The sequence below is a fragment of the Halichoerus grypus genome, chromosome 6, assembly GCF_964656455.1.
Source record: "Halichoerus grypus chromosome 6, mHalGry1.hap1.1, whole genome shotgun sequence".
Taxonomy (NCBI): Eukaryota; Metazoa; Chordata; class Mammalia; order Carnivora; family Phocidae; genus Halichoerus; species Halichoerus grypus.
The window spans coordinates 54,291,730-54,406,809 of record NC_135717.1 but is presented as its reverse complement, the minus strand read 5'-3'; the positions used below and the strand labels follow the sequence as shown (position 1 = coordinate 54,406,809).

Below are 115,080 nucleotides of genomic sequence, written 5' to 3'. Positions count from 1 at the left end.
GGCTGCCAGTCTATTTGGAATGGGGATGTGGGGAGGTGGGAAGCCCTCTGTTTTGACTTTGATTTTATAGTGTATTGGAAAGACAGATACAAGAAATGGAATTTTTAAGGAGTGTATGTGTATGTGTGGGAGGCTTCTAGAAATCATGGGCCTTGGCACGCCTCCTCTTGAGTAAAAGATCCCTGCAATGGTTAAAAGCGCTTCCTAACCTGTAGAGGTGTAAAATCGCCTGGCCTGTGTTCCAAAATGAAGACTCAAGGATTTGGAGACTGTGGCCGCATTCAGAGACCAGCACGGGGCCGAGGCGCGGGGCAGGCTCGGGTGGCAGGGCTCGGCCCCAGCGCCCGCCCCACCGGCTCGCGACCACCCCGCCCCGCCCCTCGCCCTCCCCTCCCCTCCGCTCCCCTCCCCTCCACTCCCCTCCCCTCCGCTCCCCTCCCCTGCACGGCCCCTCCCCCCAGCCCCCAGGCGCCGCGAGGCGCGCCCACCCCTCCCCGCCCCCGCCCCAGCCGCGGTGGGCGGGCCCAGGCCGGGCGGGGCTGGCGGGCGCTGCGCCCGCGCTCCTGGCTCGGAGGAGACGGCGGGCGGCGCTAGGGGGAGCTGCTCGCGCCACCGCCGCGCTGGTCCCCCACGCCCGCGGCCCCGAGCGCCGCCTCCCCAGCCCGCGCCGCCGCGATGGCGGAGGACAGCGAGTCCGCGGCCAGCCAGCAGAGCCTGGAGCTGGACGACCAGGACACGTGCGGGATAGACGGGGACAATGAGGAGGAGACGGAGCACGCCAAAGGGTAGGCGCGCGGGCGGCACGGGGCGCGGGGACAGCGCGCGGCGCGGGTTGCGCTCGGACGCCGGGGCCGGGGTCGCGGGCGGGGCCGGGGCCGCTCTGAGGGGGCGGGCGGCCGCCAGACCTGCTGAGGTCCGGCTCCCGCGCGGCGCGGCGGAGGCGAGGCCCCTGGTGGGCGGGGAGGCGCGGGGCCCCGGTGCGGGGACCGGCGACGCCGCTGTCACCTGCCGCGCGACCGGCCGGCCCCTGCTCGTCCCCGCCTCCGTCTGCGCCCGGCCCCGGCCCGCGGGTGCGACGCGCCGTCCTGGCCCGCGTGCGACTCGGCGGGACCGAGGGGAGGCGCGGCCCCCGTCCCTTTGTGGCGGCCCCGTTTGTGGGAAGTCGTCCTCCTCGGCTCCTTGTCATCCTCTCCTTAAGTCCTTCCAGACTCTCCCACCCCTCCCCCAGCCGCCACCGCCTCCAGAAAAAAAAAAAGAGGAGCTGATGGGGGGAGTGGTTTTAGATTTGCGCGGGGTCGTTTGCGCGCGGGTGGCGGGGAACTGCGGAAAGTTGTGCTTGCCGGCCGCGGCCCCCGGCCAGCCCCGCGCGGAGCGGGGCTGGGGGCGCCGGGGGTCCCGGACCCCGCCGCTCCCGGCGACGCGCGGATTTGCTACTGCCCCGCGTGCCTGCAGAGCTCTCTAAAGCAGGACCGGTCCGCTGGTTTGGGCTCAGGCTTAGGAGATCTGAACAGATCTTGCTTGCAAAACGGGTGTTTGATCTCCAAAGCCAGATGCACCAAGCGTTTTAGCATCTGATCAGGTTTCTTCTTATTCCTTTTCACTGGCTCCCTTTTCTCCCCCGGAGACTTGATTTGCTCTCCCTTTGGAGAAAAGATTGCTTCCGGTTAAGGGTATTGAAGTTCTGTTTTTAGAGTCTGGGAGGGGGCCGGTCATTTTAAATAAGACTGGTGTCCTTAAAGGTGGTGTTTGCACTCCCCTTTTACCCCGTTGGATTCAAACTATTTCGCTGGTCCAGAGCACTTATTGCTGCCCCTTAGATGTGAGATTTTTGCAAACCATGGTGATTGATGAAGAAGTGGGTCAGCTTGAAAACATGATAGGGAGGCCTTCGTCACAGATGGCTTATTTATTCAGTTCATGGAGAGGATTCTTTAAATGATTGATGATTTACAGTGTAAAGCATTTGCATTCTATTTAACGTCTGCTTGAAGATTTGTTTAAGAAAGGAACTTTTACTGAGCTTTCATGTGTTATAAAATATTAAAAGAGATCAAGAAAAGGAAAAGCTGACTAAATGTTTCTTCCATTTGCAAGTTGCTTTTTATATTTTTGCAGTGAATAATACTTTGGTGGCAGCTGCAAGTACCGAATGTTACAATTCAAGTCTAGAATTTTTTTTTTTTTAAGAGGAAAGGAAATTCGACAGAAATCTGAGCCTGAGTTCTGTCTATGCAGGGATAGAAGTTTGCCCGTCATAGCCAGCTACATATAAATATGCTTTTGAGACAATCGCATTAGTGCTAGAATGGGCCCAGGTGAAATGTGATGGATTACCCAAATAACTTCCCAAATAACTGTCCATGATCTTTCTGGTGAGACCCTGGACTTCTGTCTTCTCCACTGTAATTTCTGTTTATTATTCATTCTTTTGAAGGCTTGGTTTGTACCTCCTTGCTTACACAGTCCAGAACATTCATGCTACAGAGAAGTACTCATTTGTGTTTGCACTGATCTGGGGCCTGGCCCAGGAAGCCTTGCCACACATAGGCTGCTTAAAGTTTCCACATCAGCACCCAGAGGCATCTCTGTGTCCTCTGCAGAGATTTTCAGTGTTAGACATCCACATATTGTATGTGAGCATGGTTACTCACCATTTAGAGATGCCCAGTGGACTGAAGTGTTTTAACCAAGAGCAGATAATATAACAACTTCTAGTGGGAATAGAGTGATAGGATGGATTTCTTTGTAGTCTGTTAGGAGGAGATCAGTAAAACTTCGAGTTGCTGCTTTTTTGGATTTGAATTTAGATGGCATGTGCCAAGTTTGTGGGTAATTGTGTTTTGTTTTGGCTTGTGTACTGATGATATGGCTCAGTAGAAACCTAGATTTTTTTTCTTGTGTGGCTCCGGTTTGTAGATGTTAAAATTTGAAAGACTCCTCTTTTCTATGCACGGCCTTTTCATTCTCTACTGGTTTAAATTAAGTGACGAATAAAGAGCCTTTGGAGGAGTGCGTAGGTAAACACTTTACCTTTTAATGATGAATTACTGCTTTGAGGCTGCTCGGTATGGATCAGTGCACAAAGCAGTAATTTACTAAATAGTACCCTTGTGGCCTGAAGGAATTAATTTACCCCCACAATTGAGTATGCAGATGACCCTTGAGCAACACTGGCTTGAACTGCATGGGTCTAATTATATGTGATTTTTTTTTTCCCATAAATAATGCAGCACAGTACTATAAATGTATTTTCCTTATGATTTTCTTAATATTTTCCTTTCTCTAGGTTACTTTATCCCAAGAATATGGTATATAATATGTATAACATACACAATATTTGTTAGTCAACTCTTTATGTTATTGGTAAGGCTTCTGGTCAACACTGTGCTATTAGTAGTTAAGCTTTGGGGAAATCACAAGTTATACAAAGATTTCTGACTCCATGGGCGGTCAGAGCCCCTAAAACCCACGCTGTTCAGGGGTTAACTGTCATGTATTTACCACTCATTTTAGACATACTAAGTTGCAACTAGAAACTCGGATAAAAGGAAGATACCAAATTAGATTATTTTGCCACCAAAATGTAAACATTATTGCGTAGTATGCTTTTCTTTCATTTTCATAGAATTTGCCTTATGGACTAATTGATTTTTGTGGATAATGCTTCAAGCCCATGAATGAAATATGTTTTACGCTCAGTGAAAAGACTAATAGACAATTACCTAGAAAGGTTGCTTAAACAACTCCCTTAAACACAGGATTTACAATTAAGGCAAGTAACTCGGTCCTTGTAAAGAGTTTGGAGGGAACTTGAAAACTTTCAAGCAAATTCAAAGTTTTAAGGTAATCACGTTTATACTATTACTTTCTTAGCAAGACTTTCTACGTAGATAAAAATGAACTTAAATCCAGCTTTCTGTGTGAATTATTAGAAATAGTCCAGATTGCTGAAGATTTCTGTTCTTTTGGGGGTGGCTCTGGTACTAAAGAGCTTACCTAGAGGGTGACATCCCCTGGAGTTTTCCCAGGTGGGTTCGAGGTTAGGTAAATACTCAAGGATCTTTAATACTTACCTCAGTTTGATGGTGGGTTTCTTTCTTCGAAATGGATTTGGGGAAACAACGAGGGTGGGGCAAATTGTTGAAGGATATGCTAAGCTGACCATCTTCTCATTCTAGCCTCCTTTTTATACATCTTTTCTCCATTTGTAAAATACATTGGGTAGTGGTAATTACCTCGTATTCGGCCTACCACCCACATGAAGCATACTTACTGTCCAGTGTTGGAAGCAGGGTCACACTTTCGGCCCCAAATAAAATTAGTGTTCAGGTTGGCACAAAACCAAATCTCTTTCCTGGCTTTACCAACACTGACTTTCAGAATGCAAAAAAAAAAAAAAGAAAGAAAAAAATTTCCTAGGCAGATTGTTGTTTTTCATCTCTTTCCTGCTAAGAGCTTTTTCCTCAGTATTCACTGTGGTGGAATATAGAAGGCAGCTACCAAGAATATTTACTTAGGGGGTAAAGTAAGCATATATGAATATGCTGTTGTTGGCAGATAAATGACCAAATTATTCCCTGGGGTAGATATGAAATAGTTTTAGTATTTGAGGGTTATTGTGAGACATTAAAAAAAATTTTTTTTTCTTAGAAAAATTAAAGATCTGGTATTTGGTAAGGATTAAAATTTTGGAATTCTTTTAACAAAGAACATAACCTCTCTTCTCCCACACCCAGTAAGGGGGGGTGGGGCGCGGATTGAAGTTACTCTCCGTATAGTGTCTTGTTCTTTCTGGCTTTATCTGTGTATTGTTGAGACCGGTTGTGGGAATTTTTCTGGAGGATCATTCAGAGCTGCCCTTTCTGAAATTTGATGTTATAAACTGTGTAAATCTAAATGGAAAGGTGTGTTAACAGCTTATGCCCAAGGAACTCCCTCAATTCAAGAAATACAGTTTGAAATCATCAAATGTCTGCTCAGACTTGCATCTGAAATGTGGTATCACCCTGGGGCCCCAAACAGACTTTTTCCAGAAACTTAGCTAAACTCTGGAAAATTTCTAGGTGTGGGACACACTCTTTGTTGTGTTGAAGTTGTTTATTAACACAAGTGTCCACAGTAAATATGTATGAGTTAAAGTCAGTTGCTCAGTTAACTCAGGGATTGGAACCAAATTCTGTACCGAGTAAGTTCAAGAAAATGGTTGGTCAATTGGTTTTTTTTGTTACTGTATTTGAAAATATGTTTCTGACTTTTACTTGTTTTAAGAGTAAAATATGCTTTATTAAAAATTCAAACAATAAAGTGTGTAAGGAGTGGAAGGTCCTGGTCCTGTTATTTGCTAGAGAAACCACTACTGACAGTTTAATCAACTAACATTTTAATATATATTAAAAAGTGCATATTTAATATTAATAAGATCAAACTTTACATGGACTTATTTGTTATCTTGTATTTTTCACTATTAGTGTTGTCTGCTAGAACCTTCTGCAGTGATGGAAATGTCCAATACAGAGGTCACTAGCTACATGAAAAGTGGTTAGTGTCACTAAGGAACTGAATCTTAAATCTTACTTCATTTTAATTAATTTAAATGTAACTAGCCCTTTCTGGGTAGTGTGTATCAGATTGGACAGCTCAGATCATATACTGCTTTTGACTTTTACAAGTTTTTGTGGTACTCAAAATACTTCTTTGTTCTTCTCTTGTCTTCGCAGAATATTTTTCATTTCTTCCCTCTTGCGGTTTAGAAGTTCTATACCCTATTTCTACCCTCTCCCTCCCCCCGCCTGGAATCATCTTTAAATTTTGAACAAGCATGTTTTTATCTGTACTTCTATCAATGTTAAAAATTAACCATTATTCAAAATATTCTACCATTGAACAAAACAAAACATGTAGGATATTTTAACTTCTCCTTCCTTTACGTGTCCTGGGTTTTGTTGGAATAGTCTGGAATTTTAATTCCATGTGGCTTCTTTTATTTTTGCCCTTGTATCCCATTAAAACTTTCTTCTTAACTATTACATTATATTCACAGCCATATTGTCAAAACCTTCTTAGACTCCCCTATTTTTGTTGCTTATCACTATTCCTTGTAAACCATACCTTCTTTTTTGAGTACTTTCTTGCTTAAATTTTTTTTTTTTAAGATTTTATTTATTTATTTGACAGAGAGAAACACAGGGAGAAAGGGAACACAAGCAGGGGGAGTGGGAGAGGGAGAAGCAGGCTTCCTGCCAAGCAGGGAGCCCAATGCGGGGCTCGATCCCAGGACCCTGGGATCATGACCTGAGCCGAAGGCAGACGCTTAACGACTGAGCCACCCAGGCGCCCCTTGCTTAATTTTTTTTTTTATTAGCATATACAGGTGATCTGTTTTCTGAATTCTTGTATGTCTGAAGATGCCTTTCTTTTGTCCTCATGCATAAACCATAGTCTGGGCATGCGGGTAATTCTGTAATCATCATTTTTCTCCAAACTCCGCAAACGATTTATTATCATCTAGCATTTAGTGGCACAGATGCTCTGCCAATCTGCTTCTCTTTGTTATATAGGAAACCTCACTCACTCTTTTTCTGTGTTTTGACTTGTTTTTAGTCTAGAAGTTTCTAGGATTTTCTCCCTGTCTTTCTATAACCCGAGGGCTTCTGCATCCTTTTACGTTCTACAATCGCACTTTTCTTTACTGTCTAACCAGAGTGGCTCAAGCTGAGACAGAGGGATGGAGATTTTTTCGGGACTGAGGCTTTCACGGTCCCCCCGCTGCCCGTGTTCCCTCCAGCTTTCCCATGACTAGCTCCGAATGCTTTCAACTCCTTTACCCTTTCTCCTCAGACCTTTGACACCGAGTCGGTTAGTTGTCTGTCATCCCCTGCGCCCCGAGAGTCACTAATGTCAGGCTCCTGTGCACACCACCGACGGAGGGTTTTGTGGATGATGAGGGGAGAGGCTTGATTATTGCAGCTTCCAGCGCAACGTCAGACATTGCTGCCCACCGAAGGGATTTAGTTCGTGTCCGTGCCACTCCAGAGGCCACGGCTTCCCGCATGTTCTTGGGAGTCCACTCTCCCTCCCAGGGTGTTCTCCGAATCTTCCCACCCCTGCCCCTCCTCCAAATTCAAGGTTGGGCCCAAGTGTCCGTTTTTTCATGAAGACTTCCGCCCAAGGTGATCACCCCTGTGAAAGGCCCTATAGCCCTGGCCACCACAGGGGGCGCTGTGGTCCTGTTCAGGGACGGAGGTAGTAGACAAGACCGGCACCTCAAAACATGTCAGCAGGACACCAACGGGTGTCCCCCGTCTGCTTGCAGGCTCTGACCTTTGCCATGTCTGGTGCATGGAACATGGTAGTGGCTTAACAAAGATTTGTTGAATGGATTCCAGTGGCTCTGAATCTCCACTGACAAATTAATTTCTGATTTAGAAAGCTTTCCCCTATGTGCATGAGGAATATGTGAAGGATTTTTTTTTCCTAATTCTAATTGAAAGGACTTGGGCTTAGATTCGCACTTGGTTTCTATGCTGTCTAGACCCCAACGTGGTAAAATAATGGCTAATTTTCTGAACTTCTGGTAGGCTCTTCCTACTTCGTGTATACATTTTTCCTCTTGAACCTTTGCAGCCACAGATGAGGAGACGCGGGCTTTTCCAAGTTTAAAGAACCTGTTCAGGCCACATCTCAGATTCACACTTAGGTCCTGGGCCTCCTGCCACCTGACTGTAAACTCTCACCCCCCGCACTAAACTGCATGAACCGTAAATCAATAAAGAGTAATTTGATAGTGTTTCAAGCTCCTTGCCCTTTAATGGCCGACTTGAGCACCTCTAGCATCAGAGTTCACCAGTGTAATGAGTACAGGAAATGTCAATGGATTTGAAAATAAATGAATACATTTCCTTGTTTAAAAAAATACTGCAACTTGATTAGAGAGAGCGCTCTTGAATTTCTCTTCGTTTCTGTTCAAGGACTAATTTTAATGATAGCATTGGTATTTTGCAGTGAGATCTTTTTTCTTCCATGCCTGTTTCATAGCAGTCTCGTCTCTGTTCTAGACCAAGTTCTGGAGCGGCCCCACTGTGGCCTCCTTCCCCTGGTGCCGTCCGCCTCCCAGCACTGCCTTCGGTCAAGTCTCCACAGCAACTTTCCTATAGGAAGCAAAACGGGCTCGGGAATTGGGTGTTGAGCATTTCGGGAGGATAGCACTGCGGGAGGAGTCCACGTGAGCCCACTGGTTCCCCAGCTCCACCGCCCGACCTGTTTGGCCCTTGAGTGGGTCGTGCTTTTGTGGGTGTTTTGAGTTCCCGTAACTCGCTCCCCAAGCCGCAGGAGAAAATCCAGGGCACAGATCAGCCGGTGGGGGTCCCAGGTGGAGTTGGGATTTGAACTTCACAGTTTCTCTTTTGTTAGCGCATTGCGTTTCTGTTACTGGCTTCAGAACACACACACGCACGCACGGGAAATATGGGCTCCTTTATTCCCATGGCTGAGTTCATTCAGTGTTCAAGTTCATGTAGTACGTTCCCAAGAAAGATGGTGATTCACTTAATATAATTTTCCATAGTCTCTTCATTTGTTTGTTGTTTTTGGGGGGGGGGGCTGTGGGGGATGGAGGGATACTTGTTCTTTACTATCCTCTGGGTGTTTATTAACATTTTATAGAAACTGAAGAAGGAACCAATGAAAGCAGAGTTCTTTTTTGTTTTTCCAAATGAGGTTTTTTAAAAAAAAATTCTTTTTTGCAAAAGCACATCATTTTTAATGTAGGATGTCAGAATGTAGCAACAAGCAATGCCTTGGTGTATTCATATATACATTTTCATATATATATGTATTTCATATATATAATTCATATGTACATGTGCACATGTTCCTATGCATATATATTTACAAAAATGCAAATATACTCTTCCCATTATCCTTGAAATTCCTGTCATTTGATGTGCCGTGAACATCCTGGCTCTCTCCGAGTCCATCCTACGGCTCTGTGGAGCCTCATCATCTATCTACTCAGTCTGCTGTTGGGCTCTTGTGCCGAGGCTGCAGGTGGCCCCTTCTTCCAAAGCAGTGCCTCTTTTCCTGCCACCTGGGGTGTTTCCATCCCCTCCCGATGGCCGGGGTGTGCACGTGGTATAAAGTTGCCTTGGGCCAGCTAAACCCAGCAGACATCCTGGGGATGGCAGCGAACAAAGTAGAGGGAGCCTTCTTCTAGAACTTACCTATGGGGCAAGCTGAGATTCATGAGAGCGAAGGGAGCTCTTGTGTCGGATGCTCTGTTATTTGGGACGTTACCCCCCCCCCACAGCCCAACCTGTATGCTAACTAATATATCATCTGTATATTAGCTTTGGCTTTGTATCCACCTTAGTTTTTTAGATTAAGAAATATTTTGAATAGGGGCGCCTGGGTGGCTCAGTCAGTTGAGCGTCTGCCTTTGGCTCAGGTCATGATCCCAGGGTCCTGGGATCAAGCCCCGCATCGGGGCTGCAGAAGCCTGCTTCTCCCTCTCTCATTCCCCCCTGCTTGTGTTCCTTCTCTCGCTGTGTCTCTCTCTGTCAAAAGATAAATAAAATCTTAAAAAAATAAATAAATATTTTGAATAGGTAGAATGAGCATATGGTTACAAAATTCACAAGGCGCCAAGGGGTATCCAGTGAGAAGTGACTCTTACTCTCCCAGCACGGAGTATCCCTCTTCAGGAGGAGCCGCTGTTGCCGGGTCATGACCCGTCCTTCCCGTGGTGAAGGACATGGTGTGCGTGCATGTGCGTGCATGTGCGTGCACGCTTGTGTGTCCTTGTGCTGGTACTGAAATCAGTATGTATATCAGACCACATAGACCAACCTCATTTTTTTTTAAAGATTTTATTTATTGGAGAGAGAGAGAGAGAGTGAAAGAGCATGAGAGGCCGGCAGAGGGAGAAGCAGGCTCCCCACTGAGCAGGGAGCCCGATGCGGGGCTCGATCCCAGGACCCTGGGATCATGACCTGAGCCGAAGGCAGACGCTTAACGACTGAGCCACCCAGGTGCCCCAGACCAACCTCATTTTTTAAAAGACTGTGCGTTATGTCATTGACTGGGTGTACCATTATTTCTTTCACTTGTCCCCTGTGAATAGATCCTGAGGTGGTGTCCTGTCTTTTGTGCTAGTAAACAGTGCTGAAATTAGTATCCTTGTATGTATATCACTTCTCCAAAATATTCCTTAACAAATATTTTAGAATCTTTTTCTGCTTAAGTTTCAGGGAGGCCGTGCGGTGTATTGAAATTAGTATTAAACCAGGGATCGAGAAACTTCTGTCACTAACCCTCAGTTTAATTTCTCTGAGCTCTGGGGTGTCTCTGTGCTTTTTAAAAAATTTCCTTATTTCTTTCCTCTACCATCCCAAAGTGGACTGTGTTTAGCTGCCTTCTGGGCTGGGGAGGTCCTATCCTTCTGTGTTTGAGAACTTCCAAGTTCACTTTTGGGATTCCAGGTGATGACTGATAACCTGTGACTGATAACCTCGTCACTCCTCCTATAATGACGTCGTTCCCCCCACACCATACAGATGTTGCCCCTCACTTCTTCATGGGATTTTTCTCAGGGGGGAAAAGCATACTGTTTTGCCACAGTCTGTAACCACAAGGATTTCCTGTACGTATGGAATGTTCCTGTAATGAGAGAGTTGAGGGGCACCTGGGTGGCTCAGCCGTTAAGCGTCTGCCTTCGGCTCAGGTCATGATCTCAGGGTCCTGGGATCGAGCCCCGCATCGGGCTCCCTGCTTGGTGGGAAGCCTGCTTCTCCCTCTCCCACTCCCCCTGCTTGTGTTCCCTCTCTCGCTGTGTCTCTCTCTGTCAAATAAATAAATAAAATCTTTAAAAAAAAAAAAAAGAGAGAGTTGAGTCGGTCCGTGATCAGCATTGGGATATAGAAAAGAGGAAGTAGAAAATGAAACTTTGATACATAAGGGCATTTAGAAATAGGAATATCATTTGAAAAGCATGTCGATGCTTTGCGGACACATTAATATTAAATATAATAATGCTAATCCATTATTGAAATGAATCTCAGCCAGGGAAATTATTTATTTTTGACTTGTTAACTATTTGCCTCTGAAAGGTCAGAAATGAGAAAAATCGTGTAAGTAGGAGCAAGTGTATATCAGTTCTGTCAGAAAAACATCATGGGCATGGGTGAGAGAAGACTATAGGAAATACATGATTTTTCACTAATTTGGACTATCTTGAAAGGTATACTCTGCCAGCTCCCTTAAGCCTTTAAAAAATGTTTTTCCCACTTGTTGTGTTCATCATTTCATCCTTAGGAACAGTTTTGCCTAAGAGGCAAAGAAGTAAGCCTCTAAGAAGTTTGTTTGTTGTATAGCTGAACAATTTGCACTTAGTCTTTTAATTATATATAATGAACTTAAAAATGCATTAAAATTTTCATTTACATTTTAAATATTTTCTTCTGATCTTGGACTATCTGCCAAGACAAGTCTTAACTTCACAAACTAATTCACACTAGGCTAGTTTCTAGCCAATGCATATTGATAAAATTTTATTATAATTAACATTAACTCTTATCAGAATTGGATTTAATGGGAAGTAGGCCACCAAAATTGTTTGATAATACTGAAGTGATTGTGGAGAGAGAAGACTAAAGAGGTAGGACACATTTTCCCACATTGACTTTACAGTAAGAGTTGAAACAACTGAAAACTTACAAGCAACCAAGTATCTAAAAAAGGGGGATTGGTTAGCAAACTGTTGATCAGAAGCTAGCAGAGGGAGTCATCCAGGTTCTTCTGCTCAGCTAGGTCTGGGCTGAATCTAGGGCTTGCGGAAGCCACGGCCCAGAGCTAGTCACCCTCTGCTTCTGACACCTGTGTAAATATTGAAATTGTTGGCTGGTCCCACCGTGACCTCTACCCAACATCATGGTCTTAGTCACTGTAGCCACCAGCCTCCTTGGCTGCCCTTTATAATGATCTCTGACCTTCACTGGCCATAAACTTGGGGGCATCTTTGAGCTGCGAGCCTTTCACAGGCTTGTGCATGACTTAACTGCTTTGGTCAGAGATCATGTGGCTTTGGAGAACCCCGACCTAGATTTCCTGCGTCAGCCCCACGAGGAGAGGAATGTGCTGGGGAAGGGATGAAGCCACCGAACCGATGAGGTGGCAGAAATCTTACTTTAGGTCAGGCCATCACAAAGCCAGATGGTGACACCTGGGAAGGGTGGCTTCCTGCTCTGGACTGTGGGTTCCACCTGGGGAGAAAAAGGGTGAAGAAGTCGTTACTGGAATTGCACTGATGAGCCGCTGGCAACAGGCTGCCTCGCGAACCTGAACTGTAGGTCAAGTCCATTATTGAACTGGGTGGCCGCGTGATGAGCTTACGAGCGATGGGTGCCCGGATCCAGCACGAGGAGAGTGTGCGGCCCACGCCCCCGGAGCACTTGCCTCTGCCGCGGCCGACTTCCCGCAGCTGCCTGTCCGCAGGGCACTGTGAAGCACCTTTGCGTCACCTTTACTGTTGTTCATAAACTGTATTAAAACCTGGGCACAGAGTTTGTCCCTCGTAGTGCCTTCCCGTCTCGTAAAGGGATGTGGCGTCCCAGCCGTAACACACGCAGCGCTAAACATCTGTTATGACTCAGATAGGCTGCTAAAAAGTGTCCAAGGATCACGACTGGGCAGTTGACCAGAGAAGAGCTGAATGTTGCCAGCGTCTGTCTCAAAAGACGCCCAGCCCGTGGCGAGGCGCAGACGAGAGGCAGGCTGGTGCAGCAGCTGCTCGCGCTCTGGAGCCAGTCCGGCCGCGCTCGGCTCCTGGCTCGGCCACTCCTTGCCCCGCGACTCTCGGCAAGGGACGGAACCGCTCTGTATTTCCGTTTCCTCGTCCCTAAAACGACAAGAACCGTCACGATAGCACGGGCATTACCAGCTGTGACCGCGTACAAGGCTGACGTGTGTGAGGGGCTTAGCGCAGCACCTGGCGGGGTCAGGCCGCGACGGTGGCTCCTGCCAGATTGTTCTCCGTGTGAGGGTTCCTTTGCCTCGCATTCTTCTGATGTCATCAGACTTACAGATGTTGGACAAACCAGTCGACAAAGGGTAGACTCTGAGGTGGTTTTCTTTTCATATCCCTTCCTGCCGGTGAGGCGGCGCATCTTGCTTGTCACGACTCTTCTGGCTGTTAGAGATTCCGCTTCAGGCCGCGCTCATTCGCAGCCCGTTCTTCTGTCAGCCTTTTGTCTTTTTCCCATTGATTTTTTTTATTGATTTCACATTCACCCAGCAAATATTTATTGAGGACCTTTGGTATGGCAGACACTGTTTGAAATGCTAAGAATACAGAGGAAAATGCTGTTGCGTGGACCTGAGGCCCTGGCTAGAGGAAGAGGAATAAATATATAACTTAGCTACCAGTGGGTTATGAGAAAAGGTGACGCAGGGCAGTCGCATTCAGAGCTGACGTGGGTTGAGTGATTTCTGTGTGCTAGCCGTGCCCCAGGTTCTTACATGTAGTCACTGGCTTTGTCCTCGCAGTTTTTCTAATAGTGTCTGTTGGAAACTCTATCCTTTTACAGCTGTGGACGCTGACGCACAGACAGGTGAAGGTAATACATTCCAGGTCACACAGCTAGGAAGTAGTGGAGCCAGAATTCAGAACCAGACCCTGGGGCGCCTGGGTGGCTCAGTTGGTTAAGCGACTGCCTTTGGCTCAGATCATGATCCTGGAGTCCCGGGATCGAGTCCCACATCGCGCTCCCTGCTCGGCAGGGAGTCTGCTTCTCCCTCTGACCCTCCTCCCTCTCATGCTCTCTGTCTCTCATTCTCTCTCTCTCAAATAAATAAATAAAAATCTTAAAAAAAAAAAAACAAAAAACAGACCCTGGCTAATGCCTGAAATTCCTGGCCAGGATGGTAGGTTATCTCTCTATCCTGTGCTGGAGATACAATGTAAAGGGGGAAAGAGCTTTTTGTGTATTCTGGCTATTAATAGTATTTTATCAGGTGTTTTATGAATATCTTGCCTCAGTCTGTAGCTTAAAATTTTTATAATCAGTTTGCCACAAAATATTTAACTTTGATGTAGTCAGGTTATTGCCTTTTATTTGTGGTTTGTGCTTTTGAGATCACCCCTATTTATTCCTTTCTTTTTTTTAAATTGAAGAATAGTTCACATACAACATAATGATTCAGTATTTAATATATATTACAAAATGGTCACTGCGGGACGCCTAAGTGACTCAGTCGGCTAAGCGTCTGCCTTCAGCTCAGGTCCTAATCCCGGGATCCTGGGATCGAGTCCCGCATCGGGCTCCTTGCTCAGGAGGGTGCCTGCTTCTCCCTCTGCCTGCCATTCCCCCTGCTTGTGCTCATGCTCTCTTGCTTGCTCTCTCTCTCACAAATAAATAAATAAAATCTTTTATTTTTTTATTTTTTTATTTTTTAAAGATTTTTATTTATTTGTCGAGAGAGAGAGCACAAGCAGGGGGAGCAGCAGAGGGAGAGGGAGAAGCAGGCTCCCCACTGAGCAAGGAGCCCGATGTGGGACTCGATCCCAGGACCCTGGGATCATGATCTGAGCTGAAGGCAGACGCTTAATGACTGAGCCACCCTGGCGTCCCAATAAATAAAATCTTTTAAAAACAACAACAACCACAAAAACCCAAAATGGTCACTGCGATAAATCTAGTTACCATCTATCACCGTACAAAATTGTTATGATGTAATTGACTATGTTCCCTGTGCTAGACATTATATCCCCGTGCCTTATTTATAACTGGAAGATTGTCCATCCCCCCCCACCCACCCACCTCCTCTCTGGTAACCATTAGTTTATTCTCTGTATCTATAAGTCTGTTTCAGTTTTGTTTTGTTTGTTTTGTTTTTTATGTTCCACATATAAAGCTTACAGTATTTGTCTTTCTCTGATTAATTTCACTTAACATATACCCTCCAGGTCTATCCAGGTTGTCACAAATGGCAAGATTTCATTCTTTTTTTGGCTGAGTAATATTCCATTGAGAAAGCTTAAGATACCTAGGAATAAATTTAACCAAGAAGGTGAAAGATCTATACTCTGAAAACTGTAAGACATTAATGAAAAAGGTGGAAGAGGACACAAATAAATAAAAAGGTATACCACGCTCGTGGATTGGAAGACTTAATATTGTTAAAATGTCCATACTGCCCAAAGCAATCTACAGATTCAATGCAATCCCTATCAAAATACCAATGGCATTTTTACCCTCCAGGGGCATTTTTCACAGAACTAGAACAAATAATCCTAAAATTTGTATGGACCACAAAAGACCCCAGATATTCAAAGCAATCTTGAGCAAAAACAAAGCTGGAAGTTTCACACCCCTGGAAGAATGGGTATTCTGCTGTTTTTGGATGGAATGTTCCATATATATCCATTAAGTCCATCTGGTCTAACGTGTGGTTTAAGACCACTGTCCTTATTAGTTTTCTGTCTGGATGATCTAAGTGGAATGTTAAAGTTCCCTACTATTATTGTATTACTGGCAGTTTCTCCCTTTGTGTCTGTTAATACTTCCTTTGTGTATTTAGGTGCTCCAGTATTGGGTGCATAGGTATTTACAAGTGTTATATCTTTTTGTTGGATTGATCCTTTGATCATTATGTAATGCCCTTCTTTGTCTCGTGTTACAGACTTTGATTTAAAGTATATTTTGTCTGATATCAGTGTTGCTAGCCCAGCTTTATTTTCATTTCTGTTTGCATGGACTATCTTTTCCCATCCCTTCACTTTCAGTCTGTGTGTGCCTTTAGGTCTGAAGTGAGTCGCTCATAGGCAGCATACAGATGGGTCTATTTTTTATCCATTCAGTCACCCTGTGTCTTTTTTCCTGGAGCATTTAGTCCATTTATATCTTAAGTAATTATCAATAGGTATGAATTTATTGCTGTTTTGTTTACTGTTTTTTTGTTGTTTTTGTAGTTCTTGTTTGTTTCTTCTCTTGCTCTCTTCTTTGTGATTTTTCTTTAGTGTTGTGGTTGGATTCCTTTCTCTTTATTTTTTGCACTTTTATTAGATAGGTTTTTGGTTTGTGGTTACTGTGAGGTTCATATATAACAACCTATGTACATAGCAGTCTATCTTAAGTTGGCGTTTAAGTTTAGATGCATTCTACCTTTTAACTCCCACGCCACCCACATTTTATGTTTTTGATGTCATATTTTGCATCTTTTAATTTTGTGAATTCCTTAACTAATCATTGTAGATATACTTAATTTTACTGCTTTTGTCTTTTAATCTTCAGACTAGCTTTGTAAGTGATTGATCCACTACCTTTGGGGTTCTATATACCACTATATGCATGTCTTTACTATGAGATTTTTTTTTTTTCATATATTTTTCTATTTCTAGTTTTGGCTTTTTCTTTTTTACTTTAAGAAGTCCCTTTAATATTTCTTATAAAGCTGTTTAGTGGTGATGAACTCCTTTAGCTTTTCCTTCTCTGGGAAACCCTTTATCTTCCCTTTAATTCTGAATGATGATCTTGCTGGGTAGAGTATTCTTGGTTGTAAATTTTTTCCTTTCAGCCCTTTGAATATATTGTGCCACTCCCTCTGACCTGCAAAGTTTATGTCAAAAAATCAGCTTATGGTCTTATGGGGGCTTCCTTCTATGTAACTGTTGACTTGCTCCTTCTGCTTTTAAGATTCTCTCTTTAATTTTTGACGTGTTAAATATAATGTGTCTTATTGTAGATCTCCTTGGGATTACCTTTTTTTGGAACTCTCTGTGCTTCCTGGACCTGGATGTCTGTTTCCGTTGCCAGGTTAGGGAAGTTTTCAGCTGTTACTTTTCAAATAAGTATCTTGCCCCTTTCCCTCTGCCTTCTTCTGGGACCTCTATAATGTGAACGTTAGTATGCCTGATGTTGTCCTAGAGGTCCCTTAAACTATCTTCCTTCTTTAAAATTCTTTTTTCTTTTTGCTGTTCAGTTTGGGTGTTTCCACTACCCTGTCTTCCAGTTCGGAGATCTGTTCTGCATCCTCTCATCTGCTGTTGATTCCCTCTAGTGTGTTTTTCTTTTCAGTTAACTGTATTCTTCAGCTCTGACTGTTGTTTTTTTATTTTGTTTTATAGCTCTTTGTTGAAGTTCTTACTGTGTTCACCCATTGTTTCTCAGGTTCATTGGGCATTGCCCCTGTGTTGTGGCTGGGCTTCCACTGGTGGGGGCTTGCTGCTGGGCAGGGCTGGCCCCCAGCCTGGTGGGCTGTGAGGCCCTGCCCCGACTGCTGTGGGTGTGCTACTGGGCAGGGTTATCAGCCTGTCTGCTGTGGGGTTCAAGGAGGAACAGGGTTGTGCAGGGCTCTTCGCAGAACATGCCTCCTGGCTTTAGCAGTCTAGAGGAACAATTCCAAAATGGTGCCCACTAGTGCCAGGATCAGCATGGCTGAATGAGACAGCAAAAGTGACTGACACCGGTGTCTCGGTCCTTGGGGAGAGGCCCAGCTGCCTCCTGCCTGTCTGAGAGGCACTCCAGATTAGTAAATGGGTCTCCTTTACCTATAATCTATGTACTTTTATATCTGGAGCTTTTGCACTCATTTCCTGATTCAGTGAGTCTGTGCACAAGCCCTTTAAGAGTGGGTTTTTCTTTCCCTACAGGTCTGTAGTTTTCCTGAAGGGACTCCCTATTGGTTTTCAAAGGATCTAAGTGTTGGCATGCCTGGTTTGGAGCTCAAATCTCTTGCTCCTTAGGGGAAATTTTCTTATAGCTAGGGCCCCTCCTGACTGGAACTCCATGGCTGGGGTGTGGTACGTTTTTTTTCCTCAGTGAGACCATATCTCTACCTCTTCTGTCCACTCTGGTGCCGTCCCTGTTGTGGTGCCTCTGTTCATCCAGTTTCTAGGTCCCTTTCTGTATATAGATGTAGATGTGTTGTGTCTATGGAAGGAAGTGAGCTCAGTATCTTTTTATGCCGCCATCTTGAAACCTCTTCCAGAGTCTTTGTTCTTGACCATTTTAGACATCGTAATTATTATAGACACTTTAGAAAAATGCATGAAAATATAACAAAGCTTATCTATAATCCCATCGTTTTCTATGCAGAAATAGTAAATCAAGGGGAAAAATTTATAAAACAATTAAAACATCAAACTATTAGTGGTTTTTGCAGGGAGGAACTAAATGATCTCTGGTGGAATCCTGTGAAATCTAAAATTGTTATTTTGGGGATTCACATACCCTAAATTGAATTCTTTTGATGTCACCCTTAATATTAATGTATTAGTTATGATAGGCTAAACTGCTATATCAAGTAGACTCTAATGTGTAATTTGCTCAACGCAATGAAAATTTCCTTCATATGACACCTGTGGGAAGGCGTTCAGATGGGTGGCAAGAAGACTTCCTTCATTCTGTCAATCAGAGCCTAGCGTTCTCCCATCGTGTGGCTCTCCCATTCTCTGTTGTCTCATCCTACGCCTGCATCCCGTCAGCACATGGGAAGGAGTGGGGAGAACACCCAGGAGGGTCTCTGGGCCAGCAGGGAGTGGCAGACCTCACTCCTACTCCCATCCCACTGGCTAGAACTTAGTCACATGGCCATACCTGACGGTGATTGAGCTGGAAAACGTGGTCCAGTTGTGAGGCCAGAAAGAAAGGGAAGATGGATTTTGTAGTCAGCTAGCAATCTCTGCCCCACTTGTTTATCCTGGAGCATCTGCAGAATGTTTGCATGGCTGTATTCCTTTGTTCATTCCATTAAGTCCTGTCTATAGAATCCTTGAATATTTCTTTGAAGAGATTTGCCGGATATACATATTAAATATTTGCCATTTCCATGGCTGAGAAGTTTATTGGTTAACCTTTTAAGGATAAATGGGGTTTGAATATGCCAAAGATTCTCTGTAGGCACAGACAGACGTACCTGTCCTTCCTGGGGTAGGAAAACTGAGAGGCTTTCCGCTATGAATCTTTCATATGAATTCTTGGGGAAGTAGGAAGTGCAACTTCTGTTCTTAAAGAACCAAGAGATCTTTATAAAAGGGCTGTGTGATTTCCATGACTAAACTGTGGTTCAGGATTTAGTTTTGAGCCCCGAGAGTCTGACTCAGTTTTTCCTCATTGGATTTCCAAGAAGAGTCTTCATGAGCAGGGATTTTTCTTTATTATCCTGAGGGCCCAGCAGCATCTCTCCTACCCGGGAGGCCGTGACATCTCTGTGTGTCGCACACTCCTCCTGGTCTGCAGGAGGCCGGCTGTAGTTAGGCCGCCATCCCCAGCTCTTGGTCTGCAAAGGCCTTGACATCATCCTACCAGCTCCAGGGACAGGAGTTGCACCTGCCAGTGTTTTAACAGCTTGGTTGACCTACAGTTCACATACCCGACAATTCACCCATTTAAAGTGTACAATTCTATGGCATGTAGTATTTTCATGGAGTTGTACAAACATCCCCACAATCAATTTTAGGACATTTTCATCGCCCCAAAAAGAAACCCTGGGTCCCTTAGCTGTCACTCCCCAGTGCTCTTCATCCTCCCAGCGCCTAACAACCACTAGTCTATTTTCTGTCTCCATAGATTTGCCTGCTCTGGATATTTTGTGTAAATGGAATCCTGTAATATGTGGTCTTTAGTGATTGGGTTCTTTTATTTAGCCTGATGGTTTCAGGGTTCATCCATGTTGTAGTGTGGGTCAGGACTTCGTCTTTTGTTGCTGAGTCATATGCCGTGGTATGGATATAACACATCTTCTTTATTCGTGTATCCGTTGGTGGGCATTTGGGTGGCTTCTCTGCTTTTTGGCTATTATAAATGATGCCTCTAGGAACCTATGTGTGCAGGCTTCTGGGTGGATGTATGTGTTCACTTCTCTTGGGTATATAGCTCGGAGTGGAATTGCTGAGTGGCGTGGTAACTCTCCATGGTTAGCATTTTGAGGAGCTGCCCAACTGTTTTCCAAAGGACCTGCACCATTTTGCATTTCTGCCAGCAGTATACGAGGGGTCTGATTTTTCTACACGCTTGCCAACCCTTGTTATTACCTTTTGTGATTACGGTTATCCCTCCGAGTGTGAAGTGGTATGCCTGCCAATTCTCATTTCCAAATTGTACTCTGTTGGAGGCTTCTGGAAATGGAAACGTAGTTTGTCCTCACTCAGGGGTGGGGGATTTCTGCTTCTTTCCACTGTGGAAATACTATCAGATGTGTCTGGGAGTTTGGAGGAGGGGATGGTTAATTTAGTGCCCAGGAGAAAAAAGGGGGAAAAAACAAAAACAAAAAAAGCTTGAGCACTAGAGTTAACAAAAATGATTCCAGTTTCTCCATCATAACAAGATAAGATGGTATAATTTTAACAAGACAGTGTTGGGAGGTGGGGGAGTTGGGGTGTGTAATACCAGACCCCAAAATACAACTTAATGGAAAACTTCATTGTACAAATGTCCTAGAAGTTATAGAATCGGTGATGTAAACATATTTAAGGACATTTTGGTGATATAATCTTGTATTTTATTTATTTTTTTGTCTCTGTATCAACTCCAGTTTCCATGAATTTATCTTTTTTAGAAAAAAATTGATTGACAGACACAGGACCAAAATATCTGGATTCTTTGTTGGTCCTGATTCTTCATTTCTGTCCATTTGGGTAGGCATCCATGCCAGTCATAACTTCTCAGCTTGTATCCCTCTAGGTGAAAAAATCTTGGAAATTTGCAGATATTTTAAACTAGGTGTATTGGACGGAAGAGCTGTAAGGTCCTGGGCTCCCAGTGGTTTCTAGAAAAGCCATAACCAGCAGCAGTAAAAGAATTGAGGCAGGACGGGGGTAATTCCTTGGGTTATGAAGCCAAGGGCATGTCCTTGATGACTTTAGTTACCACCACTCCCCTCCCCCAACCCACCCCTGCGCCCAGCACACTATTGAGCACTTGGTAGATGCACAATAAAGACGTGATAATAGGCTGCCTGACAGTAGGTGATTGGAGTCATCTCAAGAGCCAGAATTATTCACTCGTTCATTCAACAAGTGTCTGTCATAAAAAATTTACTAGTGTCAGGCAATAAAGCATTACAGACCTTGGGGGTGCAAATGGGAATAGCTTTTGTCTGCCGCCACACAGTTCAGCAAGCTCACTATTTTACAGTGAGCTCCCAGCCATGGGAGCATTGAGGGAGGAAAGCCTGAAATACTCGGACTCCCAAATCAGAGAATTTACAAAACCATACTTATCCCCGGCATATTTCCAGCTCTGCTGTGTGGCTCTGATGTGTTTGTTTAAGCCCAGTTGCTAGTCAGATATTTATGGTTGTCTTTAGCCACCAGATGATTTTAAATGTAAACATCACAATAGTACAAATTTGATTCTACTCAAATTTGATGAAAATAAACCACTCATTTTGGGGTGGGAATGCATTACTGTTTTTAGACCACTAGGGTACCATTTGGCAGGGTCTTCATGTGTCTCCAAAAATGGTGCACTACTTTCTATTTTAGGGCCAGGAATAGGGAACTATGAATCTCTATCTCAAGCGCTGTTCTTCAGCAGTTTTTCTCACTATGGAAGACACCTTTCATATTTTGACTTTACAGAGGAGTGAATTATCCATTTTAAAATTGCAAAGTTTATGATTTTAGTACATACTAACCAACAGAAAGAGGAGTCCCTTTATGACCTTGCTGTTGGGTGAGAGGCTAATGCTTTGTATCAGTTAATAGACTTTAAGTGATCATGCGCTGAAAACAAACAAACAAATAGCCTCACAGTTCTGTTGTGTAATTCACCAAAGATCTGTCTCCCATGCACATTGTGTGCATGCAGGCAAGAGCCTCCACTCCTTAAAGGTACCTGGGGACCTAGCTAGGCAGGAGGCTCCATCCCCTCCTGATGGCCATCATCTTGACTCAGGGCTGCAGGGCTTGGCTGGAAGGAGAGGGCAGCAAAGAGGAAGGTATAATGGCTCTCCAGTTTCCACCTGGGAATGACACCTGTCACGTGTCCTGGTCTCCCACTGGCTAAGCAAACTGCCTGCCTGCGCCTCACTTCAAGGGGGCGGGGGATGTATATGCATCATACTTTCTAGCGCCCACAGGAGAGGAGATTCAGAAATATTGGTGAGCATGGATAATGTTTACCACACATCTGAGTAGGAAAAACCCAGCTCTCCCACTGTGTTTCTCCTTTGCCTTCATGCTACTGCCCCATCACAGCACTGGGACACTAGCTGGGTGCCCTACGCATTAACCCGGTTCCCATACTGTCTTCCTGGAGGTAGTCCCATGTGACTGCCTCCTCCCCCCCTGCCCAGATGCCAGTCCTGAGCGCACGTAATCACCCCTGCTTCTGACCGACTACCTATACATTGGGAGGTTACCATGACCACCTCCTTAGGTTCAATTAATTTGAATTCCCCAAACTCAGGAAAACAGGTGACTTGCTGTTTACCAGTTTATTATTTAAAAATGCGATAAAGGATACAGATGCACATTCAGATGGAAGAGATGCATAGAGCAAAGTATGTGGGAAGAGGCATGGAGCTCCCATGCCCCCCCTCTCCAGGTGCACCACCCTCCCAGCACCCCCACGTACTCATCAGCCTGGAAGCTCTCTGAATCCTAGACATTTGGGATTTTTATGAAGGCTTCATGAGTAGGCATGATCGATCATGATTGATCATTAACTGTGTTTCCAGCCCCTCTCCCCTCTCTCAAAAATGGGGGGTTGGGGCCAAAAATTCCAAACTTCTAATCATGGCTTGGTCTTCCTGATGATTAGAGACCGATATATATTTTTCTACTATTTCATACATTTTATAGAGAAATGAGAGACATTCTGTTCCTAAGGAGCTTACACTGTAGTGAGAAAAGTAGATAAGAACACCAAGTTAGAGTGTGCTGCATAGAACAATGCTCAGATGGCAGGGGAGTCTTTGAGTTAGGGGCACCTGATTCAGTTTGGGGGTGGGGGGAGCAAGAAGCTTTCTCAGAGGAGGTGATTCTTGGCCTGAATCTTGAGTGACGAGCAATTTGCTGGGCGGTGAAGGAGGGAAGGGTGTCCCGGCAAGGGAAACAACATGCTTAACTATATACTCATAACAGTACCTACTATTTACTGACTGGCTTTCTTTGTGTAAGCCACTAGGCTACACACTTACAGACCTTGTCTCATTTAATTTCCCACGGGTCTCCCATTTGTGTATTATCCATTACATTAGAAATATATGTCTCATAAAACAAGACTTTGCTTTGTTTGTTGTTATATCTTTACATTCCAGTAACTGTTACTCTGTAACAAACAGCAACCATTTTATTAGATCCTGTGGGTTAGGAATTTGGAAAGGGCCCAGTTGGAGGAGCTTCTCACTGGGGGTCTCTCGGGCGGTCACATTTCAGCTGGGACAGCTGTAAGCCGAAGGCTCCACTTGACTCCCCAGGTGGCTCACTCATGTGGCTGGCCGTTAGTGGGAGCTCAGCTTGCTTCTCCCTTGGGGTGCCTACCCATGGCCTCACCAGAAGGACAGGTCTCAACATTGTCCGATGGAGAGTTCCGCAAGAAGTGGGTGGGGGCTGCTTGCTTTTCTCACTAGACTTGGCAGTCACATATGGACACATTTGTTGTGAATGTTGGTTGTAATGAGTCACAAGACTATAAGGGCATACATCCAGGGGGAGGGAACTGTAACCAGGGCCCAGGGTGCAAGAGCACCTGGCTTCAGGGATCCCAAACAGCCCAGGGTCATCCGCTCATCACTGACAGAATCCAAAGGTAGAGAGATGAATGGTGGTGGAACAGGAAAGGAATTTACTTCCGTGAGGCCAACACTGGGAAGTCAGCGGACTAGTGTCTCAAAAAACTCTTACCGAAGTGCTGAAAATACTCAGGTTTATATAAGGAAAATGTGGACAAAGGTCAGTGGGTACAGGATGGGGGCTGTAAAGGTCAGGTCGATCCTTGCCTTGGACGTCTTGCTGGTGTCTAGGTGGTCCCTATTGCTTGAGGAGGTAGTTTTGGTTCCTGGCATGGGATGGTTTGCCTGGAGGGTCTTTTGCCTGAGTTAAGAGATAAGCTGGAAAGAACTTAATCAGTTAGAAAGTACAGACTGAGGTCAAAATGGAGGTAGTTGGAGCCCTCTTACAAATCCCTGCTGTCAAAACACCATTCCATTTCTATGCAAGGAGAAGGGACGGTGGCCATTTCTTCTGTAGCTACTTCCTGCTGACCAGGGATGATGGAGGGATTTGGGAATGGAAGACTTTGACAGGGTAGGAGAACTTCGTTTCTCTAGTCCCTCCTGAAATACACAGTAAAGGCATCTCCGAGCCTGTGCGAATTAGCACAGGCTCCCGTTTGACAAATACAAAAAGGCAAACAACAACCAAAAAGAACAAGAAATATAGCAGTGCTTAGCAGGGCATATTTCTATTTAGAAGGAATCGAATTTAGATCATGCTAAAAGGATCTAGAGCTAGAGCATTTATAGCAGTGATGTGTTTGTTTAAATCTTCCATGGCTTCAGCTACATTTTTTTGAGTAATTCGGAATATAGACACAACATTCTGTTTAACTGAGAGCATAGGTTCCTCTTTGGGCTGCAGTCAAAATATCTTCAAGGGCCATCCAGTGTTGAAGGACTACTTTTCAAATATATGTGGTTTTAAGGAGGGTGAGTGGGTGCCGGGTTTAATTAAAGACGGCCGCTGTGGGCTTAGCTAAAGCCTCTGCTTGTAATTCTACATCGATAGAGGCAGCTCCTGGAGCCTGCCTAAGATTCTCTCTCCCTCTCCCTCTGCTCCCCACCACTGACACAAGCTCTCTCTCTCTCTCTCTCAGACAAAACACATCTTACTTTCCCTGCATACAGAGTTGCTTTCCTTGTCATTTCTTAGAAACATCAATTACATTTATCAGAATTTTTACTTTTAGAAACCTTAGTCTCCATTGAAAACTATAAGTAGTAACCGCTTGTGAACTGTCGCTATCACACCATCTTTCATCTTTCTTAAAAATGTTGAGGATAGGGGCGCCTGGGTGGCTCAGTCGTTAAGCGTCTTTTCGGCTCAGGTCATGATCCCAGAGTCCTGGGATCGAGCCCCGCATCGAGCTCCCTGCTCGGTGGGAAGCCTGCTTCTCCCTCTCCCTTTGCCCCTGCTTGTGTTCCCTCTCTCACTGTGTCTCTCTCTGTCAAATAAATAAAATCTTTAAAAAAAAAATGTTGAGGATATGTTGAAAACTACCACAGTCTGTCTTCTGGCCAAAAACTATTTACATTCTCCCACGTGGAGAATACATTTACCCTCCCTAAGACTCTTCCCAAAATCATGTCGTGTTTTGGCTTAGTTATTAGGCTCAGGCTTGAAGTCTGGGATCTCATGTAAACTAAGTTTAGGTGTGACTGAGGGCTCTCGGGGTCAACTGAATGAATACCATGAACTGAGCAGGTACCTTGGCTGCTTCCCCCATACCCCTCATGGGATGGTGGGCAGGTGTAGGAGAGCCCCAAAGGGGGGAAGTAGAGCACAAACCACAGTCAGTGGTCTGTCGCAGTTCTGAAATCCAACCAGGAACGTGTTTCGAGCTCCTGGCTTTGCATTCAGTCCTTCTCCTTGGTAGCTGTCCTCTGCGGCTCTGGGCTCTGTCCCTGGGGCTCTTGGTTCTGGCCCTCCAGTCGTCCTTCCAAAAGAAAACTGACTTTGCACCTCAGTGAGTAACCTTCTTTGTCTGTTGCCTGCCTATAAAAGGCTGAGGGTCCAAAGGCCTCTGTTCACTTTGTTCTGCTCCCTTTCAAGCTGGTGTGATGCTCATAGAAATGTCATGGGCTTTCCTACGTGTCCATTTATAATCCACTCTGTTTGACAAAAGCTACCCTGAAATCTCTTCTGTCAAATAAACTTTTCCCTCTGTTGGGCTCCTGGTGAGAGTGTGGTGGGACAAAGATTCTTAGAAGCTCTGTTGTTTACAGAGGATAGATGAGGCCCATCCTTCAGAAACTTAGAAGGCCTTTTGTCTGTTTGGAATGGTCCAGAGGCACCACCTTAGATCTTCGCAACATCCTAACAAAGGGTCTTACTACTCCACCCTTGCTTTGACTTTCTGTTCTTAGGCCATTTCTTTTTTCTTTTTTCTTTTAAGATTTATTTTATTTACTATTTGAGAGAAAGAGAGAGAAGGGCGGCAGAGGGAGAGAGAGAGAATCTCAAGCAGACTCCCCCCTGAGCTAGGAGCCTGATGCAGGCTCGATCCCACGACCGTTGAGATCACAACCTGAGCCTGAGCTGAAGGTGCCCCTGAGGCCATTTCTCAATATGCAAACCCTTTGCCTTCTAGAGATGCTGGGATGAGAAACACTTATTTTTTTAACCTGCAAAATACTGGCTGAGTATATATATTCTCTAATTTCTACTCAGAAACTAACTAGCTGATTCTTGAGTTGATCTCTCTCTTGTCTCATTATAGACAGCGGGGCGAAGCAGCACCTTCAACCCTCTGCCCAGCGATCTTCTTAGTTGGAGCATCATCAGCTCATTAGGTACATTTTCTGGCTTCCACATCATCGCTGGCAACAGCTCTTTATAAACGTTCTTCCTCTAGTATGTAGCATGGGTCTCCCTTCCTCATTCAGGTTCCTAGTTGAAAATGAAGCACTCACTGAAATAATCGTTATGTGAAACATTGTGTCTATTTTTCTTGGAGCCCCCACCACCCCTACTGGCCTTTGCACCTGGCCTTGGAGCGGTGGCTTGTGTTTTAGGGTTTTATTAGAGTGGCCCTCCATTTTCAGGCACCCAATTTCTGATCCAGTTTTTACTGCTGTGTAACAGGTCATCACAGAGCTTGTGACCTAAAACAGTGGTCACTTTGTTAACGCTTGCAGATTCTGTGGGTAGGAAGTTGGAAAGGCAGGTACTCCCTTAGGGCCTCTTGTGCAGGTGCAGGCTCCACGGGGCTGGTCGTCCACCCGGGCTGCCTCCCACGGCCCTACCTGGTGCTGCTGTGGAGTTAGGTGCGCCGTCTGCTGGCCCGGAGGTCTCAGGGCACTCAGGCCTCGTCCGTGGCTCCTGGCTGCCCCCGGAATGAGCACCCTGAGGAAGCCACGTTGGAAACTGCATGGCCTTTTGTGTCCGAGCCTCCCGAATCACATGGGGTCACTTCTGCTGCACAAAGAGCAGGTGACAAGCCTGCCCAGATTCAAGCGGAGGGGAATAGACCTCACCTCTTGTTGAGAGAAGTATCAAAGAATTTTCAGGGGCGCCTGGGTGGCTCAGTCGTTAAGCGTCTGCCTTCAGCTCAGGTCATGATCCCAGGGTCCTGGGATGGAGCCCCGCATCAGGCTCCCTGCTCAGGGCGAGCCTGCTTCTCCCTCTGCCTGTAGTTCCCCTTGCTTGTGCTCTCTCTCTGTCAAATAAATAAATAAAATCTTTTAAAAAAGAGAGAATTTTCAGATGTGTTTTGATACTGCTTGCACCTGGAACGGTATCCGGCAGCAAGAGAACCTCACTGTGATTGCATCCAGTTAGTAGGCAGATCGGGCTCTCTTACAAAATTTGCTTATCAGTCTTTGAGTGCTACAGTGTGGCCCCAGTCATAACAGGTGATGTTACTTCTTGGATTTAGTAGTATTTTTGAAAAGTAGAGGCATGGGCACTTCACATGGTACACCTCTTATTCCAAGTGAATTAGAAAGCGAAATATTATTTTCCAAAAGTCACACAGTAGAGGAGAAACCTAGAAGGATGTTAATGTAGTTTTACAGTAGGGAAGGTCTTTCTAAGCAAGATTTAAAAGCCCAGAAGCCACCGGGAAAATTTCTTAGACTCCACCAAGATTTTAAATGTCTATATAGGAAAAGATACTGTAAAAAAATAAACCAGGTAAAGTATTTGCAATCTAAGTAATACACAACAGCCTAGGCAATGTACTACAGACATGGAGTAGTATGTCGTAGAGATGTTGCAAGATTGAATGAAATGAAAGTACCCAAAGTAAAAGTACTTAACAACTGGTAAGTTCCATCCATGCTTGTGTAAAGGCCACCGACAAATCAAATTTTTTTAAGAGATGGGTAACAGAAAAAGATATGAATGAGCAATTCATAGAAAAATATAAATGGTCAGTAAACATATGGAAAGATGTATAGCCTTGCTCCTGATTAAATAAAGAAAAATTAAATTTGATGGGGTGCCTGGGTGGCTCAGTCGTTAAGTGTCTGCCTTCGGCTCAGGTCATGGTCCCAGGGTCCTGGGATCGAGCCCCGCGTCGGGCTCCCTGCTCGGTGGGGAGTCTGCTTCTCCCTCTCCCACTCCCCCTGCTTGTGTTCCCTCTCTCACTGTGTCTCTCTCTGTCAAATAAATAAAATCTTTAAAAAAAAAAGAAAAATTAAATTTGCAATAAGACTTTTCTACCTATAAGTGTGTCAAAAATGAAGGGCGCCTGGATGGCTCAGTCGTTAAGCATCTGCCTTCGGCTCAGGTCATGATCCCAGGGTCCTGGGATCGAGCCCCGCATCGGGCTCCCTGCTCCGCAGGAAGCCTGCTTCTCCCTCTTCCACTCCCCCTGCTTGCGTTCCCTCTCTCGCTGTATCTCTCTCTGTCAAATAAATACAATCTTTAAAAAAAATAATAAAAAAATAAAAATTAAAAAAAAGACTGTCCAAGATGAAAAAGAATGTTAATATTTCAGTATTGGCAGAGAAGTTGGGAAATTGACATTCTCGACTTACTGTTCTTTGTTCCTTTATAGGAGAAGCATATTTTGCTTCTGGCTTCTTTCAGGATTTTCTTTTTAATCTTTGGTTTTCTGTAGTTTGAAAAGGATATGCCAATACCGAGGCGTAGTGTTTCTTGGGATGTATCCTGCTTGGTGTTCTCTGAGATTCCTGGATCTGTGGTTTGGTGCCTCACATTCATTGGGGGAAATTCTCGGTTGTGATCATTTCAAATATTTGTTAGGTTCCTCCTTTGCCTTCTGGTATTCCCATTACGCATGTGTTACACCTTTTGTGGGTGTCCCACGGCCTTTGGGTATCCTAATCTGTTTCATCAGTCATTGTTCTCTTAGCTTTTCACTTTCGGAGATTTCTTTTGTTGCTGTTGTATTTTTGTTTTTGTTTTTGAGAGAGTGTGTGCTTGCATACGAGAGTGGGGTTGGGGGCAGCCCAGCGCGGAGCTTGATCCCACAACTCTGAGATCATGACCTGAACCTGAAATCAAGAGACGGACGCTTAGCTGACTGAGCCACCCAGGAACCCCACTTTTGGACGTTTCTGTTAAGGTTTCTGTTGCAACATCTTCAAGCTCAGAGATTCTTTCCTCAGCTCTGTCCAGTCTACTAATAAGCCCATCAAAGGTACTCTTCATTTCTCTTACAGTGTCTTTTATTTCTATCATTTCTTTCTGGTTCTTTCTTAGGTTTTCTGTCTCTCTGTTAATGTTGTCTGTCCTTTCATGCTGTCTGCTTGGTTCCTTTGAGACCTTAGCATATTAATCATAGCTGTTTTGAATTCTTGGTCTGATAATTCCAGCATCCCTGCCCTGTCCGATTCCGGTGCTTGGTCTTTTTTCCAACTGTGTTTTTGGCCTCTCAGTACACCTTACAACTTTTTCTGGATAGCCAGACGTGAGGTACCAGGTAAGAGGGACTGCTATAGGCTGGCCTTCAGTAGCACGGTGGCAAGAGGTGAGGGCGTGGGGGTTCTGCCATCCTGCACTTGGGCCCCTCCCAGCCCTTGGTGAGCCTGTGCCTCTGGGCTCTGAACTTGCTCCTGTTTCCTCTGTTTTCTTTTCCCCCCTCATGTGGGACAGGATGCTACCGTGGGCTGGGTTTGGCTGTTTCCCCATGTCAGTTAGGCTCTGGTCGACGACTAATTTCTTCTGGGGGCAGGCCTTGTTGAGAACAGAGTGCTCTGGCTCATTTCAGAAGGGTCCCTCTTCCCCTCCCACTGCCGGAAGCATGGGGGGATTTTTGTCTGCTGTTTGTTCTGGGAACCTGACTGCTCCTGGAGGTAGAACTCACCAACGTGTGGGATTCCCCTCGGATTGGACCCCCCCTGGTCCACATATAGGCCCCAGCATTGGGCAGTCACGACTCTGGTTTTCTTACCTGAGCACCGCTGCCGTGGAGGTTTGCATTCCTGAGCCTTTTCTCCAGGAAGCCCTGTATTCACCTGTCTGGCCAGTCTTGGGGCCAGTCTTAGTTTGTCCTGGGTCCTTGCCTTTCCCATGAATCTGAGAGGAATTGTTGACCAGAATTGTTGACCAGAAACTGATTTACTGTTGGTGGAGTGGATATTGGTACAGTATTTAGTGCAGTAATCTTAATTATCTACTAAAAGTAAAAACGTTCGTGCCCTTTGATCTGGCATTTGCACCTTTGGACATACTGGCATGAATGCATAAAGATGTAAGCATTTTTTAAAAAAGATTTTATTTATTTGAGAGAGAGAGTATGAGCGGGGGGTGGGATGGGAGAGAAGCAGACTCCCCACTGAGCAGGGAGCTGGACGTGAGACTCGATCCCAGCACCCCAGGATCGTCACCTGAGCCGAAGGCAGATGCTTAACCTGAAGGCACCCAGGTGCCCCTGCAGCAGCATTTTTTAATATAGGGATGGTTAAATAGGATATATTTACACAATGGAATGCTCTCTAGCTGCTAAAAAGAAATGAGGTAGCTCACTATATCCTGACATGGGAAGAAGTCTAAGACACATTGTTAAGTAAGTGGAAGGAGAAAAAAAGCAAGTTGGCAAATGGTATGTTTAAGATACAGTTTTTGTTTAAAACTTACTCACAGTGAAAATGAAGGCGTGCTTAGAGAAGAAAGAGAATTTTGGAAGAATATGTACCAGAAAAACCACTGGTTGCCCCTGAGGGACAATGTTATGAGGCTGTTAATATATATATATGTTATGTATCAGTGACATTTGTGTCTTGTCTGATGCATACATATCTGATAACTAGGCAGAGAAAGTAGGTAGCAGCAGATACAGTTCATTGAGGGCAATAGAATGGAACTGATTGTTTCCATCACTTTTCCCTACATCCAGGCGGTAATGCAGTAACAGTCTCTGAATTTTAACTTCCCTTCTGGGAATACTGTGGTAGTGTAGACCCAAGTAACTGGAAATTGCAAATCTCCTGGCGTCTCTTTCGCTCTTTCAGGGGGTGACAGCCATAAGATGACAAGAGTTCCAGACAAATGTTTTACCAGTGAACATTTTTTTTCCACGTAGAATTTTTTATTGTTAATTCTTCTTGTTAAATGATTTACCAAGGAAAATTTCCCCTTCTGCAGAGAAGCGGTTTCTTTGGTTCTGTTGTGTTGAGATTTGTGGTTTGTTGTACCCAAGAGATGTTTATAATGGAATTTTTTACAACACGCATCTCTCCCTTAAAAGGCTGCCTAAAAAGTAGGTTAGCGGAGCCGTGGTTAAGGGTGAAAGCTACTTGACTTCCATTATAAAATATGGTTTCTAGCTCTAGTTTTCCTGCTCGAATGCTGTCTAAGCACCTGCAGTGTGACGTCGTGTAGACTAGTCAGTCTTCCGAGTTCCTTGTCCTATTAACTTCTCATCTCACTTTCATTTCCCGCTTTACATGCCATTTTGAGTTTCTGGATCTAATCTCATCATGTGCGTGTGGAGGGCGGGCTTCCCACGCGACACCAGCAGAATTCTCATTTAACTCCATTCTGCTACCGTCCTCCCGGAGGTAGCATCAGATTGCCCGGGGCAGGGGTTCGGTCCTACAGGACTGCTCCCCACCCCACGCTGCCCGCCACTTGAGACACCAGTCGCAAACCCAAGCTGTCCCCTGTACTACTGACCAGCCAGGTGTGTATCAGAGGTTCCCAAGACCCCTTGCTCAGATTCGATTGATTTGCTGGAACAGCTCACAGAAGTACTAGAAACATTTTCTTTACTAGATGACTGGTTTATCATAAAAGGATAGGACTGGGGAACGGCCAGGTGGAAGAGATGCCCAGGGCCAGGTGCTGGGAAAGGGCGTGGAGCATCCAAGCTCCACTCTCCCCGAATCTGTACAAGGAAAACTCTGTTTTTCGAGGGTTTTATAGAGGCTTCATTACATAGGCACGACTGATCAAATCACTGGCCATCCTGCTGCCCTCCCCTCCTCCCTGGAAGCTGGGGGCTGGGAATATAAGTTCCAGCCCTCTGGTCACAGGGTTGGCACTACTGGCAACCAACCCCCATCCTTAGGCACTTTCCAGAAGTCACCTCATTAACACAACAGACATTTTTAAGCTCTTGTCACTTAGGAAATATGTATGAGAGCTATATATTAGGTCGTCTGAATGATCACATCTATACGTTTCTTATAAATCACAGTATCAGGCATCCTAACCTAGTTCTTTTTTTTTTCTTCCTGGGTATAATTTGCGTTCTTCTCAATGATTAATTTTATATAATGATTTTTTTTGTTCTTGTTTTACCCTCTGTGAATTTCCTAACAGAAGTCCTGGAGGGGATTTGGGTGCCAAAAAGAAAAAGAAGAAACAGAAGAGAAAAAAGGAGAAACCGAACTCCGGAGGCACCAAGTCAGACTCGGCCTCTGATTCGCAGGAGATTAAAATCCAGCAGCCTTCCAAAGTGAGACCCCTGTTTTATTTTAGCCTCTGTGGTTCCTCCTGCATGTGGGAGCTGGACTGTAGGGCTCAGCGCCCCCGGGGGAGCAGAGGTGTACTTAGGGCTTTGCCGGGACCGTGTGCTGGAAGGCGCTCGTCCCTGGCGGGCATTTACAGCCTTCCTGACGCTGATGTTCGTACCTAAATAACCAAGAGGTACAGACCGCATTTTTGTGTGTATGTGGATACGACCTGCATTTTTCCTTTTTCTCAAAGAGCGCATTTGTATGTAGATTGTAGTGATAGAAGTCAGTCTCCGCGTGAGCTTGTTAGGTGTGTGTTGTTGTTGTTTTGAAGTTACGCTTAATATTTCATTACTTTTGGTTCAGAAGATATTCACATTTTAATTTTTCTGGGTATCTGTCTAATTACCTGAATAGCACCACATGATCTGGCAGCAGATTCCCACCGGAGCAGCCATGGGTAAGTCTTATGACTTTGAATCCGACCAGTTGGCTTCTCGGCCATTCTTACATCCCATTGCCGAGGGTGGGCCGTAGCTCCTGACGTTCCCGCCGGAGAAACAGCCCTCTGAGACCCAGCCAGCAGATGTGGTGGGCGGATGGCCGGCCGCGCGGGGTTCTGGTGGTGCTGATGGCAGCCCACCCCCCCCAGCCTTCCGGGGGGCCGACCCCGGTCACCCTGGCGGGGAACACAGGCCTTGTGTGCGGGCCACGGGGGACCACAGGGCCCTCTCCGCGCAGGAAACTCACAGGGCAAAGGGGGTGGCGTTAGAAGTATGACGAAGCCCGGATGATCCTGATGGTTGCAGCTCCACGTCAGTTGTCCCGGGGGTCGTGGTGTGGCCGAGGGGCTCGGTCCTGGCCCTGGCCACGGCCCACGAGCTGTGTGGGTGCCGCGCTCTGCGAGCCTCTTTGCTGTTAGATCCTGTCTGTTAAGTGGTCTTTATAGTCTAAAGCACTGTATATATGGCAAGTTTCGCGGGGTTGAAATTCTTTTTCTTGCACACAGTTGACACTGTATCGTGGGAAGTGGGTCTTGCAGGCAGATTTTGGTGGTGGTACTGTTTTACACGTAAGACCAGGGGTCACTGAGAGGATACTTACTTTGCCCAATTCTCCCTGACTGCCTAAGTGGGGTGAGAAGAAAATGGGATGTTCCCCCCTTGCTTTTCAGCTCGTCTCTCAGGTAATAAATACTCTATCCACTGTACCTACTTCCTGAGGTCACTCATATAAGGTACACCATCTACTCGCAAGACGTTTTTCCCATTTCTCAATGTCGCTTCATTGGATAAATGCGGTGCCACTTATATGCGGTTCTGACCCTCCGTATTGCTTCTACCATCACCATCAGCTTGTACCCCTCGCCGCACCCCCCAGTGACTTTGAGCCCTTCCCTTACTTCTGGTCACTTATGAGAAACTAGAGCTAGCCAAGGCAGGAGGAATGGCTAGCATGTACGTAGAGAAGTTGTTTTCTTTTTTAATTGAGAATAAATAAGAATTGTGTTAATGTGGGCCTTTGTCCATTGCATTTTTTTAAACTGGAGCTTCTTTCCCTTACACAAGATGCTAGCTCTAAATAACACTGTAAATTACAGTGGGTTGTGTGTAGAAAATATTATTTTCTGCCCTCAGGAACCAGAATAAGATGACATTTGTCTGGATTCTTTAGACTTCTTAGTGGTGGAGGACTTGGACATCTTTCCAAGATACTAAATTTAGAAAGTAAAGGGTAAAGTTACATACAGTTGGAGCTTAGTAGTCCACGGAGGAAAAGAGGTGCGCCTGACTTAGGGATATGGTAGTGGGAAGCTAACATGGGGTTGATCCGCGTTCTCACCTTCCCTAACACTAATTCATTTCTCCCCAGGCGGTGTTGCTGTGGAAAGTAAATGGATAGGTTTAAGAATGTATCATAGCTGAATTTTCCTTGCTGCTTTGTCACCATGGATTTGAAAATTGTGCTTGCTTTTCTCTACTTTAAGAAAGCACTTAAAATAGTGATCATTCAGATATAAATATTTCATGAATGGTCGTTTTATGTAAAGACTGCTAGTCAACCTGATGAGGCTAGTTAGGTAGGGTTGAAACCACTCTGAGGTCTGTCTTCACGGAGTTGGGATATCCTTGGCTCCTTTGGAACAAAGATGCTGATTCATGTTTGCTGCAAACTAGCTAGAGTTTGGTATATTTGTGATCAAGAATTTAACTCCAGAATTAGGAAAGAAAAATTCCCATGACAAATTCAGTGCAGGCTTTGTGGGTTCAAATTTGCCTTTTTAAGGATAAATGGGTACATGTTCAAGCATTATTAAGTTGAAATATGCTATGCTCCGATTTCTCTTTAAGTTGTAGGTCTTCTAGTAGATTGCCTTGTTTAGGGGTTCAAATGGATGTAAATTTCATTTTGCTGGAAATCAGTTACTCTATGTTGGAGGTTCAGAGCAAGAATCTTAAGCAAACACAGGGAGGCCTATATTAAATGAACTCTGTTTTGTAGTGTGTCACATGGGTAAAGCTTCCCAGGTTAAAGGATTGGCTTCAGACCACAGACGTTAGATTCAACGTTGACCAGAAGTCCAGAGCTACTATTAATAAACCAGCGAAGGTCGATAGTAGCTTTTCTTTGCGCCCCCGGTTTGTTGGCACACAGGAAAACCAAAGGGCTCCGAAATTCTTGTTCACCACTTCTGAACTACAGTGAAGAGCATTGTTTGTGTGGCATCAAAATTCTATTTTTTTTTTTTTTTTAAAGATTTTATTTATTTATTTGACAGAGAGAGACACAGCGAGAGAGGGAACACAAGCAGGGGGAGTGGGAGAGGGAGAAGCAGGCTTCCCGCGGAGCGGGGAGCCCGATGCGGGGCTCGATCCCAGGACGCTGGGATCATGACCTGAGCCGAAGGCAGACGCTTAACGACTGAGCCACCCAGGCGCCCCTGTGTGGCATCAAAATTCTAAAACTAATAATTCTGCGTACTGAAAAAAACTCCGTGATTTTCCTGTTCAGCCCTAAGTGGAAAATAGAGGCTCGCTTTCCATGTGGGATTACATTATCTGAGGGACTTTCCAAAAAAAGAGCTGGGGAATCTTCAGAGATAAGAGGATATTGGCTTCGAGGAAGGAACTTGAGATTGGAAAGGTATTGTCAATTTTCCAGACTGAGAATATGTTTTACTTAAAAAGGTTAGTTTCCAACACTTGGGTTGGGGAAAACAGGCTGTGGTTGCCAAAGATCTAAACTCACAGAAGAAACTGTTCTCATTGGAAGGTTTGTCTCTGGAGGAACATCAGAGCTGGGAGAGGGCAGGGTGTGGTCCTGGTGGAGGGCATTCTTAGAGATTCCCTTTCTTTTTTTTTTAAAGATTTTATTTATTTATTTGAGAGAGAGAATGAGATAGAGCATGAGACGGGGGAGGGTCAGAGGGAGAAGCAGACTCCCTGCTGAGCAGGGAGCCCGATGTGGGACTCGATCCCAGGACTCCAGGATCATGACCTGAGCCGAAGGCAGTCGCTTAACCAACTGAGCCACCCAGGCGCCCTAGAGATTCCCTTTCTTGATTAACTTCCTTCCCAGCTCAGCACTCAATTCTCTTTCCTTTTCCTTTTCTTTCCCTTTCCCCTTTCCTTTCCTGCCCTTCCTTCCTTCCTTCCTTCCTTCCTTCCTTCCTTCCTTCCTTCCTCTTTCTTCTTCTTTTTTCTTAATGGACTAAAATTTCCCTCATCTGCCCGGTTTCCATTCTAGCAGTTACTTCCTTTGGCCCCACATTGCTACTGCAGGGCATAAACCCCAGCAGTGAACCCGAGGGTATGCCTGACGGGCTGCCGCGTGCTGGTAACGCATTGGCGCGTGTCCCTCCTCTCTGCTGCTCTGCCCGGATGAGTGCGGGTGAGGACCCTCTGCAGATAGGGGGCACCCTGAAGCCAGGGGTGGTCGGCTTTACTTCAGATTTCCCAAAACTATCAAAGCCCCGTTAAAACTACCGAGCTATCGTTACCTTTAACATAATGTGTTTGCTTCTATTTTAATACCTTAGCATCCTTGAGCCCGATCCCTGACCAGGCTTAGAGGAAGCTGGTTGGTTTTTTGGTGTTGTAGGCTCCAAGGCAGATGGCACGTGTGTCTGCCCCAGGTTTGGGAGCGGTGGCCGCTGCCTCATTTTTGTGTGTGTGTGTCTTTGCTGTTCTAGAATCCCAGCATTCCAATGCAGAAGTTGCAGGATATCCAGAGAGCAATGGAGCTGTTGTCCGCGTGCCAGGGCCCCGCCAGGAGCATCGATGAGGCTGCCAAACACAGATACCAGTTTTGGGACACACAGCCGGTACCCAAATTAAGTAAGCTCTTCTGCCTTTCTTTCTACCCCCCCCCCACTCACAAAAACAGCTGGGTTAACAACAAACAAAAGAAACTTCCATAATTTCCATAATTTGTTTTTTTATCACAGATTAGCAGTGTACACAAAAGTCCTGTTTTTCTTCTTAAAATAGAAATATTGGGTAGTGACACTGGCTTTCAGTAGACACAATTTTAGAGTTTAATTCCTCTTCCTATAGAAAAAATCCAACTTCTCCCACTTGAAACCTTAGTGTATGAAAAACATATATAAAAGACAGAGTCTCAGGACCTTTTTTGGTCCTGAGCTCCATGGAATCGTTTTTCCTCTACATAAATTTTTAGCAGTCTCACATCTCACTTACTCCAGAAGACACAGGATATTTGCCCTACTAGATCTTCTTGAAATGGAAGGTTTTGTGCTGCTCAGCAGTAGGGTCCCTCACACTCACCGCCGGCGTGAGTTACTAGCAGCCGAGAACACCACGGCACAGTAAGGGGCTCGGGCCCCTCGGGCGCGCTCCGGGGGACACCTGGGGCGCATGGGCATCTCGGCAGCAGGCCTCTCCCCTCAGCGCTGGCCTGCTCCCTCACGTGCCACTCAGACTGTTCGCCTCATAAGTTTCCATAAACATCATTTAACTCTTCCCCTTTCCACAGTAGAAAAGGTGATGATATAAATGCACTAAAAATGGGGCGCCTGGGTGGCTCAGTCGTTAAGCGTCTGCCTTCGGCTCAGGTCATGATCCCAGCGTCCTGGGATCGAGTCCCACATCGGGCTCCCTGCTCAGCGGGAAGCCTGCTTCTCCCTCTCCCACTCCCCCTGCTTGTGTTCCTGCTCTCGCTGTCTCTCTCTCTCTGTCAAATAAATAAATAAAATCTTTAAAAAAAAAAAAAAATGCACTAAAAATGATTATGACTGCATTAAAAGCTAAGCCTGCTGCTTTCTCTTATCCTCCTATGCAAATAGATTATAATTACTTTCTCTGTTCTTCTTTCTTGATTGTTCGAGTTCCAGAATCTGTGTAAGATAAAGGATTGTCATCCAGATCTCTTTGTAGTCCAGTTATGTACAAATTATCCATTTTATCGCATAAAAATCTGGGAACAGTCCTTGTCTTTGCCCTCAAATAATGGTTTTCAACCTTTTTGAAGTTCCTGCTCCTCTCTCCGCCGTATCCACCCCACGTACCTGGAAAAAGCACGGGCTTGGGAGTGGGAAAGATCGAGGAAAGCGATTCTCCTCACTTGTTTTTTCCTTCAGGCTCTAGAAATACACGTGTTTGGTCGTGGAGGAAGACTCCCTAGAGTGAACTTAAAGGATTTTAAATGCCGTTGAATTGAGTGGCCATTAGAGAAAGGGATGTGGGTCTGTTGATCCAGATGTATTGGGTTTAGCTGAATGCTGCTTGGCAAGCTGTTGGTGGCTTTCAGGTCACAGCCCCGGGGTCAAGCAAGCCGCCTTGGACCACCACACATCTTTGGGAAGATAGCCGGGGTGCGCCACATTTCCCTGCTCAGCAGAGAGCCTGCTTCTCCCTTTCCCTCTGCCTGCCGCTCTGCCTACTTGTGCTATCTCTCTGTCAAATAAATTTTTTAAAAAATCTTTAAAAAAAAAAAGGTGATTAAAAAAAATAAATAAATAAAAATAAATAAATAAAAAGGTGAGGCCAAAACCTGTACCTGAGGGTCATTTATTCAGCAAATACCTGTTTTTTTTTTAATTCTGCTTCTGTTTATTTATTTATTTCTTCTTTGAGGTGTAACTGACATACAGCACTATATTAGTTTCAGGTGTCGAACATAACGATAGGATGTTTGTGTACCTTGTTAGATGACCCCCACGGTAGGTCTAGTTATCACTCCTCACCACACCGACTTACAGAATTTTTTTTTCTTTTTTTTTCTTAAAGATTTTATTTATTCATTATTCATTTGAGAGAGAGAGAGAGAGAGAGCGCGCGCACAAGTGGAGAGGAGAGGCAGAGGGAAAGGGAGAAGCAGACTCCCCACTGAGCAGGGAGCCCGATGCGGGACTCGATCCCAGGACCTGGAGATCATGACCTGAGCCGAAGGCAGACACTTAACCGACTGAGCCACCTAGGCGTCCCCAGAATTTTTTTCTTGTAATAAGGACTTTTAAGATCTGCTGTCTTAGCAACTTGCAAATACGCAATGCAGTATTATTAACTATAATCACCATGCGGTGTGTTATATCCCCAGAGCTTACTTGCTTTATAACTGGAAGTTTGTGCCTTTTGACCCCCTTCACCCATTTCACACTCCCACCCCTGCCAACCACCAGACTGTTCTCTGTGTCTAGGAATTCAGAATTTTTGTTTTTTTTAGATGCCACAAATAAGTGAAATCATACAGTATTTGTCTTTCTCTCTCTGACATGACTCACTTCACATAATGCCTTCAAGGTCACCAACGGCAAGATTTCATTCTTTTTTATGGCTGAGTAATAGATCAATGGTGAATGTGTATTGCTCAGTGCCAGGCGCTGGGGAACATGGCGGGGAAAAAGTGAAGGGAAAGTAGGGTACAAATGGTGGCCAGGTGGGGATGGAGGGAGGGCATCCTCCAGGTAGGAAACAGCTTTAGTCAGGGAAAGATGCTGTGGGAAAGTGATGTGTAAGCTTATGTCTGCAAACACGCAAGCAGCTCGCCTACGGAGAGCAGGGGAAGGGCTGTGAGAGCAGAGGGAAACCCCAGACGCGTGAGCTGGGGCCGGCCTGAGGGGGGTCAGTGTGGATGAAGCTGGAGAGAAAGGCCAGGTGGGCAGCCAGGTGGGCATCAGCCACACGCAGAGGACTGGGTTCTATCCCAGTCACACTGGGAAGCTGTGGAGAAGGAACTGGAAAAGGGCACCTTTGTGGAGATCACTGGAGACGTGGATGACTTCAGCTGCATTGTCAGCAGTCTGGAAATTACTTGTAGGTGTTGCTGGGAGGGGTCAGAGGTCACCATAGCCCTCCCCCCCCAGTCCAGGTTTTTGAAATGCAGAATAAGAAGAGACTTCCCCAGGCTGTCATCGGACCTAAGCTGTCCACTGTGGTGTAGTGCAGTGGATCTGTCAAGTAGGGGCTGAGGCTGAGAAGTCACTGTCATGTCCTAATACACACCTTGTCATTGCATGAGAAAGGATTGCTCCTTCTATTTAATTGGTGAGATAGCAGCTCTTCTCCGCCACCTAGCTACCTTGTCTCCCTCCAGAAGTAGCTGAAACGTAGCATATTTTCAAAGATGATATGAAACCCAAGTCCCCTAGAAATGATTTCGTTTTCTGTGACGGACCATTTTGGATCATCAGAATGCTTTGTCCTTGAATATTCTGTCTTTTTGTCTGTCTTTTTTCTCCTCTGCTCCTCCCCAGATGAAGTCATAACCTCTCACGGGGCCATTGAAGCGGATAAAGACAACGTGCGTCAGGAGCCCTATTCCCTGCCGCAGGGTTTTATGTGGGACACCCTGGACTTGGGTAACGCCGATGTGGTGAGTAACACTCTGGGGTTCAACACGTGCCTTCGCACACATTACTTCTGGGGGGCGGGGTTTGGAGCACCATAGACCAGACACTTGCTTGGTCTTGTAGCTCAAGGAGCTGTACACGCTGTTAAATGAGAATTATGTGGAAGATGAGGAAAGCGTGTTCCGTTTCGACTACTCGCCCGAATTCTTGCTGTGGTGAGTCTGGCCGGCTGCTGGGGGGTGCCCCGGGCGTGGGCAGTCGGGGCGGCATGCCTCGGTCTCCCTGGGTTCCTGGACACTAACCGCCGCCTGTTTTCCTTGCCTGCATCCGCTTCAGGGCGCTGCGTCCCCCGGGCTGGCTCCTTCAGTGGCACTGTGGGGTCCGAGTGTCTTCGAACAAAAAGCTAGTAGGGTTCATAAGTGCCATCCCAGCAAACATTCGGATTTATGACAGGTACCTATTACAGCTTGTCCATGCCGGCTTTGATGTGTTGTTTTTCCAAGAACTGCAGTTACAACGGGCTTTGAAAAATCACTGATGCAGATTGTTGATCTTAGGGGAGGTTGTGGGTGGGTGGGGGCGGGGGTTTGCAGGAAGGAACTCTACTTTCTGCTCGGTTTTGCTAAATCTAAAACTCTTAAAAATAAAGTTGATTCAGAAACACGGACCAGTGGAAAACTAAAGTTGATTTAATAAAAAAAAAATTGGACTGCAAACAGCAAAAAAAGGACAGCTCTCTCTCAATCTCGTCAGTGCACACACACAAATACGACGTATACATGTATATATGTATGTATCAGAATAAAAAAGCTATAAATGGTTTTTTCAGATTTATTTCTGGAGAAAAAAATTATCGTAAAAGATCTTGGAGAGATTTTTAAAAAATCTTTTTATCCGTAGGATAACTATGTTGCATTTTTGCTCTGGGTCTCTAGCCCAGAAAGTCAGAGATCTTGTGCAGAGTGGGACTGTGTACTTCCCAGTGTATTGGTTAGTTTCTTTGCTACTAAAAGGCATTTGATGTCAGGGAGTCTCTGTGCCACATGGGATGCCTGCATATGTAGAACCGGAGCGGGGAACAGGCTTTGCAGCTCTGGAAGGTTTACTGTAGCTCAGAAGAACACCAGCTCTCGTCTGGTCAAGGCACCTCTCAGGATCCTAGGAATTGCATTATACTCCAAAGCGACATCTTACCAGATTGTGCAGCTGGGTGACCCACTTATTGTCCTAATTGCGTACATGACAGAAAAAAACAGATGTAGAAACTTTGAGGCACATCTTACCCGTTTTTATTTCTTTTATTTTTTTTTAATGATTTTATCTATTTTATTTGAGAGAGAGAGACAGAGATATCGAGAGAGAGCATGAGTGGGGAGGAGAGGGAGAGGCAGACTCCCCACTGAGCAGGGAGCCCGATGCGGGACTCGATCCCAGGACCCTGGGATCATGACCTGAGCCGAAGGCAGAAGCTTAACCGACTGAGCCACCCAGGCTCCCCGTCTTACCCGTTTTCTAAAGTGAAAACTTACTTTAAAAAAAAAGTCTTAAATTTATTTAGGACAAGGGGGTTTGAGTCTCCATGGCCTAGAGTTATGATCATTTTAGCAGGGGATTTGGAGACCAGCATATCCATCTGAACTTGTGAAATGTCTAAATGATGGTCATTTGTTCTTAAATATTGTGTTGAAGGAGGGGGGGATCTTTCGGTTTCATATTCTTTGAAATGTCATGGGTGTTGTCTTTTTTTTTTTAATGTTTTCGTCTTACGTTCCCTCCGATTTTTGACCTCTTTCTCTTTCTTAGTGTGAAAAAGATGGTAGAAATCAACTTTCTTTGTGTTCATAAGAAATTGAGATCAAAACGGGTAGCTCCAGTGTTAATTCGAGAAATAACCAGAAGAGTGAACCTGGAAGGGATTTTTCAGGCCGTCTATACCGCTGGAGTGGTTCTTCCTAAGCCGGTAGCCACTTGCAGGTAACAACACCACACGCTCACCTCTTGCCCCCTTGCTCTGTTGCTACCAGTTATTCTCACGTGTAACTCAGGGATTTGGGTTTACCTGTTATTACATAGTTTGGTGGCAGAGGGGGGAGACCAGACCCAGGAACCACTGTGTCCAGTGTTCTTTCCAGTTTGCCATAGAACCACTTCGTGATTAAAAAAAAAGCCAGGGGGTGGGGGGACTCTGCTTTTTAACATTTACCTGCTAATGATGCTGGTTCTGTATTCCTGTGTCCTTTCCGTTGGAGAGACCAGCACTGCCTCTCCCTTGGGGAATTCGGGGCATTGTGATCTTGAAACATCCAGCCTGCTAGCATTTTCTTTCCTTCCAAACACTCAGGTTTATACCAGGCCCTGCCCTGGCTGTCAGGGAACTGTCCCAAATGCCTGATAAACACCAGCTGAGAAGCCCAAACAAACCTGTTTGCTGAGAGTAAGAAAAGGCTTAAGCTCTGTTTTTTATGACTTCATCTGTTCTTACCAAGCTTTCAAAGGTTAATCCAGGGCAGATTTGTGCCTGGACTAACCTGTTGTAAAGCCTCAGGGTTTATCTCTCTTGACTATTTTTGCCTCAAATAAGACGAAAACTTATGAAAGGTATGAAAGGTAAACTGCAAAACGACTCTTTCCGATTAAATTATTCATAAATAACCTGAACAAATAAGACTTCGCAGGTATGTTTTAATACAAATCATCCTAGTACCTAAACTGGAATCACTGAAGAAATTCAAGATAGTTTCTCAAAAAGTTGTTTTCTTTGGTGTGCATTATATAAAAGCGACAGCTACTAATTTAGGGGGGATGTGTTCATGTTTTTAAACTTTTTGGTTTGCTTCCTGTAGAATTAGCAGTGGTCATTAAATACTTGCAGACTGGGCATTTTTTAACTTTATTTACAATTTTGATTGCTCTTTACTGAAAGAGATGAAATGTCACAGACTACAAAGGAACATAAGGAAAGTAAGGATGTATTTTAGATGTAAAAACCAGCTGATAAAATAATTATGCAAGAAGAGGGCTAGCATCCAGCCCTGCACCGGGGGCATCACTAGTGTTCGTTAAATGCTTCTATAACTGGGACAAAGAGTAAAAAAACTGGTAGGGTTAGAAACCAATCAGGTTTTAAAACCTTTATTATATTCCAGATACTGGCATCGATCACTAAATCCCAGAAAACTGGTAGAAGTGAAATTTTCTCACTTGAGTAGAAATATGACTTTACAGAGAACAATGAAGCTCTACAGACTTCCGGATGTAAGTAAGAATGTTCTGCAGTTTTTCAAAGCTGTGACCTTAACTAAAGCTTTTAATGTAGAAAAGAGTTATTTGCAAGAGTCTTAAAAAACCAGCTCATGTGTTGGAGAATGTGAATATGTCGCTTTTTGGAACTCTGGGCTAGGAAAAATAGGGGAGCTCATTTGGAAACACCAGTTTTTTTTTGTTTTTTGTTTTTTAAGACTTTTAAGTCTTTAGTTTATGGTTGGATGGGATTGAACTCAAGATATGTAAGTTTTGAAATTTCGAGTATTTACCATTTGTTACATAAGAAGGAAGAAAACTTGGGGCTTCTGATGCTATTTTAACACAGAGGATCTAAGGAATAAGGCTTACAGTGAGAGACCAAGGAGAGGAAATAATGTTTCATTAAATTACCATCTTTTTAGGGTCGCCTGGGTGGCTCAGTTGGTTAAGCATCTGACTCTTGGTTTCAGCTCAGGTCGTGATCGCAGGGTTGTGGGATCAAGCCCTGCGTTGGGCTCTGTGCTCAGTGGGGAGTCTGCTTGAAAGATTCTTCCTAAGCCTCCCCACCCCCTCTCTTAAATAAATAAATAAATCTTAAAAATATATATATTTTTGAAAGATTTTTATTTATTTATTAGATTGAGAGAGAAAGCATGAGCAGAGGGGAGGGGCAGAGAGAGAGTGCAAAGCAGGCTCCCTGCTGAGCAGGGACCCCCCCCCCCGCCCCGCCCCTGACGCAGGGCTCCATCCCAGGACCCTGAGATCACGACCAGGGCCAAAGGCAGACACTTAACTGACTGAGCCACCCAGGTGCCCCCTCAAAAAAATATCTTTTTAAGCTAGTAAATTCCCAACATGACAAGTTGTCTCTTAATAGAGGAAAAGTTACATGTGCTTACCATTGTTGCCTTTATTTGAGGCTTGGATGGTGTGTTAGTTGTCTCTTGCTGTTGTGATAGATTCCCACAAATTTAGCAGTTTAAAACACACATTTGTTTTCTCCCAGGTTCTGTGGTTCAGGAATCAAAGCCCAGCTTGCCTGGGGCCTCTGCCCCAGGGTCTCTCATGAAGTTGCCATCAAGGTATCCACTGGGGCTGGGTCTCATCTGAACACTTGACTGGGGGTGGGTCCACCTCACATGGCTGTTAGCAGGCCTGAGTTTTTGCTGGCAGTTGGACCGAGAGTTTTAATTCCTTGCTGGCCATCAGCCTGAGGCCTCCCTCAGGTCTTCGCCAGGTGAGATTCCCCATAGGGTAGCAGCTGTGACAACATGGAGCTTGCTTCATCAAAGCCAGTGAGGGAGTGAGTCTACAGAGAGAGCCGGCTAGCAAGGTGGAAGTTAGAACCTTATGTCATCAGTGCTTGGAGGTGACATCCAGTCACCATCGCTGTGAATGTCACTGGTTAGAAGCAAGTCCCAGGTTCCACATTCAGGAGGAGCGCAAGGCTGTGAGCACCAGGAGGTGGCATCACCGGGGGCCATCTTAGAATCCGTCTGCCACAGATGGGATCTTTCGTTTGAAGTTTTGATTTCACCAGAGCTATTCTTTCTCTTGGGTTGTTAGAAAGTAGTTTCGTGACTATTTTAACTTGATTGAGGGATTCCCGTGGAATGTCACCATGTTCGTCTTGAACACGGGGAGGGCTTCACCTGCAGTGGCCTTTCTCGGTGCGGTGGACTCCACTACCTCCTTTCGTCTTTTGGCCAGTTGTGTGTTTACCAAGTACATGTGAGTAGCTACATCAACGGATGTATTTTTTTCCAGTGATAGACAGGAATCAACTGATTTCTGACCTTAGGCAGAATTTCATGAGGAGAAAAGTGGAGGCGAGGGAAACCAGATGTGGGAGAGATCAGGACCATCATTCTGGAGCTTTGTAACCTGGCAGAAGGATCGGAAGGCCTCGGCTTCCCTTCGGTCTTAACTGTTGTTGCAGACGGTGGGGCTCAGACTAATGAACCCACCTCCTCTGAGGCCAAGGAAGGAGGGGAAATGTGAACCAGAAGAGAAGAAAATAAACACCGCAGACAGCATGAGAGAGTAGGGTCCACAGGACCTGGGGAGGGGGCGCCAGCCCCTCATGCTGGAGTGGCAGAAGGGAAGGTAGGTGTGTGGAGATGTGTGCACGGAAGACGTTCAGAGAAGTCACACTAGCAACGTGACACTGAATACTGACTGGCCAGGGCTTTTTTGATGCTAGGGGCCAAGACCCAGAGTGACCCGAGAGGGACAGGCACGTAGAGGCACAGGACACGGCTACGGCGAAACACGCCCCCTGCAGGCCTGTCCGTTCTCAGCCGCCTCCTTGCGGTTGGAGACTTGGCCATCCAGGAGCGGAAATTTAAAAACTTCAGGCGTGCCCACTTTTTTCACTAGGGGCTAACGCTCTTCTGTGGTCTCCCCGAATTTCAGTTTCTTGAGCCTGAAGCCATCCAGCTTGTGTGTAAGGAAGGCGCCCACTTCCATGTAGGTTTCCTAAAATGGGATGAAGGAGGAGTTTTAGTACCTGTCATGGGTTTATTCAGGGTGATCAAACTTTGAGCTAAGAGTATTTTTGACTTTTGTCCCTCATCCTTTATGTTTTTACACAAAAATCGATCAACTCAGGTAACAGTGTTAACAAGTTGGTAATAAATCCCTGGTCCGGCACTGGGAGTTTTTTCCCCCCAATAAAGTGAAGTTTACAAAGTGCTCTCACATGTGTATATATATTCATGTTACTCTCATGACAACCTTTCAAAGCTGGTGTGGCCTGTCTGCATTTTTCAGATGAAGAGATCAGGGCTTACGCAGTTTGACACTTAGACACGGGCCTGTCACTAATAAGTGGGGGACTCGGGATGCACGCCCCGAACATCCACGTTCCGCCTGTTAGATCCCTTTGCTCCTGCCATCACCTCTCACACACCCCCAGGAGGCAGCGTGGCCCGGTCCCACCGGATGTTGCGCCACACGGTCACTAGAGCGGAGGTGAACGCAGGAAAGCATAATCGTCAGGGGCCGAATAGCGCTCGTTGGCGTGTTCCAGTCTGCCTCCCTGCTTTTAAGTCCTGGGGAAGGAGAGAATAATGAAGAGTAAAACAATGAGGAAAAAGAGAGGGTAGAAGAGATGAGAATACAGATATTAGAAAATCTGGAGGGCACCCACCGAGCCACCTGGGAGTGTACCGTTTGAGTTAGAAGCTGGACGGTTCAGGGGCGCCTGGCCGGCTCAGTCAGTAGAGTGTGCGACTCTTCATGCGACTCTTGATCTCAGGGTTGTGAGTTTGAGCCTCGTGGTGGGTGTAGAGATTACTTAAAAATAAAGTCTTAAAAAAAAAAAAAAAAGAAGCTGGACAACGTAGCATGTGCTAGACAATGGCCTGCCTGCATAGGGGCCCAGTCGTGTGATTTAAGAACATTTTTGTACCCTTAAGCGTAAAGAACTTTATTGCGTACAACTTTTGCTCTCTGGATCAGTCTCATCTTCTGATCCATCATTACTGTTTCTGCGTACCATGCCTGCTGTGGGCCTTGTTTGTGGACTTCTGAATATAAAGCGTTAACATTATTATGGCCAGCGTTGTGCTAGACACCGAACATCCATAGTCTCAACTATTATTCAGAACCGTCCTAGGAGGGCAGGGCATTCTCCCCGTTTTATGGAAGAGAGCAGTGAAATTGCTCTGCCCAGATCGTCATCTTCTTGTTAGGAGAGAACCACCCAGGGCCCACACCCCCAGCCTCTGCTCTCTGCAATGCTGAGGTCTCCCCAAGAGTCATGCCCTCCCCTACCTTGTAAACATTGGTTTGTTTTAGCTTGCTGTTGAGCATTTTCTTTTTCTTTTTTTTCTTTTGAAGATTTTATTAGAGAAAGAGAATGAACAGGGAGGGGAGGGCAGAGGCAGAGGGAGAAGCAGACTCCCCGCTGAGCAGAGAGCCCCACACGGGACTCGATCCCAGGACCTTGGAGATCATGACCTGAGCCGAAGGCAGATGCTTAACCGACTGAGCCACCCAGGCGCCCCACTTTTGAGCATTTTCAAACAAAGTTGGAATTTTTTTTTTTTTTTGGTCAGTGCTCTTAAAGGTGAAGGAATTTAAAGTTGGCAAAAAACTGGAGTCAGGTTCATCTCCTGGGGTCCTTCCACAGTGTTGCAGGAAGGACGTGCTTGTGAAGACGTGCAACATTTAGTTGCAGTAGATGCTTTTTTTTAATGATTAGTGTCCTGCGGCTGCTTTTTAAATCAAATCCCCATAATCATTGCTTACATCTCTACTCTGGAATCTTGGCTCTAAGACAGTTTATGCCACATAGTTTGACAGAGAACAAAACGGCTTCTGTTTTTTAATAGATCTCTGAGCCTTTTCCCCATATGCATTGATAAGCAGATTTTACACATATTTCAATGTACAGAGAGTCCCAACGAGTCACGTCTGCTAGTTGGACCCTGGGAAAGTGAGTCTGGCTGAGATAATAGAGTTTGCATATGAAATGTAAGGCTGTCTCAGTCACTGGAAATGTCTTTTTGTTTTTTTGGAATTCTCTGGAAGCCACCTTTCTTTTTTGGGTTATGCCAAAACTTACCATTTTTTAAATCTAGGCTTAACATTTCCCCACCTCTTTTGAAGACCGCAGCTGTAATTGGAGGGTGTATTTTATATTTTAAAATGTATTTTGTGCTTCTGTTAATTTTTTTTTTTTTTTTTGGAGAGTGTGAAACTTCATGATACTAGAAAGAAGCACGTTTAGGCCCTGAGACACACATTGTGAGTCAGCAAAAGTAAACATTCTCCTCCTGTTTTCTGGGATCTTGCATTTTTTTTTATAGCTGATACAGTCTGATGTTCTCTTTTAAAAAAAAAGCTTCTGTAAAAAAGCACTTCTAGGGCTTATAAATTGCCCAGTGTGTATACTTTCTGCCTGTTCACCCAAACGTACTGTTCCATGGAGTTTTCCGTCTCCCACTTCGACTACCCGTTATTCTGACTTTTGGAGACCTGACACAGCAGTTCTCAAAGTTGGTCCTGGGACCCCTGAGAAGTCCTGGAGTCAAGCCCGTTTCGGGGGAGCGGGGTCTGTGACATCAACACTATTTTTATAATAACAGTGAGACATAAAATGCGTTTTTCGCTTTAATTACCCTACAGATGAACTGTGACGTCTACGAGAGGCCTTCTGGAATGTGTGCTCCTGCATTTTTTTTTTGTTTTAAGATTTTCTCGGTTTTAATTTCTAATACGATACGTGCGGGTGGATATAACCCACCTTTGCAGAACTCGCTGGGAATACTCCGTGTTTAAGAGGGGAAAGGTGTCTTAGACAAAAATATTCAGGAACTGCTGCTTTAAGGGTGTCTGCTGGGCAAAAGATGTTGATTTTAGTGATTTTGCAGGATAAATACTCACTGAGGGAGAATATTGCTGCAGAGGAGTGTTTTGGTCTAGAAAGAAGTTGGCAGGCTTGTTCTTCCTTTCTGAATGTCCGCCTAACACATGCACTATCCTATTGCTTGCACTAATGAATCTAATTGCTTGATATCATTGTTCCTGAACCAGCAACAAAAGAAAAAGCAGTTTACTATTGAGCAAGGCTACTTAAGACTTTATCGAGGTCATCTGCATAGCAGAAAACCATCTTTGTAAATGACTTTTTAAATACATTCTTTCTGTATATGTAGTTTGGTTTTTCCTGTTAGCATTTAGAAATGTATGTTTGTTACCTTTTCCTGTATTTGGAAATCACCTACGTTCCATCTTGCCATGAATTTGCAGTATAGAAATGCTACCAAACACTAAACTTGGGTCAGGGGAAAGGAAAAAAGAATTTTTGCCTGGCTTACATAAAAGTGCCAGGCCCAGGAAGTGTCATCTTTGAAGAACTGACCCTGACTTTTTTCCCTGTCTGCAGCCTTCACCGTACCTTACTGTGTAAATGTGGTTCGAAACATAGGCATTCATTCATTCATTCATTTCATTTCATTCATTCGCACATATTCGGGCTGTTATTACCCTTCTTGCTTGAAGGGTTAAGCCTTGGATGGAAGCCAGGGCCTGGAGATTTCTCGTGCTTTGGCTTTGTGATCCACAGAAAGGCTAGAAGTACGAGTTCTCTATTAAATGTTCAGGGCTTATCTTCTCTCGATGTGGACTAGTAAACTGTATTTTAGCTGAATTACTACATCTTTATAGATTACATAAGTCATAACAGAAAGGACATTGGGTCTGTAAATACAAAGAACAGATCTCTCAACCCCCCTCCTAGCCCCCACCAGTCAGTGATCAGTCAGCATTCTTTGTCACGGACCCCAAGAGACCTCGGCACAGCTGCTAAGATGGATCAGAGCCAGCACTCAGCATGAAACCTATTTTCCACCTTAGGCTTATCTGCTATGCTCCGAGTCTGGGGGCATGCGGGAGTTGTCATGATCTATTTTTAAAGGCAGTATTTAATTTTAAAGCATTTAAAAATAACTTAGAAAAGGTAGAATAGAACTATTTATATACAGGTTACTTATTGCTTAAAATGTATCCACTATTTCTAGGAAAAAGGAAAAAAATCAAGCTAACTGGAAAGATGAAGTTGTCTTGCTAAGTTTTTAGTATTTTGTACAAACAAGCACTTGTGGTGGGTTTTCTCACTTCTCGGCTCAAGTGTTCTGGTGTTTGGGCAGTTCCCAGGGAGCTAAGTGATGTCTGGAGCTCTTCTGAGGTCACAGTGGAACAAATCCAAATAGGGACCTGTCCTGACCGTTAGGTTAATTCTGTTCCTAATAGAATACCGTAGAAATTGTGATGCTCTGGAATGATGAATCCAAATGCCTGTTCTAATCACCTTTTTTAATCAAAAGAGAGCAGGGGAAGCCAGGCCTGGTACTTGGCAGCTAGCCATGCACCTTTAGAAAATACTTGGCTGGTCAAATGCTTGCCCTTCCCCTTCTAACCAATATGATCTACTTTTATTTCATTTTTGTTGCTCACAAGAACAGAAGAGCTACAGCCTCTTCACGAGCCATTCAATAAAATCAGTTTCTGAGCTGTCTTCACCTCAACATGTCAGACAGGGCAGTCTCTAAAGCACATCCTTCCAGAACACATGCTCAGATTGCTCTGCCCCGGGGTGGAGGCTGTTAACATGCTTGGCTTTGGCATGTAGATTGGTGTCCCCTCTGGCTTCGTTGGGGCAGCACTGACCCCAGACTGGGCCCACGGATAGAAGGTACAACACATTGTCTAACGTACTTTTACGTCGGTGCTTTTCAAGCTTTTGTGTGTAGACCGATCACTGGGGAGTCTTGGTAAACGGCAGATTCCGTAGGGCTGAGGGGGAGCCACGATTCGGCAGCTCTGACGGGCTCCCAGGTGACGCTGACGTACCCGGCCTTCCGTTCCTCTTACAGTTCAACTTCCCACTTTGTTTTGTGTTCACTGCAACAAGGCTACCAAGACGTCAGGCCTGAGACCGATGGAACCGAGAGATATCCGGGCCGTTCGAGACTTGACCAACACTTACCTGAAGCAGTTTCATCTCGCCCCGGTGATGGATGAAGAGGAAGTAGCTCACTGGTTCCTCCCCCAGGAGCACATTATTGATACGTTTGTAGTGGAGGTAAACATAAGGGGGTTAAGACACTACAGACAAGTATGAAAACACCACACAGCTGAGTCTGTTTTCCGGAGGGATCAAAGAGTGCCGCTCTCTCTCCTCTTTCTCCATGACTCACTGCTTCCAAACCAGATTTCTGCTCCCCCCGATAGAACCAGAATTTATTCTTACAGTTTCCGTTCCTAGAGAAGAGCATATTTTTGCTAGTGATTAATAGGAAATCAGGATACGTTTCTGTTGGTACCTGTGTGATTAATTGCTTTATTCAGTTTTGAAAAAGTCGATTTGGATGGCGTTATCTGAGGTACTTTCCAAAGTTTAATATCTTTGGGTTCTGCAAACCTGGTTTGACCTGAACTGCTTTCCGTTGAGATGGCATAACTCAGCCACTTAACCCTTGTTCAAGGGAAGGAAGGAAAAGTAACAGATTTTCTGATTATTGATTGGATGAATTTAACATAGTGCTTTTTAAACCTTTTTTTAGAAAAAAAAAAAACAAAAAGCTTGGAATTTGTTGTTCAGATGATGTTTCGCATAGAAGCTCTTTCGGTTGAAGTGGGATTGGGTTCAAAAATTGAGATTTAAGCTGGTAAGTACCTGGAGGAGAGAAAGAATAAGGAGGCCAGGTAGAAGTTCCGACAACAGTCCATTCACCATTCAGGTGTGAGCACTGAGCTGGAATTGTCTTTTCAACATTGTCAGGCATCCGTCTGGATGTAGGATGACAGCCAAGGCAGTGTAGAAATGGTAGAAACAGACAGAGTGAATTCAAAGGACATTTCTGAAGAACAACCGAGCAGTCTTTGTTTTTAAGCTCTTATTTCTAGAACAATGCTAGAGTGCACATCTTTAAGCAGAAATCTTTTTAAATTTAAATTCAGTTAATTAACATATAGTGTATTATCAGTTTCAGAGGTAGAGTTCAGTGATTCATCAGTTGCATATAACACCCAGTGCTCAATACATCATGTGCCCTCCATTTTAATGTCCATCATCTAGTTACCCCATTCCCCCACCCACCTCCCCTCCAGCAACCCTCAGTTTGTTTCCTATGATTAAGAGTCTCTTATGGTTTGTTTCCTTCTCTGATTTCGTCTTGTTTTATTTTTCCCTCCCTTCGCCCTGTGATCCTGTTTTGTTTCTTAAATTCCACATATGAGTGAGATCATATGGTATTTGTCTTTCTCCGACTGTCTTATTTCACTTAGCATAATACCCTGTAGTTCCATCCATGTCATTGCAAATGGCAACATTTCAAATTTTTGATGGCTGAGTAATATTCCCTTGTATATATGAACCACGTCTTCTTTATCCATTCATCTGTCAATGGACATCTTGGCTCGTTCCATAGTTTGGCTATTGTGGACATTGCTGCTATAAACATTGGGGTGCAGGTGCCCCTTTGGATCACTACATTTGTATCTTTGGGGTAAATCCCTCGTAGTGCAGTTGTGGGTCATAGGGTGGCTCTATTTGCAGCTTTTTGAGGAACCTCCATACTGTTTTCCAGAGTGGCTGCACCAGCTTAGACTCCCACCAACAGTGTAAGAGGGTTCCCCTTTCTCCGCATCCTCGCCAACATCTGTCATTTCCTGACTTGCTAATTTTAGCCATTCTGACCCATGTCAGGTAGTATCTCATTGAGGTTTTGATTTGTATTTCCCTGATGCTGAGTGATGTTGAGCACTTTTTCATGTGTCTGTTGGCCATTTGGATGTTTTCTTTGCAGAAAAGTCTTTTCGTGTCTTCTGCCCATTTCTTGATTGGATTATTTGTTCTTTGGGTGTTGAGTTTGATAAGTTCTTTATAGATTTTAGATACTAGCCCTTTATCTGATATGTCATTTGCAAATATCCTCTCCGATTCTGTCGGTTGTTTTTTGGTTTTCTCGACTATTTCCTTTACTATGCAAAAGTTTAAGCACAAATCTTTATGCATTTGTGGTTAGTTTCTCCAGGACAGCAGTTCTCAAAGTTTTTGATCTCAGGACTCATTCACTCTGAAGAATTATTGAGGACCCCAAAGAGCTTTTATTTTTGTGGATTATATTTACAGGTACTTACTACATTGAAAATTGAAGCAAAGATTTTTAATATTATTTTATAAATCAGAGAAAGCCAAATGCTGTATGATCTCACTTATATGTAGAATAAAAAAAAAAAAAACAATCCAAAATTCACAGATGGAGAAAACAGGATTGGTGGTTGCCAGACGTAGAGGGTGGGCGAAATGGTTGAAGAGGGTCAAAAGGTACAAGTTTCCAGTTATAAAATAAATAAGTCATGAGGATGTAATGTACAGCATGGTGACTATAGTTAAGACTGTGTCGCATATTTGAAAGTTGCTAAGGGAGCAGACCTTAAAAGTTCTTATCACAAAAAAAGTTGTTACTACATGCGGTGGTAGATTTTAACTAAACTTACTGTGGTGATCATTTTGCAATGTATACAAATATCGAATCATTATCTTGTACACTTGAAAGTAATATAATGTTATATGTCAATTATATCTTAGTTTTGAAAGAGAATAAATAATTGAAAAAATATATATTTCATTTAATAACAATAATAAACACGTTACCTAAATAACATATTTTTTATGAAAAATAACTGTTTCCCAAAGCAACAAAATTAAGAATGGTATGTTTTATATTTTTGCATATCTCTTAATGTCTGATTTACTAGACGACAGCTGGGCTCTCATATCTACTTCTGCATTCTGTCTATTGTGATAAATTATTTTGGCCGACGTGTGTGAAAAAAAATCCTTCACATGAAGTATTGACGATATGGAAAAGAATGAATATTTTAGTAGCCTATTCAGATTGTTTTGAATATTCTCTACCTGAAAGCATATTAATGAACTTTGCATACTCTGTTTGATTAAAATCCATTGGTCTGTCTTGTCCTTTGATCATTCCTTTACCAGTGTACGAGTTTGTAACATCATATATTAATCATTTGGAAAATACCGATTCACTGAGTTAAAAAGATCTTCTAGATGCTAACAGTTCATTATATAATATCAAAAAGTCTCATTCATTGATATCCCCACCATTGTCATCAGAAAAGTATATAATACAGTTCATGGTGGAGGATACAGGTTTTTCCAGACAAAGTTGTACTCTGAAAGCTCAAATTTTATCACTGGCAACAAATCCCACCAATATTTTCCTTGAAGTGATAGGATCGCATCATTGATTTCCAAGATGTGCCAAATACCCAAGTTTCAATGACCGGAGTTTGTTAGTCCTCTTTTTGAGTGGTGTTCCATGAAAAAAGTGGCTAGTTCAGCTCACACCTCTGTCGCCTACAGGCTTCTCTTTGAGACAGCAAACTCAAGGAAAATGAGAGTTTTCCTAGAAAAATAAAAAGACTGCCCTTTCAGTAGGCAACAGAACTGCTTTGTGTGCTTCATCCCATGCCATCACACAGGATGGGAAAGGATGAGTTGTTAAGTGTCGGGAGTTAATACCGTTAAGAATTCTTATTCAAGGACGTGCTTAAGTGAAACCTTTTTTTTTTTTTTTAAACCGTGAGTGTGTGGTGGTGAAGAGTAAGAAGACCACCGGCACGGTTTGGTGCCGAGGCCCGGATGGTGGTGGCACCATCGCTCCTGCATTCTTGGTGCAGATGTCCACACAGTGAACAAGGCAGATAACTTCGTAGTGCTGTTAGGAAAATCGTTTTGATTCCTCGGACTTCTGGAAGGGTCTCAGATACCCACAGGGGTTCACAGACCACATTTTGAGAACTGCTGCCCTCGGGTATATACTCAGAGGTCGAGCTATGTTGTCATACAGCTCATCAGAGTATCTCCTAGCAGTGTTGGGGAGGTCCTGTTTCCACAGATCCTCGCGCACATTTGATTATTACCAGACTTTAAATTTAGGCCAGTCTGATGGGTATCAAGTGATATCTTGTTTTTAATTTGTATGTTCTTATTACTAATGAATTTGAACATCATCTCATAAATCTGCTAGCCATTTTTATGCCGGGCATATACTTTGCCTTTTTTTACCTGTAATCTTCTTGGTTTCTAAAGGTTTTTCCATATGTTGAATGCTAATATTTATATTGGGCTCTATTTCTGGGTTCTCTCTTCTGTTCCATTGATCTCTGGTGTCTGTCCCCCCACCAACACCACACTGTCTTGATTACTATAGTTCTGTATAAATCTTGATAGGGAGAGTGATTCGTCCCACTTCATTCTTTCTGTCAAGATTGTTTTAATCTATTTCTTTCACCCTTCCATATAAATTTCAGAATAAGCTTGTTTTTGTCTATGAAGTACCTTGCTGGGATTTTGATAAGAATGACATTAAATCTTTAGATTAATTTGAGAATTCATGAGTCTTCCAGTCCATGAACACGATATGTCTCTATATTTATTTAGAACTTTTGAATTTTATCAGCATTTAATGATATTCAGCATCCAGATCCTGTATATGTTTTCTTAAGTGTATACCTTACATATTTGATTTTCCTTAGAGCAATTATAAATAGTATTATGTCTTTAATTTTGGTTTCTGCATGTTCATTGTCAGTGCATAGAGTGCAGTTGCTTCTTCTGTGTTGATCTTGTATCCTGCATCCTTGCTGAAATCACTTAATAGGTCCAGGAGTTTATGTGTAGATTTCTTGGGATTTCTACATAGACAGTCATGTCACCTGCAAATAGGGACAATTACATTTCTTCCCTTCCCATCTATTTGTTCTTCTTGCCTTATTGCAGGGGGTAGATCTCCCAGTACTTTGTTGAATAAGAGTGGTAAAGGTCGACATCCTTGTTACTGGTATTAGTGGAAAAGCATTCAGTCTTCTGCCATGAGGCGTGGCATTAGCTGGAGGATTTTTGTAGATGCTTCTTACCAATTTGAGAGAATTTCCCTGATTCCTAACTTGCTGAGTTCTTATCATGAATGGGTGTTGGATTTTGTCCATTGCTATTTCTGCTTCAATTGATATGATCATGTGATTTTTCTTCTTTAGTCTGTTGATGTGGTATATTACAGTGGTTGATTTTCACATGTTTGACTACTCTTGGCATTCCTAGAAAAAACCCATTTGGTTATGGTGTATAAATTTTTTTATACATTGTTGGATTTGGATTGCTAACATTTTGAGTATTTGTTGAGTTCAACAGAGATACTGGTCTGCAGTTTCTCCTTTTTTTTTTTAATACTGCTTTTGTCTGGTTTTGGTATCAGGGTAATTCCGGCCTCATAAAATGAGTTGGGAAGTGTTCCCTCCCTTTTCTTCTAGAAGAGATTGTATAGAATTGGTGATAATACTTTAAATATTTGCTAGAATTCTCCACTTGACACCGTCTGACCTTAGAGAATTCTTTTTTGTTAAAGTAAGTTCCATTTCTGTAATGGTATAGGACTATTCAAGTGATCTATTTCATCTTGATTGCATTTTAATAGGCTGTGGTTCTTGAGGAATTGGTCCATTTCTTCTAGATTGTCAAATTTATAAGAGTAAAGTTGCTTAATTATTCTTTTGTCCTTTTACTGGCCAAAGGATTTTTTTTTAAATTTTTTTATTAACATGTAATGTATTATTTGTTTCAGGGGTACAGGTCTGTGATTCATCAGTCTTACACAATTCACAGCGCTCACCATAGCACATACCCTCCCCAATGTCCATCACCCACCCACCGCATCTCTCCCACCCCCTCCACTCCAGCAACCCTCAGTTTGTTTCCTGAGATTAAGAGTCTCTTATGGTTTGTCTCCCTCTCTGGTTTGGTCTTGTTTCATTTTTCCCTCCCTTCCCCTATGATCCTCTGTCTTGTTTCTCAAAATCCTCATATCAGTGAGATCATATGATACTTATCTTTCTCTGATTGACTTATTTCACTTAGCATAATACCCTCTAGTTCCATCCACATTGTTGCAAATGGAAAGATTTTATTTTTTGATGGCTGCATAATATTCCATTGTAAATATATACCACATCTTCTTTATCTACTCATCTGTTGATGGATATCTGGGCTCTTTCCATAGTTTGGCTATTCTGGACATTGCTGCTATAAACATTGGAGTGCAGGTGCCCCTTTGGATTACTACATTTGTATCTTTGGGGTAAATACACAGTAGTGCAATTGCTGGGTCGTAGGGTAGTTCTATTTTCAACTTTTTGAGGAACCTCCATACTGTTTTTGAGAGTGGCTGCACCAGCTTGCATTCCCACCAACAGTGTAGGAGGGTTCCTCTTTCTCCACATCCTCACCAACATCTGTCGCTTCCTGACTTGTTAATTTTAGCCATTCTGACTGGTGTGAGGTGGTATCTCATTGAGGTTTTGATTTGGATTTCCCTGATGCTGAGTGATGTTGAGCACTTCTTCATGTGTCTGTTTGGCCAAAGGATTTATAGTGATAATGTTTATTTCATTCCTGATATTGACGATTTGTATCTTTTCTCTTTTTATGTTTGTTGGTCTTGTTAGTGTTATATCAAATCAATTTTGATTCCCCCCCAAAGAACAAGGCTTTTGTTTTATTGATTTTCTGTTTTCCTGTTTTCAGTGTCATTGATTTCTGATCTTATGTTTATTATTTCCTTCCTTCTGCTTGCTTTGGGCTTCTTTTGCTCTTCCTTTTCTTGTCCCTTGAGGGAGGGATTTAGATCATTGAGACCTTTCCCTGTTATAGTGTAAGCATGTAGTTCTATAAATGTCCCTCCCTGCACTGCTCTAGCTTCATCCTACATATTTTGGTATGTCATATTTTCATTTTCATTTGGTTCTATGTATATATGTATTTGTTTATTTTTAAAGATTTTATTTATTTGAGAGACAGACAGAGAGTGCACACGAGCAGGGGGGTGAGGGGCAGAGAGAGAGGGAGAAGCAGGCTTCCCGTGGAGCAGGGAGCCCGATGTAGGGCTCCATCCCAGGACCCTGAGATCATGACCTGAGCCGAAGGCAGATGCTTAACCAAATGGGCCACCCAGGTGCCCCTGTATTTTTTTAAATTTATTTTGAAACTTCCTCTTTGAGCCTTGGATTATTTAGAATTCTGTTGTTCAACTTTGACTTCTGAGAGATTTCCTATTGATTTCTAGTTTCATTCCATTATGTTGGAGAAGACACTCTGTATGATTTCAGCTCTGTTAAGGTTCTTGAGGCTTATTTTAGGCCCAAATGGTCTATCTTGGTGAATGTGTGTGAAGTGTATATTCTACTCTTTTTAGGTGGAGTGTTCTATGTATGTCATTTAGATCCTATTATATTATTCAGATTTTCTACCTCCTTGATGATTTTCTTTCTAGCAGCTCTGTCAGTTGATGAGAGGGTGTGCAAGTCCCCAGCTATATCTTTGGACTTGTCTATTTCTCCTTCCACGTCTATCAGGGTTTTTTTTTTTATGTATTCTGAGGGTCCTGTTTAGTACTTAATACATATAGGACCTTTATGTCTTCTCAGGGGATCAGTCTTTTTATCAGAATGTAATACCCCTCTTTGTCTCTAGTAATTTTCTTTGTGTGAACTCTACTTTATTGGATATAAATATAGTCACTCCTACTGTTTTAAAGATTTATTTGAGAGAGAGAGCATGCATGGTGGGGAGGGGCAGAGGGAGAGGGAGAATGAAACTTAAGCAGACTCGGCCCTGAGCGTGGTGCCCAACATGGGGCTGTCTCACAACCCCGAGGTCACAACCTGAGCCAAAATCAAGAGTCGGAGATGCTTAACCAGCTGCGCCACCCAGGCACCCCATCATTCCTACTACTTTAAGATTAAAGTAGTGCATGGTATATCTCTTACAGCCCTTTTACTTTCAGCTTATCTACGTCATTGAACTGAAAGTTTCTTACAAACAGCATGTGGTTGAACCGTGTTTGTTTATCCACTCTGCCAGTCTTTCTTTTGATTGTTATATTTAGACCCTTTATATTTGATAATTCCTGATAGGCTAGAGCTTAAGTCTGCCATTTTATTATTTGTTTTCTGTTTGTTTCCTCTGATTCTTATTCCTCTTGTTTCTTTTTCCTTGCCTTCTTAGGGGTTACTTGAATATTTTTTTAGGATTCTGTCTTGATGTATTTATGGTGCGTTTGAGCGTATTTGTGTAGTTTGTATGATGGTTACTCTGAGTATTCCTATATATAGGAATATGGTGACTTATCACAGTTGATTGGTGTCAACATTTTATCACGTCAAGTGACCTTACTTCCATCAGATCCCTTTATCTTCTTGACTTTTTAAATATTGTCTTTGAGTATCAGATGGTGTTACAACTTGTGTTTCAGTCGTCAAGTAGATTTAGAAAACTCATGAGGAGAAGCATAGTTTACAGCATATAACAAGAGTTCTGCTCTGTTGTTCCTTCTTCCTGACACTCTAAGATTTCTTCTGTTATTATTGCATTTCTGTTTGGAGAATGTTCTTTGGCCGGTCTTAAAGGTATGTCTGCTAGCAACAAAGTCTTTTAGTTTTCATTTGTCTGAGAATGTCCTTATTTCTCCTTCATTCCTGAAGAATAGTTTCACCAGATGCAGAATTCATGGCTGATCATTCGTTTCTTTCAGCCCTTAAAAATGTTGTGCCACTGGAGGGTGCCTGGGGGGCACAGTCAGTCAAGGTTCAGTTCAGGTCATGATCTCTCAGGGTTGTGAGATTGAGCCCTACATGGGGCTCCACACTCAGCGTGGAGTATGCTCAAGATTCTCTCGCTCTCCCTCTGTTCCTCCACGGACTCGTGTGTGCTTGCGCATGCTCCCTCTCAAATAAATAAATTTTTTAAAAATGTGCCACTGGGGTGCCTGGGTGGCTCAGTCAGTTTACGTGTCCAATTCGATCTCAGCTGGGGTCTTAATCTCAGGATCCTGAGTTCAAGCCCCGCACAGGGCTCCACACTGGGCATGCAGCCTACTTAAAAAAACAAACAAAAAAATGTTCCACTTCCTTCTGGCCTCTGTGGTTTCATATGAGAAATCTGCTGTCATATAAAGTGGTATTCTCTTGTAGGTAATGCCTTTTCTCTGTGACTACTTTCAAGGCTTTTGTCTTTAGTTTTCAGAAATTTAATTAGGATGCATCCTGGAGTAGATTTCTTTGGGTTTTTCCTGTTAAGGTTCACTCAGCTTCTTGATTCTGTTGTGTGTGTTTTGCCAAATCTGGGAAGCTTTCACCCATTTTTTTCACAGCCCCCACATTTTTCTTTCTCTTCTGGGACTCCAGTGATAGGAATGTCGGATCTTTGTTACTGTCCCACGATCCCCAAGACTTAATTCATTTTTTTTTTTCAGTCTGTTTTCTCTCTCGTGTTCAGACTGGGTAAATTCTACTGAATTCTTCAAGTGCAGTGATTTCTGTCCTCTGTCATCTCTACTCCACTACTGAGCCCATCCAGTGAGTTTTGGTTTTCAGTTTCAATTTTTTGAGCCGAAAATCCGTATTGAAGCTGAAAGTTTAGGTCTTCAATTCATCACGAATACTGAGCTGCTAATACAGAGCAGTAGAGAATCACTTTAGCGAGATGTCTTTAATTTCTTAGTGACTGAAAAACGGTTTCATAAATCAGAAGCATTCAAAAGCCAAATAATGCATCCATATGGAATTTTCTTTTCGGGTGAAAGAAATACTAGCAAGAGCATACATGTGGTATAGCCTGTTCAGCTGTGTAATTCAGGCATAGCATAGTTTGAGTTGTATGCCAACTGTGTAGGCCACCACAGCTAATTAAAGCAATGCAAACAGTACTGGCTCATTTCTTGTATTAACAGGTATCCCAGTGATGATGAAACCAAGACCATCGTTTGCGTCCCTTTTGATTTTTGGTGGCTTCAGATTCACAGGTGCATGTTCGGGTGTGGTACTGATGCCTTTCACAAGTTTCTCAAAACAGCTTCCAGACTCTCTACACCTTCACTTTACGCTGATACAATTCTTGCTTTGTGCCAAGAAGATGTTAGTATGATACGGTATCTTTGAGTTGGAAAAGGCAGCCTTCCAATCCCTAGAGCTTTTGTTTCTACAAAAACAGTGAATCTACTTTCATCCCTGTTCCCTAGGTCTAGGGAGACTCCGGAGTTGAGCTAGAGGAAACTTTCCTTTTAGAACGTTCTCCTTCTGGGGCGCCTGGGTGGCACAGTCGTTATGTGTCTGCCTTCGGCTCAGGTCATGGTCCCAGGGTCCTGGGATCGAGTCCCACATGGGGCTCCCTGCTCCGTGGGAAGCCTGCTTCTCCCTCTCCCGCTCCCCCTGCTTGTGTTCCGTCTCTCACTGTGTCTCTCTCTGTCATATAAATAAATAAAATCTTTAAAAAAATAAATAAAAATAAAAGAACATTCTGCTTCTTAAGAATGTTATGCAGACAGCCAGCTACCAGTAGGCTAAGAAAGGTACAACACCGTGCTCTTCTCAGGTTCTACCCAGCCCACCCTCGGGGCCCCCAAACAGACTGCTGAGAGAGAGGTAGTAGGAGTTGTTGCTTTTTGTTCTAACAGCAAGTTACGGTACACGTCAAAAATCAAAAAGTGAGCTTAAATGCGTGGATGCAGCATGTTCAAGGAGGTATTTACCTGACGTTACCTTTGTCCTTTAGAACTCCAGTGGTAAACTAACTGACTTCCTGAGCTTCTACACACTCCCCTCCACAGTCATGCACCACCCTGCGCACAAGAGCCTCAAGGCCGCCTACTCCTTCTACAACATTCACACGGAGACGCCCCTGCTGGACCTCATGAGTGATGCGCTCATTATAGCCAAATTGGTAAGCGGCCCCCTCCCTTTTTGTCCTGGGTGTTTCTCCAAATATGTGTGCCAAAGTATATAAAACCTCTTACTAGAGCTCCTTCTGCACGGGTGCAATTCATTTGAGATATTTGTTACTGTTGACCGTCCGAGAATTTTGATAAGAGTTTTCTTTTAAAACTTCAGAGGCTGTTTGTATCGTTGATTCTATTGCAGCTTAGCCAAAAAGGTATTTTGTGCAAATTAGAAACTCTTAACCCTTATAGAAGAATGCATAAAACCCATAATACAAGGAATATAGGAAAAATACATGGTACCTTGATAAAAGGAATATACATGTTCGTGTTGCAGTGCATAATTAGCAACAGGAGACTTTTTTGAACTTCAACTTAAATAGTCTCTGAATTTTAAAATTAAAGGAATTTTATTTTTAAAATTAAGGAGTTTAGTATTAAAAAGAAAGGCATTTAAAATGAATTAAATTCAAAATGTGCTCTACTATATTTGCAATATTTTTCTATTTCCTTAGTGTGGTAGTTAGGATAATTGTTAAATTCTTGCTACAAATAAACCTTTTTTTTTTAAAGAAGTTGAAATTAGCTGACAGTTACTTCAGTGTAATTACTGGACATGAGAAAATATTATTCATGAGAAATTGAGAACAACATGTCAAAAGTGTCTTCTTTGATAAACTGAAAACATTTTTTTAACATAGTACTCTTCCATCTCCAAATCAACATTATCCTATGATTCTTTGATCCTGTTGCTCTTTTTCAACTACTTCCCCCCAAAAAAGGCCAATAATAAATGATTTAAGGTAAAACCCCTGAGAAATAGAAATCTATACCACATTTTGCATAGTATTTTTACGTAACATTTTCAAGAAATACAATTTTTACTACTAAAATTTTACTAAATTTATTTCCCAGCATCAGCCCAAGACCAAGTACACATTTAAAGTCTTTAAAGCTTTAGCTCAGTCAGAACTTCAAAAGGCCCATAACTAACAGCTCTGGAGATGGAGCCCCCTGGGCAAATGTTCCTTCTGAAAATATCCTAAGACAGTTTTGAACTGAGTTCTTAACCTATACATAGAATGTAGACATTAAACCTTGTTAAAAATGCATATTCGAGCTATTAGTAGAGGAATAAAACGGTACACTGCAGTACATAATAATAGAAAACACTCTAGTCCTTTGATGTTTAAAATTTGAAATCCTTTTTACATTGGCAGAAAGGATTTGATGTATTCAATGCACTAGATTTGATGGAAAATAAGACCTTCTTGGAAAAACTCAAATTTGGCATAGGAGATGGCAATTTGCAGTATTACTTGTACAACTGGAGATGTCCAGGAACAGATTCTGAAAAGGTACGTGCAATAGCTACACCCTTTATAAACCTAATAAATGTCCCTAGGAAATCCCATACTTGCTGCCCTTAGGATTAAGGCGTTTTTTTAGTAGCTTTTAAAAAATACAGAGCTATTGTACTATAATTTATTTTTTCTCACTTACCTGTTCTTACCATTCTGTTTCTTCCCTCCCTTTAGGTTGGACTAGTATTACAATAGATGGATATTTCTATTTCTAGAACTCTGACATCATCATTTGTTAATATTCTATTTAATGATTCCTGGAACTGCCATTCCAAAGAAGAATAAAAGCACAACTTAAGTGAAATCGATGTAGTCGGTAACAATCAGAAAAGATGAAAAAAAAACCACCCATATGTGACCAATAGTACATATTTCTAGCTAGAATGTTAACATTCTTTTTTCTCACTGTTTACCCATTTGTAGGAGGGATGAAAGGGTACAGAGAGCACATTCCTCTAATCTTCAGACTTTGGGCTGTCTCTTGATGAAGAGAAGGTATTTTTCCACTAAGTAGAAAAGGGACTGTTTTTCTGTGGACTGAAGGGAAGTCACAGAACTGTGTAAGAAAATCTTTGCTATTGTGTGGAGATAAACTGCTGCATTTCTCTTTATTAAGTGTTGGTCTGTCTGTCCATGTAACAGAACAAAGGATCCATGTGGAAAATGTGTGCTCCCGTCACCTTACACGGAATCCCTGGGAGCATTTAGGGAATCAGCACCTTCCATAACTCGGTGACGGAGTAGGTGGGTGTTCAAGTATAGAGGGAGATAAAAATGTACTGGGGACTGGGAAGTACATTTATTCCTCCAGAAGCAGAGTTGCCAAATAAACACACAGATGTGTACTTTGATCTCCAGCAGTCAGTGGATTGGTTCAAAAGCAAAGTTTTGTGCAAACACGTGCTGAGAGTACACCCGTGAGTGACTAGACTTCGCTGCTGCCGCACAAACTCATGTCTTCTCAGCAGCAGCAGAGATGTCAGGCAAAGAAAATAAAAGCTCTAAAGTCACAAGAAATGCTCAGTGGAATTTATTAGTGCTATCAGGACATCGATAGTTTGAATGTTTTTTATTACTTATGCAAAATTGCACATATTCCTTTATGCTGAGTTTAATTTATCATGAAAGCTGTCATGCTAATGGAAAATATCTTATATGTAAATAAGTATTCATAATTTTGTTACTGATGGTGTTTTTATCTAGAATTTGAAAACCCCGTTTTCGCAGTGTACATATATATGTATATATCGCCGGTAGTCCAAGGAGGGGCAGGAATATGCCGAACGAAGCCACAGAGCACTGGCTTTGACTCCGATACCACAGAGTAGATCCTTCTTCCCGCCTTTACTGTGCCAGTGCCTAGGCTCTTTGTCCAGAAAAATTTAATTTTAGACAACATGACAGCCTTTCCTTTATGTTCTAAGTGGTCAAATGAAAGCAGTCATCTCTTAGATCAGGTAGGAGCCAGCAACCTCTGGCCCATGAGCTAGATCCAGCCTGTCACCTGTTTCTGTACAGCCTATGAGCTAAGAATGGTTTTCACATCTTTGAATGGTTGCTGGGATGGGGCGGAGAGCGGGGGGGATACGGGAAGGGGGGAATCAAAGGAATAACATTTTGTGACATGTGAAAATTGTAGGACACTCAAATCTCAGCATCCATAAAGTTTTATTGGGACACAGCCACACTCGTTGGCTTACGTATCGCCTGTGGCTGCTTCACGCTACAGAGGCAGAGTTGAGTTATTCTGACAGAACTGTATGGCCCAAAAGGCCTCAAATATTTACCAGGGGAAAAAAAAAAAAAAATTGTCGTCCCTGACTTACTAGAGCTGAAAGCCACTCTGCACCATCGTCCTAGAGACAAACCCACAGCTGCGACTACCACTAGAGGGGGCTCGGGGACTGCACAGTAGTGCACAGTCAGGCCGGCGGGGTTTACCTCTTTGGAGCCTTAGAGAAGACTTCTCATATAGGACGATTCCGACTCCACTGCATTACCATTCTTTCTTAACAGAAGGAGAGTGGCTTCGGAAGCAAAACTGAACCAGTCCACCAAAACACCAAGAATGAAGTAAATGGGATTTTAATCTGGAGTCAAGTCTCTCATTGGGAATTGTGTTCCATTCATTTTTAAGGCACAGCCTTATATGATGTAGGTTTTCAGGTGATTGCAGACTTGCCAGTCAGTAATTTTATCACAAGCTCACGTCGTGATAAAACTGGCACTTTTCCTTTGTTTACATAATTCCAGTTGTTATAGAATTCAGATGCTTTTAATACAGTAATTAATAAATAGCATATTTTCCTCTTTAAAAGGCCTCTTTATAATTTAGATTACCAATGAACATTTCAAAATTGAAAACTGATAAAACTACTTGTGTTTATAAAGTAGTTACTAGAATTAAATTTCACTGCATTATACAGTGTCTTAGAGATTCAAAAAAACATTGTCCTTCATCTTTGTCAACAATGGAAATGCTCTATTCCATGAGGTGTCTTTCCCTCCCCATCCCCTCCTTTTTTTTGCCAAGATGGCATTTAGTGAAATTTAAAAGAACAGAGGTGGCATAATCCAAGAGTCAACCAGAATTTAGGCTGAAAATACACTTTAGCAATCCAGTACCTTCCCCCTAAATTACAAAAGGACCTTTTCCAAACACATACTGCAAATGGCAGACACTTTAACACAGACAAAGAGGATTGATTATGCTCCATTTTCTAACATGAAGAACCCCAGTAATTGCACAAACCCATCTCTGAGACCTCAAGCTCCTCACTTTATTTAATTCTCTTCCTGCCTCATTTGACCTAATTATCAGCATACTTTTTACCCATGTTAATTTTCCAAGGAAATAAGCTAACCACGTAAAGGGGTGAATTTCAACCATTCAAAATACCGCATCTGGCTTTTTCCTATAAGCTCATGCATATGCCTACTACAAAGAAAGTCAGATCAACAGGAAGTAAAAAAATAATTTTTTCCTGATATGTTTCTGAAGACAATGTTATTGCTTGGTGTTTAGTATCTTTCTTTTAAAACTGATTGATCTCCAATCCAGTTTCATCTGCATTACTAACTAGAACCTGTTTACTGTGGCACATTTTCCAAGTTTTGATAGAAAGATGTCAAGTGTTGTAGGATACAGAATTTCTTGCTTACAAGCACTGTACCAGGCTTTTAAAAAATGAATTTATACAAGCATGGAAATTAGTTTCAATAAACTTTTGTTTTGATATTCATACTTTTGAATATTTTCTGCACTTAAGTGTTTTTAAGTGTCAGCCTATTTATACAGTCTCAAACCTATGAAAGGAATGTTACTAAAAGTACCCCAAGAATATATGTAAAAATAACACATTTTATTAGTTTCAAGGCTTCTTTACGAAGTGTTGTTTTACAACTATACAAAACGACAAGTTTATAGAAGATTACTTTGAAGTCGTTTTTTTACCTTTGGGTGGTTTCCTTATCTTATTGGGGTTTGGAATCACTTTCTTTATTTTAAGGGGTTGTAACACAACAGCCTGCTGACCTTCAACAAGCTTCCTTTTATGTTTAGAGAGGTCTTCAAAGGAAGTTTCCAAAATCTCTTTGTCTTGGCTTTCCAAAGATTCAGTGTCTGATTTTTCCCTGGAGTCTTCCAGTCTGCCTTGAAGCCATGGTACGTGTAAACTGGGTACTCGGGGAATTATGGCTTTGACTTCATCAACAAAGGCAGTGGTGTCCTTTCTGAACCCCAAGGCCAGGATACATTTTAAGCCAATGACAGGTGCGAGTGTCTCGCTGAGACGGGGAACCTGACAAGCAGGAACGGATCTGCTCAAACTTAACTGAATCAGGTGTGAGGTGATGAGCGCAGGCTTGGCTGACTTACACACTAGGACCAGCAGCAGCCCATTCCTTTCCAGAGCTCTGGTAACCTCATTAACGCCAATGGTCAGCTGCTTCCTGATGTGGACAGGAGTCCACCCTGACCCTTGCTCATTATCTCCTGGTTGTTTCTCCTTCTGATCCTCACTCGTATCAACCTCTGTGCTACATTTGTCTGGGCTTTGTTTTTTTAAAAACGGTTTTTTCTTTTTCTTCTTATCCTCAGTCTTCTGAAGCCCAAGCGATTTAAATCTGTCTTCAAGGGTGTGTAATATAAAGTGCATGTCTTCTCTCTCTAGTGCACTCCAGCAGATAGCATATGGGTTGTTCAGCGCTGTCTTTACCGTTAAAGGTCTTGTCTTCCGAACAGAGCCCCTCCCCGGTGCTTGAGGGGCTGCAGCCATTCTGAAAATCTTTCCTAAGAAGCAGACGACAAAGTAAATTCGTGTTATGAGCAGTGCATGTCAGAAGAATATCTTGTTTGTACTCTTTCTGATTCCTGATAGGCTATAGCAAGCCTGACTATACAGAACCAATGACATGACCATACACTAAACCTCTTTTAAGATTAAGGAATTTATGTTCCCCATTTTTTCATGACTTTGTCTTTATTCTTATACAGGTAATATATAAATGTTTTGCATTACTGCAATCACAGTGAAATCCTATTTCATTTATTAAAAATGTTCCATGTTTCTACCTGTTCATGATTATCTTTTTTAATGACTGTGTGGTATTAATCTTACAAATCTGTTACCATTTTCTGAGTTGCTCTCCAGTTAGGCCTCCATCCCACAAAGACTCCCTGAGCACCCCCTGTGTGCAGGCAGCGAACAAGTCCACCTGCACGGAGCCCCCAAGCTGTGTGGGCCCAGAAGCCTCTGCTGTTTATAATCAACCAGGTGTGGGTTTTTAAGAACCAGAATAGTAATCTATGTACACGATTACAAATTCAAATGATACTTTCATTCTATGCCCTTTTGTAAGTCTCCCTCCCTCCCTGAACTCTAGGCTTCTTGTATATCCTTCCTTAAACATCTCCCACATACACAGGTATATATTCCCCCTTCTGGACAGTTATTCCAAGCTGACTGCTTCTGCAGCTGGCAACTTGAGGAAAACTAGGGAAATTTTGTGATGAAACTCAAAAATACGAATCCGTTAAAGAAAAATAAGAAGGATCCTTCCTGGGAAAATGTTATAAACCACTGATGTAGGGAGCATATCTTGGCTCTCCTTCCCAGAGCAAGTGCATTTGTCTTCCCTCAGTTTTATTCCTTGCTTCTTCCTGGTGCTCAGCTAAGAACCATAGTGACCTACATGGCAAAACTGAAGGAAGTTAAATGAGCCAGCCCGCGAGAAGTCTGGCATCTGGAACTGTCCCTATTTTCAGATGACCAGATTTTCTCCCTCCAGACAGTCCCTCATTCCAGGTGCTCATTTATCCCACTGAGGCTTGCCTTGCCCAAAATGCCCCATGCACAATTAAGAATTAAGTCCTCTCCAATGGAACTTCCACTCACCAGGCTACTGATGGCAAAGAGCAGGTGTCTTTGTGGAGTGTGTCAGAACCTAGAAGGCATTTTCTCCATCTATTACTTGATTGTCACAAAATTCCTATAGAATTGCCTAACGTGTGGGTGAAGAAACAGTCGGGTTAAATGCCTTGCCCAAAGTCACAATTGTTTTTCCAAACCCGAACTTTATGCTTTTTCAATCCTGGCTGCACCTCAAAAATAACCTGTTGCCTTTTAAAACATACAAATGGTTGGTCCTTATCGTGGATGTACTGAATTGGAATCCCTGGGAATAGGACCAGGGCCCCTGTATTTGTAAAAAAAAAATAAACTGTCCAGGTGAGTCTGATCCAGAACAGGGTTAGAACAGCTGGAGTAGGACAGGCTGCCTCTTGACCCTGGACAGCCGTGAGAAACGGCTTTCTGACCTCCACTGGTCTCCATCCAGTGCACCTGCTAAGTCAACTTCTAACAGAAATCTAAAATTCAGCTCCTCCGGGCAGGGTCAGACTTCGTTCAGGCCAGTGCTGCCAGAGCCTTGGTACCTGCTGCACGGCCCTCCTCATCCCCCATTTTCTCATTGTTCCCCTCCAGCTCGGGGAGTCAGGAAGTAGCTCAGCCAAATCCTTGGTAGAGGACCGGCATCAGGTTGAAGGTGGTCAGGAAGACAAGACAAATAGGATCTAACAGAGCTCTTGCCAAACTGCAAGTCAGCTCATGGGCCTCAGCACTCAAACAGCACAGAATGCGGAAATCCTTAAGTAAATACTTAAGAGTTGTATGCTCTGGAGGGAGAGTAAGCTAGGCACGAACTCCCATCTTCAGAATCTAGCGCGGGGAGACAAGAGCCAAGTAGTTCAGATACGCAGACTCTTACACCATATAATCCAAAAACAAAGTACTGATTGATGAGAAGCCGCAATGGTTTTGGAGGAGAAAAATAGGAAGGCTTTGCTGAGGTGCCTTTTGAGCTAGGTCTTGGAGGCATTCACTACATACAGGATCAAGGGCAAACCCTTTAAGGTGACCTACAAGGCCCTCCACACTCTGGCCCTCATCATCCACCAGCCTCTTCCACCATGCACGATTACACCCCGCCACTGAACCACTTACTGTTGAACGAGGCCACCAGTTTCTAACCACATCCTCATACACATTAGTCCCTTCCACCTTCAGCCCCCACAACCACCTTTCTTCAGCAAGTATTTCTGGATCATCCACAACACACCAAGCCATAAAGTATTAAAGTAAAAACAGTTACTAGCCTCACCGTGCTTAGAATCCATGAAAAAGACATATCAGCAGGTAATAACATACTAAGATGTGCACATTCAAGTCCGGGAACTACAGAATACTAAGGAAACAGCAGAAGCTAACTTAGCTTAAGGAGTCAGAAAAGAGGTCCTGGAGAAATTGACCTTTTAACCTACATCTGAAGAATGCCTGCCAAAGGGAGTATGAAATAGAGTATCCCAGGGAACAACTTTAAGGATACGAATTAAGTTCAACGTCGCTGAGGCAGAGATGCTAGAGAGGGTGAGGTATTAGGGAAAGGAAGCAAGGACGAGAGGGTGAAGGTCCTTGCAAACCTTATAAATGGGAAGCAACTGTAACGTTTAAACAGAAGAGTGCCATGATTTGAAAGGCACTGCAAAAAGATCTTTGCGGATTCCCGGCCTGGAAGCGTCCTTCGCCAAGAGTGGAAGGAGCAAAGAGGTTCCCAGAGTAGGCACGACGGTGGCCTGCACTAGAGTCGCCGCAGAGGGGATGGGACAGAAATACATAGAGTTGAAATAGTTAAGAGGTAGAATCTACCAGGCTTGGTGCTATCACCCGGGAGTAACGCAGAGGAAGGACTCCGGTCTCTAGATCCGGTAGCGGAGGGGAGGACAGCCCCAGTCCCCGCTGGCTGCATTCCTGTCCCAGAGTCCCTCCCCGTGCATGCTGCCCTGTATCTAGTGCCCTCATTCTTCACTATTTAGATTCGCAAACTCTAGTTATTTTGTGGTCCGTCCCCGGTTCTAGGCTGTGGAGCACTGAAGGACCAGGGTGGGCTTTATCTTACTATTTCCCGTACCCTACAGATGCTCAGCTCCAGACAGAGGAGAGTAAACCAAGGCCCAGGAAAGTACGCCCGTTCACGCGGGGCGGCCCGAGAGACAGGGGTCTCGGGGAAGACCTCGGGACCTCGCGTGCCCGCCGCCCTCCGCACTCTGCCGCCTCCCAGGCCGGATCCCACCCGGGGCGCGCCCCTGCGGTCCCCTTACGTCCCCCGCACCCCGCTCCCACTCACGATGGCAACCGCACCACCTCCACGTGCGACGCGCGTGCGCAGAGCCCTCGCCCTCCCTGGCCCCGCCTTCCAAATGCTCAGAGAGCTTCGCATCTCATCATCTCACCTTGTCACTCACAATCGAGAGTCTGCCCACAGCTTCGCGAAGACCGAACTATAAAAGCCCTGAGTCTGGGAATGTGGCTGGGAGGCTCAGGACGCAGTCCTACGGCGGCAGTGCGCAGGCGCAACGCCGGTCTCGCGAGACCTCACGGTTGCCGTGGTAACCCGCGGCTCACTGGCTGCACAGCTTGGTCTGGGGGCTGTTATAACGCCGGTAGCCGCCGGAAGGCTGGTTCTCTCCTGTGTCCCCCTCTCCCTTCTAATCCAGTTTCTCCCTTTCAGCGCCTGGCAGTCTTGGCTCTCTCTTCTCGCTCTTCTGTATTTGGCTTGCCTAAGGGGACGCAAAACCCTAGTTCCCGTCCAGTGTCCCCATCTCCGTCGACTCTCCGGCACCAGGAAGATAAACGGGGGGATCAGGGGTGGTTTGAGGTAAAAAAAAAAAAAAAAAAAAAAAGTGCCTACAGGCAACAGTGTAGGCAATCTTGAGCCCCCTGAAAGGAGAGTAAAGGCTTCTTTGCGTTCTGCGACAGCAGCTCTGAAAACTCCAAATGTCTGCTGTAGCTACTCCGACCAGTGGAAACTAAAGGTACGAATGGAGTCGCTGGGAAGTTATGGACAACTGTAATAAAACAGCTGAAGGACATTTGCAAGGTCGGGCATCTGAATCTTGTTTTACCCGTGGCGAGAACTTAGAAGAAAGTACGTTGCTTCTGACCTAAAGAGCCTCCTCCCTCATCACCCCATTCCTTTCTCTTTTCCAGCCTAACTTAGCGCCCCTTACTTTTCCTCTCTCCATTTTTCTCAGAACTTTTCCCTTCGCAATCTGGTTTTCCATTTTTTAATCTGTTTTCTCCATTTTCAGTTCTTACCACCTACGTAGTACCTAACTGGCCATAACAGAAAACAAAACAAAAAACCGTGTTCCTTTTGGTCAAAGATTTCTGCAGGTTACACAGGGTTAAAGTACAATGTGATTTTTTAAAAATCACAATCAAAAAGAATGAAGTTACAACGAGTTTGAGGCTTTTGTTTCGTAAAATGAATCTTACTGATTCATTATGATAAACTGTCTTAGATCTAGCTTAAGCAGTCTTAGATCTGGCTTTCAAGCTGTAAGAGAAACGCTGACACACATATCTAATTGAAATGCTAGAATGATGGGAAGGAATTGTGCACAAGTGTTTGTCCCCCTAAGGTTCCAGAGTGTAGAGTTAGATTTATAGCATCATCTAAGTTGACATTCGCTCTATGAAGATTACCTACCATTACATCCCACAGCTCTGGAGCCAGTTTGCCTACTTGAAATCCTAACTTCATCTCTGGCTGGGCATGTGACCCCTAAGCAAGCTAATTAACCCTTGAAGTGATAAAAATAGTACCTGTTGTGCTTATTAGAAGAAATAATCTATGTAAGATGATTAGCACAGTCCCTGGCATGCAGAAAGTGCTTGATAATTCTGTGATGAATCTGGTGACAACCTGAATGAGGAGTTAATAAAAATTAACAGTAGCCTCTATGACTTTAGTGCTTGTGTTTTATTTTGAGACCACCAATATAATTTCCCCAAGAATTTTGCTAACATGACTACATTTTAAAGGTAACTTCTCTCATTTGGATCATACAAACTTTACAAGAAAAAAAGTAAACGATCCTCCCATGACCCAAATTGCCTCAAAACATATTTCCTTTCTGTGTTCCCTTGTAATTTGTTTCATATTTATACATGCAATTAAATTGTGAAATAATAACACAGATTAAAATTTGTGTTCTGATTTTCTTCCCATATAACACTTTTGTATGTTTCTCACAGTCTTCAAGTTATCACTTTAACTCATATATGTGTTGTATGTGTATATATACATATACATAATATATACATAATATATATACATATACATAATATATATACATATACATATATATAATGTTTAATGACAGATATTTCAATTATTTTACCCTGTAAAACCTCAATTTTGTTTTTGAATAATAAAGTTTTTTTTTATATTAACTCTAGAATTGGACTATTGTTAGATTTATATGCTTGTCATGATGTAAGAGTGGCTTAAGGGACCTAGTGATAAATCATGTCATTAGAGGCAATGTAAATGTGAGGCATTTCAAGCAGTTAAGGGATCTCTAAGTAACAGCTGGTGGCAGTGCCACACATCTGTAGATAAGGTCAGTAAGGAGAAAAAGATTCTAATTGGATTTAGACCATTTATTATACTTAAAAGACAGCAAAAGCAAGATCAGCAGGATCTTACGCCCATGGGACGATATCCCTAGTCCCAGAGATTAATAACCATAGGTGTCATGAGTGATGCATCACTCTGCATTAACAAATCAACTTGACACTTCAGCTGAGCAGTTTCATAGACTTACACAGAAGCCCACAGCTGTACCCTAAGGTGGCGAGGTGATGGGGGGAAGGGGAGGGCAACATGAAAAGCATTAGTCTCCACTAAAACTAGAGAAATGGAAGAGAAACATCCTTGTGGGAGTTTCCCACAAGATAGGGACCTAGGGACGCTTGGGTGGCTCCGTCAGTTAGGCATCCAACTCTTGATTTTGGCTCAGGTCATGATCTCAGGGTCGTGAGATTCTCTCTCTCTCCCTACCCCCTCACCCCCCTGCACCACTCCCTCTCTCTCTCTCTCTAAAACAAACAAACAGAAAAGATTGCGACCTTGCTCCAGGAAGAATCCCAGGCATTCTGCCAAGACTCAGACTGCAGTCAAGCCTTGCCTACATGACTACATGAAGGTTGTCAGGGGTCTTGGCAGAGAGCTGTCTTTCTATTATAAAGGAGAGATTTGAAAAACCTTGCATCAAATGGTCACAAAGCTGGGATTTTTTTTTTTTTTAAGATTTTATTTATTCATTTGAGACAGACAGCACAAGCAGGGGAAGAGGCAGAGGGAGAGGGAGAAGCAGACTCCCCACTGAGCAGGGAGCCCGATGTGGGACTCGATCCCAGGACCCTGGGATCATGACCTGAGCCGAAGGCAGACGCTTAACCATCTAAGCCACCCAGGCGCCCCCGCTCCTTTTTTTAAAGTAGACTATTTATTAGAGTTTTGTTTTATTTTTACAGGCAAAAGCCTAATGTGGTATGATGCTAGGCTTTAGATTTTCCATAGGTCCTAAAGAGCCAGCAACAGTAATTTTGGAAATAAAGTGTCTATATGATATAAAGTCAGCTGCAGATAACTATTCAAAATATGCCATACATATACATAAACATAAACCTATAATTTTAGAATTATTTAAAGTATAGAAATTTATATGAATTAAATTATCACAGAATTCTTTCTGAAGCAATATGAGAACGAATGATTGAGAAGCACTTTTAATGTAGAAATATGTATATATGTCTATAACTATGTATTAGGTGAAAAATATAAATAGCATTTTACTTTATTCACCGGTTTTTATTGAGCATCTTTTATGTCAAGCAATGTGCCAGATGCTAGATACATAAGAATGTTTCCTTCCTTCCTTTTGTCAACAGATAACAGTATTTATTGAATTCTAAGTTAGGGATAAAGCAGTGAACCAAAGTTCTAATGGAGGAGATGGACAGTAAAACAAAGAAAGTAAAATATATAGTATATTAGGTGATGAAAAGCACTGTGGGAAAAAAGATTCAATGCAATCCCTATTAAAATCCCAATGGCTGTTTTTGTTGAATTAGAAAAACCCACCCTAAAATTCATACTGGATCTCAAGGAACCTCTGAATAGCCAAAACAATCTTGGAAATGGAGAACAAAATTGAAGGACTCACACTTCCTGATATTAAAAACTTACTACAAATCTACAATAATCAAAACAGTGTGGTATTGGCATAAAGACAGACAGTGGAATAGAGAGCCCAGAAATAAACTCTCACATATATGGTCAATTTTTGACAAGGAGACCAAGACAATTTAATGGGGAAGGAGGTTTTTTTCCAAAAAATGGTGCTGGGAAAACTGGATATCCACATGCATATGAATGAAGTTGAACCCTTACTTATATCCCATACAAAAATTAACTCAAAGTGGGGCACTTGGGTGGCAGTCAGTTAAGCATCCAACTCTCAGTTTTGGCTTAAGTCGTGATCTCAGGGTCATGATCTCAGGGTTGTGAGATCACGCCCTGCATCAGGCTCTGTGCTCAGCACAGAATCTGCTTAAGATTCTCTCTCTCCTTCTGCCCCTCCTGCTTTCGTGCTTGCTCTCTCTCTCCAAAATAAATAAATCAATCTTAAAAAAAATTAACTCAAAGTGGATCAAAGATTTAAGCTTAAGGGCTAAAACTGAAACTCTTAAAACGTAGGGGAAAGTCTTCATGACATTGCATTTGGTAATGATATCTTGGACATGACAACAAAAGCACAGACAGCAAAAGAGAAAATAGATAAATTGGATCTGCATCAAAATTAAAACTTTTGGGGGTACCTGGATGGCTCAGTTGGTTGAGCGCCTGGCTCTTGATCTCAGCTCAGGTCTTGATCTCACGGTGGTGAGTTCAAGCCCCATGTTGGGCTCCATGTTGGACATAGAGCCTACTTAAAAAAATTATAAAATAAAATCTTGTGTACATCAAAGGACACTATCAAAAGAGTGAAAAGAAAACCCACAGAATGAGAGAAAATATTTGCAAATCATATCTGATAAGGGATTAATATTCAGAGTATATAAAAACTACAACTCAACAACAAAAAGCAAAAATAAACAAAAAGCCCATGGGGCACCTGGCTGGATCAGTCCATAGAGCATGCAACTCTTGATCTTGGTGTTGTGAGTTTGAACCCCCCAAAAAACAATTCAAGGGGTGCCTGGGTGGCTCATCAGTTGGGTGTCTGCCTTCAGCTCAGGTTGTAGTCCCAGGATCCTGGGATCGAGCCCCGTGTCAGGCTCCCTGCTCAGCAGGGAGTCTGCTTCTCCCTCTCCCTCTATCCACCCCCCACTCATGTTTTCTCTTGCTCATGCTCTCTCTCTCTCTCTCAATTAAATAAATAAAATCTAAAAAAATTAAAATACAAGATTAAAGACACATATGATCATCCCAATAGATGTTTAAAAAAAGCTTTTGATGAAATTCTACATCCATTCGTGAAAACAAATTTTACCAAACTACAAATAGGAAGAAACATACTAAACATATATATCCACTGAAATAAGCGAGCTGCAGTGAACATACCACATTTGATGGTGAAACTCTGGAAGCATTACCTTTAAGGAATCATATACTACTTGTCCTATTCATTATTATACTTAGTTCCTGGCTACCGCAGAAAAGCAAAGAAAAGAAAGATCTGAGGATTGGAAAGGACAAAATGAAACTGTCATTACTCATAGACTATTGTTTGCTAAATAGGAAACCCAAAATAATTTACTGAAAAACAAAAGATTTATCAAGACTGCTGGATAAAGAGTCAACATACAAAAATCAATTCCCTTTCTCTGTACCAGTTACAAAAGGACAAACAATGAAATTTTTAAAAACATTTAATCTAACATAATAAAAAATTATAAAGTTCCTTAGAAATAAATCCACATGGGGCGCCTGGGTGGCTCAGTCGTTAAGCGTCTGCCTTCAGCTCAGGTCATGATCCTGGGGTCCTGGGATCGAGCCCCGCATCAAACCCCACATCGGGCTCCCTGCTCACGGGAAGCCTGCTTCTCCCTCTCCCACTCCCCCTGCTTGTGTTCCCTCTCTCACTGTGTCTCTCTCTGTCAAATAAATAAATACAATCTTTAAAAAAAAAAATAACATTACCTCCTTTTAATAGACTATATAATCTGCTTATTATATGTGTTATTGTCTGTGACCCCCTACCAGAATGTAATGCAAGGATAAGGATCTTGTTTGTTCTGTTGACTAATGTTTTTCAAGAACCTAGAACAGTGCCTTGCTCATATTAGGCCCTCAATAACTATTTGAATGAATGAAAGAATGAATAAGGAGGATAGGATGGAATGGAATCAGGAGAGTCACAAAGGTAAAGGTAATGTTCTATTTCTTAAACTGGTGGTAGGTTCATAAATGTGCCCATTATTTTTAGAATTTTAAATATATGGATGTATGTATATTGGTTTGTAATCAATACTTAATAAATAGTAAAAAAAAAAAAAAAAAGGGAACTTGATTGTCCAAATTGACTCACTCCCAAAGGAAAGCTGAGTTTTTACTGTACCTGGTATATTATTATCACTGGGCAGAAGACATCAGTATTTCAATTGTCTTTTCTCTCTTTTCGTTCCGCGGAACAAGACACCATGGCTCTAGCCTCTGTTTATGGGAGGGCAACTCAAGAGAAGAACATGCTTTGAAAAGAGTTCTTAGAAGAACATTCTAGACTTAGAGAATAAAACAGAGCACAGTGTACCTTCCCTTTCCCCTTTTCCTGATTTCTTATAATGACTGTAATGCCCAAATGTCTCAGCTCTAAATACACCTCAATAATGGAGTTTGCCCCCAGTATTTCCCTACTGAAACACTGTTAGGGCTTCCTCAGCAGAGAAAGCACTCACTGTTCTGAAGTTGCCATTTGCCTTTGTACCCCACAGTGTATTTCCCATCACCTGCAAATTTGAAAACTAAAAAATCCTGGCCAGTAGATTTTGCTAACATTTGCTTTTTGTCTTTTACTTAAAAATTCATTGATTATACCATGAAAGTATTTTTGAGATTTAAAAACCAAGGGATTTACATGAAAAGGTAAAGCAAATTTTTTTTTTAAAGATTTTATTTATTTATTTGATAGAGAGAGACAGACAGAGAGGGAACACAAGCAGGGGGAGTGGGAGAGGGAGAAGCAGGCTTCCCGCTGAGCAGGGAGCCAGACGCGGGGCTGGATCCCAGGTTCCTGGGATCATGACCTGAGCCGAAGGCAGACGCTTAACGACTGAGCCACCCAGGCGCCCCGGTAAAGCAAAATTTTTTAAGGATTTTATTTATTTGAGAGAGAGAGACAGAGAGAACACAAGCGGGGGGGAGAGAGGGAGAGGGAGAAACAGACTCCCTGCTGAGCAGGGATTTTTCCCCCCTCCCCTCTACGTGGGGCTCCATCCCAGGACCCCGGGATCATGACCTGAGCTGAAGGCAGATGCTTAGCCCACTGAGCCACCCAGGCGCCCCAAGCAAATATTTTTTAAATGTAGTTTTATGCAAAAACAGGCTAAAATGTTTTGGGTCCTTTCATCTCCACCACTTGCATTGTTATGTTAGACGTTTCAGATCGATAACTCTCTAAACCCTGAATTTGTCAGTTCTTCCAGTCATTCCGCTCCACGAAGGTTTCTTCTTAAAAGAGTCGGAAATGAACTCCTCCTATGACCAAGAAATGCTGTTCCAGTTCTTTGAAAACTTAATCAAATGTGAATCACAACCCCATTCTGTGTGTCTGCAGACTTGCAGTGACATTGGATTTGTTGCCCTGGAGAATGGGGTCAAACTGAATGGGTGCGTGCTTCTGTGCCTTTACAATAACCGAGAGCTAGTTAGGGGGGTTGCAGCACGTGTTCAGAATGCGTTTTTGCTTTTTAAAGAGAAGACGCCTTTTTCATTCCTGATGAAGTGTGCCTAGAGATATGAGAGGAGGCTTGAGAGTTCTCAAAAAACTGCCATCCAGGTTTCTAGGAAGTACGAGAGGGCAGAGGGAGATATATACCAAAAGGAATCCCCACTGAGGTCCGTGCCCTAGGGAGATTTCCCGATGTCCTGCAAACAACCTCTTGAGAAAGAATTGGGGAGGGAGCCAAGAGCGGAGAGGAACTCATTTAAATTCCCTGCTCCTCGCCTTTCCAGTTGCAGCCGCGCTGGCGGCTCACAACCCTGGCGCGCCGCTTGGGACGCGGGCGGGCGCCGAGATCAGGGCAGGTGCCACTCACTGCTAGTCCCCGCCCCCTAGTACTGGTGGCCAATGGGAACCGGCCGGGCCCACAGCGCAGCCAATGGGAGCCGGCGGGTGGAGGCGCGCCTCCATTTAAGGAGGCCCGCCGCCCGGGCTCTAGGGACCGGCGCCTCGGGAGTGCGGCAGTAGCTGAGTGCTGTCACCATGTCTTCTTTGCAGGTGAGTCGAAGGGTGCAAAGGCCGCCCAAGAGGGCTTCCTCCTCAGAGGGAAGCGCTCGAGTGGGGCTTGGGGCAGGCGTGACGCCCCTGGGTGGCGGGCGACTCGGAACTGGAGTCTGGGACAGCTGTCGCCCGCAGTCCTCGCGCCCCCAGTCCCACCCCCCCGGAGTTGTCCGGAGTGACCCCGCAGACCCTCCCACCCCCATCGCGAGCACCCGCTTATTGCAGTGGGGACCGCACCGGTGCCATCTGTTGACCGCGAGCCGGGGCTCCCTATGGCAACACTTGTGAACCCCGGGGATTGGTTACTCGCAAAGTAAGCGCTGGCCCGGGGGAGGGCGGACACCGGGCGGCCCTGCTCCGCGCGCTCTTTCCATCTGGGAGACGGAGGCGAGGGCGGCTGGGGTCCCACCCGCGCCCCCTCGCTCCTTGGTAAGGCAAGTGTTTCTCTGAACAGCAGAGATCTGTAAAACTACAAAATAGTAGTTTTGCTGATATGCGGAAAAATATATGTTCAGGGTGGGAACTTTGGGGAAAGAGAACAGATATAAAGTAAGTAAAAACCACTAGGAATTCCTTCACCCAGGTGATAACCACTGCTAACATGAGGGATTACATTCTTGTATGTGCGAAAAATGTGTGTGTATATATGTGCCTGTGTGTGCTTGCACATGCATGTGCATGCATATGTACATGCATGGGCATATGTGTGTATATACACACACTGATTCGATTATACTCTTTTTTTTTTTAAGATTTATTTATTTGACAGAGAGAGACACAGCGAGAGAGGGAACACAAGCAGGGGGAGTGGGAGAGGGAGAAGCAGGCTTCCTGCTGAGTAGGGAGCCCGATTCAGGGCTCCATCCCAGGACGCTGGGATCATGACCTGAGCCAAAGGCAGATGCTTAACGACTGAGCCACCCAGGCGCCCCTGATTCGATTATACTCTTAAGTATATACAGTTTTGTTCCTGTACCTATCACTATATTAGGAGCATTTTTCATCGTTAAATATTCTTCTAAAATAAAATTTGAAAAAATACCTGCATACAATTTCACAGAATGAGCATGGCTCACTTCTTTAAGGATTCTTTTTTTTTTTTTTAGATTTATTTTTATTTGGAGGGAGGGAGGGAGGGGCAGAGAGAGAATCCTCAAGCAGGCTCTACGCCCAGCGCAGAGCCCCAGGTGGGGCTGGATCCCAGGACCCTGAGATCACTACCTGAGCCAAAATCAAGAGTTGGGCATCTTAACCCACTGAGCCACCCAGGTGCCCCCCCGTAAGGATTCTTTAAGCAGTATGTTATGGTGACTAAAGGCACATACTCCAGAGTCGGCCAGGTTCAGATCCAAACCTCACCCCTTCTTAGCCTGTGATGTGGTTGCTTAACCTCTCTGTGCCTGTTTTCTCATCCAAAAATGGAGGAGAGGGACTGTCAAGATTAAATGAGCTACATGCATAAAGCAAGTAAAACAGTGCCTGGCATGTAGTAAGTACCCAATAAGGAAAGTGTGTCCTTGCACATTTAGATATTTTTCGCTTATGTAGGACAAATAATTCATATTGAGCTTTCCTCAAAATAATCAAACCTTTCAATATCAAAACTGTATTCCTTTTTAGCTTAGTATTTTCTTTTATTTGGCAAACAAATGGGATTTCTAATTCAGCTATAACCTCCAAACTTTATTTTAAACTTACAATATGTTTACTTCAGTAGCAAAACTTTTAGCAAAGCTGAGAGCCAGGTAAACTAGATGTATTTCTTTCTTAGAAGATGATGCTCAAAGGTGGACTGCTTCTTCAAGAAGCTACATCTTTTTGAGTCTTGGGGATTCACGATTTTACAATGGGCAAATAATTAACCCCTTTCCCTCCATGCATGTTTGTATGACTTAAGAACCATGCAGTGTGAGAATTTATGATCTTCCTAATTCAGCTCCTCAATGGGAAATGATTGCTCAAAAAGGCTTTGTCAGGGCGCCTGGGTGGCTCAGTTGGTTGAGCGTCCGACTCTTGGTTTCAGCTCAGGTCATGATCTCAGGGTTGTGAGATCAAGCCTCACATTGGGCTCCGCGCTCACCGTGGAGTCTGCTTGAGATTCTCTCTCCCCCTCTCCTTCTACCCCTCACCCCACTTACACACACACTCTCTCTAAAATAAATAAATAAATCTTTAAAAAACAAAAAAGGTTTTGTCAACGTCGTATTGTGGGATGACCATGTTCTTTGGCTGCAGAAAGTAAAACTAGATTAGGTGAGAGTCACCTTCAGAGGCTATTTTCAGCTGTGATGAAATTGGAAAGCAAATTTACCCAGAGGCTAGGGTGGTCAGTACTCCTAGGTGGTAAGAGGGTTGAGCGTTCCAGCTCCAGGAAAGCAGGATGCACCCCCTGTGAGTGTTGGTGGGGACACTGGGGTCACTGCTACACCAGGTGTGGTCAGAGGGCCTTATGAAAACATGAACAGGAGAGAGTCTGGGGAGAGGCCTTCTGAGGGAGATGATGTACACATGCATGCAAGCAGGACCCCGAGGCCCCAGTGCTAGAAGAATGAGCTAGCAAAGGCTGAAATTCCTCACCAAAAGCAATGAGCCCAGCTCCACAGTGGCACAGGGATATTACTAAACTCCCCCTTTGACTCAGAATGCTTTGAAATTAAGTGTAAACAACTGTACATTTAAAGCTGTTTCTCATCTCTGATAGTTTTCAGACCTGCCTAATATTCACTCACTCATTGATTTATTCACCAAGGACTCAAAGGGGCTGGTACTGCCTACCAGTGCTCTCTGTAAGGCATGAATACTTACGCCTGCCTCTGTTATGCATATATGGGGAACAAATCCAGTCCCACCTGGCTTTCCTGTTGAGCCCTAATACATGCTGTCCGTGCCACCTGGAACACCCTTCCATGCTCCTGTCCATCCAACAGGTGCTGTCCCCTCGGGCTTAGCTAAGCGCCATCTCCGCTGGGAAAGCTGCTTCCCCACCTGCTGACACCCCTGCCTCTGCGTCCCCAGAGGGCCCACAGCTCCTCCACTGGAGCAAGTCTCTCACGATCATTGTTGACCTGCTCGTCTCCCCCCAGAGCTGAGCTCCTTGAGCGCCGGCTGCCCTGTTCATCCCTGTCTGCCTAGCAAAGGCCTGTGCACCACAGGTATTCAGTACATCTGTTAAGTAGTGTAAGCCGAGTGATGAGCTCTGGGTGGGCAGAGTCACCAGAACGAAATCAAGAATATATCTGTTCTTAGTGGGATTTAATCTTAACACCTTCTCACTGAAGTTGATAGTATCATTTTTTTGCCTGAGGCTGAATCTCAAAGGAGTTTTGTTGCTTGCATAAAATCCCATGGCATTGTGTCTCAAAGCTAGAATTCAAACCCAAGATCCTGATGTGAGGCCAGTGTTCTTTCCCCTAGAGCTCATCGTGGTTGAACTGGGAAAGGCCCCATAGAGGAGGGTACATTGGAACCACATCATGGAGCAGGAATGTATCAAGTTGTGGCACCACAAAAGGGCATGCTGGATGGAAAGAACGATCTTGGCCCCTGCTCCGGAACAGGCTTCTACCCTGGAAGGGAGAAAGAACAGGGATCCCTGAAGTTGTGTGTGAAACCCTGTCAGGGCCTGACCTCTTGTGGAGAGTGTCCAAGACTTTTATTAGGTTGTCACACGGTTCCATGCCCCACCCCGTATATGAAGAACAATTTCCCAGAAATTCCTTCTGGAAGGCAGGGACCTAGTATGGTTGTTGAGAAGCCTTAGAATTCTCCTCGAGGCTTGGCTTGCCAAGAGGAATTGAGTTGCTGTCACTGGAGAAGGGTGCAAGACCTCACAGCAAGCAGACGACCTGAGACGCTGATAAATCTGAAGGGGAAGATCCCTACACCTCTCTGAAGAGCCCTGCCCTGAGGAAGCCCTGGGCACTTGTGGAGCATTTTCATTTTATCCTTACTACAGGCACAATATGTGTACACTATAGAACATTTGGAGAGTACAGAAAGCATGAAAAACCCAGAGAACTTACCAATAATCAGAGGCAATTATTGTTTTCATATTTTAGTATATTTCTTGCTAGTCTTTATTTTTTCTACGTAACTTACAAAGCTGAGTGTATAAAAACAATTTTGTATTTGTTAAGTCAAAGTGTTTTTTGTGTCATTATGAGTACTTTTTTTTCCAGTTTTTTTCTAGAATTAGTTTTTTTTCCCAAAAAGACTTAAAATAATAATGGTAACCTTTCCTGCTTATCCCATGGTAACATTCACCATGTCCCAGGCACTATTTTAAATATTTTACATGTGTTAACCTATTTAAATCTTCTTTACAACCTGGCAGATAGATGGTATTATTGTCCTATATTCTGGCCGAGAAAACAGACCCAAGTTAAATAACTTGCCCAAGGATACACAGCTCTTAAGTGATGAAGCTGAGATTCTAATCAAAGCAGTCTGGCTCTAGAGCCTGCGTTCTTTTTTTATTTATTTTTTCTCTTTTTTTTAAATTTAGAGAGAGTGCACGCACATGAGCAGAGGGAAAGGCAGAGGGAGAGAGAGAGAATCCCAAGCAGACTCCGTGCTGCGCCTGATGTGGGGCTCCATCTCACGCCCCTGAGATCAGGACCTGAGGCAAAATCAAGAATGGGATGCTCAACTGACTGAGCCACCCAGGCGCCCCTAGAACCTGTGTTCTTAACCCTGACATTGTTTGAAGCAGGTGACAACTTCCTAGAAAGACACTCAGAAAGGTGAGGCATGGTGTGTGACCCTTGTCACATGCACCCATGCTTCTTAGACCCCTGGGCCTTTTTCAAGGTTATTTAGGTTGGAGAACCAGGTCTCTGATTTACAAGTGATGTCTGTTCATCACCAGACAACTGCTGTAGCTGTGCCACTGTCCTGTCTCTGGCGCTGGATGGAAACTTGATCCAGCAACTCTGCTGAGATCCCTGGGGTTCTGACGTGACAGCGGGGCTATCCACTTTCTCTACTAGGACTTTGGATCTTTGGATCAAAGGGAGCTATGCATTGGAGAGAGACAATGGAAGATGGGGGTAGAATGCCTCCTTTAGCTTCTCTTGTTTGATACCCAGGCTGGTGACATTTCCTGCTTATCCCTGATTTAAATAACACAAGGTAAAATACAGTGTATTTTTAAAAAAAGAATAGAAAAATTATATTAAGGAAGTAGTCACCAAAGCCCTTTTTAGGTAAACAAAGAGGTTAAAAGAGAAGGGATAAAGCTAGGAGCACACAGGGGGCTGGCTTAGTGGAGCATACAACTCTTGATCTCAGGATTCTGCGTTTGAACCCCACATTGGGGGTAGAGATAACTCAAAGAAATAAAAAATAAAATCTTAAAGTACTGGGAGCACATAGACATTCCTTTGTGTGGAATATTCCAATTTGTGGAATTTATATGCTTTTAACTTATAAAAAGAAATGTGTAGGGGCACCTGGATGGCTCAGTCAGTTGAGCATCTGACTTTTAGTTTCTGCTCAGGTTGTGATCTCCAGGTTGTGGGTTCCAGCCCCTTGTCGGCTCCATGCTCAGCAGGGAGTCTGCTTGGGATTCTCTCCCTCTCTCTCTCTTCCCCTCTGCCCCCCGCCTCAAATAAATCAATAAATCTTTAAAAAAAATAAAAAGAAATATGTATTAAAATTTCTCTTGATAGATTTTTTTCCCCCACCTTTTGACCACATTCACCCATTTCCCCCACCCTTCACCCCCCTCTGGCAACTGCCAATCTATCCTCTGTTTTTCTAAGTTTAGTTATTTTAGATTCCGCATGTAAGTGAGGTCCTACAGTATTTGTCTGTCTCTGTGTGACTTACTTCACCTCACATAATGCTCTCAAGGTCCATCCACGTTGCTGCAAATGGCAGGATCTCCTTCCTTTTTATGGCTGAACAATATTCCATTATGTGTGTGCATGTCTATATATACCATATTTTCTTTATCCATCCATCATCGGGCACTTAGGTTGTAATTTCCATGTCTTAACTGTTGTAAAGAATGATGCAGTGAACATGGGGGTGCCAGCATCACTGTGAGGTAGGGACTTTGCTTCCTTCGGATATATACCCAGAGGTGGAATTGCTGAATCACATGGCATTTGTATGTCTTTATTTATTTATTTATTTTTAAAGATTTTATTTATTTATTTGAGAGAGAGAATAAGAGAGAGAGCATGAGAGCAGGGAGGGTCAGAGGGAGAAGCAGACTCCCTGCTGAGCAGGGAGCCCGATGCGGGACTCGATCCCGGGACTCCAGATCATGACCTGAGCCGAAGGCAGTCGCTCAACCAACTGAGCCACCCAGGCACCCTCTTTATTTATTTTAATTTATAAATGATTTATTGGATTTTTTCAGAAAAAACTAATTCTTTAAACTGAATAAGCTCTATACATACAAGTTCTCATTTTTCATTTAGCTTTGATTTACTGCTTAGAATTTTTCATGTTTCTGACCAGCCACTGTCTTTTAAACCTCTTGGCATTTTGTTTTTTTCTGAGCTCCCCAAGCATTATTCAGAAACTGGGTGGTGGCCCTTTTCCCTGGTAACCTCTTATTTTCAAGACATAGGAACTTATTTACAGTAGTTCTGTTGATTCTGGAACCATATAAAGAATTCTCTCTAAAGGCTTTCGCTGCTTATTGCCTTGAATCTCTCAGATCTTGATCTTCTAGCCTTAGAGCCAAGTGGCTTTTATTCTGGCCCATAGACCAGAATACCTTTTTTTTTTTTGTACCTTTTTCCAGCTTTCTTGGAATCACTTCCTTTTTCACATTCTTCATTTTTCTTCTGCAAATGAGTTTCTTTCAACTTTTCTGATGATGTCATTATGTTAGTCTGTCCAACTGTAGTTAACTTCTCCGGAATGTAATCTGGAAGGAGTTTTCTTTGTTGGATGGACAGCTCGTCTTCTTCAAGAGTGCTTTATCCCCAACCTGCTGCTCCCCTTTGTGCTTCTTCCTGGGTGCTGGTCAGTCAGCTCCTCCCTGACAGGCATTGCTGGGCTGCCCGACCAATAGGTGGTGCTCTGCCTTCTCCTCCCCACCCGCTGAACCCCACCCAGGCAAGACCTCTCCCTCCTCCCCTCCCCCAGGCATGCTGGCCCTCCTCCACCATCACTGATGCAGGGCTGTGGGAGGTACAAGGCTGGAGCTGCACCACGGCCCAGGCAGCATCAAACCGCCTCCATTTGTATGTCTTTGGGAAAATGTCTATTTAGTTCCTTTGCCCATTTTTTAATGGATTTTTTTTTCTTTTTGCTCCTGAGTGGTATAAGTTCTTTATATATTTTGGATATTAACCACTTTTTAAAGATAAATGATTTGCAAATATTTTCTCCCATTCCATAGGTTTCCTTTTCATTTTGTTGATGGTTTTCTTTACTGTGCAGAAGCTTTCTAGTTCAATGGAGTCTCACTTCTTTATTTTTGTTTGTGTAGCCTTTGCTCTTGGTGTCAGATCCAAACAGTCATAGCTGAGACCAGTGTCCAGGAGCTTATCCCCTCTGTTTTCTATCGAGGAGTTTTGTGGTCTTAAGTCTTACATTCAAGATCTAAACAAAAGGTCTTACTTAACCTTACATTAAATCCTTTGAGCTGGTTTTAGTGCGTAGTGTCAGCTTGTGGTCCAGTTTCGGTCTTTTGTCTGTAGCTGTCAGGTTGTCCCAGCACCATTTGTTTAATGACTCACCTTTCCCCATTCTACATTCTTGGCTCCTTTGTCATTAATTAATTGACCATATACGCATGCTTTTATTTCTGGGCTCTCTATTCCGTTTCATTGATCTGTTTGTTTTTAGGCCAATACCATACCGTTTTGATTAGTATAACTTTGTAATATAGTTGGAAATCAGGACACAGCATGACTCCAGCTTTGTTATTCTTTCTCAAGATTGTTTTGGCTGTTCAGGGTCTTTTGTGGCTCTATACAAACTTTAAGGTTGTTTTTTCTACTTCTGTAAAATATGCCATTAGAACGTTGATAAGGATTGATTGCAATGAATCTGTAGATAGCTTTAGGTAGTATGGACATTTAAACAATAATATTTCTTCCAATTCATGAGCATAGAATATCTTTCATTTATTTATGTCTTTTTCAGTTTTTAAAATTTTTTAAAATTTTAAAAGTTTTTAAATTTTCAGTATTGAGAAATTTCAGTATTAGGGTGCCTGGGTGGTTCAGTCAGTTAAGCATCTGACTCTTGATCTCAGCCCAGGTCTTAATCTCAGGGTCGTGGGTTCAAGCCCTACATTGGGCTCCATGCGAGCCTACTAAAAAAAAAAAAAAAAGGAATTTTCACTTATAACAGTATTATGTAGTTCTCCATATGTTGTCTGAATATCAGGTAAGTACCAGGAGAGGTATCCATAAATTAAAATAAATTAGGATAATTCTGGTAGAATCAGACCAGTAATAGTTCTGTTTGAAACCTTCCTCTTTCTTTTTGCGTTCCCACTGTTTGGTGGTAAATACCCCTAAATTAGATGAGCCTGTTGAAAGTTAGTGAATGCACCGTTTGCCTTTTCTTCCTTTTGTTCTAGGCTGATTTTGATAGGATTGCAGAAGATGTGAGGAAGCTGAAAACAAGACCAGATGATGAAGAACTGAAAGAACTCTATGGGCTCTACAAACAATCTGTAGTTGGAGACATTAATATTGGTATTGTGTGTGTGTGTGTGTGTGTATGTATATATATATTAAAATGCAATATATATTAATATATTAATATTTTTAAAATCATATTTTTAAAAATACATTTCATCTGAACAATGTTTATAAAAGCATCGAGTAAAAAGTAAACTTGAAAATATATCTATCCTTCTTTTGGCAGAGTGTCCAGGAATGTTAGATTTAAAAGGCAAGGCTAAATGGGAAGCATGGAACCTCCAAAAAGGTTGTTAATTCTTAAATAAGTGAAATAAACTTTCTTAATTTCCCAATACATCAGTCAGTGAGATAATCTGTTTGTGTCTTTCTAGGGCGGTTGAAGGAAGATGCCATGAGTGCCTATATTTCTAAAGCAAAAAAGCTGATAGAAAAATATGGAATTTAAAGCTCATCTATGAGAAAGTTTTTCTTTTGAAGCCTTCATAATGGTATCATTTCTTAACATCTAAGGAAGAAATGCACTGTTAACTCTTTTCATGTCATGAGTATGTTTGCTGTTAACATGAATTATAATCCTTAATTAGAGGTATGCTGAAACTATGTATTTAATGAAATTTTACTTGCTAAAACCAGAGGATTTTTAAAAAAGTATTGCTCTGGTAGTATGTCACAAAACATTTACAATTTTTTTTTGGCTTATCTGTTTTTCTACAGTGAGTTAGTATTATTGGTATATGATCAAAACAGTTTGTTAAGAACCAATAACAAGGTTCTTCCTTTGTTGCACTATGTAACTTTGGGATTCTCACTGGCTTGGGGCCTTGGAAATCATAAGCATACCTGGTTCCAGTCCATACTCTGTAATTCTTTAGTAGGTGACCTGAGACAAATTACTTAATCTTGCTAAGCCTCATCTATAGAGTAGAGGGGAAAAATCAGTCTCACAGCGTTGTAAGAATTGAATGATTCTTCAGATAATTGAGAATTGATAATTGAGGTAACTAATTATCCTACCTTCAATTTAAAGCATACATTATATAAAACCTAACAACAAATAAACTAAAATTTTTAAAAATAAACTTACGAGTCCACGACTATTCAAAGAAAAAAAAGCCATCTTTCAATTATTTTTCTTTAAATTTTTACATTTAAGACAGAAAAATTAAATGTAGTATCTAGTGATAATAAAACGTACAACTACTGTGCTCTTACATTCATTTTTATTGGAGTGAAAATGCAGAGTCTGGAATATCATAGTGGCCTAATCCTCAGTCTTTCTTGCCGCACACAGGTTCCCTGGAAAGAAGATAGTCTTGTTTTAGCACTTCTAAAATCTGTTTGAGATTGTATAGGATAAATATCTCAAAAAACAGTGTCCTTCTATTCCCTGGATAAGGGTTTGGGTTTGGTATACTATGACCAAGGAGGGATAGATTGATTTCATGTGACTTTAAAAAAAAAAAGTCTAGATAGACTAGATGAATTTCCAGGGAATTATTCTGAGTGAAAAAAAGCCAGTCCCAAAACGTTACACAGGGTATGATTCCATTTATGTAACTTTCTTGGAATGGGAAAGTTACAGACATAGAGAACAGAATAGTGACTGCCACAGAGGACAGAAGAGGGAGGTAGGTGTGGCTTGAAAGAGCAGCAGGAGGGATTCTGTGTGGATGGAATGTTCTGTCCCTTGGCTGTATCACTGTGAACGGCTGGCTGTAACATTACACTGGAGTTTTGCACGTGTTACCATTTGGGGGAACTGGCTAGTTCTGTATTATGTGAATCTACAGTTATCTCCAAATAAAAAGTTTCATGAAAAACGAATCTAGCTTGATTCCTATTCTGGAAAATTTTAGAACGTAAAGATGGTTCTCATCTCTACTAAGCCTTACCTGAAGATTGTCGGGAGTCTGCCATGATGAAGTCAACGTCCAAATGCAAGAAAAGGGAGACGTCAGCAACGACAGGGCTGCTTCTTCCAATGGAGAGCTTGGAAGCTCTCAGAGCTCTTCCCACGTGGACTTCACCTCTACCAGGCGGAGAGGCAGGTGAGAAGGCCCACCCCAAAAGTCTGGCATTGGCTACACCATGTGATTCCCGTTGTGGACCATATTAACTAAAAACTTTTCAAATGAATAATCACAAATCAAATTACTTTTGTGCCCATGCTTCCATAAAGGGAGCCCTGGAAATGGTGTCACACCAAAGGGTAAAGCACAGCAGGTACTAAACATGTATCATAATTTGCTTCAGCCTATTTTTAGCCCAAGTTGATTGCATGAATTCTAACTCCTCCCACGATGAATTTTTCATATGATTTGCCCTTTGTTAGAAAGGAATGATAAATTCTGTGAAACGTGTCCTGTATGCATTTTGCTCAATCAAAGATTCTATGTATAGGATTTTAAAATCTTAACACAAACATGAACCCATCTTATGTGATCATAAACAAATAGATGCTTTAAAATTTAACCTTAATATATATTGCTGTGTTAAGTACTTTAAGCCTTAAGGAAGAGACCTCAGTGACACCAAGTAGTGGAGTTTATTGTGAAGACCCCACGGGACATAGGAAATCAGCGCCAGCATTCCAAGAGCCAAACACAGTTTGGGACTCACCAGAGACTGTAGGAGCCATGCAGCTCCAAGGGGGCGGTGCCCCTTCATTCCTATCGACCCGCGACTGTGAATCCCATTTGTAGTGTTCTGCCTTATTTGGACTCAGCGAATTTTCCCGACTTCTGCTTTTTCCCCTTTTAGCTCCTGTTTTTCCCAACTGTTCTGCTTTCTCCTTATGTCAACCGCAAACTGTCACAGAGCAAGGCTGAGGCATCCTGTCTGGCATGGCATTTGTGCTGGGCCCCTCCACACACCAGGGGCCAGACACCAGACTGGCTGTCCATGGGAGGACTCCAGTTGGCCCTAGTCAGTCACTGCCAGGGTCGGGGGACAGGAGCAGCACCCACAGAGCCACCAGGCCCTGTGTTGGAGAAGCCCGTGAGGAGGGGGCCCAGGCTTACGGGCATTCTGAGGACTTGCCCACTCAGTCGAGGCACCAATGATGGCTCAGGACTATCTTATTTTAATAAAGCAGTAGGTTACATTTTCTCATTAAATGGGATGACCCTAATTTCAAAAGATTGGATCAAGCTTTGCACCACCGTGTGCTGATGGAACAATTTGTTTTCTAGCATCTTCCCTGGTCCTCATTTCCACTGTTAAAATAATTAAGGGAAAAAATGGATAATTTACCAAGCAGAAGTTTTGTTGACAAACTTCCCACAGATAAGACTCAAATGAGATTCTGATAGGAAGATAAAGGACCCTGCCGGAAGTATTCTTTACTCCTTTGTCGTCTTCTGTCTCTGGATCCATAAGCGCTCTGTGAAGAAATACATTTATGTGTCACACATCAGCCCGGTAGTAGCAAAAGAATAATTTCACAACCTCTGAAAAAAACTAATGAACTACTAAAAAATTAAAAAGAGTATCATATAATCACTTTGGACCCTCTTCAAACTGAAAGGAAAAATCTCTAAAAATAGGCAAGTATCAATAGTTCTAGACACTTGGTTATGTAGTTCTTGATGGAGGTCTCATCGGAAGTTTCCGTAAGATAAAAGTGATTTCCTGGGAGTGCATGAAAATCAAAACTTCCACCAGTTACATCTTTCCAGGCTAAAAATAAACAGAATTACATTTAACAACAAATGATGCTTACCACCAACAACAAAAAGATTTACTTCCAGATACTGCTTTTCTAAAGCTGACACCGGTGGTAGAATTACTTCTAAGGTCTCATGTTCTGTACGTCTTGTATTTTTAATTTCTCCAAGACCCATCAGGACACAATGGTATTAGGTGCATTCTCTCACTTCCCACACGACTGACCTCTCTCCATTTACGCTAAATAAAACCTGGGCCAAATTTCCACTTGTTGCAGTAACAGCTAGTTGATATTAGCTGAAAATCATCAAACAAATCTCTCAAAATACCCCAAACCATCAAAACAATTTCACCTTTGCTACATTTTTAGATCCAACAAAACATGTTGAATCGCAAGAAGGAACAGCCTCAGATGGCATATCAAAGCAGGAAACTGAAAAGAGCCGGTGAGTAACTTTCCATACACAACATCTCAGAGCCTCTCCCGGTTAATAACTTCACTTAAAGGAAATGTGGTGCATCCTCACTGCTTTCCCTTTTGCTATTTCCAGCAATACAGACCTTTTTTTTTTTTTTTACTAGTGGTACCTGCACCTGTCAGTACCTGTCTGAGACTCGCTGTGGGCCAGGCCATTTTCTGAGGTCATCTGATTTCTAGAACAATGCAGGTGGCAGCACAATGGCGCCTGGACACCCAATTCCAACTCTGGGTGAGGCCGGTACCAGCCAGTACCTTGCACTGTCATTCCCCAGAAACGTCGCCCTATTTCCCAGCTCTCCATGGTCAGCAGACGGTTGTCACGGGCAGAGCAAAAGCAGGTTCACGCAAGCAGGGCCCTGGGTTGGTTCCACCCAGTTCTCAGTGGTCACAACAACAGCATTTAGCATTCACTGAGCTGGGTGCTGGGTGTTGGGTTCAACACTGGGGACATGCGGATAAATAAACAATCTCATTACTTCTGTAACTTAGGCATTTGGCTGGGAGGCGACTAGAGGCGCCAAGTGCTGCCAGGGTCAGGGTGATCTGTGAGCATGATGGCGGGGATTGGGGGGGAAGCAAGGTCTCCCTGGGGAAATGGAGTGGACTCTGAGATCCAAATGAATAGGGACAAGGCTGGCAAAGGGAGAGAGGCAGCAGGGGAAGGGGGAATAGAACGAGCACAGGCTAACAGCTGCCGTTCGGAGAGCGAAGAGGGAATTGGGACAAATTAAAGTGGAGGGGGTAGGCAGGGGTCACGTGTAGGCCTCCTAAGGGATTCTGGCTGTCCTAAGAGGGACAGGAAGCCACCAAAAGGATTGAAGGCAAGATGTGTCATGACTTTTATCCCTCCGGGTAGTGTGGGGAATGGAGTGGAGGAGGACAGAGCGTCTAAGAGGGGATTCCTGCTTCTGCCTGGGATGGAGGAATGCTACTCAGTCCCTACCAATGAGAAAAAAAAAAGCCCGACAAACTACAAAATCCTAACTTTCCTTGAACTTAGCTGAATTTGCAAGGCAAACTGGAAACCAAATACCAAGGAGGGGCAGGTCCCTAAAGGGAGAAGTGGAATGTGTACGCAGGCTCATGGAGGCAAAGCACAGGAGGAAGGGGCGTGTGCTGCACACTCTAGAAGAAATCAGCTAAAATGTTCAAGTGCTGGAGATCAAGTGAGGGGCTGTGTGTCAGATGGACTCACAGCAACTTGCAGCCTCCGGTAGGAGTTCATGAGAAAGACTGGGAGCGAGGTAGGGGGCCAGAAGGAGCCCCGTGTGGTCTGTGGAGCTGGCGGGCAGCAGGAAATGGGCTGTGACCTTGAGATGGGTGCTGACCCCGCCCCTGCCCAGGCCCTTCCCTCCCACAGGCAAAAGCCTCAACTTGCTGGAGGAGAGGCAGCCAACCTTTTCTCCCTGGGCGCAGGCAAAGACACACGGCTGCAGAGGGTGAAGCATTAACCTTCTACCCTCGAGGAAGGAGTGGAGAGAGGGCTTGGACCCACAAGGATACCAACACTACTTCTGGAAAGGGGCAGGGAACTTCCGCCCAAGACCAACCCCAGAAACGAGAAGGGGCAGGCACTGAGAAAGGCGCGCCCACAAGGCCCAGGCACGAAGGGCCTGCCTAGGATCAAAGCTCACCCCTGTCTGGGACATCCAAGAACTCCCCATGTTACCCCAGAGGCTAACACGGACACCGGTGACCAGCTGCCTGGCAGTGGGGCCTGTTCCATGAGGCACTAGAAAGACTGGACAATTGAGAAAATGCTCTAGCAGCCTGAACTCCATGCTGGGCGCACAGTGACACCAGGGACTTGGAAGCTGGTGTTGCCCTGGAGTACTCTTAGTGACCGCCCTGTCCAGTCTAGATGGGCTCAGCTCTGCACAGGGCCCAGCAGAAGAGATGCGCACAAACCCAGGGGTAAAATTATTTCCTTCCATCTCTGTTTTATGCGTGATACCTGGCTTTCAAAATAAAAAATTATCAGACCCACGGGAAAGCAGGAAATAATTCCATTGTTGAGAGCAAAGCAATAAACAGCATCAGACTCGGATGAGAGCCAAACGGTCAAATGGAAATTCTAGACACAAGCGGCACTAACAATGAGAAATCCCCGTAACATCAGGAGACCCAGCACAGCTGAGGACAAATTCCGTGAGCCTGAAGGTGCTCAATAGAAATGATCCCAACTGAAACACAAAGGAAAAAAAAAAAGACAGAACATCCAAGAGCCAGGGGACACTGTCACACGGCCTGATGTATGTAATGAGGGTCCCAGGAGAGGTGGGAACTTGTCCAGGCGGCCAGGGATGGGGGCAGCTTGAGTTGGGGGGGCGGACAGGCGGCTGTCTTTCCCAGCTGTGACACATTTCCATTTGGCCACCAGGCTCACGCCTTGCGGGTAGGTGGTGGGGAGGGGGAGGCCGGGAAGGGGCTTTACCAGCCTGATTGTGCTTTGGAAAAAGCTGAAAGCCTGCTGGGGACGGAGAAGGAGTGGAGGAGCAGAATCCAGGGAGCAGGGTCTGGGGCGTGTTAGTGATTTGCAGACAGGTGCATAGCTATGGTGATTGGATTCACTGGAGGGAGGGTGAGAATGTTAGGAAGGTTTTTTGTACTCTATGGGTGGAATATCCCAGAGAGCGGATTATCTTTTGTTTTTGGCTTTGGGGAGGTTTCTTTCTGAGAGCTGTGGAGGATTTAGCTAAGCCCCTCTATCATAGTGCCTCGGCATCCACACTGTGGGGTCAGCAGCCTGCAGCCCTTGAACAGACACCAGCCTCCCTGTGAGCGTGAGCGCGTGCCCTGGATGTCACAGGTGAGGGTAAGTTCCATGCGACCCCCCTACCAGCCTCCCGGAGCCTTCCCCTTGTGCGCCCCTTAGCTGAGACCCCCGTGAACCTTACCCAAACCCCGCTTTTTCGTTGTTTGAATTGACCAATCAGGCCTTAGCCTGGGACCGCCAACGCCCTCCCCCCGCTCGCCCTAACGGAGGCCTGTGCTGTCGGTTCTGCGGCTCGCTCTGCGTGCACCTGGCCTTGACCCCCGCGTGGCACCCCCAGGCGTGCTGTGGACCTCCTCCAGGACCCTCAAGTAGTAAACTGCTCCGTTTCAATTTCTCTGGTGTCTGTTGTTGAACCCCAGCTCACTACCCCACAGCTGGGGCTCTCCTTGAGAAATGTTAGTGTAACAAAACTCACAAGAGCCTTTGGTAGTGAATTCTCTGTGTGTGTGTTTTGTTTTTAAAACTTGCTTGTGGTTTTGTGCCAAACTGTCAGCTAAGCGTGGCCTCGTCTAATCCTCCCCACAACACCTGGGGTTCTCTGCTCCCTTCCCCTGACAGGTGAGACCCAGCTGGAGTCTCACAGTCCGAAGGCCCTAGGCGGAGGGTTTCCATCCTGCTAAGTGGAGTCTGCAGATGACGCCATGGACATTTGTGCAGGTCTTGAGTATTAAAGCCCAGCTCTGCATACATTATTGCATTGGATGTGCAGTGATTTGGATTACTTTTCCGTTTTTAGGGGGTGGTGTCGGGCTGGGGTTTCTTTGATTCTGACTCTGCTAAGCGAGCCACACACACCCCTGCCCCTGTGAGGATCACACTTGGGAGGAGGCGGTGGGCAGAAGTGGAGAGAGATGGGTCCACCCAGGGAGCCCCCAAGAAGGTGGGTGGTGGCCTTTTCCGCCAATCGGAGGTGGGCAGTGAATGGAGGGACGTGAGGATGGGCAGAATTGTCCCTATTCTCAAGGTGCGGCAACTCTGGGCCACTTTGTCTGGGCCACTTCTTGTAGCTACTTGCTTAAACTTCTAGTCCCCAGCACTGGCCACAGTGATCCTACACCCAGTTCCAGGCTTTGTGGAGAAAATAAAAGAAGCATCTGTCAAGCAACTGCCTTCTAGAAACTTCACTGAAGGAAGGAAACCCAGGCGAGATAGGAGAAAAGCATGACAGAGTACAATGGTGACAATGGGCCAGATGCTGGCCCCTCAGTCACTGCCCTGGGAAGTTAGAACAGGAAGGCCAATTTGTAGGCTTGGATTATTGGGGAAGGCTTTTGCAGAATGTTCACACTCAGTCCTCTTGGAAGAATCAAGCGTCTGTATACACATCTCCAGAGACAAAGGCATGGACCTGGGCCTCGGAGCTGAATGAGCTCTGGAACAAAATTCACAAGAAGGCAAACCACTCTGTCTCCCGGAACACCTCCACACTTCATAAGCAGGGACCTGCTTCTGCTGACCTGTCTAAGGAAGATGAGAATGATCCGGCATTAATTTATTCAACACATAATTGTTAAGTGATGAAACATGCATGTTGAACCATTTGTATATTTTACTGGCTTACAGTGGCTCCTGGGCACAGAAATTGTATCTATAAAAGCTTGAATAGAGCCTATTTTTATATAAAAAAATATTTTATAGGTACAATTTCTGGGCCCAGGCTGCACTGCAAGCCAATAAAAAGATCACAGGTGGCCCCAAAGAAGATGAAATCAAACTCTTAGAATGTTGTCTTCCTGCATCAGCAGGCTCAAGAACTGCCAATTTACAGTTTTTATAGATAATTATATATATATATAAAAAAAAAACCCACTTGTCTCACATGTAATTACTATTTGCCATCGGTTTGGGAATACATTCTTGCAAAATTTGTTGTCAGCAAAATCCTTGGGAGAGCCTCCAAAATCCACAAGGAGACAGCCCATTTGTTCTTCCAACAATTCTTTATCTGAGGAATCTGAGGCCGGGCCTTTGACTTGAAACATGAACAGTGTAGGCCTGATACTTCCGCTAACACGCGTGTTCAGAAACTGAAAACTGCCCATGGAGGGGAAAAGTCTTTAGATCAAGGTTTGGCAGTGGATTTCTTCCTCTACAAGTTTCAGGGAGACCTATCTCTTTGTAAAAGTGGGGAGAAGAAAGTTGACCAGTAATTCCAGTGTCATCCTGCCACCAAAATGGCACTCCCAGCTCCGGATGGATCTCTGGGCAGTATGCGGAGAGCAGGAAAAGCAGTTCTCAAAGTATGATCTGGAGAACCCCCGGGAACTCCTGAGACCTTTTCAGGTAGTTAAAAAAGGCCATTTTCGGGAAAATACTAAAATATTATTTGCCTTTTTAACTCTCATTCGCCCATGTGTGCATAGTTGAGTTTTCCAGAGGCTACATGACCTGGGGCACTGTGACAGTTTGAATACAGAAGCAGAAATGAGAATCTAGCTGTCTCCTATGAAGACAGACATGAAACAGATTTATAAAACTGTAAAACAATGCCACTCTTCTCACTACTTTTTTGGGGGGGAAATATAGTCTTTTACATAAAAAGATACTATGTATGTCAACATATAATGGGTGAATTCATGTTACCAGAGGTTAAATATCTTTAAAATGTCTTCATTTTAATTTCTATATTGACAGATATATCGCGTGTAAACAAAAGCTCTTTGAGTTCCTCAATGCTTTTTAAAAGTATTAAAGCTGTTTTCTAAAGAGAAAATGCCCAGAGGAGGCCTGGATCGATATACTCCTTAAAGAAAGATTTCAGTTACTCATACCACCTGGCAGACCATAACATGGTTATGGTCCCTCTTGTACAGTTTCTTGGGTCTGTTGCTGCTGGTCAGGAAAAGCCAACACACCTCATCATAAACAGAAATATTAGAAATGGGATACAGAGAGTATGAATTGGGACACCTACGTGGCTCAGTCAGTTGAGCATTTGCCTTCGGCTCAGGTCATGATCCCAGGGTCCTGGGATCGAGCCCCGCATCTGGCTCCCTGCTTAGTGGGGAGTCTGCTTCTCCCTCTCCCTCTGCCTGCCACTCCCCCTGCTTGTGCTCACTCACTCTCTCTCTCTGACAAATAAGTAAATAAAATCTTTAAAAAAACACCAAAAAGTATAAATCTAACTTTTTTTTAAAGATTTTATTTATTTATTTGACAGAGAGAGAGACAGCAAGAGAGGGAACACAGGCAGGGGGAATGGGAGAGGGAGAAGCAGGCTTCTCACTGAGCAGGGAGCTCGATGTGGGGCTTGATCCCAGGACCCTGGGATCGTGACCTGAGCGGAAGGCAGACACTTAACGACTGAGCCACCCAGGCACCCCTAAATCTAACTTTTTGAGCTGATGAAAATGCTTTGTAAAAAAAACAAAGCATGAATGGATGCTGTACTTTGTCAGATTGCTTTTTCTGCATCTATTGAAAGGATCATATGGTTCTTATCCTTTCTTTTATTAATGTGGTATAGTATCATGTTAATCGATTTGTGAATATTGAATCCCTTGCAGTCCAGGAATAAGTCCCACTTGATTGTGGTGAGTGATTTTTTTAATGTACTGTTGGATTCAGTTTGCTAGTATTTTATTTAGAATTTTTGCATTCATGTTCATCAGAGATACTGGCCTGTAGTTCTCTCTTTTAGTGGAGACTTTATCTGGGTTAGAGGAAACATACCTCAACATCATAAAGGCCATATACAAAAAACCCACAGCAAATATCATCCTCAATGGGGAAAAGCTGAGAGCTTTCCCCTAAATTCAGGAACAAGACAGGGGTGTCCATTCTCATCAATGTTGTTCAGCAGAGCACTGGAAGTCCTAGTCTCAGCAGTCAAACAACACAAAGAAACAAAAGGCATCCAAATCAGCAAGGAAGAAATCAAACGTTCACTATTTGAGGATGACATGATACTCTATATAGAAAACCCAAAAGACTTCACTAAACTGTTAGAACTGATGCATGAATCCAGTAAAGTCAAGGATACAAAATCAACGTACAGAAATCTGTTGCATTTCTCTACACCAATAAAGAAGCAGCAGAAAGAGAAATCAAGGAATTGATCCCATTTACAATTGCACCAAAACCCACAAGATACCTAGGAATAAACCTAACCAAGGAGGTAAAAGATCTGTACTCTGAAAACTATAGAACATTGATGAAAGAAATTGAAGATGTCACAAAGAAATGGAAAGACATTCCATGCTCATGGAATGGAAGAACAAATATTGTTAAAAAGTCTATACTATCCAAAGCAATCTACACATTCAATGCAATCCTTACCAAAATACTACCAGCATTTTTCACAGAGCTAGAACAAATAATCCTAAAATTTGTATAGAACCACAAAAGACCTCGAATAGTCAAAGTAATCTTGAAAAAGAAAAGTAAACTTGGAGATATCACAATTCCAGACTTCAAGTTATATTACAAAGCTGTAGTGATCAAGACAGTATACTATTGGTACAAAATAGACACAGATCAATAGAAAAGAATAGAAAACCCAGAAATGAACCCACAACTCTATGGTCAATTAATCTTTGACAAACAGGAAAGAATATCCAATAGAAAAAAAGACAGTCTCTGCAACAAATGGTGTTGGGAAAAACTGGACCACTTTCTTACACCATACACAGAAATAAATTCAAAATAGATGAAAGACCTAAATGTGAGACAGGACACCATTAAAATTCCAAAGGGGGACACAGGCAGTAACCTCTTTGACATCAGCCATAGCAACATTTTTCTAGATATGTCTCCCGAGGCAAGGGAAACAAAAGCAAAAATAAACTATTGGGATTATATCAAAATAAAAAGGCTCTGCACAGTGAAGGAAACAATCCACAAAACTAAAAGCAACCTACAGAATGGGAGAAGATATTTTCAATGACTTACCTGAAAAAGGGTTAATATCCAGGGTGCCGGTGTGGCTCAGTTGGTTAAGCATCCAACTCGATCTCAGCTCAGGTCTTGATCTCAGGGTCAAGAGTTCGGGTCCCACATTGGTCTCCACATTGGGTGTGGAGCCTACTTAAAAAATAATTAAAAAAGGGTTAGTGTCCAAAATATATAAAGAACTTATAAAATTCAACACCCCTAAAACAAATAATCCAGTTAAAAAATGGGCAGAAGACATGAATAGACATTTTCCAAAAGGAAACATACAGATCGCTAACAGACACATAACAAGATGCTCAACGTTGCTCATCATGGAAATACAAATCAAAACCACAATGAGATACCACCTCACACAAGTCAAAATGGCCAAAGTTAACAAGACAGGAAACAACAGGTGTTGGTGAGGATGCGGAGAAAGGGGAATCTTCTTGCACTGTTGGTGGGAATACAAACTGGTGCAGCCACTCTGGAAAACACTATGGAGGTTCCTCAAAAAGTTAAAAATAGAACTACCCTATAATCCAGTGGTTACACTGAAGGTATTTACCCAAGGGGATATAAAAATACTAACTTGAAGGGATACATGCACTGAGATATGTATAGCAGCATTATCAACAATAGCTAAATTATGGAAAGAACTCAAATGTCCATTGACTGATGAATAGATAAAGAAGTTGTGGTATATATATATATATATACAATGGAATATTACTCAGACATAAAAAAGAATGAAATCTTGCCATTTGCAATGACGTGGATGGAACTAGAGTATTATGCTAAGTGAAATAAGTCAGTCAGAAAAAGACAAATACCATATGATTTCACTCATATGTGGAATTTAAGAAACAAAACAAACGTACATGGGGTGGGGGGAAAGAGAGGCAAACCAAGAAACAGACTCTTAATCATAGAGAACAAATTGCAGGTTACCAGGGGGTGGTCAGTGGGGGGATGGGTGAAATAGGTGATTGGCATTAATGAGGGCACTTGTAATGAACACTAGGTTGAGTCGCTAAATTCTACACCTGAAACTAATACTACACTGTATATTAACTGGAATTTAAATAAAAACTTGGAAATAAAAAAATTTATTTAGGGGAAAAAAATAAAATGTAAAAAAAAAAGCAAAACAAACTACAAAGCAGAAGAAAACTTAATACAACACTCAAACATGAATTTAGTCAAATAAATTATAGAAATGCAAGAACGCTGTAACTTACAAATTTAAAATTCTGAATAGAAATAAACTGCTGTAAAAAGAGCTGACAGAATACCTGGAAAAGACTGAATACAAAGGGTACCCTTTTCTCCACATCCTCACCAACACTTGTTATTTCTTGTCTTTTGAGAATAACCATTCCAGCAGATGTAAAGTGACATCTTATTGTGGTTTTGATTTGTATTTCTCTGATGACGAGTGATGTTGAGCATCTTTCTATGTGTCTTTTGGGCATCTGGATGTCTGCTTTGAAAAAATGTCAGTTTAGGTCCTCCACCCAAGTTTAAATTAGATTTGTTTGTTTTTGCTTTTGCCTACCTTTTGAAATTGGATTTTTTTAATGTTCTTTGTTTTGCTTTTTTGCTATTTAGTTGTATGAGTTCCTTATATAGTTTGGATATTAACCCCTATTGGATGTGTGGTTTGCAAATATTTTATCCCATTCGGGATATTTTCATTTTGTTGATTTTTTCCTTTGTTGGGCAGAAGCTTTTTTGTTTGATAAAGTCCCATTTCTTCATTTTGCTTCTGTTGTTTGTGCTTTAGTTGTCATATAAAGAAAAAATCATCACCAAGACCAATGTCAAGAAGCTTTTTCTCTCTTTTCTTGTAGGATATTTATGATTGCAGGTCCTATATTTAAGAAGTCTTCAATCTATTTTGAGTTAATTTTTCTAAGTGCTATAAGATAGGGATCTACTTTGATTCTTTTGCATGTGGATATCCAGTTTTCCCAGCACCATTTATTTAAGAGACTGTCTTTTCCATTGAGTGTTCTGACTCCCTTGTCAAATATTAGTTGACCACATATACACAGGCTTAGTTCTGGCTCTTGATTATGTTCTATTGTTTTATATGTCTGGTTTTTTTTTTTTAAGATTTTATTTATTTATTTGACACAAAGAGAGAGAGAGAGAGCACACAAGCAGGGGGAGTGGCAGAGGGAGAAGCAGGCTCCCCACCAAGCAAGGAGCCCGATGCGTGACTCCATCCCAGGACCCTGGGATCATGACCTGAGCTGAAGGCAGGTGCTTAACTGACTGAGCCATGCAGGTGTCCCTATGTGTCTGTTTTTATGCCAATACCATACTGTTTTGATTACTATAAATTTCTGGGGATGTAAGGTAAAGCAAGGTGACTACAGTTAATAATACTTTATGTATACTTGAAAGTTGCTAAGAGAGTAGATCTTAAAAATCATCACAGAAAAAAATTCTAACTATGTGAGGTGATGGATGTTAACTAAACATGTAATCATTTTGCACATATACATAAACCATTATGTTGTTCACCTTAAACTTACACAATGTTACATGTCAATTACATCTCAGTAAAACTAGATAAAAAATAAAATCAGAATAATTTCATGCACAGATTGGCAAAAAAAACCCATAAAAATTTGACAATATTGTCAAGGATATAGAGCAGTAAGAATTTTCATATACTGCTTTGACAGTGTAAACCCTTACTATTCCTTTGGAGAACAATTTGGCAATATTTTATATAGTTGAAGACGTTCACACCCTACCATCCAGAAGTTCCACTCCTAGATGTAGACCTTCTTATACACATATGTAAGAAGACATATATAAGACTGCTCCTAGAAACATTATTAACAATAGCAAAACAATGAAAATGACCTTAATGCCTATAAAAAGAAGAACTATAACACATAAGTTGTGTTATAGTCACACGATGGAATACCATACAGGAGTTAAAAATCAATGAAGTAGAGATACATATATCGACATGATGAATCTCAAAAAAGTAAATTGAGAAAAACCAGTTTTAGAGAAATGTTTACAATGTGATACACATATATAAAGTTAGAGATACATGAAATGATACGACATCTTGCTTAGGTCAGTATTTGAGGCCAAAAGCAGGGAGAGAATAGATACAATTGGAGAGGGAGTACCTGCAGACTGCACTTACAATGTCTTACTCTTTAAGGGGGCCAGTGGGCATGGTTAAGTTTGTGGTATTATTCTTTATTCATTTGTGTATATTTCCTATTTAGAATGTGTTTAAAGGAGCAGCTTTTAATTGCCTATACTGAACCATCAGCTGTTGATGAAAAACCTCATATGAAAATACTTTCAATAATTAAAAAATATACATTAATAACAGGGCTCTCTTCCAGTTAATGGATTTTGTTGTTGTTTTTTGGTATCAGAGTCATGGCTGGTGAGTAAAAGAAATGGTCTTGGAGGACGTGAGGGAACAGAGAGGTTTAATGTTGGGAAGGCAGTGTTTCCAGGGGAGGGAAAGGCACCTTGGAAAGGGGATGGTTCTCTTGGAAGTCTGATGACAAAAATAAAGAAGGAAGGGGCTGAAGATAAGCAACGTGGTAATAGCAAAGAAGCAGAAGAACACAGAATCCCCAACCATTCAAACAAGGTGCCATTTATTTTTTTAAAACTCCCCAGAAAAGGGCACTCTTGAACCAAGAAACAAAGTAAGCAACTAAACACGTTGGTTTTGATAGGACGATCTGGATCTGTTATTGCTGGTCAGGAAAAGCCAACACACTGTATCATAAAACAGGAATAAACATAACAGCTAGAATACAGAAAGTATAAATCAAACTTTTTTAAAAAGATTTTATTTATTGGTCAGAGAGAGAGCACAAGCAGGGGGAGCATCAGGCAGAGGGAGAAGCAGACTCCCCACCGAGCAGGGAGCCCGATGCGGGGCTCGATCCCAGGACCCTGAGATCATGACCTGAGCCGAAGACAGCCGCTTAACCAACTGAGCCACCGAGGCGCCCCTATAAATCAAACTTTTCAGCTAATGAAAATGTTATTTAAACTCACAAAGCAGAAGGTGACTTAATACAACAGTCCAACATGAATTAAGTTTAATCCAACAAATTCTAGAAATGCAAGAACACTGTACCTCACAAATGTAAAATTCTGAATAGGAATAGACAGTTGCAAAAAGAGCTAGCAGAATACTGGAAAGAAATTGAATCAAAAGACACAAATTATTTCAAAAACGACTAAAAGTAAGTTGTCTCTGAGATAATAAATGCAAAGTATTTAAATGGATAGAAAGGACAGGAATGCAAGAGCTAAGAAAAGGAAAACAAAGAGGGAAAAGATCCCCAAAGAAAATAATCATTGTAAAAGGCAGAGAAAGCTCCAACACAGGGATAAATGGAGACCTTCAAGAAAGCTAAACAAAACAAAACACTCAAAAAGAACTATGACTTGAAATTATCTATGCAAATTTCACTGAAATAAAATACAAAACTATCGAAAGAATCTATCATATGACCCATATTATTAGAATTTGAAGATTAAAAAAATTTTAAACCCTCTGGACCTGCAGACAAATTAACAAGTCATCTGATTGGGAAAGCAAATCAGCATGGTATTAGACTTTTTGATAGCAAAATACAAAGCAAGAAAACAGTAAAGCAAAACTTTCAAGGAACTTAAGGAATATAGATACAAAAATAATTTAAAAAAATTTTTTTAAGATTTTATTTATTTATTTGACAGAGAGAGACACACACAGCGAGAGCAGGAACACAAGCAGGGGGAGTGGGAAAGGGAGAAGCAGTCTTCCTGCCAAGCAGGGAGCCCGATGCGGGGCTCGATCCCAGGACCCTGGGACCATGACCTGAGCCGAAGACAGACGCTTAACAACTGAGCCACCCAGGTGCCCCAGATACAACAATAATTTATCTCCTGTATCAAAGTCCTACAGAGGCAAGAACTGACAAAATATGGTAATCATGAGCCTTGCCTAAGGAATTTATTAATCAGGAGCCAACAAACAATAGCCCACTGGTCAAACCGCTGCCACCTGTTTTTGTAAATAAAGTTTTATTGGAACACAGCCATCCTCAGCTTGCACGTCTTGTGTCTGACTGCTTGTGTGCAATAGCAGCAAAGTTGAATTGTTACAACAAGGATGTATGGCCCACAAAACTGCAAACATTTACTTTCTGGCCCTTCACAGGAGGTTTCCAGTTCCTGTCCTAGAAGCTGACTTCATCCAATCAAGAGATGATTGGGGAAAATTTGGCAAAAAGACTGGTAGGGAGCTTAGAATATTTTTAATTGTGATTCTAAGACTACAAAAAGGAAGGGGAGGAAGGTGGAAGATCGATATCTAAATGAATGTTCTGATAAAGTGGAAATAATACAACTTGTTTTTAAATGGGAAAAGGAAGAAAAGGGAAAATAGAACTAAGTTCATTGATTTCATACAGATAATAGGTGTATGTCTAAGGATATTAAACTTGACAAAGCAAAGAGTAGAAGCCTAATGAAGGAATAAGAAGGCCAAGGAAATTATATAAAGTATGAAGGTAACTGCAAAATTACAAATATTATTACAAAACAAAATTACAAATATTCTTAAATAACAAAAAGTATAAAAAATTTAAAGAGATAAAACAATTCTACCACATATAGTGAAAGATGCATGATAAATATGACATAGAATAATATGACCGAGCAGAGACCAAACATATTGTCTTAACAATAAATGTAAATGGGCTTAATTCACCCATTCAAAGAAAAAGATCTTTAGATTGCTGTGCAAAGCAAAACAAAACTCTATGCTATATACAAGAGACAGTAACAAAAGTCGGAAGGAGGAAATGGAAGTATGCTCCTGTAAGGTTCTTAAATTTTACCTGGAATTGAACAGCATGTTAAAAGGATCGTATAGTATGATCAAGGGGGATTTATCCCTGGTATGCAGTGGTGGTTCAATGTATGGAGATCAGTCAGTATGATACACCACATTAACAGAATGAAGGATAAATCAAGTGATCATTTCAATAGATGCGTAAAAAGCATTTGACACCTTTCATAATAAAGACTCTGAACACATTAGGTATAGAAGGGAGCATATCTCAACATAATAAAGTCCATATATGGGCACCTGGGTGACTCAGTCGGTTGGGCATCTGCCTTCTGCTTGGGTCATGATCCCGGAGTCCTGGGATAGAGCCCCATATCGGGCTCCATGCTCAGCGGGAAGTCTGTTCCTTCCTCTCCCTTTGCCCCTCACCCCCCTCTCATGCTCTCTCTCTCTCTCTCTCAAATAAATAAATAAAATCTTAAAAAAAAATATAAAGGCTCTATATGCCAAGCCCACAGCTAACATCGTACTTAACGGTGAAAAGCTGAAAAATTTTCCTCTAAGGTCAGGAACAAGACAAGAATGCCCACTCTTATAACTCTATTCAGCATAGTTCTAGGGTCCTAGCCAGAACTGCTAGACAGGGAAAAGAGATAAAAGACATTTAAATTGGAAAGGAGGAAGTAAAAGTGTCTCTGTTTTCAGATGACATGATCTTATATACAGAAAACCCTAAAGACTCCACCAAAAAACTGGTGGAACTAATATATGAACTCAGAAAAGCTGCAGGACACAAAGTCAACATGTAAAAATCAGTTGTGTTTCTATATACTAGCAACATACTATCTGAAAAAGAAACTAAAAAAAACCCATTTACAATAGAATCAAAAACAATAAATGCTCAGGAATAAATTTAGCCAAGAATAATATTTGAAGATAGACTGTAATAAGTTAAAAATGCATATCGTAAATTCTAAAGCATCCACTAAAACAATAAAACAAGAACATATGGCTGGGAGCGCCTGGGGGGCTCAGTCAGTTAAGCATCTGACTCTTGATCTCAGCTCGGGTCATGATCTCAGGGTTGTGGGATCAAGCCCCACATCAGGCTCTGTGCTGGGCATGGAGCCTGCTTAAGATTCTCTCTCTCCCTCTGCCCCTCCCCTCCCTCTCTAAAAACAAAACAAAAAACCCACATTTGGCTAATAAGGCAATAGTGGAGATACACAGGGTATTTTTTAACATAGTCTATTAATTCAAAAAGGAGAAAACAGGCAAAATGGAACAAATCACAGATGGAACAAATTGAAACAATTGTAAGATGGTAAATTCAATTTAAGGACATCAACCATTACATTAAAAACAAGTGGGGCGGGGTTAGAATGTCAACTCCTGAGAAGTCCTTCTAGCTCTAATGAAAATAACAAAAGAAAGGTAACAGAATTTCTTACTTTAGAAATATAAAAATCACTTATTGAAGAGCAATCTTGAATGCCTATTATTAATTAGCTATCAGTAAGGAAATTCTTTACATGCTTCAGATTCCTGTACACGTATGACATTTGGTCTTTTTTTTTTTTTTAAGATTTTATTTATTTATTTGACAGAGAGACACAGCGCAGCGAGAGAGGGAACACAAGCAGGGGGAATGGGAGAGGGAGAAGCAGGCTTCCCACGGAGCAGGGAGCCCGATGCAGGGCTCGATCCCAGGACCCAGGGATCATGACCTGAGCGGAAGGCAGACACTTAATGACTGAGCCACCCAGGTGTCCCATGACATTTGGTCTTATAAATCATTTAGATGGTGATGAAAATTCCTAAGCACTTTATTGGAATACCTTCCAGTAAATCATGATTCTTTTGGCCCCATTTGGTAAAACAAAGGGAGCTACCTCCAGCCCAGGGAAAACAAATCATTTGTATAAAAATTGCATCAGGGTTTTGGTATAAGTAGTTCACAACTTTTTCATTACTAGGGAGAAAATTCAAATGTATTTAATATTACATAAATCAATGAACCTGTCTGAACTGAATTAAGTACTTTTTAAAAAAATTTTATTTATTTTTGAGAGAGAGAGAATGACAGAGAGAATGAGAGGGGTGAGGGTCAGAGGGAGAAGCAGACTCCCCACTGAGCTGGGAGTCCGATGCGGGACTCCATCCCGGGACTCTAGGATCATGACCTGAGCCGAAGGCAGTCGCTTAACCAACTGAGCCACCCAGGCGCCCCTGAATTAAGTACGTTTTAATGGAAATCTTCATTAATTATATGGAAAATATGTTCAAGTATAAAGTGAGTGGCAATTTTTCCAAAAAGAAAGACCAAAAAAGGTTTTCATAGGCTTGATTTTGACAATTTGAATATATAAAATTTTAGGGATGTAGATGAAATAATCTATAACATTTAGTAAGTACATTTCATAGGCACATTTAAAGTGATATAAATGTTAATTTAGAAATCACCTTTTTCACAATTTAGGGAATATTTTTATCTAAACAGTTTATGGGGGCACCTGGGTGGCTCAGTCGGTTGAGCACCCGACTCTTGATTTTGGCTCGGGTTATGATCTCAGAGTCATGGGATCAAGTCCCATATTGGACTCTGCTCAGTGCAGAGTCTGCTCGTCCCTCTCCCTCTGCTCCTCTCCCCAACTCATGCACACACACACACACACACACACACTCACACACACTCTCTCTCTCTCTCTCCCTCTCTCAAATAAATAAAATCTTAAAACAATAGTTTATGGGCAGCTTCTGTCTCAGTGTCTTCGTGATTACTAGAGCCACTATTCACGTCATCTGCAAGTTTTCTAGAGCACACAGTTTTCACTCCTTCTGAGTGTTAAATACAGCTTTTCATTTGCATATAACGTTGTCACTGGAAAATTTCCCCCAACATCCAAGCATCCATTGTAGGCTTGCAGACAATACCGACTCCATCTTTGGCCCTCCATCGTGTTCATGTTTGCTCAGTGACCTCTCTTAGGGCTGTGTGTTCCAGGCCCCTTGGAGATTGATACATACCTTAGAAATGCCCACCACAGCTGGGATTAGGGGAGGCTTCTTTTGGCCAGGAATCTGTTAGAGGTAACATAGTCTTTCTCCTTCCTGGTGCACAGGTGATGACCAAGAGCTAATTAAAGGTTTACTGCCAATTAGGGGCATGCAAGCCCTTGGAGGTGCATATGAACCCTTTGATCTCATGACAGTGCCCTACTGCACTTCTCCTCATTCTATAAAAATCGCTGGACTAAGGTCTGGATTTTGCAAAGAATAGCTGTGCAGCTACCATGGATTGTCACCCAGCTGATGCCCTGTCAGCAAGTTGCCTCGCATACAATTCTGTGTAAACTGTATGGAGGGGGCTACTTCAGTTTTTGGTCTCAAAGTGCCTTCTCAGTTTGGGAGATACTTTACGGTCCCTCCTCCACTTTTAATATCCATCCACTGAGTATGAGGATCATTTCTTTTTTAAAAAATTCAACCTCTATGTTTAGATTTGTATTCTCCACAATTTAAACTCTTCCTATGAGGTTTTCAAATTGATCATGAAGTTGTTTACAAAGACATGTAGTCTTTGCCAATGTGAGGTCATCAACCCTAGAGTAATGATTATTTGCCTCTTTTTTGCTTTTTTTCAGTGTTAGTTTTGCCAACAGATCTCTATAACCAACCAATCACTGATTGAGAGCCTTTTAGGGTAACATATTCTCTAAAGAGGACTTTGTTTTTCATGATAAAATAATTGAGAGGACACGCATAATATGCAAGACTTCATATGAATGTAAGCACAAGTTAAGATCTTTTGGGGGGAAAGAAAACTTTTGAAGAAAAACTCCTTACCTTATATTTGGGTACTTATATTAATAATTGCTCATTTAAAAATTAACAACAAAAGGACTAATTTTAATTTGTCCTTTGAAGAATATTTGTACTGAAAGAATGTTCCCACTAAGGAACCCCATTGTCGACAAATTCATTGACCATGGATCAGCCTTACATGACAGTTTCATGAGGATCTACCATTTTCTTGGTAGAAAAACACTACTCTCCTCTTTTAAGGAGTGCAAGAAACTTTAGTAGAGTAAAGCACAGTTTGGTATAAACCACACAGCAAATGAATGACTTTTCTGAACATCTTTTTTTTTTTTTTTGGCCATTAAAGGGTTAGAAAAATTACCGGAATTCAACATTTCTTTAAAGCAATTCCCTATTTTTAAAGTGGGGAAGCCCTACTTCGATCCATTTAAATTATCTGCGTTCTGTCAGTAATGTGTTAGCATAAGAGTGGGTACAAGTTTTACAGCACCTGCAGCCTATGTAGTTTGCAGGTGTGGGAAGATTAAACATTTACCCAATGCTCAGATTTACTCAACAGACATTTGCCGAGGGCCCGTGATCCAGGTCCTGGGTCACTTCTCAACATTATCCTTAGGTAGGAATGGTAGTGACTCTACCCTCAAGAAAAAACCACCAGGGGCATCTAACTGATTGGAGTCCCAGAGGAGAAAAGAGAGAGAATCGGGTAGAGGCAGTATTCAAGAGGTAATGCTTTGGAGTTTTCCAGAACTGATGTATGACACTGGTGCAAATTCCAAGTGGAATAAATTAAAGAGGAATCCACATATAGATGTACTGTAATGAAATTGCAAAGCAGTAAAGACAAAGGACAAATATTAAGAGCAGCCAGGAAGGTGAGGAAGTGGGTGTGGACTATTGTCTTGGAGGGAACAGTAGTCATACTGAAGAAAGCTAGAGGGGGTGTAACGATCTCTTCAAGTGCCAAAAGAAAAAACTGCCAGGTTAGAAATCTCCAGGCCGATCTTTTAGTTTTGGGGTTTTTTTTTTTAGTTTTTAATAAAGCTCTAGGCCCAGCGTGGGGCTTGAACCCACAACCCCAAGATCAAGAGTCAAATGCTCTACCGACGGAGCCAGCCGGGCGCCCCTCAAGGCAGGTTTTAAGAAACAGGGCAAAATAAAGACATTTTCAGATAAGTCAAAACTAAGTTTGTCACCAGGAAGAGACTCATTAGATGAAATCTTCAAGGAAATCCTTTGGGCTGAAAGTAAATGATCCCAGATGGAAGACCTGAGATGCAAGAAAGGATGAAAAATACGTCGGCAAATGTAAATGAACAGTGATTGCATGACATAGGAATTATAATATCTGGTGGGCCTTAAAATATATATGGAAGTAAAATACCAGACAAAAATAACATGTAAGTTGGGAGCAAGTAAAGGAAGGTCCTTATATTCTCTTAGAGGTTTGATTAAATTTAGACTTTAATAAATATGCACGTTCTAATTTGTAAGGCAAGTCCTTAAAAGAATAGAAGCACACTGTAAGTCAAACAAATGGGAAGAGAAGAATGCTTGGTCACTCACAAAGCAAAAAGTAAAGACAAATATGGTCCTTGGACACCCCCTTTTCCAGAGGCGGGGTCCAAGGACCCAGAGGGGGCCCTGCAGGACCAGCCAAGAGAGTAGGGTGGAAATCAAACAGGAGTCAGCAGGAGGTGAAAGCAGAATTTACTGAAGGTGTAGAAAGAGTGAAGGTACAGGCGAGTGTCTGGGAGACTCAGGAAAGACTCATCTTTGCTCTGGGTCTGGGGTTTTTATTGAGGTTTGTGTCTGGTGTATGTGTCCTCTCAGGCATCCGGGAACTGGCTAGAACAAAGACAAGGGCTCAGGTGTTACTCCTTGGAGCCAGGGGCTCTTGGCGTTGAGATGTCTAGCGCCAGCGGTCTGGAATATACATATGATGGCTTCGTCCGGTCATTCGCACCTGGTCCTTCCATAGATGCTATCTATTCTAGAGAAATCATTCATTCCTCCTTGGAAGGAGGGCAGACGCTATTTGTACTATGAGACATGCATAATGTGGGGGTGCAGGTCGTAGCAAGAACAGGAAAGGAGCAGGAAAAGGAGCAAAAGGAAACTTTTATGGAGTCCTTCAAGTTTCCTTGTCTCACAAAGAAACATGGAACAGGGGAAATAATTTGAAAAGACAACGCAAGATGGCAAGTGTAAACCCCAAATATCAGTGATGGGTATTTTATATATTAATAGACTTAATTCTCTAGTGAGACAGCAAAATACTCAGATTGGATTAAAAAAAAAAACAATCCAACTATGTGCTGTGTATGTAAGACGTACTAAGAAGATACCGTTCTTATGATTTTGGCATAATTTTACAGGTACAATACTCACTCGCGGGGCTCTGGGGCTGGCGGAGGAAACATCTCTGAAGGATGACTAGCTATGATGCAGGCAGGCGGGGTTCCAGGACCCAGAGGGAGGAAAGGAGAGAGAGTCTCGTCTTAGCTCCGGGTCTGGGGTTTTTTATTGACGATTGTGGTGTGGTGCATGTGTCCTCTCAGGCTTCCAGCAACTGGTCAGAACAAGGACAGGGGCCAGGTATCCATCCTAAGTCATTTATTCCCTGGAGCTGGGGATCTTGGCGTTAAGACGTCTAGCACTGGTGGTCTGGAATTCACGCGTGATCGCCTCACTTGGTCCTTCCTTAGCTGTTGTCTGTTGAGCTGGAAGACTCCACAGAAATCATTAACTCCTGTCCCTTACAAGGAGGACATTCATTGCATGCATAAGATAGGGGCACAGGTCCTAGTAAGAATAGAAGCAAGAGAGTGCCTGGGTGGCTCAGTCAGTTGGGCATCTGCCTTTGGCTCAGGTCATGATCCCAGGGTCCTGGGATCGAGTCCCACAACAGGCTCCCTGCTCAATGGGGAGTCTGCTTCTCCCTCTCCCTCTGTCTGATGCTCCCCCTGCTTGTGTTCTCTCTCTGTGTCAAATAAATAAATAAAAATCTTAAAAAAAAAAAAAGAATAGAAGCAGAAAAAAGAGAAAGAAAAACAACAACAACAAAACAAAACAAACAAAAACCCCAAACCATTTTGTTTCCGCACAGGGTGGCTTCAGTTTCCCTGTCTCAGCCAGGGGCAGGCCACAGCAAAGGTCATGGAGCATGCAGGGGCCCGAGGACAGGCAGAGAGAGCAGCCTGCACCACAGCCCGGCGGAGGGGCAGTGCACGGTCAAAGAAGAAAAGAAAAGGATGTGTATGGCTGGAGGGCAGAGCATGGCCAGCAGGTGCTAAGGGAAAAAGCAAGGACGTAAGTAGGAGACGGGTTGTGAGCGACCTTGTCAGCAAGCGATTGAAAGCATCTAGGACTTGATTTTCAGAAATGACGTGACTCTGTGGAGAGGTACGCTGACCAGAATGGCCTTCTGGAATGAAGGCCCAGCCTACGGGGTCAGGGTCGGGGCAGAGAAAGCTAGGAGGCTGAGCTAGGGGAGAGAGAGAGAGGATGGGGAGCAGGCCTACTAAGGGCTGGGCACTGCTCTAAGCTTTTAAGATGTATTGAGAGTCTTCAAATTTTCAGTTATGTGGGCATGGTTCACAAAAACGAGGAAAACATTGCTATTATTCTCTGCATTTTGGAGATGAAAAAATAAGGCACAGAGAAGTTAAACGTGTCATGACAAAAAGACACGCAGTGCGGCTCCAGAAGCTGAGCTCTCTGGCCCCCATGCAGCCCTCCATTGTGTGAGGGGCTGAAGAGAAGGGACTCGGGTTGGCCATGTACTGGATCTGGGGAGTGTGGGGGGCAGGAATCAGGATGACTCCCAGCTTTCTGGCTGGGGCAATGGGGTGGGGTGAAGGGTTGTGTCCTTTACTGAAATAGAAAACACAAGAGGGGGAGTGGATTAGGGGGAATGGTGATGTGTTGAGTTATGGACTGTTAGGTTTGGGGTACCTGTGCGGCCTCCCAGCAGAGATTTCCAGCAGGTCTTTGGCCATAGGGATCTGGGTTTCAGGAGAGTGTCTGGGAGTAGTTGGGGGTTGTCTGTGTTGTGGGGCGGTTGAAGCCAAGGGATGGAGTGAGAAGGCCTTGTGGAGAGCAGAGAGCAGTGTTCTTCCCTGGGATGGAGGCAGAGCAGGGGCCCAGGGCTTCCACCAGAATCGGACATGTACTGTGGCCCTTCTTTCTAGAAGCATGCCCATGACTATTTGTTATGTTGGCACCCAATGCTGTTTTAATGGGGGCTGTGGGCCTTCTCCCCTAAGCCTACATACGGACTCACTGAGAGTCAGTGGATTTCAGGTTCAAGGAGAGAAGAAAGTGGGCTAGGACAGAGCCCCGAGATCACTCATATTTAAATGGCAGGCAGGAAAAGAGAAGCTGCAGAGATGACTGGGATGTGGAGGCCATGAAAGTAGGCGGGCAGGCATGTGGGCCCCATGGGAAGGGGTCCTTGGCAGCAGCATGCGCCCGCATGCCAGTGTCAGGAGCAAGAACTCCTGTCCCCTCAAAGGTCCTTCCAGCTGGGCGAAGAATCAGATTGACATGAGACAGAGTAACAGGAGAGAATGGAATTTAAGAGGTGTGTGTACGGGGAATCCACACAGACATGGGAATTCCAAAGACAGTCAGACAAAATGAGGTGTGTGTCATTCTGAACCAGGGAGGAGGCGGGGGTCTGGACTTCAGATGAGAGGATGCACTTCCCAGAGTGATAAGAAGAGCAGGTGTTTGGTAAGCAGATGTTTGCTCTACCCTACAGATGGGTCACTCAGAGACAATTTATCTCTGTTACTAACCCTTATTCTGGGAAAGACCCTCCATCTAGATTCTTCTATGTGATTAAGGGAGGGGCAGAAGTTTCTTGTGAGCCCACAGGGTCTCAAGTGCCTTTGGCTCAAAATAATCCACATACCAAAGTGGCACATTTTGGGGGGGGGGCTGCCCCGAAATACTGGATACCAAATGCAAACGTAAGTGCGGTAGGAGGGCGTTGAATGGGTGTCTCAAAAGTCACCTCCAAACACACCTTTCTAGGGAGATTTTGTAAACTCCAGCTTTTCTGTGAGCTGCTATTCCTTAATCAAGGTGCCGACAGTTTTTACAAGAGTTGAGCGGTAATGCTGTGGACGCCTGGGATGATTGGCGAACGCTCCGAGGACCTGCACCCCATCACTCCCTCTTCCTACCCTCCCAGAGAATTCTCTCACATCCCATCCTTTCTCCTGACATCTCCCTAACACCACTCAAGGTGCCTGTGACTCCCACGGGCCTGCAGCTGGCCCAAGGGCTGGGGCGTAACCTCTCCTGGTCCATCCTGGCTGTGCTTCTGGCCCTTGGCTTATTGCCTTGGTGGTGCAGAAGACAGCGCTCAGAAGCCTTGCTCTTGGCCAAAGTTGCTGCCAAACACACAGAACAGAGAACAGTGCTTATAATGATGAGGCCACCTAAGTGGAATGCACCCCAAATGCAGAGAATCCGGGCCAAGGAGTAAGGAAGATGTAGGATTTCCCATACTGCCCCTTTGCCCTGCTCAGACACACCCTGGCCTGCAGATGCCTCAGAGGAAACAGGTTGTGTGTTGTCTCAGAGGTCATCAGGGTATCAGTTCGGGCCATGTATAGTCCCTGCCCAAACTGTTCCATTGACAGCTAGTAATGTATAGCTCTCACTATCAATTATTCTTAGGGGATTTGACAAGAAGTAGCTATAGCCATAACTAAGCAGAAGGACAGTAACATGACTTGAATGTACAGTTATCAGCCTCTGGGCCAGGGCCTTTGAGAGGTTCCTCTGCCCTTGTTCCTGAGCAGACTTGTTACAGGTAGACACCATGGTGGTATGC

At 43.3% G+C, this 115,080-nt stretch overlaps 3 protein-coding genes and 1 pseudogene across 8 annotated transcripts; 2 read left to right on the top strand and 2 right to left on the bottom strand.

Annotated features, from left to right (window-relative positions):
- The first annotated feature begins 568 nt into the window (after positions 1-568).
- On the top strand, positions 569-63,916 carry NMT2 (N-myristoyltransferase 2). 3 transcript variants are annotated; one of them, XM_036097029.2, is made up of 12 exons: positions 570-785; positions 32,447-32,582; positions 36,773-36,917; positions 40,295-40,413; positions 40,514-40,605; positions 40,727-40,843; positions 42,194-42,364; positions 43,537-43,645; positions 51,054-51,224; positions 61,779-61,946; positions 63,162-63,299; positions 63,480-63,916. In XM_036097029.2, the coding sequence occupies exons 1-12, from the start codon at positions 676-678 to the stop codon at positions 63,498-63,500; spliced, it is 1,497 nt and encodes a 498-aa protein (XP_035952922.1). In that variant the 5' UTR covers positions 570-675; the 3' UTR covers positions 63,501-63,916. The 3 variants fall into 3 exon arrangements, with proteins under 3 accessions (XP_035952923.1, XP_035952924.1, XP_035952922.1); XM_036097030.2 differs by lacking the exon at positions 51,054-51,224 and having other exon boundaries at positions 569-785; XM_036097031.2 differs by lacking the exon at positions 63,480-63,916 and having other exon boundaries at positions 569-785; positions 61,834-61,946.
- Positions 63,917-66,646: 2,730 nt separating this feature from the next.
- Positions 66,647-71,234, bottom strand: RPP38 (ribonuclease P/MRP subunit p38). Of its 4 annotated transcripts, none has more exons than XM_036097035.2 (3): positions 70,989-71,053; positions 68,702-68,807; positions 66,647-67,596 (listed from the first exon to the last, which is right to left on the bottom strand). In XM_036097035.2, exon 3 carries the CDS (start codon positions 67,580-67,582, stop codon positions 66,737-66,739), a length of 846 nt encoding a protein of 281 aa, XP_035952928.1. In that variant the 5' UTR covers positions 67,583-67,596; positions 68,702-68,807; positions 70,989-71,053; the 3' UTR covers positions 66,647-66,736. The 4 variants fall into 4 exon arrangements, with proteins under 4 accessions (XP_035952928.1, XP_077931302.1, XP_035952925.1 ...); XM_078075176.1 differs by lacking the exon at positions 70,989-71,053 and adding an exon at positions 69,966-70,190; XM_036097032.2 differs by lacking the exons at positions 68,702-68,807; positions 70,989-71,053 and adding an exon at positions 71,095-71,234.
- Positions 71,235-79,032: 7,798 nt separating this feature from the next.
- On the top strand, positions 79,033-89,597 carry ACBD7 (acyl-CoA binding domain containing 7). The gene is made up of 4 exons (XM_036097027.2): positions 79,033-79,152; positions 87,707-87,824; positions 87,997-88,059; positions 88,145-89,597. The coding sequence occupies exons 1-4, from the start codon at positions 79,138-79,140 to the stop codon at positions 88,216-88,218; spliced, it is 270 nt and encodes an 89-aa protein (XP_035952920.1). The 5' UTR covers positions 79,033-79,137; the 3' UTR covers positions 88,219-89,597.
- Positions 85,591-86,865, bottom strand: LOC118538794 (U3 small nucleolar RNA-associated protein NOL7 pseudogene; annotated as a pseudogene).
- Positions 89,598-115,080: the final 25,483 nt, after the last annotated feature.

Coding starts and splice junctions, on each gene's coding strand:
- ACBD7 (XM_036097027.2), top strand. Junction 87,825..87,996: donor AGTTGGAGACATTAATATTG/GTATTGTGTGTG, acceptor TTCTTTTGGCAG/AGTGTCCAGGAATGTTAGAT. Junction 88,060..88,144: donor AGCATGGAACCTCCAAAAAG/GTTGTTAATTCT, acceptor GTGTCTTTCTAG/GGCGGTTGAAGGAAGATGCC.
- NMT2 (XM_036097029.2), top strand. CDS start 676: ATGGCGGAGGACAGCGAGTCCGCGGCCAGCCAGCAGAGCCTGGAGCTG. Junction 786..32,446: donor GAGACGGAGCACGCCAAAGG/GTAGGCGCGCGG, acceptor ATTTCCTAACAG/AAGTCCTGGAGGGGATTTGG. Junction 32,583..36,772: donor AAATCCAGCAGCCTTCCAAA/GTGAGACCCCTG, acceptor TTGCTGTTCTAG/AATCCCAGCATTCCAATGCA.
- RPP38 (XM_036097032.2), bottom strand. CDS start 67,582: ATGGCTGCAGCCCCTCAAGCACCGGGGAGGGGCTCTGTTCGGAAGACA.